The 117400-nt window shown below is 38.3% G+C and overlaps 1 protein-coding gene, 1 long non-coding RNA gene and 1 other non-coding gene across 4 annotated transcripts; 1 reads left to right on the top strand and 2 right to left on the bottom strand.

Annotated features, from left to right (window-relative positions):
* Nucleotides 1-2883: 2883 nt before the first annotated feature.
* LOC121819405 (uncharacterized) lies at nucleotides 2884-10836 on the bottom strand. Its single transcript, XR_006059637.2, has 2 exons — nucleotides 10318-10836; nucleotides 2884-9280 (listed from the first exon to the last, which is right to left on the bottom strand). It is a non-coding gene; the product is annotated as an uncharacterized LOC121819405 (long non-coding RNA).
* Nucleotides 9779-112750, top strand: ZNRF2 (zinc and ring finger 2). Of its 2 annotated transcripts, XM_060414779.1 has the most exons (6): nucleotides 9779-10701; nucleotides 20242-20337; nucleotides 66869-66964; nucleotides 89989-90094; nucleotides 96590-96669; nucleotides 99908-112750. In XM_060414779.1, exons 1-5 carry the CDS (start codon nucleotides 10248-10250, stop codon nucleotides 96645-96647), a joined length of 810 nt encoding a protein of 269 aa, XP_060270762.1. In that variant the 5' UTR covers nucleotides 9779-10247; the 3' UTR covers nucleotides 96648-96669; nucleotides 99908-112750. The 2 variants fall into 2 exon arrangements, with proteins under 2 accessions (XP_060270762.1, XP_027824444.1); XM_027968643.3 differs by lacking the exon at nucleotides 20242-20337 and having other exon boundaries at nucleotides 99908-105804.
* Nucleotides 26489-26590, bottom strand: LOC114114673 (U6 spliceosomal RNA). The gene has a single exon (XR_003589290.1). It is a non-coding gene; the product is annotated as a U6 spliceosomal RNA (small nuclear RNA).
* Nucleotides 112751-117400: the final 4650 nt, after the last annotated feature.

The following is a 117400-nucleotide window of genomic DNA, read 5'->3' as shown; positions in this document are numbered from 1 at the left end:
TTTGCCATTATGTCATATTGTCATCAAAATTAGAGTAGTGATAGATATACTTATTAGTAAATTACTACTAAACAATTATTTCCAATAAATAGTGTCAATAATGTATTCTAATTATACAAAGTGGTAAAATCAATCCCAGTCAGTACTAGTGTATATTAAACTGAATAATATCATAACCTGCAAGAAGTAATGCAAATTATTACAACCTGCTAGGGACAATCACATTGAGATTAAAACGTGTGCATCTATTAACAGATTTCAAAGTATTTTCCAAGAGAGACTGAGTCTTTTGAGACTCACAACTGCTCTATGCAATGGGTATTATGATCATTTGCATTTTACAGAGGAAACAGGTTTAGCCAGTGGCTTGTCCTAAATCCCACAGCCAGAGCTAGGCAAAGCCAGGGCCGAATGCTGGCCTGAGCTTATACACGTCATGGTGTGTGCTTAGAATCCTATCATGATGGCTCCATCTTTTGGAAGACAGGCATGATTGATTAAAGAATCAATGAAAGTAAAGGGATGGAAGAATTTAGCTTACTCATGATCCCCCAAAAAGTGTGTTAAAGACATTATCTAAATTATTGATGTCCTATGAAAAATTACTCAACAACACGAGTCCTAAATATTCCTCTCAACTGACTTCAGTTTTATTAAGATATAAGTTTCTGATTACCACTCAAGTCTTTTGTAGGATGGATTAGGATAAATTTTAATGTTAAGATGCCTCATTTATTTATGTAAAAAAGGAAACATAAGAATAGGAAAAAGGCCTATTTAAAGATAGGTAATTCTACCTATGGCTTCCCTGGTGGCTCAGCAGTAAAGAATCTGCCTGCAGTGCGGGAGATGCAAGAGATGCGGGTTCGATCTCCGGATTGGAAAGATCCCCTGGAGAAGGAAATGGCAGCCCACTCCAGTATTCTTGCCTGGAGAATCCCATGGACAGAGGAGACTGGTGGGCTACAGTCTACAGGGTTGCAAAGAGTCAGACAGGACAGAGTGTGCACACACAATTATACCTATAGTCCTGTAGTTTGGTAAGGAGACCAGATAGTCTATAATACCAAAAAAAAAAAAAAAGAAAAGGCAAAATCGTAGCCTTTTAAATACTATAGTAAGAGGAAAGTGGGATGGCGGAGACTTTAGCAAACAATGTAGGGCTGGTGCTGGCTGTAGGAAAGTCTGGTTGGGAGGCTGTGGGCCTGACTGAGCAGATGAATGAGGGTGACAGGCCTTCTGCCCAGTGCAGATCTGCTGTCCTGTATGTCAAAGGTCTGACCTGTCATAACTTTGAAAGAGTGGGCAAGAGAGGAAAGAGAAGCACGCAGAAAAGAGTAAGTGCAAAAGGAAAGAGGCGTGCTCTGACTGGAATTCAAACTAGGTAACAGCAAACTGCGCGGTCAGGTATTTTTACTAAGTTCACAACTAGTTTATCTGTTCTAGTGTGGGGTTCTGGTCACCAGTTTTGTCAGCAGGAAGTACTTTAACAGTACAAACTAACTGTGAACCCCAAAAGTCTTTGATCAAATATCATTTAAACCTGTCAGGAGAAAGGAAAACAGAGCATGAGAAAGCTTCAAACAGTTTTAAAGAGCTGGGGCTTTGGTCTCTTGAGTCACTGAGACATTAAAACAACAGCTCTGATTCGATACAGGAGAGTGTCCTTGAGACGCGTGCTTCTCCAGGGATGTTCTGAGGGCCTGTGGCATCAGCATCACTGGCCTGCTTGTTAGAAAGCACATTCTCAAGGTCCGATCCTGATCTAAGAAAGGAGAACCGTTGAAGGTGGGGCCCAGCAGTCTGTTTTAGCGAGGTCTCCAGTTGATTCTCTCATGCACTGAAGATTGTAAAGCACTGATTTAGACCATCATTTGTTAAACCACAGATTACAACCCATGAGTGGGCATAAAATCAATTCATCAGGCAGTAACCAGCATTTTATAAAAGTGAAATGGAACAGACCAGAAACTGAAGCGTATCCCATGTAGCATGGGTATGCTCGCATAAGGCTTTGTTCAGTTCTGTACAAGTGTACTGATTTGGATGAAGCAGCACTTTTAAATGTTGAAGAAAGGGTAGGATAGAATAAAGAAGCTACAAATTTTAAATGAAGTCAGAACTGTTTGGTTGACAATAAAACACACTGACAGCTTAATGTGGATCCCTGTTTGGAGAGAGACAGAGGAGAGCAGGAAGAGGGCCAAGGAAAAAAAAACAGAGCAGGCCAAAGTTTCATAATTCCAGGATCCTTGAGGGGAAAGAAATAAGTCCCACCCAGAGAGAAAATAGAAGGGGACTCGACCACAAGGGAGCTATCAAGGGAGATTCGTGCATGTGTGCTAAGTTTCTTCAGTCGTATCTGACTCTTTGTGACCATATGAATGGCAGCCCACCAGGCTCCTCTGTCCATGGGATTCTCCAGGCAAGAATACTGGAGTGGGTTGCCATGCCCTCCTCCAGGGGATTTTCCTGACCCAGGGATCGAACACAAGGCTCTTCTGTCTCTTGCATTGGCAGGCAGGTTCTTTACCACTAGCACCACCTGGGAAGCCCATCAGGGAGGATAAGTATGAAATAAGGTCATGTGTAACCTTCAGGAAACCATCATTTAAGCTGAAATACTCATTCACTCCTTCATTCATTCATTCATAGACCTCTTATTGTACCATCACAGGTCCCAGGTACTGTGTTAGATGCTGGACAGTATTGTTTAATGACAGCAAGAAGATGAATAATAACAATAGCAAGATCTGTAATGTGAAGGGAGTATTAATGTGTGTTGAGTGAGAATATTCAAGTTAGCCTGTGATGATGGGGTTAAGAGTGGAGTGACAAGAGACGTCCATATGGAGAGGGTGTTTAATCAAAATGATGACCACATTTCAACATGATAGTTTATTTTGAAGTTAATTAATAGTTATTGAGATAAGTGGTTCTTAAATATTAGCATGCCTCAGAATCCCTTCAATGGCTTGTTCAAACACTTTTTGATTTAGTAGTTCTGGGGGGTGGGGGGTAGGTGAGGTCTGAAAATTGCCTTTCTGACAAACTTCCAGGTGATGCAGATACTACTGATCTGGGCACCATACTTTGAGGGTCACTGACCCAAATGACTAAATGAACAGTTGTGCTGGATGGTATTTCTAGACACACAATGTAGAGCAGAAGGAATTTAGCTGACCCATACAGACACAACATTTTTTCTTTACATTTTGATGGCTTAGAAACAATAGCTGCCACTTGAAATTTTTAACTTAATTTTTATTGAAAAGATTCAAGTTTTACAAAGATTTCAGCTTAGATGTTTGATGGCCAGACAGTTGTTCTTGTGTGGCAAAGATATGTTTGCTATGTGCTTGCCAAAATTATTTCCTTCCCTTCCTGGGCACACACACAAGTCCACATTTTCTGACCCCTTTGCAGGTAGGTTAGACCATGTGACTGATTTCTGCCAACATGGAGAGTGGGAAGAGGGATGCAAAACCTTTTAGTCTTGGCCAAAAGTTCTTCCTATATCTGTCCTTTTTCTTTGGGTGGCACGGGATCGAGTCAGGGGACCAGGGGTCTTGCTTAGCCACAAGATAAGAACCTGGGTCCCTGAGTCACCACTTGGAGAAGAGATACTCAGGATTGCCACTTAACTGGGAAACTATTTGGAGGGAGCTGAGAGGGTTTACCAAGTGAACTTGTAATATGCTTTCATTGCATCATGAACCTGAGGTCAAGGGGCTTGTTTCCATTTTGCGGCTTAGCCTGCCCTGATTAAGATGCTGTTCCTGGCACTAAGTAACACAAAACACACACTTATGAAGCAGAATGAATAATCATCACAACTCTAATTTTTACCCTCTATGTTCAATTTGTAAATGGCCTTCTCACTATTCATTTATTCAACAAATACCTACCTAAAGGTTATTGTGTGCCAAGCATTGCAATGGTGAGCCAGAAAATGACGCTTTCCATGCCTGCATGGAATTTACAATTTTGTGAGGAATGGACATAAACAATCAAACAAACATAAAACTCCAGCTGTTGTGAGTGGTGTGAACACTGGAAACCTGGCACTATAAGGAGATGTTTTTTCTAGGTAGGAATAAATGAATAAATATTGAGTACTTTTTTGGTGTAATTAACATCTGAGTAAAAATGACTTAAAAGTATAGGTTTGGATGTGTTGAAGCAAAACATATGTAAATTTGGATATGAGCAAGAATCATAGGGTTAAATCTTTTCATTTAACAGTTTTAACTAATGAATGGGGTTTGCTCCATATTATAGCTATCTAAACTTTTAAAATGCATAATGTATAATGACACATAAAATTTTATATATGATAAAATGTATAATGATGAGTGTGAAACTGTCAGTTGTTAGCTCCTCCGAGACCAGTAAAAGTCTTTTACTTCCTTTGAAAATCATAATTTGCTACTTTTCTCTATTAACAATAAGTTCTTGCCATATTGGTATAAATTCCTGTTGAACCAGAGTTTCCCACCAAAGGCCTCATTCAATAAAACTTAAATTGGATTGAATAACTAGATTGCCTGCTTAAATTAGAGCTTATCATTTTGGTAACAACTTTGGCCTTTCAAACTTTATTTTTGCTCACCAAGTAAATGTTAAATTCTTAAAGAGATGGGAGTACCAGACTAACTTAACCTGTCTCCTGAGAAATCCATATGCAGTTCAAGAAGCAACAGTTAGAACCAGACATGGAACAACAGACTGTTTCCAAATTGGGAAAGGAGTATGTCAAGGCTGTATATTGTCACCCTGCTTAACTTATATGCTGAGTACATCATGAGAAATGCTGGGCTTGATGAAACAGAAGCTGGAATCAAGAGTGCCTGGAGAAATATTAATAACCTCAGATATGCAGATGATACCACTTTTATGGCAGAAAGCAAAGAGGAACTGAAGAGCCTCTTGATGAAAGTGAAAGAGGAGAGTGAAAAAGTTGGCTTAAAGTTCAACATTCAGAAAACGAAGATCACGGCATCTGGTCCCATCACTTCATGGCAAATAGATGGGGAAACAGTGGAAATAGTGGCTGACTGTATTTTTCTGGGCTCCAAAATCACTGCAGATGGTGACTGCCACCATGACTGCCACCATGCTTGCTCCTTGGAAGAAAAGCTATGACCAACCTAGACAGCAGAGACATTACGTTGCTGACAAAGATCTAGTCAAAGGTATGTTTTTTTCAGTAGTCATGCATGTATGCATGTGAGAGTTGGACCATAAAGAAAGCTGAATGCTGAAGAACTGATGCTTTTGAACTGTGGTATTGGAGAAGACTCTTGAGGCCCTTGGACTACAAGGAGACCAAACCAGTCCATTCTAAAGGAAATCAGTCCTGAATATTCATTGGAAGGACTGATGCTGAAGCTGAGGCTACAATCCTTTGGCTACCTGATGCAAAGAACTGACTCATTGGAAGACTCTGATGCTGAGAAGGATTGAAGGCAGAAGAAGAAGGGGATGAGATGGTTGGATGGCATCAATGACCCGATGGACATGAGTTTGAGCAAGCTCCGGGAGTTGGTGATGGAAAGGGAAGCCTGGTGTGTGGCAGTCCACGGGGTTGCAGAGTCGGACACGACTAAGTGACTGAACTGAAGTAAATGTTGATTTCATTAAGCTCATACCCAAGATGAAAGAATTTTGAGTATCTCAAGATTTGAATTGAGTGAGTAGTTATATATATATATATATATATAACTACTCAAGGCAATGGCACCCCACTCCAATACTCTGGAAAATCCCATGGATGGAGGAGCCTGGAAGGCTGCAGTCCATGGGGTTGCTGAGGGTTGGACACGACTGAGCAACTTCACTTTCACTTTTCACTTTCATGCACTGGAGAAGGAAATGGCAACCCACTCCAGTGTTCTTGCCTGGAGAATCCCAGGGATGGGGGAGTTGGTGGGCTGCCAACAGTTGGTGGGCTCCCAGCAGTTGGTGGGTTGCCATCTATGGGGTCACAAAGAGTCAGACACGACTGAAGTGACTTAGCAGGAGCAGCAGCAGCAGCATATATAAATATATATATACGCACACACACAGAGTACATCAATATCTATACATATAGTCTTCTGTTTAAAAACTTGATTCTCATACTTCAAAGTGATAATCATTACGTAAATTACTCATTACAAGTATGAGAAAAAAGACAAAGTATTCTACAGTTTGTACAAAAAAATACCAGTTACTATTATTTTCACATAGAGAACACTTTTAGGCATTTTAAAGATCGAAGGGTCACAGCAGGGTGTCCACTGGGTATCTAGACCATGCTTTGCCACCAAAATACCACATTACAGTTTGGACCGGAGTGGGAAGAATTTTATTCAGTTCAGTTTAGTTGCTCAGTTGTGTCTGACTCTTTGAAACCCCATGAATTGCAGCACACCAGGCCTCCCTGTCCATCACCAACTCCCTGAGTTCACTCAAACTCATGTCCATCGAGTCGGTGATGCCATCCAGCCATCTAATCCTCAGTCGTTCCCTTCTCCTCCTGCCCCCAATCCCTCCCAGCATCAGAGCCTTTTCCAATGAGTTAACTGTTCACATGAGGTGGCCAAAGTATTAGAGTTTCAGCTTCAGCATCAGTCCTTCCAATGAACACCAGGACTGATCTCCTTCAGAATGGACTGGTTGGATCTCCTTGCCAACCAAGGGTCTCTCAAGTCTTCTCCAACACCACAGTTCAAAGCATCAATTCTTTGGTGCTCAGCTTTCTTCACAGTCCAACTCTCACATCCATACATGACCACTGGAAAAACCATTGCCTTGATTAGACGGACATTTGTTGGCAAAGTAATGTCTCTGCTTTTCAATATGCTATCTAGGTTGGTCATAACTTTCCTTCCAAGGAGTAAGCGTCTTTAAATTTCATGGCTGCAGTCACCATCTGCAGTGATTTTGGAGCCCTCCAAAATAAAGTCTGACACTGTTTCCACTGTTTCCCCATCTATTTCCCATGAAGTGATGGGACCAGATGCCATGATCTTCGTTTTCTGAATGTTGAGCTTTAAGCCAACTTTTTCACTCTCCTCTTTCACTTTCATCAACAGGCTTTTTAGTTCTTCTTCACTTTCTGCCATAAGCGGGGTGTCATCTGCATATCTGAGGTTATTGATATTTCTCCCAGCAATCTTGATTCCAGCTTGTGCTTCTTCCAGTCCAGCATTTCTCATGATGTACTCTGCATATAAGTTAAATAAGCAGGGTGACAATATACAGCCTTGACGTACTCCTTTTCCTATTTGGAACCAGTCTGTTGTTCCATGTCCAGTTCTAACTGTTGCTTCCTGACCTGCATATAGGTTTCTCAAGAGGCAGGTAAGGTGGTCTGGTATTTCCATCTTTTTCAGAATTTTCCACAGTTTATTGTAATCCACACAGTCAAAGGCTTTGGGATAGTCAATAAAGCAGAAGTAGATGTTTTCCTGGAAGGTTGATGCAAATATAATTGTGGTTTCAGACCGTGAATTTTAAATCATCATAACTGGGCTCAAGCCCATCTTTATTAATTAAAATAGGAACCATTATAATCAATAATTTTTTCCGACAAGAAATAAGTTTGTTTATCCCTGTAGTATCAAAATCAATACTTAGGGATTCGATGAACTCTTGGAAAGCATTTCCTGCCTTCTGCTGGCTCTGGAAGCATTTTCCCTGCAAAAAGTTTTCGAGATGCTTGAGAAGTGGTAGTCGGTTGATGAGAGGTCAGGTGAATATGGTGGATGATGCAAAACTTCGTAGCCCATTTGTTCAGCTTTTGAAGTGTTGGTTGTGTGATGTGCAGTCAGGTGTTGTCAAGGAGGAGAACTGGGCCCTTTCTGTTGATCAATGTCAGCTGCAGGAGTTGCTGCGTTTGGTGCATCTCATTGATTTGCTGAACATACTTCTCAGATGTGTTGGTTTTGCTGGGATTCACAAAGTTGTAGTGGATCCGACTGGCAACAGACCACCTATCAGTGACCATAATCTTTTCTGGGTGCAAGTTTGCTTTGGGAAGTGCTTTGAAGCTTCTTCTCGGTCCAACCACTGAACTGGTCATCACTGGTTCTCATATAAAATCCACTTGTTGTCGCATATCACAATCCGATAGAGAATAAGAGAAGAACCTAATGTAGAAAAAGAGAAGACGACCCTTCAAAATGATGATTTTTTTTTCATTTTCAGTCAGCTCAAGATGCACTCACTTCTCAAGCGTTTCACCTTTCAAATTTGCTTCAGATGCTGAGCAACTATAGAATGGTTGATGTTCAATTCTTGGGCAACTTCTCATGTAGTTGTAAGCCTCTCAGTTGGTTACTGTCAACTTTCCATGGGCAGCCACTATGTTTATCTTCAGGCTTTTATCTAGTCTGTAAAACTTCTTGAACCACCACTGCACTGTACATTTGTAAGCAGCTCCTGGGCCAAATGTGTTGTTGTGAGTTGTCTCTGCGAACTTGAATAGAAAAATCGCTTGAATTTGCTTTTTCTCTAACATCATTTCCATAGTTGAAATAAATATAAACAAGTAATAAGTCAGCCAAAAACATAAAGCAAGAAATGTGCATTGAAAGATGTACAGCACAACCATATTTAAGAAAGTATTGCAATATCAAATGGAAACTTTAAACAATGCAAAAACCGCAATTGCGTTTGCACCAACCTAGTAGTAATTGACATTTTAGAGAAAGTACAGGGTTTTAAAGCAGCAGGTGCTGTGGCGATTTGATACAAACATCCCAGGTAAGGAAACTAACGTCCACAAAGGTAAAATGATTGCTTACACCTCGTTTTGGTCCCAGACCTAGATAGACCCCAGGTCTTATGAATCGGTTGCAGCTGTCTCCGTGCCACAGTTTTTGCTCTACAGCTGAAAATCATGTTGGATTATCTTTAGTTCTATCAACTCTGCTTTCTCCGCAGTCGGAGTGTTTAAATGGGATAGATCTAATTCAGATCAAGCTGCCTTCAGCCTCCTAGGTTCTTTCTTTTGTTTTCAGTCTTTTATTATCAGATTGGTGAGCTTCTGCTTTACTTAAAACACGCACTCGAAGTAACATCAAGGAGGAAGGTCGAAACCCATTCAAACGCAATGGCTAGGGACACAGGACCGAGACGAACCCAGCCCCAGCTGTAAAAGGTGAAGACTGCCCACTGTCAGGTCCAGCGTCCGAGGGACACGTGCAGGAGGAGGGGTCGTCTTCTGGTTGGCCCCCGGAGGAGCTCCGTCGCTCCAATCAGCGCAGGCCCCGCGGTGGAGAGGGGGCGCGCCCTGCAGGGGAGGGCGGGGTCAGAGACCTGTCCATCACCGAATCCGCGGGTGGCAGCACCTACCCCACCAAGGCACCTAGGCGAGACAGGGCGGGAGCGGGAAGGCCGCGGCGAGGGGGGAGGCGGGGCCAGGCTGGTGGGAGCCAATCCGCCCGGCAGCGCCAGGGGGCAGGGGCGGGGTCACCGTGCGCGACCCAAACACATGGGTTCGGGCGCACCCTGGGGCCGCGCTGCTCCTCCGCCTTCCGGTGCGAGGGCCGCAGTGCCTCCTTCCCTTCTGAGCACCCCCACCTCGTGGTCCAGACCCTACCCACCCCCCCGCCCCTCCTTCTCTGGGGGAGCGCGGTGACGGTTGCCGGGAAGCGCGCGCTGCCCCTCCCTCTCCTCCTGCGTCCTCTCCTCCCGCGCCACCCGTTTTTCCTCCTTCTCAGTTAATAACAGCTGGGTGGCTGGGGGAGGAGGGAAGGTGGCCCCAGCGGAGTCTGGGCGGGCACCTCCCACTCACCCGCGAGCCGCCGTGGGAGCAGGAGGATGGCGGCGGTAGCGGCGGCCGCCCGGGAGGAGGCGGTGCCGAGGGCCCGGGCGCAGAGCGCAGCGGCGGCGGCAGAGAGCGGCAGCGGCCCGTCGCGGCGCACCAGAACCGAAAGCAGCGGCAGCCGCGCAGCCACCTGAGCCGCCCCTCCCGCCGGAGCCAGCGATCGGCGCCCGCGGGAGCCGGGACCTCCTTCCTCTCCATCTCTCCTCGTCTCCTGCGTCCCCAGACAGGCCGTCGATCTCGCTCGTCATCCCTTAGAAAAGCGCGGCGGGCGCCGACCGCCCCCTGGGGCGCCGGGCGGCGGCCCTGGACGTGCGGGCTTGTTTCTGCGCCGGCCTCCGCGCCTCGGCCCTGCCCTCTCGCTCCTGCGCTCGCTCCCGCCCTCCCGGCGCTCCGGGCACTGTGCGCGGGCCCGGCCCGGGGCAGGGCGGACATGGGCGCCAAGCAGAGCGGGCCGGCCGCTGCTAACGGCCGCACCCGCGCGTACTCGGGCTCGGATTTACCTTCCAGCAGCAGCAGCGGAGGGGCCAACGGGACCGCGGGCGGCGGGGCGCGAGCCGCAGCCGCTGGGAGGTTTCCGGCTCAGGTGCCCAGCGCGCACCAGCCCAGCGCCTCCGGCGGCGCCGCGGCGGCCTCGGCGGCCCCGCGCAGCCGCTCCCTCGGCGGGGCCGTGGGGACCGTGGCGTCGGGGGCCCGGGCGGCGCAGTCAACCTTCAGCATCCCCAACAGCAGCAGCGGCCCGTACGGCTCGCAGGACTCGGTTCATAGCAGCCCGGAGGACGGCGGCAGCAGCGGCGGCAGGGACCGGCCGGCGAGCGGGGGTCCTGGAGGGCCGCGCCTGGTGATCGGCTCCTTACCAGCTCACCTCTCGCCGCACATGTTTGGAGGTACGGCCCTTTCCCTCTCTGCCTCCCGCGGGCGGCACGTGGGCCGCGGCTGCGCTTATTTTTACCCTTCTCCTTTTCTCCTTCAGCCCGAGCGCCGGGGGTTCGCCGCGCGGCCGGGCCGGGTCACCCCTCTTTGGGGTGGGAGGGAAAGAGAGAGGGAGAGAGCGCCTCTTAACCCCTGCAGCGCCGCTACCGCGGGACCCTAGTGTTTGGTTTTTGAACACCACGTGCACCCTCACCTCTTCGTGGCTTTCTCATACAGAAAGCCCTTGTTTGCTCCCGGAGGTGAAGGGAGCAAATATTGTTTTAAAAACAAGCGCAATAGCTGGTGCTTGTGGTTTTTAGTAGCAGGAAGTCAGGACCCGTTGCTAAATGTAGTTGTATCTGGTGACTCGAGTGGTGAGCAGTTTTTAAAGGCCAAAAGTCAGAGTCTCAAATGAACAGATGAGTGTTTGGAACAAGAGTTACCGCTTTTGGAGTAACTTATTGTAGAGCTGTAATTCTCATGTCTTGTGTCAGTAGTCCCACCTACTGTGTATGCTTTAATTAGGTGAATGTGTTAATAAAAAGTATGTTTTTAACCTCAGTAAACTGCTACTTTAGATAATGATTAATGTGAGTTCTGCTTTATTTGGACAGAGCATTAAAAAACTGAGAACTGTTTCTTAAGGAAAGAAACCAATAATCATTACAGTTCTGCCTACAAGATGCAGTAAAAGCCCAGGTGTTTTTGAAAAGCAGTGCTCGCTAGGGTTCAAGAAAGACCCTGTGAAAAATGGAAATTTTAGTAGCAAAACGGTATGTCTTTTTGGATTGATAGAAACAGGGGAGGGGTACCCCTGATGTGAGTAAAGCAAATTCGACCTCTTGAGTTGTTTTATGGTTTCTACTTTCCTTCAGAGCAGTTAATGGTAAATGAATTAAGACACTCCCTTTCCAGTTCATGAAGAGTAGATGTTAAATCTGGTTAGAGATGCAGACAATAGAAGAGAAACATTTCCATATCATTGCTTTCTTTACACATCATGATATTACCTACAGTTACAGTTGAGCACAGGTGAATAGTGAAAACACTTATCTTCTCTTTCTCTGCTTCCTTTACTCGTGTTTATAAATGTGAGAAATTTGAGCAGGCAGTTGATAAAGTGAAATGTTCAATAATGTAATTGCTCTGATGTTCTGTACTATCAATATTCACATTAGCACAAATTTAAAATGGAGGCGACATGTTTAGTTTCCCCCATCTTTTTAATACCTCTTTGCATATTCAAAATATAAAACAACTCTTTACTTTTATTTTAATTACTTGTTATAAAATGATTTTTTCTTTGTGACTAAAAATACTGACTTTTAAGATTGGCCCTTAAAACATTTCTTTTTGAGAAAAAGAACTAGTGCTGACTGTACTGTGATTTGTGATTCATAACTAACACAGCTGAAGGTCCTGTAGTACCACACCGAAGAATAACAAAAGACAGTTTCTTAAGAATGGGAGATTAGTGGCAAGGATAAAGGCTAAGCTGGTCCTAAAAAATATATATTTATTTTAAGATTAAAATTTGCATGTAGTTATGTCTAACAGCTTGCTAGAGAAAGGAAATCGGGAAAGGCTCATCAGATTAGTAACTTCTTTGGTATACTGATGGCTTAACTTTTTTTAAAGGACTTTGTTTTCTTTTAACAAAGTTTATCTGTATGGGTTTAAAGTGTTTCATCTGGGGGTGGGGGCAAATATTTGACACCTGTGCTATTCTTAGTGAAATAGCAGGTGAAGAAGATCTGGTTGCTGAAAGTTGGAAAAGTAAAGCATTTGTGTTTTAGGGGTTAGCATGATTGGGGCCTAGTGAAAGCACAGTGACACTGAGAACTGTGGCAGCGTTTTGGAACCAAGTCTCTGTAGAGAATGGAGCCCCAATGGCTTAAAAGTATCTGCTGTGTGCAATTAGTTAACTATTCTCTTGTGCATTTGGAATGTTTCTAGCTGTGTATCATTCTTAGGAAATTTGAGAAAACAGTCACTGGGACAATTTTGTGTTTGATAGTTCAGATGAGGGACTCTAGTTGAGAAAACTTGGAAGAGAATCAGAGAAATTACCTGTTCTTTCTAAATGATACGGACAGATCAAAGTGCCAGTACCTTAAATCCTACTTAAGACTGGGAGATGGAATACACTTGAGAGTGAAAAAGCATCTTTCTAGCAGTGTTTGTGTTAATGAGATTTTTTACCTATATTTCAGTAGTTGGGCTCATTAGGGAGACTTAATAGAACCCTGTTTGTTGTCATCCTGAGATTTAGGGAACCAGATGATAAATCTTTCTTTTTAATTTTTTAAACTCTATATTGAGTTTGTTACATATTGCTTTTGTTTTACATTAAAAATTTTTGGCCCCAAGGCATGTGGGATCTTAACTCCCTGACCAGGAATTGAACCTGCACCCTCCACATTGGAAGGCAAAGTCGTAACATCTGGACTGCCAGGGAAGTCCCTGAATCTTATTTTAAAAACTGGACTTCATTATTACTCCATGTTGACTTAATTTTTTAGTAATTTATTCAGTTAGAAATTGTGCAGATATTTGGGCAAATAAAAAGGAACTCCATCTGAAAGTTGATAGAAGGATTATTTCTAAATTAGTGGAAAGTTATTTCTGTAATTTTATAAAACTTTAATTGATGTTTGTATTGTTACTGTTTCCTAATAGGAAAATATGGTACTAATCAGATACAAAATTATCTTTCCCTTATGGAAAAGGAAAATCTAAACAATATCACTTTAAAAAAAATTTAGACATCTGGTAACTAGTTCCATCGTAATGAATTACCAAATTAAATGAATTTTTCTGTGTTGGTTTTATGTTTTGCTCTTTTTGGGACATGTATTGTGGCTATATTCGCTCTTATTTAATTCTCTGTAGAGAAATAGAAGAGAGGTACTTAATTTATATTTCAGTTTACAGAATTTTCTTAGAATTTCTTTGAACTGAGTTGTGTATCAGAGTATGATTATAAAACATACAGGAATGTTTCGATCAAGTAGGTTTCTTTTTTTATTCTTTTCAGAGTGCTGAGTTTAACAAAAGTTTTACAGTGAACAAGAGCCTTTTTTTGTTTAATCACCTTTGTTCTATTTATTTATTTATTTATTTTTTTTTCACCTTTGTTTTAAAACAGGTCTTTAAGGGAACAGTCTAATATTGAAGACTTGATGGTATCTTAGGATTTTCTTGGCTTTAGTGTATGTCTACATTTTTTTCACTACAAGTTGCTAATGTTTGTTAACAGCAATTATGGATGGTAAAATAGTGTTTAATTATCTAGCAAGGATATCGAAGGTAAATTGGACTATAAAATTATGCCAGTCAATGGAGATCATTTCTAGAGAAATCATGTGGGGTCCTCATGTCTCTGAGTCTGAAAGTGAGACGGAGAGATGAATTAATCTAGACAATTTATTCATGGTACTGGGTTGCTTTTGGTCACCTCCTAATTGATTGGCTTAAGTTTGGGTGTGTGATTGTGATTCAGGTGCCTCCTGTTACTTAGAAACAATTGCTTCCTTTTATTGAAGTTTGTCATTGCTTAAAACTGAATATGTTAAAATTTGTAGTTCTAGGCCAACTTCTCAATCTTCGGGATGGATGTGGGGTTTAAGGTGTTAGATTATCTGCATAAACTGTGTTGAATTATGCTCAGTCACTATTACTTACCAGTATTTAGTGCCAGAATGTTTGAGTTGGGGATATTGTGATTAATCTGCTTTCTATTCCTGAATGTTCTTTTATTCAGTTGAAAACTTAGAGTGGTAGAGAAATGTCTGCTTCAGAAAAATGACTAACCACCATCCTGTCACCCATCTCCTCCCACATTCACCCCCCAGAAATAAAGAACTCTTGTGGTTAATTTTTCTCATTTGTAATCTCACATAATCCTTAAACACTTGATACTTTGTTATGCTAAAGTATGGGCTCCCTCATGAAAGTTTCTGCTTTGGGAATATTTTGAGTTTTCTTTCCTGCAGGGTGGAGCGGGTGCCCAAAGGAGGAGTAGTTTGTGTTGCAGTGGGCACCATCTGATAAGAGAGCAGCTGCCTGACCTGAGTACTTTTGATGCTTTGCTGACTGCAAAGCCAGTACAAGCTCCGTTGTTTTACTAACAGGTAGTGTCTCCAGCAAGTCCCCCAGTCCTCTCCAGTTGGATTACTTTGCCTGGAAACCACTTATTTTCTTTACCAATACCACTAATTAGTTGTCAGTTTTTATAAGAATTGTGTTAAGGTTATACTTACTGTGTATTCTGGGTATCTGCACAATTGGGTATATTAGCAAATAGGTTAAAAAAGAAGTATAGGAACTGCTATATGTAGCAAAATACTTCCTAATTAATTTTACATATATGTATATACTTGACTGGTATTATTAAATTGTTCTCCACTTATTGAAGTGTTTAGAAATTGGAACAAACATGCCCTTTGTATGAACAGAGTTGAGGAATAGCTTAGGTTATGATTGTATTCAGTTGCAGGTAGTTTTCTATGCTGCTTATTAAATACTACAATTCATTTCCTCATGGTTATTAAGCTGTTGGCAGCTTGCTTCTTCAAAGCCAGCAAAGGAGAGACTCGCAAGATGGGCCGGTGCTACACGCTTATGTAAATATGTACATGTAATGACACTCAGCCCATGGCCCTTGCTGCGTTCCATTGGTTATAAACAAGTCACAGGTCCTGCTTATACTCAAGGGGGAGGGAATGACAGAAAGGTGTAAGTATCAGGAGACAGGAATCACGTGTGCCCACACTAATGATAGATTTAGGCTAACCAGCTAAACATGCAACTGTTCTAACCATATTTTTGAATTTACTGTTTACTTTGAAGAAGTTATGATACTGTAGATGCTAAGTATTACTTTAATAAATGTGAATCGAGCCCTTTCTAGGGGCTGGCCATTGTAGTTGTCAGGGTTACAAACACGGGGCTGGTTCTTGCTCAGTGCTCAGTTGAATTTGAGATTGTTATACACTTGAGTTCTCTAAGATAGAACTGATAGAGTTGGGAACTGGGGTGTGTGGTGATGTCATTAACCAATATTAAAAATAAAGAAGAAAATAATGTTATAGGAAATGATAATAAGTCCTTTTAGGCTTGTTAAATTTTGAGGATTTCTGTCTAGAAGCATCTTTTAAGCATTTGGAAATATGTCTCCAATTTAGGACATTACAAAAAAATTGAGAAATTGTCTATTTGCATATTATAAATGAAGCTGAACAGTGGTTAAGATTACTGAGGGATGGATACAAATTGAGGCACAAGCATAGAATCCTGGGGAGCAAGAATTTTAAGAGACAGGTAGAGCAGGAGGCCAGTGATTACAGTTAAAGCACAAGGAAAAGAAGTTGTTTAAAATGTTTTTATTATTAAAATAATATGTGTTCATTAGAGAAAGCTATAATGTGGGAAATACAGAAAGGCACATACAAGAAATTGCAGATCACTTGTAATATCATCATGGGAAATAACCAGAATAGAATGTTGATGGCTATTTTTCTCATATGTTTTAGATAGAAAATTTGGAGGTCATTCTTGTATATTCTTTTGATTTTTAAATCTTTTGGATGTTCTAATATAAGATTTTGAGGCTACAGATTTTCCCCCAAGAATTGCTTTAGCTGAATGCCACAATTTTTGAAGTGTTTTGTTAACATTCAGTTAAAAATATTATCTAATATCCCGTGTGATTTCCTTTTTGATGTGTTGGTTACATATTCTTTGATAAAATACTCTTTCTGCTTAATCAGTTTCTTCTATCATGTTAAAAAATTTTATAGCATTATTTTTAATGACTGTCCAGTATTCCAGAGCTCATTCAGTAAATATTTGATGAAGACCTACTTTGCCTTGCACTGTCCTAAGGATATAGAAGTGGAGAAATCTCTGCACTCTCATAGGCGTCATATTATACTTCGGGGAGACAGTAAACAAACAAGTAAAATATCAATATACCGTGTTTCAGAGGGTTTTGAATGTGATGCAGAAAAATGGGAGTGGAAAGGTAGAGATGGTGGGTTATAGACTTGTTTTTATTTTAAATAGGGTTTTAGGGATAACTTCTCTGATAAAGTGACATTCAAGCAGAAACTAAAGAAATAAGCCATGAAGAATCTCTAGGGGAATAGCAAATGCAAGGAGAAGGAACAGTAGCTAGAAAGGTGCTTAGGTGTGCTTGTAATGAATGTACCTGGTGTGTTCTGGGAATAGTTATGACACCAGTGTAGTTGGAGTGCAAGGGCTTGTAGATAAGGACTGGGATGGGGCATGAACTGCCTTGTAACCATTGATATGGTTTTTAGAGTTTTGTTTTAGAGAGAGATGGGAACGCATTGCAGAGTTTTTTTGAGGAAGAGATTGACATAACCTGACTTAGGCTTTTAAAAAATTGCTCTGGGAACCATGCTGGAGTAGACCCTAGTGAGCAAGAGTCAAGCAAAGGCGCAAAACCCTTGCAAGAGAGAAGTGACTTGGACAGAGTCGTGGCACTGAAGTTGGTGAAGAGTTGGTAGACTCTGGATATCTAGCTCTTTGAAAGTGGAGTCACCTAGGTGTAGAGGATTTGTATTCAGCCAACCCTTGAATGTCATCGGGGTTTGGGGTGCAGATGCTCTGGGCAGTCCCGTCTAATTTGTAGCCCTTCTCTGAAATAGCCATTCCTCTGTATCCATGATTAGGAATGGAGGACTCAACCAAACGGTAGACGGTGTGTTGTCATTGTTCAGTCGCTGAGTCATGTCTGACTCTTTTCCACCCAATAGAATGCAGCATGCTGGGTTCCTTTGTCCTTCTCTAACTCTTGGAGTTTGCTAGAATTCATGGTGTACTGGAGTATTTACTGTTGAAAAAAGTCCATGTATTTGACCTCCACAGTTCTAATTTGTATTGTTCATGGGTCAGCTGTAGTTTGTCTGAAGTTTGGTTCTTTCAAATTATTAGGAAGAGTCCTACAATAGCTCACAGACTCAAAGGACCAAGTTCAGGAACCAGCATCAGTGGAGCTGAAATTGAGAAATTCTGTATGTGCATGCATAGTTCAGTTGCGTCTGACTCTTATGACCCCATGGACTGCAGCACGCCAGGCCTCCCTGTCCATCACCAACTCCCGGAGCTTACTCAGACTCATGTCCGTTGAGTTGATGATGCCATCCAACCATCTCATCCTCTCTCCCCTTCTCCCACCTTCAATCTTTCCCAGCATCAGAGTCTTTTCAAATGAGTCAGCTCTTCGCATCAGGTGACCAAAGTATTGGAGTTTCAGCTTCAGCATCAGTCCTTCCAGTGAATATTCAGGACTGATTTCTTTTATTATGGACTGATTGGATCTCCTTGCAGTCCAAGGGACTCTCAGCAGTCTTCCTACACCAACACCTCGGAGGAGTCTTCTCCAACACCACAGTTCAAAAGCATCAGTTCTTCAGCACCCAGCTCTCTTTATAGTCCAGCTCTCGCATCCATACATGACTACTGGAAAGACCATAGCTTTGACTATATGGACCTTTGTTGGCAAAGTAATGTCTCTGCTTTTTAATATGCTGTCTAGGTTGGTCATGCTTGCTCCTTGGAGGAAAAGTTGTCTTTTAATTTCATGGCTGCAGTCACCATCTGCAGTGATTTTGGAGCCCCTCCAAAATAAAGTTTGTCACTGTTTCCATTGTTTACCCATCTATTTGCCATCAAGTGATGGGACCAGATGCCATGTTAGTTTTCTGGATGTTGAGTTTTAAGCCAACCTTTGAGTCTCCTCTCTCACTTTCATCAAGAGACTCTTTAGTTCTTCTTCACTTTCTGCCATAAGGGTGGTGTCATCTGCATATCTGAGGTTATTGGTATTTCTCCTGGCAGCCTTGATTCCAGCTTGTGCTTCATCCAGCCCAGCGTTTCTCATGATGATCTCTGCATGCACACCTACACCCTAGTTTTCTTTTTGCTTGTTACCTAGTTTAATCCTCATATGTGTATAGGCTTTATTTAAGGTGATGTCCTGTTGGCTCGTGGTTACTTCCATCTACATGTCATCTGAGTGGCCCGAAGGGAATGTTTTCCTCCAGCTGTAGCAAGAGGACTCTGATTTAAGTTGTGTGCCTATCCACACATCAGTCACCGAAGCAAAGGAGATGGAATGCACTCTCGGAATGAGACGGCTGTGTTCTGTTATCATGGGGAGGAGTTTGGGTTTTCGGAGTCAGGCTGCCTGGGTTGAGTCCATCCACACTGTGTGACCTTAAGTAAGTTATTTAACTGCTTCATACCTTAGTTTTTTCACCTCTAAAGTCAGGATAAAAATAAATCTTGTTTTGTGGTATTGTGAGGTTTAATCTGTTTCTTTTTATTTTTAACATTTGAACTGCTGTCAAAAATTAAAACATTCAAGACTCCTATCCCTCTTGTCATTCCCACCCTCTTCAGGAAGACCATGTCCTTTACTTTTCTCAACTTCTCAGATTTTGCAAAAAAAAAAACCAAAAACCCAAGTATTTAGTTTCTATGTATGTGTTTTCTATTCCCATGAATCTCCCTTGAATATCTGGATTAAGCTTTACAGTGCATGTACTGTGTTAATCAGAAGGTAAAATTTTGTAAATTCAGTGTTTTCAAGTACATTTTGTATTTGAGAACACAGCTAATGATCACTAAAATTATTGTATATTTAAATCATATATAAAAACTTACTGCTCCAGACAGATGTGATATTTTTACCTGCATAAAGTAAATGTATGTAAACTGAATTGTTGAGCCAAAGAAAATAGGTATAATGTGGACTATAGAAATGTGGCAATCATAAAATTGTCTTACAAATAAAATTACGCTGTACTTAATAGTTGTTTTTTCATAAGCGTTTCAAGTGCTGCGAACACTGTTGATCAGTTTGAGTATATTGTGGGTGGTGGGAGATGGTTGGTGAGAAGTTAAAGCAGGTCAGTTCTTATAAATATATGCTACTTCTCTAGGGAAGTATCCGAAACCTTAGCGTTTTTATGCTGTATGATTTACTGCATCTCAGGCAACCTGGGTGACATGGCATTTGATAAAGGAGCATGCGGCTTTGCTGGTGTTTTGGCACTCTGTGGTCTGAGACCTCTAAGGTCTTGATTGGGAATTTTTCAGATTTCCTGTCCTTTATAACACATCTTCAGAAGCAGTGCATCTTCGAAAGCAGTGGATCTGGTCACCTTTACATCTCAGTTAATTCCTACGTTTCACTCTTCCCACCATCTTGCCATGTAAAGAATTGTTCGGAGGAATGTCATTAGTTTCCTAAGAGAACACTTAAATGAGGAATACTTGATATTATAGACCACTTTTAGTGTCTCTTGAAATATAGAACTGATACTGTTTTATGTGGTAATTTGTGGATTAGAAAAGTGACTTCACAAGCACTGACTCATTTCCATTTCATAAACATAGAGTAATTTCTTTGGTTATTTGGAGATGAACATCAGAAGTTAGATGAATTCCAATTCTGCATTTGTTGTATTTTTACTTCTTCCCAGGTGCTGCAGTGCTAAAGAATCCACCTGCCAATGCAGGAGACACAAGAGACACGGGTTCAATTCCTGGGTCAGGAAGATCCCCTGGAGTAACAAATGGTAACCCACTCCAGAATTTATGCTTGAAAAAAATCTCCTGGACAGAAGAGTCTGGTGGGCTACAGTCCATGGGGTTTCAAAGAGTCAGACACAACAAGAGACTGGACATACATTTCATATGTTGCAATGCACAGATCCTAATTTACATTTTAAAGAGTTTTGACAAGTAGATTTGACAGTATACCGTGTAATCAACACACTGTCAAAAGTAGGAAACACTCTTTATCCCCAAAAGTTCACTTAACACTCCTTCCAAGTCATTCCCACAGTACTTCTTAGAGATGATTAATACTACCTATTTCTGTTATCATAAATTATCATATCTATTATGCCATCTATTATCATAGATTAAATAGTTGGATGGTATCACTGCTCAATGGACATGAATTTGAGTAAACTCCCGGAAATAATGAAGGACAGGCATGCTGCAGTTCATGGGATTGCAAAGAGTCAGACATGACTTCACAGCTGAACAACAACGTTATCATACATTAGTTTTGTCTTTTCTTGAATTTAATGGAGTCATAATAACAGGTAGTTCTTCATGTTGAGGGTTTGGGGTAGTTGTAAAGTAAAAATAGGAGACGTTGGAAAGGTTAATAAAATTTTTTCTTGCCACTCCCTCCCTGCAGTAACACTATCCTCTAATGTGTGGACACTAAGCCTGAGAATACCCACAATGTTTAATCAGTGATAGATTTATCGTAGGATACTTGAGTGTGTAAATACCTCAAATAAAGGAGAAATTTAATTTTAAAATTAATGCTTAAATTTATCCCTAAACTTTATCAACTCTTTAATCCTAAACTATCTGATTGGAAAAGGTTTTGAATGATACTAAGTGTTTTAGATGGTATTCACTATATCAAAGTGGGATATAGTGGTTAATTGTTTCTTCCAAATTGTCAGTTCTGCAGAAGAGGACAGCATTCAGGAAGCTTTGTTATTAGGATCAGTGCTTCTAAACATGGGAGAAATGTAACTTGTCCAAGGAATGTAGAGAAGTGATTGAACAAAGATGAAAGAGTTGGTTATTTCCTATGTTTTTGGTTTAGTCTAAATCTTTTGATAATTAAGTAGACAGTAGCTAGACATCTAATTTTCTTTCTTATGTTTTCTGTTTTTGTATATAAATCAGGAAGTATAAATGAGTCAAAGATCTTAAGTTTTCTGTACAACTTAACTGTAATCCACAGTAACAGCTAGTTAGTAGAAATTCCAGTCTTACGCAAGAAGAACCAGAAAAGGGAGTTTTTAGGCTATTTGTGACAGTGAGACAGACTGTACTGAATCTTGAATATGGATTCTGTATTCACCAAGGCTGAGAACGGGAGAAGAATCTCCTATTTTTTATATGATGCATGTATCAGGCTACATGGACTGAAAAAGGTGACTAGGAAGACAGAACCTCAGCCTGGAGATTCCTTCAGTATCTATGGAGAAGAGTATTCATAAAAAGCTAGTATAAAGGGCCTAACTAAAATTCTTAAAAGCCATCAGGGACATGGTTAGCTGCATTCACTTTTGATATATTAGATATTTTTGGAAGGGTCAGTGGTTATGGTGAGAACAAATTCTACCTTGAGGTCAGTAAAGCTTGTTTTATGACCTTCATCTTTCATTTTCTTGGGCTTCAGTTTCCAGGATAGACTGAAGAATAATGAAGCTTAAGAAAACAACTCTGTCCGTGCCTTGGAATTGAATATACTAATGCAGACAATTCCCATTTTTACAAATTCCAAAAGGGTAATTAAATTTGCTGTATAAGAACAAATGATTAGGACAGCAGCCTAGAGGCCTGTCCTCTTGCAGGTTAGTGCGCTGAAGAGAGTCATAATGATACTTGGCAGAAAGGCGCATGCTGTTGCTTGTTCAGGGTAGGAGGTGGTTTCACTTTTTTCAGAGGGGGTGGTAAACTAGCTCTGTCAGCATTATTCCTTGGTGTTCTGAAAGCAATCTTCCTCTTTCGGAGTCAAGAGCTCTAGAGGAATTTGAGAAATCTGACAAGCTTATGCCACAGAAAATTGAGGTCCTTTGGGGACCAAATTATCTGTCATTCTATTGAAATTGTTCTTGCTTTTGCTATGTATCCACATACTTAATGTCTTAAGGCTTTTTAAAGACAGTAGCTTTATAATGTGGCAAGCACTAGAAAGAGTGTTTCTTGTTGTGGCAGTGAACTTTTATAAGCCAATGCACAGGAGTTAGAGATATCCTTTGTGTTTAGCTGGCTTTAAAATTGAGTATGGAAGAAACCTAAACTCTTCTCTTATTATCATGTACAGTCTGTGTATCTGATTCTTCTTCACTCAGTCAAAAAATATTCAGTGCCAGCTGCAGTAAGCTAGGTAGGCTTTCTGGTACTGGGAATGCAAAGGTGAAAACCACTTTTGTCCTCAGGAAGTCTGTCTAGTGGACAGACTGGAAACTACAAAATTAAGTATACAGTGGTATGGGTTTTGTTTTGGTGATTTTGTTACCAAATTTGTGTATGTATGTGCCTATAAGGAAAAAAGACCAGAAGGTAATACCCATACACAAAAGTTGGTTATCTGGCTCCTAGGAATTTCTTATGTTTTGTCATTTATTTTCTTATAGTAATACATGTATACCTTTTATAAACAGAAAAGAACTGGTAGCAGTATCATTATCATTGCTGTTCTTCTTACCGTTACTACTCCTGTACTACCGTTACTCGTACTTTTGAGAGCTCAGGTTCATACTTAAGTTTATCTGACTTCCTGTGTGTGCCCTTAGCCCTCAGGCCCCACGGAACAAAATCTGCTTTGGGACAGGATCCTTGAGAGTTTAATCATATTAAAACACTGGTCCCATAAGATTCTCCTAGAAGAGAGAGTTCTGCAGCCAAGGAAGTTTTATAAAGAAATTGGGTTAACTCCTTTTCAGTATCTCCTTAATTAGTTTCGCAGTAACTTGACTTCTGTTTCATTAATCCTTTATTGATGTTCTCTGGCTCTTGAACTTCAGTGGGCATCACCCCCACTCCCAAAGTGTTTGACTCAGTGAGTTTGGAATGGGGCCTGAGAGTGTGCATTTCTGACAAGTTTTCAGGTTGCTGATGCTGCTGGTTTGAGAGTCACACCTAGCACTCTCTCTGTTAGGTGATTTGCAGTCCCATTTTTGCATTGAGATGTAAACTTGACAAGTCTTAGGTTATGATGCTAGTGTTTTCCTGCTGAAAGAAGATATCTAAAAATAGGAAATAATTGTGGTATAGAAAGAGCGGCCACAGGGGTTTCATTAACTAAATTAACCAGGGGGCATTATTTCCCTTCTGCCATCAGTATTTCTCTGTTACCTTGTGAGCTTGAGTTTAGGTATCTGTAGATGGAAATGATGAAACCTACCTCAGAAAGTTTTAATAAGGATTAAATGATGTAATATTTGCTAAAGTGCCCAGTGCTCCCCACTTAGTGATCACATTCTAAATGCTCACCACCTTGTTAAAGTGCATTCTGTGGGCCAATTGCATTACATTTACTTGTGAGGTTATTAGAAGTGCAGAATCTTGGGCCCCATCCCAGGCTTATTGAAAGAGAAAAAGTGAAAGTGAAAGTTGCTCAGTGTCAGACTCTTTGCGACCCCATGGACTATACGGTCCATGGAATTCTCCAGGCCAGAGTACTGGAGTGGGGAGCCGTTCCCTTCAAACAGAATCTGCATTTTAAAAAGGCCCAGGTGATTTGTCTGTGCATTACCACACAGGAAGCACCGCTAGTAGCATACACCTTGAAGACAGCTTCTCTGGTGTAGCACGTGACTTACTCTCCACTTTATAAACTGACCGTGCAGGGCTGTTTCTGTATGGATGTCACCAGGTGGGCTATTATTTATTCTAGACCTTAGAGATACTTTGTCCAAAATGACAGTATAAACTTTAGTGTTTACTAGCCATAAAGTCGGAGAAGGCAATGGCACTCCACTCCAGTACTCTTGCCTGGAAAATCCCATGGATGGAGGAACCTGGAAGGCTGCAGTCCATGGGGTCTCTGAGGGTCGAACACGACTGAGCGACTTCATTTTCACTTTTCACTTTCATGCGTTGGAGAAGGAAATGGCAACCCACTCCAGTGTTCTTGCCTGGAGAATCCCAGGGACGAGGGAGCCTGGTGGGCTGCCGTCTGTGGGGTCGCACAGAGTCGGACACGACTGAAGCGACTTAGCAGTAGTAGTAGCCATAAAATAATATATCCTATTTATAAATCTTGAGTGCTATTGTTAAAATCTTGAAATGGCACATAAAAATACAAGAAAATAAAAATTACCTGAAAATCCAGTAAGAAAAATTACTTGAAAAGTTGCTTGAAAACCTGCTAAGATAAATACCACTGACACTTTGGTATATCTCTTTATACATGTATGTATGTTCACACCAATTTTTTTTTTTGCTTGCTTTTTCTTTTTTATCCCCCACACCTTTAGCTGCCAGATAAACTGATTTCATGTTTATTTTCTGAACCTTTGTGCTAGGCATGGATATAACATATACACATATATATAGGAATTTTGTGGTTTTATAAAATGGATTGTATTATGAATACTTTTCTGCATCTTGTTTTTTTCACTTAAAACACTTTGAAAATTCCTCAAGTAATATACTTAAGATTCTTTTTAATGACTGCAAGATATTTCACAGTTGCCCTGTTGGATAAATTATTGAGCTTTTTTTTTTGACTACCACAAACAAATGAAAATCAATGTGCATATGTTCTTTATATATTGATGTTATTATCCCTGGGATGAATTACCAGATGGAGATTGCTGGATCAAAGGGTAATTTTTAGAAGTCATTTTATTGTGTAATATATTTTACATGCAGAAAAATATGTAAAATTGTATGCATCTTTCAAGACTAATAAAGTGAGTCCTTTTGTTCTGCCACCCATGCCAAGAAATGAACGGTTCAGTGTTTATTAGAATCTCCCTCTTGGTCTTCTGTTGTATTATACTTGCTTCTGAGAAAAATATTTTTATCTTTCTTTATGGCTTCATCGCTAAGTTACGCATCTTTAAAACATAAGCGTCCTCAAATAATAGACTTCGTCATGAATACCATGTAAATGGAGTCATTCTAAATAGATGACTTTATTTACAGTTCGTCCATGTTATTGTTTGTAGCTGTAGCTTATTTATCTTTATTTTATTTTATTTTTATTTATTTTTTATGTTTTAGTTTTTTATTTTTTAAATTTTAAAATCTTTAATTCTTACATGCATTCCCAAACATGAACCCCCTCCCACCTCCCTCCCCATAACATCTCTCTGGGTCATCCCCATGCACCAGCCCCAAGTATGCTGTATCCTGCGTCAGACATAGACTGGCGATTCAGTTCTTACATGATAGTATACATGTTAGAATGCCATTCTCCCAAATCATCCCACCCTCTCCCTCTCCCTCTGAGTCCAAAAGTCCGTTATACACATCTGTGTCTCTTTCCCTGTCTTGCATACAGGGTCGTCATTGCCATCTTCCTAAATTCCATATGTATGTGTTAGTATACTGTATTGGTGTTTTTCTTTCTGGCTTACTTCACTCTGTATAATCGGCTCCAGTTTCATCCATCTCATCAGAACTGATTCAAATGAATTCTTTTTAATGGCTGAGTAGTACTCCATTGTGTATATGTACCACAGCTTTCTTATCCATTCATCTGCTGATGGACATCTAGGTTGTTTCCATGTCCTGGCTATTATAAACAGTGCTGCGATGAACATTGGGGTACATGTGTCTCTTTCCATTCTGGTTTCCTCGGTGTGTATGCCCAGAAGTGGGATTGCTGGGTCATAAGGTAGTTCTATTTGCAATTTTTTAAGGAATCTCCACACTGTTCTCCATAGTGGCTGTACTAGTTTGCATTCCCACCAACAGTGTAGGAGGGTTCCCTTTTCTCCACACCCTCTCCAGCATTTATTGCTTGCAGATTTTTGGATCGCAGCCATTCTGACTGGTGTGAAGTGGTACCTCATTGTGGTTTTGATTTGCATTTCCCTAATAATGAGTGATGTTGAGCATCTTTTCATGTGTTTGTTAGCCATTCGTATGTCTTCTTTGGAGAAATGTCTATTTAGTTCTTTGGCCCATTTTTTGATTGGGTCGTTTATTTTTCTGGAATTGAGCTGCATAAGTTGCAAAAATATGGAACGCTTCACGAATTTGCGTGTCATCCTTGCGCAGGGGCCATGCTAATCTACTCTGTATCGTTCCAATTTTAGTATATGTGCTGCCCAGCACTTATTTATCTTTATTGACACATTGTATTCCATTGAATGAATATCCCACAATTTATTCATTTTAATTGTTGATGGAATGGGTGGTGTTTCTGATTTTGCATTATTATAAAGATGCTGCTGTGAATGTTTTTATTCATGACTCCTTTTGCACATGTTCACAAGTACTTTGGGACAGTGGTCATTAAATCTTGATGCTCTTTTATCTCCTGAATTTACAAAATTGAAGTATAGTTTGTTTCCAGTGTTGTGTTACCTTCTTATGTACAGCAAAGTGATTTAGTTATACACACGTGCACACACACATATATATACTTTTTCAGATTCTTTTCCATCATAGTTTATTACTTGATACTTGATATAGTTCCCTCTATACAATAGAACCTTGTTTATCTGTTTTATTCTATATATATATATATATAGTTTGTATTTGCTAATCGCAAACTCCTAATTTATCCCTCCTCCCTGCTTTCCCCTTGTAACCATAAATATATTTTCTGTGTCTGTGAGTCTGTTTCTGTTTTGCAAATAAGTTCATTCATGTCATACTTTGGATTCCACATGTAAGTGACATATCTGTCTGATTTCACGTAGTATAATCTCTAGGTCCATCCATGTTGCTGCAAATATCGTATTCCTTTTAACAGCCAAGTACTGTTGCCTCGTGTGTGTGTGTATGTACACCAAATCATCTTGATCCATTCATCTGTCCATGGACCTTTACGTTGCTTCCATGTTGTGGCTTTTGTAAATAGTGCTGCTGTGAATATTGTGCAGATCTCTCTTTCAGTTAGTTTTCTCTGGGTGTATATTCAGGAGTAGGAGTGTTGGATCATATGCTTACTTTCTTTTTAGTTTAGGAAACCTCTGTGCTGTTTTCCATAGTGCCTCACCAGTTTATAATCCTACCAGCGGTGCGCGAGAGTTCCTGTTTCTCTGCATCCTCTCTAGCATTTATTATTTGTAGACTGTTTAATGAGGGCCGATCTTACTGGTGTGTGGTGATACTTGATTATGGTTTTGATTTACATTTCTTTAATAATTAGCAGTGTGCATCTTTTTGTGTGCTGTTGACCGTTTGTATGTCTTCTTTGGAGAAATTCCTATTTAAGTCTTTTACTTGATTTTTGGTCCCCAAATAATTTTTTAAACTGTCTACCTCTTTTTACATTTTCAAGTTGACATCTAGCTTTTTTTTATCATAATGTTTAAATAGTTGTAAGGGATATAACTTCAGGAATAGTAAAAATATTGATGTTTTATAATACTGATATCACTGTTTTAAATATATCCAGTGGAATATAAATATAATATCCCAGTGTCTTGAGACTTGCCTGCGTCCTTTATAATGTTCATGAAGATGCTAGTCTTTAGTTGTTGGAAATTTTACATTGTTCCTTTTTTACCTTGAAGTAGTATTTGTATTTTATTTCCACCACAGAATTTTGCACCAGAGAACCATACTTTTATGTTTGAGTCTTCACTGATCACTTTATCATACTCCTCTTCATGTATTTTTACATATATATATATATATATATACACACACACACACACACGTGCACATTATGTAGTACTGGTACATAAAATAATATATTTTAAATATAATTTAAATTTCATTAAACATTTTGTTGCCATCAGACTCTAGATATTAAACATTGCAGCTGATGATAATATCAGTTCAGTTCAGTCACTCAGTCCTGTCCGACTCTCTGCGACTCCATGGATTACAGCACACCAGGCCTCCTTGTCCATCGCCAACTCCCAGAGCTTGCTCAGACTCATTGAGTCAGTGGTGCCATCCAACCATTCATCCTTTGTCATCCCCTTCTCCTCCTGCCTTTAACCTTTCAGGGTCTTTTCAGATGAGTCAGTTCTTCACATCAGGTGGCCAAAGTATTGGAATTTCAGCTTCAGCATCAGTCTTTGCAATGAATATTCGGACTGATTTCCTTTAGGAGGGACTGGTTGGATCTCCTTGCAGTCCAAGGGACTCTTGAGTCTTCTCCAACACCACAGATCAAAAGCATCAGTTCTTGGGCACTCAGCTTTCTTTATGGTCCAACTCTCACATCCATACATGACTACTGGAAAAACCATAGCTTTGACTAGACGGACCTTTGTCAGCAGTGTCTCTGCTTTTTAATATGCTGTCTAGGTTTGTCATAGCTTTTCTTCCAGGGGCAAGCATCTTTTGATTTCACAGCTGCAGTCACCATCTGCAGTGACTTTGAAGCCCCCCAAAATAAAGTCTATCACAGTCTCTATTGTTTCCACATCTATTTGCCATGAAGTAATGGGACCGGATGCCGTGATAGTCGCTTTTTGAATGTTGAGTTTTAAGGCAGCTTTTTTCACTCTCCTGTTTCACTTTCATCACGAGGCTCTTGAGTTCCTCTTCACTTTCTGCCATAAGGGTGGTGTCATCTGCATATCTGAGGTTATTGATATTTCTCCAGGCAGTCTTGATTCCAGCTTGCGCTTGATCCAGCCCAGCATTTCACATGATGTACTCTGCATAGAAGTTTAATAAGCAGGATGACAATATACAGGCTTGACATACTCCTTTCCAAATTTGGAACCAGTCTGTTGTTCCATGTCCAGTTCTAACTGTTGCTTCTTGACCTGCATACAGATTTCTCAAGAGGCAGGTCAGGTGGTCTGGTATTCCCATCTCTTTCAGAATTTTCCACAGTTTATTGTGATCCATAGTCAAAGGCTTTTGTGTAGTTAATAAAGCAGAAGTAGATGTTTTTCTGGAACTCTCTTGCTTTTTCCATGTTCCAGTGTAAGTTGGGAATTTGATCTCTGGTTCCTCTGCCTTTTCTAAAACCAGCTTGAACATGTGGGTGTTCTTGGTTCACAAACTTTTGAAGTCTTGTTTGGAGAATTTTGAGCATTACTTTGCAAGCGTGTGAGATGAGTGCAATTGTGCGGTAGTTTGAGCATTCTTTGGCATTGCCGTTCTTTGGGATTGGGATGAAAACTGAACTTTTCCAGTCCTGTGGCCACTGCTGAGTTTTCCAAATTTGCTGACATATTGAGTGCAGCTCTTTCATAGCATCATCTTTTAGGACATGAGATAGCTTAGCTGGAATTCCATCACCTCCACTAGCTTTGTTCATAGTGATGCTTCCTAAGGCCCACTTGACCTCACACTCCAGGATGTCTGGCTCTAGGTGGGTGATCACACCATCATGGTTATCTAGATCATTAAGGTCTTTTTTGTATAAATTTTCGTGTATTCTTGCCACCTCTTCTTAATATCTTGTGCTTCTGTTAGGTCCATACTGTTTCTGTCCTTTATTGTGCCCATCCTTGCATGAAATGCTCCCTTGGTATCGAATATTCTTGAAGAGATCTCTAGTCTTCCCTATTCTGTTGTTTTTCCTCTATTTCTTTGCATTGTTCACTGAAGGAGGCTTTCTTATCTCTCCTTGCTGTTATTTGGAACTTTGCATTCACATGGGTATCTTTCCTTTTTTATTTTGCCTTTAGCTTCTCTTTTCTCAGCTATGTTTAAGGCCTCCTGAGACAGCCATTTTGCCTTTTTGCATTTCCTTTTCTTGGGGATGGTGTTGATCACTGCCTCCTGTACAGTGTCACGAACCTCCATCCATAGTTCTTCAAGCACTCATGTCTATCAGATCTAGTCCCTTAAATCTATTTCTCACTTCAGTGTATAATCATAAGGGATTTGATTGAGGTCATACCTGAATGGTGAGTGGTTTTCCCTACTTCAATTTAAGTCTGAATTTGGCAATAATGAGTTCATGATCTGAGCCACAGTCAGCTCCTGGTCTTGTTTTTGCTGACTATAGAGCTTCTCCATCTTCAATTGCAAAAAGTATAATCAGTCTGATTTCGGTGTTGACCATCTTGTGATGTCCATGTGTAATTCATCTCTTGTGTTGTTGGAAGAGGGTGTTTACTATGACCAGTGCATTCTCTTGGCAAAATTTATGAGTGTTTGCCCTGTTAATTTTGTACTCCATGGCCAAACTTGCCTGTTACTCCAGGTATCTCTTGACTTCTGCCTTTGCACTCCAATCCCCTATGATGAAAAGGACATCATTTTTGGGTCTTGTAGGTCTTCATAGAACCATTCAGCTTCTTCAGTATTAGTGGTTGGGGCATAGACTTGGGTTACTGTGAAACTGAGTGGTTTGCCTTGGAAACAACTGAGATCATTCTGTCACTTTTGAGATTGCACCTAAGTACTGCATTTCAGACTCTTTTGTTAACTATGATGGCTAATCCAGTTCTTCTAAGGTATTCTTGGGCACAGTAGTAGATACAATGGTCATCTGAATTAAATTCGCCCATTCCAGTACATTTTAGTTCACTTATTCCTAAAATGTCGATGTTCACTCTGCCATCTCCTGTTTGACCGTTTCCAATTTACCTTGATTCATGGACCTAACATTCCGGGTTTCTATGCAATATCGTTCTGTACAGCGCTGGACTTGACTTCCATCACATCCACAGCTGGGCATTGTTTTCACGTTGGCTCCTCCTCTTCATTCTTTCTGCAGTTATTTCTCTACTCTTCTCCAGTAGCATATTGGTCACCGACTGACCCGGGGAGTTCATCTTTCAGCGTCATTCTTTTCGCCTTTTCATACTGTCCATGGGCTTCTCAAGGCAAAAATGCTGAAGTGGTTTGCCGTTCCCTTCTCCAGTGGACCGTGTTTGTCAGCACGCTCCACCATGACCCTTCCATCTTCAGGGGCCCTACATGGCATGGCTCATAGTTTCATCGAGTTACACAAGGCGGTGGTCCGTGTGATTAGTTTGGTTAGTTGTCTGTGACTGTGGTCATAGTAGGCTATAAAAATGAAAGTTAAAGGAGTATAATAAATAACTTAATTTTTAGTAAATTAAAACGTGATAATATTTAGGAGTTTCTCTGGAGCTGTTGTGGGCAGTGTGGGGTCAGTTCAGTGTCAGATAGTCCCTTATTCCGGCTTGTATTTGTTCTCAAGGTCTGTGGTTTCCCGTCAAATGCACAGCCTCAGCATTATCTGCAGAGTTTTAATCTGTTGCACCTGTCACTTCCAGAGTGGTTCCCCCTTCTTTGTTTATTTTGGCTTCCTCTGTTTCCAAGTCTCTTCAGTGTCTAATTTCTACCCTGACACGAGGAGGCAAAGGTGGCCCCTTATTTAGACTCACTTGTTCAGTTGTAATGTGGAGAGGGAGGGACACCCAAACAAATACCGCTAGCATGTGTGGGGAGTGCTCGCAGGGGGTGGGTCACGCTGCGTTGCCTGCAGCCCGAGGCGGCATGTACTTCCCAGGTCCGCACTGCTCTGGCTCCAGGGTGCCCTGCAAGTGCACCGTCCCATGTGGGCCCTTTGTTTCATGCACTTCCCTGGTCTAAGCTGCTCAGGTTCTCAGGTGCTCTGCAAGGGCACAGACCCAGATGGGCTGTGTGCTTTGTGTCCTTCCCGAGTCCAAGCCTCTCAGATAGCTGGGTACTTGGCAAGTGCCCTGTCCCAGGTGGACCGTGTGTCTTAGGCACCTCCTTGGTCCTGGCTGCTCCATTTCTCATTAATCAAAGTCACCTCAGTCGTGTCCGACTCTATGCAACCCCATAGACGGCAGCCCACCAGGCTGCCCCGTCTCTGGGGTTCTCCAGGCAAAAACACTAGAGTGGGTTGCCATTTCCTTCTCCAATGCTTGAGAGTGAAAAGTGAAAGTGAAGTTGCTCAGTCGTGTCCTACTCCTGGTGACCCCATGGACTGCAGCCCACCAGGGTCCTCCATCCATGGATTTTCCAGGCAAGAGTACTGGAGTGGGGTGCCATTGCCTTCTCCGCATTAATCAAAAATAACATTCAAATTAGGCAAATTATATACACACACACGTATATATATGTTTATTTATGAAGTAGCAGCATTCTGTTTAAATAGGCCATGTAGGTGATTCTGATGTATGTTAAAGTGTGAGAATTTCAGTGTAGTGTTTTTAGACCATGTAGGAATTACGAAGTCAGCAGATGCAGCAAGAGTTCTATTTGTGTTCCCAAATTCGCAGTGGTGATTTTTTTCATCTCCTCCCCACCCAGTGTCCAGGTTCAGTGGGTTTTCCTTGAAGTTGCCTGGGAGATGGTGGTCAGGAGAGGAAAGTTATTTCTAATTTACCATAATGCAGCCATTTGAGGGTATCCTACCTCAAGGCAAAGGGCTTCCCGGGTGGCACTAGTGGTAAAGAACCCCCCTGCCAATGCAGGAGACATAAGAGACATGGGTTTGATCCCTGGGTCAGGAAGATCCCAGATCCCCTACAGAAGGGAGTGGTAGCCTACTCCAGTGTTCTTGCCTGGAGAATCCCATGGATAGAGGAGACTGGTGGGTTATGGTCCCTGGGGTTGCAAAGAGTGGGACACAACTGGAGTGACTTAGTATGTATACCTCAAGACAAAATCTTGTCGCTGTTCATTGTACTGTTTTGGATTTTCAGTCTTTTTTCATTTTCTGGCCTAGGAATTTGTATCTTCCTTGCTAGCTTGTTAATGTTTTTAAGATTTTTTTTTTTTAATGCTAGATTTTTATTTATATTTTTTCTGTTAGGATTGACCTAGATACCTATTCTTCTGTATTCCTGGGACATCTTTCTCTATTACTAAATTCGGTAGATTTTGCCAGGTTGCTCTCTAGGGAAATACAAGCTAAAGTAGTAATGCAGCACTTTATTCCCGTCAGATTGGCAGAAAGTAAAGTAGTAGCAACATACCATTGCAGGTGAGAGGGGAGTCAGTGATAGTGGTGTAAATGTAAGTTGTTCTGGTCTTTTAGGCAACTTAAAATTAGCTTGGGTCAGGCAAAAACCATCTTGTCAAAGGAATAGGTTGGGGGAAGTATGTTTACAGCAAAGGAAACTGGCCACTGCTTTCATTTTTCTGTGATAAGGAATGGGAATGAATGATTGTTACTCATTTTTTATGTTTAAGCCCTGGGGAGTGGCTTTTGCTTAACTGAACAAAAAGAATAGGTGGATTTAGGGAATATTTACATAGGCTTGGAATAAATAAGTGAAAGCCCTGGTGGATTAAACTGTTGAAACTTCCTTACTAATCCACCAAAATGTATAATAGCAAAGTGAGGGAAATAAATGAAGGACTGGGGTGAATTTAAAGAGGGAGCTGTAGGCCAGTGGTGTGCTGGAACCGGCTCTTCCTGGAGTGGATTGTTAAATTCAGGATTTTGGCAGCCATCATTAAAATTACATAAACATACAATCAGGTAAATTACATTTTGAACAAAGATAATGAATACTCAAAACTCAACACTTCCTAGTTATTTTACTATATTTTACTGCTAATGTGTTCTTGAGGTTATTGGCATCTATTTGATTGTATCTGTATGGTGAAAATACTATAAAATGATGTACTAGTGCTCATCTCTTCCCAATTCTGTGTTCAGTGATCATCCTTTGGTGGCTTAAAATCAGACAAATCATGGAAAGTAGTGAATACCGAAAGTCAGGATTTTTTTTTTGCTCTGAAGAGCAGTTGTTACACATTCACCAGAACACCACTGGGTATGTAACATTTTGCTGTTTGAGATAGCAATTGCTTTTCATCTCTTTAAATATACTTAGCTTTCTGAAGTTTTAGGCCTTCCAATATTATGTGTAAAGCTTTAACTGTTCTTAGGGAAATAGTTATTTTAAACGAATCTTAAAGGAAGATATGCCTTTTACTTAGCTGTAAGGTGTGTAGAGTGTATCTGCAGATTTGTTCTAGTCTTTTGAAACATTATTTAAAGGTATCTTGATAAACTTTTGTTTTTCTTGTAAGTCATTAGTTTCATTTATTGAGTTCCTTGTAGCAAGAAGGAACATACTTTGTTGTTATTTTTAAAATGAGTGTGTGTGAGAGAGATTGAGAGATTTGAATCTCGCACCAGTGTTATTGATGAAGTTGACCACTTAACACTGAGAAACATTATTTGTCCAGTATTTTTATTTATGACTAGAGTTTGATTTTTTAAAATAAGATTAAAATAGTGTTTTAATTATTTCCTGCTTGTGTATGTGGTGTCTTTATGTTCAGATACTTAGAAAATCAATGAATTGGGAAGCTCTTCATAAAACTTTTGATTAATGTTACATTGGTCTGTCATACATATTTTCAGCACTCATAGAAATAAGAAAATGACATTGAAATAATGTGAAAATACTATTTTAAGTTGCTTACTTTTCTGCAGTATAGTGGTTTACATTTTTGGATTTATAGTTGGGCCTTTGTGACTTTGGTCAAATCATTTAAACACCAAACCTGTATTTCCTCAAATAAGTGGTTATAATAAATAGTATCTGCCTCATGTGGTGGTTTTGAAAATTAGATGAGGTAGTGTAGCATTCAGCAAATCACTTCATTTAATAGCAAAGTGCTCTGCAAGTATGAGCTAACATCCTTATTACCAAAATCATAAATCCTCCTATCTACAGATTGCTTTGAATGGTGGGTATGAAGCTGTAGTAAGTAAAAGATGGTATGATATACTTTACAAAACAATTAAAGCTAATGTAACAAAGTTGTGAGTAAAATTCCATCTTTTATGGCACATTAGGTACATGTAAGTAAGGTAATTGTCACCTTTCATTTGTTCAGGGTGATGGTTCGATATGAACCATACCAGCAAATATAAAAACCATCTATTTTATTCACTTAAATGTTAAACCACAACTTTAGTTGTATAGACACATTCTGGATAAACTTAGATGATTTTCCTAAAATACTAGGGAGTCCAGTACTGTAGAATAAAATATAAGGGTTCTTAGTCCCTTAGTAATTTAAGTTGCATATTGATTTGTTGACCTTAATGAATATTACAGACTTAACCTTTGCCCTCCCTGGTCTGCTCTTTAGCTAAGGAACTCTGTCCACCTAATAAGCAAAATGGGAATAAGAAGTGGAAGGGGCACCAACAACCCACCTCTCAATACTTGTAGAAAGTTGGCTGCTTGACCTCATACTTTCTATTCATTTGTTAATTTATTCAAGGTGCCTAGAGCTGATGTTGTGTTGCCACTTTTTATTCTTAGTATTGATTGGGTTTTCCCTCTTTTTTCTACTCTGCTACCTCTATTCCTTCTGGAACCAGTAGTTTGATGGTAAGTATTTCAATAACATTTACAAAGTTTTTGACCTTGTGAGGAATTTTTTCCCCTCACCTATGCTGGTGAAAACTTTGTAGACTCCAGATGGTCCCTGTGGTTTCCCAGGTTTCATTGTTGCCTTGTTTGTGTGTGGACTGATGGACCTCAGTTTTGAGGTACCGCTGTCCTTGCATGCTGTGTCAAATGGCATCCATCGTTTGTGTGTTTCATAGTGATATTTCTCTTGGAGCTTGCACTCTCCTTTTCCCCTTCTCTCTGCTGGTTTTTGTTGTTGTTGTTGTTGGGAGTGGGGGTGGAAGAGGGAGCTTTTGGGGTGGGAAGGAGAAAAATCTTCTCACACCTGCTCTTTATTTTTCCTATGATATTTGGAATCTTTCCAAATCTCGCCAGTTAGATACATGGAAGATGCTTGTTCTATACACATTAAAAGCGTAATTACTATTATCTTTGAGCAGACTTATAGATTGAGTGATAGTGAAGTTGATTTATTTTTTGGGGCTCCAAAATCACTGCAGCTGGTGACTGCAGCCATGAAATTAAAAGACGCTTACTCCTTGGAAGAAAAGTTATGAGCAACCTAGATAGCATGTTCGAAAGCAGAGACATTACTTTGCCGACTAAGGTCCGTCTAGTCAAGGCTATGGTTTTTCCAGTGGTCATGTATGGATGTGAGAGTTGGAGTGTAAAGAAAGCTGAGCGCCAAAAAATTGATGCTTTTGAAGTGTGGTGTTGGAGAAGACTCTTGAGAGTCCCTTGGACTGCAAGGAGATCCAACCAGTCCATTCTGAGGGAGATCAGCCCTGGTATTTCTTTGGAAGGAATGATACTGAAGCTGAAACTCCAGTACTTCGGCCACCTCATGTGAAGAGTTGACTCATTGGAAAAGACTGATGCTGGGAGGGATTGGGGGCAGGAGGAGAAGGGGACGACAGAGGATGAGATGGCTGGATGGCATCACTGACTCGATGGACGTGAGTCTGAGTGAACTTTGGGAATTGTTGATGGACAGGGAGGCCTGGCGTGCTGCGATTCATGGGGTCACAAAGAGTCGGACACGACTGAACTGAACTGGAGTTGATTAAGTGATACTGGTTTCATCCACTGATTCTTCAGTGTTAAATTCGCAATTAGGTTTTGTGTTTATGTTATTTCTCAATTCAAATTTCAAGATATTTGAGCCATTTCAGTAATTTTTAAGGGTATAAATTTGTTTATTAGAATTTATCATAGCAATATCTATTTGTTATGCTGTTCCCTCAAAGCTTTGTATTGTAGTGATAAATTACCATTGCATATACCACCAAGGCTAATATTTATTTTTTTGAACTTATAAAATATAATGTAATTGACTAAAAGGATGAGGCTAGATTTAGAACACTGAGATTCAAATAGCAAACTCTGGGAAGTCGCTTTCATAAAATCCTATCATCAAAGAAAATATCTTTAAAAATTTGTTGTAAGAAAGAAAGATGCATAAGATAGAATAATTCACATTTACAGAATGAGTACCAATGCAGCTGCCATTAACATGCAGACTAGAACATCGCCAGTACTCCAGAAACCTGCCTTCCTGATTATGGACCTTCTTCTTGCACTTAGAATGATAATTTTTTAGATCACCATTTCCTTGCTTTTATATATGCAATCTAAAGAATGCCTTTAATTTTTCTGGCTTGATATTAAGCAGAATCATATTTTTATTTTTGGATCTTTCTTCTTTGCCTCAGTTTTTTGGTAAAAGATTCATTTAATTTTGTGTGTAGCATGCAGAGGGAATAATAATTTCCTCTACAGTTCTGAGATTTTAGCTGAAACTCTGGTAATAAAAAACAGATTAACATGAGAAAAATAAGCTTATTAACATGTGTGATTTATGTATACATGGAAGAAACCCAGAGAAAAATGAGTAACTCTCCAAGATGGCTTAGAATTCAGGCTTAAATATCATCTTAACAGGGAAAGGGAGAGGGGGATATAGGTCCCTCAGGGGAGAGAAATGATCTTTAGGAAGAGTGAATGGGCTTTCATAAGAACAGATGGGAGGTGTGATAGTTGGTGACAAAGCTTGTCTGGCTGTGGTGTCAACTTCTAGTCTCCTCTTCTGTAGTAAGAGTCAGTTTTCCTGGTTGGCGACATTCCTGGGACAGGGAGGAAGGAACTCCCCAGCTGAGCTCCTTCTTGAGCGTATCTCTGGGCAGATGAGAGGAGTTCGGAGGGAGCTGCTCTGTGGGTTAGCTGTCTTTTCCAGTGCCTACAGCTCAAAATCATCTGTATACCAAAGTGACATATTTTAGGGTGGTGTACTCTGTCCTTCAGTAGCTGGTTAATCTCATCATTCCTTTCTCTGAATATACCACAATTTATTTTATCATTCCTTTGTTGGATGTTTGTTTCCATTTCAGTGTTAGAAATACCGCTGCCGTGAATATTTTGTTAACATGCATTCTGGTGCACATGTGCACAAGTTTCTTTAGGACAGTGTTAATTCAAAGTGTGGTCCTTTGACCGGCAGCATTGGTGTTACCGTCTGTGAGCTTATCACAAATGCAAGTTGATGGGTCACACACTCACCTGCTGCATGAAAAACTCGGGTGTCCCGCAGACTGAAACAGAATCACCAGGTGAATCTCAAGCACATTAAAGCTTGAGAATCACTATTCTGAGATTTATACCTTGGAGTGGGTTGAGGAATTATAGGCTGTGCATACCTTCAGCTTTATTTCAGTTTTCCAATGTAGTTGTATCAGTTTACACTTAGGCTGGCGGTGTTTCAGGACTTTGTTGTTGCTCTGTAAAAATGTTGTCAAAAGTTTTAGGGTTTTGTTTTCGTTTACATGTCAGTATTTTCTGAGTTCACTTTTAATTGCAGTCGAATTTTGTCTTTTCAGATCTGTTGGAAAAATTGGCTTCTTAGATTTACTGAAGACTTTCTAAAAGTAGTATTGAAAAGTTTGCAAACATTCTGAGAAATAGAAATAGTGCAGTGAACTAATAAACTGCATCCCCATTTACCAGTTAATTATTTTTTTCCATATTTGGTTTTATCTCTTTTCTTTGAAATATTTTAAGCCAGATCCCAGATATTCTTGTCATTTCACCCCATATTCTCAAATGTGCATATTTGAAATAATACTGTTTCTTTATATGATGAGAATATGTTTAGAACACCTTTTTGTTTTAAAAAGTTAGACATCATCATATTAAAAGCATGTACAAATTCTAAAGTAATGACACAGCACAGTTTTTATTTTACTTTACAATACTGTATTGGTTTTGCCATATATCAACATGAATCCGCCACGGGTGTACATGAGTTCCTAATCCTGAACCCCCCTCCCACCTCCCTCCCCATACCATCTCTCCGGGTCAATCCAGTGCACCAGCCCCAAGCATCCTGTATCCTGCATCGAACCTGGACTGGCGATTCATTTCTTATATGATATTATACATGTTTCAATGCCATTTTCCCAAACCATCCCACCCTCTCCCTCTCCCACAGAGTCCAAAAGTCTGTTCTATACATCTGTGTCTCTTTTGCTGTCTTGCATACAGGATTATCATTACTATCTTTCTAAATTCCATATATATGTGTTAGTATACTGTATTGGTGTTTTTCTTTCTGGCTTACTTCACTCTGTATAATCGGCTCCAGTTTCATCCACCTCATTAGAACAGATTCAAATGTATTCTTTTTAATGGCTGAGTAATACTCCATTGTGTATATGTACCACAGCTTTCTTATCCATTCCTCTGCTGATGGACATCTAGGTTGCTTCCATGTCCTGGCTATTATAAACAGTGCTGTGATGATCACTGGGGTACACGTGTCTCTTTCAGTTCTGGTTTCCTTGGTGTGTTTGCCCAGCACTGAGATTGCTGGGCTGGAGAAGGCAATGGCATCCCACTCCAGTACTCTTGCCTGGAAAATCCTATGGATGGAGGAGCCCGGTAGGCTGCAGTCCATGGGGTTGCTAAGAGTTGGATACAACTGAGTGACTTGACTTTCACTTTTCACTTTCATGCACTGGAGAAGGAAATGGCAGCCCACTCCAGTGTTCTTGCCTGGAGAATCCCAGGGACGGGGGAGCCTGGTGGGCTGCCATCTATGGGGTCGCACAGAGTCGGACACGACTGAAGTGGCTTAGCAAGGCGGTTCTATTTCCAGTTTTTTAAGGAACCTCCACACTGTTCTCCATAGTGGCTGTACTAGTTTGCATTCCCACCAACAGTGTAAGAGGGTTCCCTTTCTCCACACCCTCTCCAGCATTTATTGCTTGTAGACTTGGATCACAGCCATTCTGACTGTGAAATGGTACCTCATTGTGGTCTTGATTTGCATTTCTCTGATAATAAGTGATGTTGAGCATCTTTTCATGTGTTTGTTAGCCATTCGTATGTCTTCTTTGGAGAAATGTCTGTTTAGTTCTTTGGCCCATTTTTTGATTGGGTTGTTTATTTTTCTGGAATTGAGCTGCATTGCTTGTATATTTTTGAGATTAGTTGTTAGTCAGTTGCTTCATTTGCTATTATTTTCTCCCATTCTGAAGGCTGTCTTTTCACCTTGCTTATAGTTTCCTTTGTTGTAAAGTAATGACACAGCACAGTTTTTAAACATTTGGGACATTATGAGTGAGAGATTTTGACATTCAACATTCAAACATTCTCTGCACTCTTCTAATGTATTCAGTTAGATAATTATACTGAATATTGTCTTTTCTACCAATAGAGTCAGAAATTTAGCTTTCTTAAAATGATTAAGTTTTACTTTTGGTATAATTTTTTTTTTTGAGTGCTTAGAAATTTATCACTTCTTTATCTCTTTATGACTTACTTAATGACTTACTCCAGGGGTCAGCAAACTTTCAGTAAAGGGCCAGATAGTAAATATTTTAGGCTTGGCAGGCCATTGATCTCTGTTCCTTCTTGTGTAGTATGAAGCCAGCCATGGAAAATATGTAAGTGCATGTACATGACTCTGTGTTGCAACAGAACTATTAGTGGACACGGAAGAACTTTGAATTTTGTATAATTTTCATGTATCACAAAAAATTCTTCTGGTTTCTTTCCCCAGGCATTTTAAAATGTAAAATTATTTTTGATTCAAGGGCTGTGCAAAGGCAGACTGCATTTAGCTCAAAGGTTCAGTTTGCCAGTTACCCCAGATGCAGGTTCTTCACAAAAAAGTTTTAAGATAAACAGTAAATAGGCTGTAAGGTGTCAATTCCTTTTAGTCCTAAGGATTTATAAATCCTTCAGTATGTAATGCTGTTATTTGATCCCTCCATTTGTAGGTTGAGGGTCCCCAAGAGACAAGAATACACATGGAAACAAGGATCTCCCAGCAAACTCTGTATAGCTGAGGAAATATTTAATGTAGAGTGAATTCCCTGAAGAACTGAATCTTTAAGGAGGTAAGAAGTAGTTTCCAGAGGTCAGCCCCTATGGGAAAGAAAGTCAGTAACTTTGACTAATTGCAGATGTGTTAAGAAAGTGGAGTTGGGTTATATTCTAGTAGTGAGGAATCTGATTTGTATGTGGAAGTTGGCATTTCTTTTAGGCCTTGCTTTACTCAGTTCAGTTCAGTTGCTCAGTCATGTCTGACTCTTTGTGACCTCATGGACTGTAGCACGCCAGGCCTCCCTGTCCATCACTGACTCTCAGAGTTTACTCAGACTCATATCCATTGAGTCGGTGATACCATCCAACCATCTCATCCTCTGTAGTCCCCTTTTCCTCCCACCTTCAATCTTTCCCAGCATCAGGGTTTTTTCCAAGGAGTCAGTTCTTGGCATCAGGTGGCCAAAGTAATGGAGTTTCAGCTTCAGCATCAGTCCTTCCAATGAATATTCAGGACTGATTTCCTTTAGGATGGACTGGTTGGATTTCCTTGCAGTCCAAGGGACTCTAAAGAGTCTTCTCCAACACCTCGGTTCAAAAGCATCAATTCTTCTGTGCTCAGCTTTCTCTGTAGTCCAACTCTCACATCCATACATGACCACTGGAAAAACCGTAGCTTTGACTAGACGGACCTTTCTTGGCAAAGTAATGTCTCTGCTTTTTAATAAGCTGTCTAGGTGGGTCATAACTTTTCCTCCAAGGAGCAAGCATCTTTTCATTTCATGGCTGCAGTCACCATCTGCAGTGATTTTGGAGCCCCCGAAAATAAAGTCTGTCACTATTTCCATTGTTTCCCCATCTATTTGCCATGAAGTGATGGGACCAGATGCCATGATCTTCGTTTTCTGAATGTTGAGTTTTAAGCCAACTTTTTCACTCTCCTCTTTCACTTTCATCAAGAGGCTCTTTAGTTCTGCACTTTGTGCCATAAGGGTGGTATCATCTGCATATCTGAGGTTATTGGTATTTCTCCTGGCAATCTTGATTCCAGCTTGTGCTTCATCCAGCCCAGTGTTTCTCATGATGATCTCTGCATATAAGTGAAATAAGCAGGGTGACAGTATATAGCCTTGGTGTACTCCTTTGCCGATTTGGAACCAGGTCTACCAGCTCTACTACGAATACCATATACTAGTGATTTCACATCTCCTGCTAAACTTATATAAACTCTTATAGAACCAGCCTTTTATTTCTAAGTCAAATTTGATATGGTAAACCATGAGAATTAAATTATGTATATATGATATTAGGAAACACTGCCAACATTGAGTCAGATTATTTGAGTACAAATATAGTGGGCAGAGTTTTACCTAATACGGTGTGTGTGTGTGTCTGTGTCTGTGTGGCTTGTGGAATCTCACAGTTCCCTAACCAGGATTGAACCAAAGCCGTGGCAGTGAAAGCCTGGAATTGTCACGAGTAGGCCACCAGAGAATTCCTGATACTAAACTGTTAATGTATGTTTAGCTTTCCTAATTAACTCTTTGTTGTGGTGGATGTAAAAAAATTGACAGTAACTGAAAATACTTTTAGTCAAACATGCAAGATTTTAAAACCCCGGTTGCCATAAGAGCATTTTTAAAAATCCTATCAAATTTTGTTAGGTATATTCTGTATTTGATTGTGTATCTAAAAACAGTTATTTGGTAAAGAATTTAGTGTTTGTGATAGACATGTTAAATTTGCACACACTGGTGAATTGAATTATTTATTGTCTATAAGAAATCTCTAAACATCAAAGCCATATTGTTTTTTACAGAAAACAAAATATTTAAAATAAGATTTTAAAGTACCAGGTTTCTATTTAACTTGTAATTTTTGTTTTAATTATTTTTATCTCCTCATATTTCAAGTTAGTACATTAGTACTAATGTACTACATGGGCAAAAGTGAATTTACTCATTCAGGTGTAAGCTATAACTAGAATGGCACAAATAAAATTTAAGTCTAATTCTAGAAGCTTAATAAATGTGAATATTTTGTATACTTTGTCCCTGTATAATGTTTGGCCTAGTATTTTTTCTTTCAGTGTATTTTTTTTTGCATTTCCAATTAAAACCTTTTTTCATTTTGTATAGGGTATAGTGAGAAGAGAAATATGAGTGTAGAAGAGAGGATATACTTTTATGCTTGGCCGTGTCTTCCTGTTTTCTTACCTGTGTTCTAACAGCTCTGCTTTAGCCGTTGCGCCAGGTACTTGTACTTTCTCTTGCTCTTTCCGCCTTCCTGGGTGGATATTAACTTTTCTTCTTTCGCTTCTTCAAGTCTCTAATTCCATGAGAGTGAATGGAATCATTAAAGGTTTTAAAATTTAAACAGAATGATTGATAAAAGATTACCCCCCCTTAGAGATAAAGTGCACACTAAGCATTTTAGGATTTTATTAAAAAGTAAGTTCTCTAAGAATGTAATGTGCTTATCATTCCCCGATCTTTTTTGAAAAACATATTTTTTTAGGTCGATGAGGGAGAATTGATACTGTGATTTTCAGAAGAATAGGTACCTCATTCTGTCTGCTTCTCCTCATGTTTCTGTGGCTGAGTGGAACATTAAACCATTTAAATGTGCATTGTTTTTTCTTTTTTTTGTGAAACAACAGACAGGCACCAGCTATTGTTCACCAAATAACTATTGTATAGTTATTCCATGAACTATTGTTCATTCAGTCTTCTCCTACTTTCTAGAAAATTGTGTCACATATTTTGTGGTCTTAAATTTAGGTTTAATTCTGACAGTTGACAGCATGATAAAACATCAATGGTGTGTAGTGTGAGACAGGCAGACAGAGGTGGGGGGAGGGGAGAGAAAGAGACATAAATGAGCCATGCTTTAAAAATGTCATCTAGCTAGCTCTTCAGAGCTGCTATTGTTAACTTGAGCACTAAGGAGACAATTGTGGAGAGAGAAAAAAACTCCATACTTTATCACATTTGGGCACGAGGAAGGGTATATTAGAGGGAGTACATCACTGTTCGTTCATTCAATAAATATTTGAATGTCTACTTTACTTTGCCTTGGTGTGCTGGGAAGTAGATACCCTGATATGAAACACGAAGAAGATATATTTTAATCAGCTAAATATTTTGTATATTTTACATTTGTACTTGAAAGTTCTAAAGACATTTGACTTTAAGACTCTAATATGATTAGCTGCCTTGTAGTTCCCGAAAAAAATTTTAAGTCTAATGAAGTGTGGTTACTATACTAGTAGTAATTTTGTTCTCATTTACATTTTGAAAAGACTTCCGGAGCTTTAGTAAAATTGAACTGGACCTTTAGCAAATTGTTTTTGGAATAGCTAATAAGATAGCAAATATAAATATGATAGGGACAATACATGTGTCTTACAGAACCTGAAATGAAACAGGTGATAAACAGTTATAAGCCTTGTGGGCTATATCCAGGTTGATACTTTGTTTCTACAGCTTTGGTCATATGATTTCTGCACTTCCAAGGGAATTGAAAACATGTCTGTTTACAAACAAATATTTTGGAACATTGAGCTTATTGAGAATTTCAGTTGTGTAAGTTTTTCATAGTATTTTGCTTTAAGCCAACAAGTGTGAAAAGTTAACTGTTGTGGTTAGAGTTCATTGTAATAATTCTGAAGGCTATTGTGTAAAAACTTCCCCTTGATTTGATTTCTTTGTTAATCTAGAGCCATGACAAAACTAACACTTAGCTTATTATGTTACGTATGAACCGGTAGACTAGTGGGCATTATTATGTAGCTGTACCGTGTGTCTTGGATGAGAAACTGGCTCAAAGATACTTTTCTCCATCTGGTATGTGAATTCCCAAAGTAAATGCCATTATTCTATCCTCCCTCTCCTCCTCCCTCAACTGAGAGAACATCCCAGAGCAGAGGTTGCTGCTGCTAAGTCACTTCAGTCGTGTCCGACTCTGTCTGACCCCATAGACGGCAGCCCACCAGGCTCCCCCATCCCTGGGATTCTCCAGGCAAGAACACTGAAGTGGGTTGCCATTTCCTTCTCCAATGCATGAAAGTGAAAAGTGAAAGGGAAGTTTCTTAGTCATGTCTGACTCAGCGACGCCATGGACTGCAGCCTACCAGGCTCCTCCGTCCATGGGATTTTCCAGGCAAGAGTACTGGAGTGGGGTGCCATTGCCTTCTCTGGCAGAGGTTACTGTCTTTTATATAAAAATGAGTTAACTGTGACCGTTGTTGAAGTTCAGTTTCAGAAATGCCTTGCATACTGTTATGATTTGAATATTTGTGCCCTGTCCCCAAATTAATATGTTGAAAACCTAACGGGCAAAGTGATGATGGTATTAGGAGATAGTGCCTTTGGGGTGGGATTTGGTCATGAAGGTGGAGCCCTCATGGAAGAAATTAGTGCCCTTGTAAAAGAGGCTCCAGAGAGCTCCCTAGCCCCATCCACTGTGTGAGGATACAGTGAGAAGTCTGCAGCCAGGAAGGAGGGCCCTTATGCGACCGTGCTGGCACCCTGACCTCCAGAACTACGAGAGAGAAAACTTCTGCTGTTAGCTATCTTGTCTCTGGTGTTGTGTTACAGTAGCCTGAATGGACTAAACATGTCCCCAAAACGCAGAGACTGAGTTACCTTTGGCACCGAGGCATTCTCCTCCTGTTCTAATAGTGAACTTGTTTCCATCAGTGAAGGATAAAAACTCATTCCTCCCCTTTGGCCTTTGTCTGTGTTTGGTCATTCAGTGCCCTGTCTCACTGCCCTCCTCCCGCTGTGGGGATATGTAGCCATTTTGAGGTTCACTGATGAAAGGAGATGTTCAGTATATTGAATTTTACGGGACTCATTTGTACTTGATAAACTACTGATCCCTAGGTTCTTACACGATTATTGGCACACTCCTTCATTATGAATCAAGGACATCTTGTTTGTATTACCATATGAAATTTAATTTTCCATGAGAGCTGACCTGTTGCATACTACTGTAGTTTACTTTTCTAACTGTTCCCCTTTTCCAACCATTTAATAAGAGCAATCAGTCATAGCCTATGGTTCTTCTGTCCCCCTTTTCCAACTGATTAATCAGTGCAGTCAATTGTATCCCACGGTTCTTCTGCTCCCCTTTTCCAACTGTTTAATAAGAGCAATCTATCATATCCTATTTGACTTTCTTATGTAAGGTGGATTAATTTCTTAATTCAGTCATACAGGTTTAAGAAGGAAGATTTATCTTATTTTCCAGAGAAAAGATCCATGGTGCTGTGGCTGTGCTGGGTCTTTGTCGCTGTGCACAGGCTTTCTCCAGTTGTAGCGAGTAGGGCTTTCGCTCTGTCACACTGCGTTGGCTTCTCATTGTGGCTTTTCGAGGTAGGGCATGGGCTCTAGGGGGTGGGGCTTTGAGTAGTTGTGGCTCTCAGGTCTAGAACACAGGCTCAATAGTTGTGGCACATGGCGTGTGGGATCTTCCCGGCTCAGGGATTGAACCCATGTTTCCTGCATTGGCAGGCAGATTCTTTACCACTGAACCACCAGGAAAGCCCCAAGATTTTTATTTTTTATGAACCTGTGATTTCCCATGTTAGAATTATCTTTCTTATATAATATGGGGCTCATACAAATTGCTGTGCCAGAGAAGCCTTCTCTGTCACTTGTGGCCCACTGTTAAGATCATTCCTTTATCCCATTTGCCAGTTATATGTAATATTTTAAATAGTCGAGATAATAAAGAAGCCAAAATGTAGGATGAAAAATAAAGCTAATGTGATATTTAAGAGAGTTGGGTGGAGGAAAGAGAAAAAAGTTGACTTGGGGTTGACTGATAAACTAGAAGACAATAAAAATAATAATAAAAGGAAACAAAAGTAAAAAGATGGGCATCTTTGCAGTATTGTTTTCTAAGATTGTGAGTATGTCAAAGACATAAACATTTCTACATGTTTTTCTTGCATTTTATGACTGCAGTTACTTTTTGAACCAGTGAAGGAAAATTACTGAATCTCCAGTACTTATGTTAGGGGACAAGGCCTAAGTATACACCATGACAGGCCCCAGGAGCCGCACTAGGCCTAAGTGTCAGTTTCTGGAAAAGCTGAGTCACTGTTCCAGGAAATAAGGCCCTGAAAACTCCCCAGAATTGGCCAGTCATGCAAAGCCCCATAAGCAAACCTTAGCCAATCAGGAAAGTCCCACTTGCGCCAAACCCAAGCCAATCCGGATAGGGATGTGGGATTTAAAAATTGCACGCGTGTGCACAGCTTAGCCAATCATCACCCGCCAGCTATGCTGTTACAGAAACAAAGAACTGCCTGTATAAAAGCAGATGTGATTCAGAGTTCGTGGCTCTCGTCAAGACTCCACTGCGCTGGATGAGACACGAGCCCTAGCTCGAGCTAGCAATAAAACCCCTTTGTACTTTTGCATTGCTGTGAGCGTCTTATTCTCTCAGTCTTGGGGAACTGGACCGTGGGCATAACACCTAATCTTTCTGGGTTTCTGAATGGTTTCCCAAGCATGGGAATTACATGTGTTAAGATGTCCAGAAATGGGTCCTAGTATGGATTTTGATTTGCTTGTGGTTCCTGGTGTGTGTTCTTAATTCTGGCCATTCATTTTGTAGAATTTTGCCACTGTACACAAGGAATCTCACCTCTTCTTGAAAACAAGTTCAGAATAGATTTCCTATAATTGTTGTATGGTTGTTGCATTAGGTTGGTGCAAAAGTAATTATGGTTTCAGACCCTGAGTTTTAAATCGTTATAACTAGGCTCAAACACATCTTTATTAATCAAAATAGGAACCATTACAGTCAACACAGTTTCGCCAATGAGAAGTAAAGTTTGCTTATTCCTGTAGCATAAAAATCCATGCTTCAGGATTCAGCGAACTCTTTGAAAACATTTTCTGCCTCCTGCTGGTTGTGGAAGCATTTTCTCTACAAAAAGTTGTTGAGATGCTTGAAGTGGTAGTTGGTTGGCGAGAGATCAGGTGAACATGGTGGATGAGGCAAAACTTCATAGCCCAATTCATTCAACTTTTAAAGTGTTGGTTGTGTGACGTCTGGTTGGATGTTGTTGTGGGGAAGAACTGGGCTCTTTCTCTTAACAAGTTCTGGCTGTAGGCGTTGCAGTTTTTGGAGCATCTCATTGGTGTGCTTAGCATACTTCTCAGATGTACTGATTTTGCTGGGATTTAGAAAGCTGTGGTGGGTCAGAGTAGCAGCAAACCACCAAGCAGTGACCAGGACCCTTTTTTGGTGCTAGTATGGCTTTGGGAAGTGCTTTGGACCTTCTTCTCGGTCCAGCCACTGAGCTAGTCATTGTATAAAATCCACTTTTCAACACTCATCACAGTCTGATCAAGAAATGGTTCATTATTGTTCCAAATGCTTCATTATTGCATAGACTAAGAGATGATGACACTTCAGAACAACAATTTTCTTTTTTTTTGAAACCAGCTCATGTGGCTCCTCCTTTTCGAGCTTTTTCCCCTTTCCAGTTTGCTTCAAATGCCAGACGACTGTAGAATGGTTGACGTTGAGCTCTTGGACAACTTCTTATGTAATTGTAAGAGGATAAGCTTTGATCCACTCAGCTGGTCGTTGACAACTTCTGATGGTTGCCACTGTGCTTCTCACCTTCAAGGTCTTGAACCCTCACTGCGCTGTATGTTCATTAGTAACTCCTGGGCCAAATGCATTGTTGATGTTGCAAGTTGTCTCTTCTGCTTTATGACCCAGTTGCAACTTGAGTAAGAAAATTACTTTTTGTCTAACATCATTTCTGCAGTCTAAAATGCATAAAAAACATATAACAAGTAATAATTCATTTAGCAAAAAACATAAAGCAAGAAATGCTTATTAAAATGACATATAACATAACCACATTTAAGAACATATTCCAATATTAAATGGCAGAGTTCAGTAATGCAAAACCACATTTACTTTTGTACCAACCTACTAGCTTTTTTATGTAGATCAGTATTATAATTTATTAGTTTAATTGGTTACAAATGCTTATGAGGGAGATCTCATGGATGAATGAATTGGGTAATACAGTGAGAAGAACCCTAGTTCTGGCCCTCCTCCTGACTTGTTTTATAATTTCTGGCAAATATTTTTACTTTTCTGGATTTTCTTATCTGTTGACATAGATTAGAATAGATACTCTCTTCAGACCCATTCACATTCTTATAAAATTGTTTCTAAGTGGCATGGGAATGATTATAGTGAACATAGAAAAGTGGCTTTTTAAAAACAATACTGGAGGGCATTGCTTGAGCCTTGTTTGTTGTTATTCTATCGCTCAGTCATGTCTGACTCTTTGGGTCCCCATGAACTTACCTACCCTTCACTATCTCCCAGAGTTTGCGCAGACTTCGCCTAAGTCCATTGAGTTGGTGATGCCATTCAGCCATCTCATCCTCTGTCACCCCCTTCTCCTCTTGCCCTCAATCTTTCTCAGCATCAGGATCTTTTCCAGTGAGTCAGTTCTTTGCATCAGGTGGCCAAAGAATTGGAGCTTCAGCTTCAGTCCTTGCAGTGAATATTCAGGACTGATTTCCTTTAGGGTTGACTGATTTGATATCACTGCTGTTCAAGGGACTCTCAAGAGACTTCTGCAGCACCACAGTTCGAAAGCTTAGGGCTTCCCGGGTGGCACTAGTGGTAAAGGACCTGACTGCCAGTGCAGGAAATGTAAGAGAGCTGGGTTTGACCCTGGGTCAGGAAGATCCCCTGGAGAAGGAAATGGCAACCAACTCCTGTAGTGTTGCCTAGAAAATCCCATGGACAGAGGAGCCTGGTGGGCTATAGTCCGTAGGGTAGCAAAGAGTCAGACACAACTGTAGCAACTTAGCACATACATAGCCTTGTTTATGGTCCAACTCTCACATCCATACATGACTACTGGAAAAACCATAGCTTTGACTATATATGGCCCTTTGTTGACAAAGTGATGTCTTTGCTTTTTAATACACTGTTTAGGTTTGTCATAGCTTTATTCCAAGGAGCAAACGTATTTTAATATCATGGCTACCGTGACCATCTGCAGTGATTTTTGGAGCCCAAGAATATAAAATCTATGATGGTTCCCATCCCCTCCCCATCTCTTTGCCATGAAGTGATGGGATTGGATGCCATAATCTTAAGTGTTTTTAATGTTGAGTTTTAAGTCAGGTTTTTCACTCTCTCTCACCTTCATCAAGAGGCTCTTTAGTCCCCTTTCTCTTTCTGCCATTGGGGTGGTGTCAATGAAGCAGAAGTTGATGTTTTTCTGTAATTCTCTTGGTTTTTCTGTGATCCAGCAGATGTTGGCAGTTTGATCTCTGGTTCCTCTGCCTTTTAGATCCAGCTTGTACATCTAGAATTTCTTGGTTGATGTACCTTCAAGCCTAGCTTGAAGGATTTTGAGCATTATCTTGCTGGCATGTGATATGAAAACCTAGCATAAAGCATATAAAAATATTCAAACTATAAGTATTTTTGTCTTTTCTAAAACCAGGAGGCAGAAGAGACAAAATAAATTATACTCTTCCCCCACTTTAAACTACAAAGAAACTTTCAGGACGTATTTAAAGTGCTTTTAGAACATGTTATGAATCATTTCAGTCTGCTCATATGTAACTTGAAAAATAAAACTTCTTTGGATAGGCTTTAGTTTATTCCATTATTTGAATGTCTATGGTGTGTCATAATAGGCATACTAATGGCTTTGTGACAAGAAAAAAGATCATTTCACTTAAAATCATTTCATTTCCTTTTACCATTCTCATTGGAAATCATTCTTTTTAAAAAGATAATATATGAAAAAAGAATAATAGAATTGTTGCAAGTGGGTACGTGATAGAAAATAATGAGTTTTCCTAATGGACTTAAAATATAATCCTAACATAAACTAAGCTCTTCAGTAATGTTCATTATGCAAATTGATACACACTGATGTTATTTTGTAGGTTCTCAAGGATTGTTTTTAATTTTTAGGATTTGAGATTTAAACATTTGCTCTGGTAAAAATGCTTGTCGAGCAGAGTAAAAAATGTATTCTACTATCTTGTGTGGTGGAAACATTTGCTTTGCTGTCATTTAAATTTTGTTAGAGCTATTTTTGTCTTTTAAGTAGCTGTCATTTTTAAACAATACAGGTTTTACCTAAATGTTTCCCTTTGGCTTTTTGAGCATCTTTTTCTCTTGTAGTAGAAGTTTTGCCAGTTAGAAACCCATGATAGTTAGAGGACAGTCTACAGCTCATCTTGTCTGTTTTTTTTTTTTTTTTTAAGGTGAATTGCCTTGCATTTTCTGAGGAAATTTTTCAAATCAGATAATCCTGTATTTGCCAATCTCTGAACAAGACCTATTGGCAAATGAGATCTTGCTTTATACACTCCATACCTGTTCTTGAATGTCATGTATATTATGACACTTGCTTATGGAAGTTGCTCTGTTTACCTTTCTTTTCATTGCATGTTTTCTTTTTATTGGCATGTTGAGAATTTTATCTTTAAACTGAATTTCTAAGAAGACAAAATGCAGTTTATTCCTGCAAACAATGCTTCAGTCAGTTCAGTCGCTCAGTCGTGTCCGACTCTTTGCAACCCCATGAATCTCAGCACGCCAGGCCTCCCTGTCCATCACCAACTCCCGGAGTTCACTCAGACTCATGTCCATCGAGTCAGTGATGCCATCCAGCCATCTCATCCTCTGCTGTCCCCTTCTCCTTCTCCTCCCGCCCCCAGTCCCTCCCAGCATCAGAGCCTTTTCCAATGAGTCAACTCTTCACATGAGGTGGCCAAAGTACTGGAGTTTCAGCTTTAGCATCATTCCTTCCAAAGAAATCCCAGGGCTGATCTCCTTCAGAATGGACTGGTTGGATCTCCTTGCAGTCCAAGGGACTCTCAAGAGTCTTCTCCAACACCACAGTTCAAAAGCATGAATTCTTCGGCACTCAGCTTTCTTTACAGTCCAACTCTCACATCCATACATGACCACAGGAAAACGATAGCCTTGACTAGACAATTACCAATAATTAGAATTTTCCTTATCTGCCTTTAATTGTGCCACTCTTGCCTTTTAGAACTCAGGTCACCTATACAGTTCATTCACACATGCATTTAGGTATTTACTGAGTCTTGACTCTAGATCTGTCTAGATGTTGGGGCAGAGTGATTGAATAGAATATTTAGAAGAATATACAACTTCTGCCCCACAGGTATTATCAAATTTGGGAGATTAAGTCTACATAGAAGAAATGTAGTAGCTGCTTATATATATATATAAAGTGTTAAAAACGGAATATAGTAGGACAGAGAAGGACATGGTTTCAGATTCTTTTAAAAGGTCTTATTGAGATAGAAAGACTTAATCTAGACTTAACCAATCTAGGCTTGAAGGGATGGGCGTAGATTTTTAATAAGAGAAAAGGCATTTGGATTTAAGAGCAAAGGCATACAGGTATGAATGGGTGTATTCTATTGGAAGAAAGGATTAAATTGCCTTCACTAAGTTAGTATTAGGTTAATAGTGATTATGCAAAACATCTAGTGTAGGGGAAAATGTACATTAGTGCAGTAATGTAAAAGATGATCACAAGTCAGGGTGCTGTGGTAGAAAGCTTGATATAGCTCAGGCATCAGAAGCGCTAAATTCTGTTACTTGATTTCTTTGCACTTAGGCTAGTCTCTTTAAATAAGCAGCTTAAACCAAGACAGTCTGTAGACTCCTTTAGGTTAATATTCTTCATTTCTGTTATTGAGGATAGGAGATGGCAACTACTGTTTTGTGTTATTGTGCTTGAAGAGATTGATGTGGCAAATTGAGGTTACCTGCTGTAGAAATCTCTCGAATACGTTCCTTTCTCATTGATTCATTTCACTGTTTGTCGCATTCAGTGCACATATACCTTAGAGAGTTTTAAACCTATTGATCATTTCCTTCTGGAAATTTATATTAGTTAAATTACCTAATGGAGATTAGAAGGAATAGAGCTTTATTTAAGGCAGCGTGTAGCTAAATAGTTTTGACTTTGGGTAACTGGGGAGTGCCATCTTCAGGTAGAGAAATCCATACCCGTGGGGTATTATAGAAGGGTGAGCACACCTTGGGAGGGACAGACTATTTGGATTTTTATAAAGACTGAAGTAGAAGAGTCCTAAAGTCAGACATCTATTATATCTTCACAGCAGCCAGCACAGTTTATCTTCCTGTTCTTTTTCCCCTGAATTCTGGAAGTGGTTGAGGATAGCTTTTCCACTGTGACCCTCTCTCATGTCTTTGTTTATGACTCAACTAATAAGCAAGTGCATTAGATGACTTGTTTGTTATAGAGCTGACAATTTGATATGTAAATCTCATAATAGGACCTGATACTTTATAATCTTCTGTTTTGCCCAGCAAATTCTGATTGTGCAAACAGATTTTTCCTGCTGATTGCTGTACACTGTCTCCCCATGTCTGAAGCAAATTGTTTCTAGGACTCCCAAGGGCACCAAAATCCACCTGTGCTCACGTCTTTTATATAAAAATTGGCGTATGTATATTTGTATATAACCTACACACACTTTAAATCATCTATCTCTGCTGCTGCTAAGTCGCTTCAGTCGTGTCCAACTCTGTGCGACCCTGTAGACGGCAGCCCACCAGGCTCCCCCGTCCCTGGGATTCTCTAGGCAAGAACACTGGAGTGGGTTGCCATTTCCTTCCCCAGTGCATGAGAGTGAAAAGTGAAAGTGTTACCTGTAATACCTAATACAATATAAATGCTGTGTAAATAGTTACCAGGGTATGGCAAATTCAAGTTTTATCTTCTGGAATATTTTCCTCCTCAGTATTTTGATCCCAATGGTTGGATCTGTGGCTGTGGAGCTTGCTTATACAGAGGGCCTACTATGTTTAGCAGACTTGGGTGTAGGAGCAATCCTTTTTGCTTATAGAAGGAAACAATGTACAAATGCTAAGTAAACGTAGGGTTGGGCCAGAGGGGATGCTGAAGAGTGTAAAGAAGAACCTGTTTGCCTTAGTCATCAAAGTGGAAAAGGACAGGTATTCAGTTTACTGGTGCTGTTCGTGTTTAATATATAAAGTAACTTTGATGTCGCAAGTACATCTCTTTGAACTGTTGCAGGACATTTTCCTTTAGTCTGAAGGATCTGAATTTTTCCATTAAAGAATGTCATTTTAGAACTGTACTGTTTTAAGAACTTCAAGAAAAACAAGTGAATTGTCTTGAAGTTGAAAAAGAAACAATTTCAATAAGTAATAACCACTGTTTATTGAATGGCTACTATATTTTTGGCACTTTACATACATTTTTGTAATCTTTAATCCTTAAGCAGATTGCCAATATGTAAGTGATATTGACATTTTATGGGGAAGAAATCAGACCTAGGGAACTTATGTATTATATGCCTTCCCTTGGGACACATAGTTTGTAGTAGAAACTGCATAGCCAGGTTTGTGTACCCATGTCTTTGGGCTCCAAAGACTGTTTTCACTGGACCATTAAAGCTAGTAAGGAGGATAGACACACGAGTAAGTAACTAGAGTTCCATGTGCTATATTGCAGTATTGGAAGTATCATCAAAGTATAGAAGAAACACAAAGGGAGAGGATGAGTAAATCAGCTCTGAGGTGGAGCATTCTGTAGCCTTTAGAGAAAGACTCTTGGGAAAAGGATGATCCCTGAGTGTGGTTTTGATGACAGCCTCAAAGTTCTATAGGGCAGAAGAGAGAATAATAACATTAATGTTTCAGTACCTCTAGAGTTAGTGTTAGCTGCTCAGTTGTGTCCAACTCTTTGCCACCCTGTGGACTGTAGCTCGTCCATGGAATTCTCCAGGCAAGAATACTGGAGTAGGTTGCCATTTCCTCCTCCAGGGAATCTTCCCTATCCAGGGATCAAACCGGGTTTTTTGCACTGCAGGCAGATTCTTTACTGTTGGAGTCACCTTGGAAGCCCCAGTACCTCTATACTTAGTTTTAAAAGAACAGGGTGATCTAGATCATTTCTGCTGTTCATTTTCTTCTTGCATCCCGGTCTTTTCTGTCCCTTTTATACGCAGCAGGATCATGCCATTCTCATCTCACTTTTTGCTAGTTGTGTCATTTTTGCTTTGTTGACATTTCTAATACTGTAGCAATAATTTCTACAATTGTTTTATACCTATTCAATTAAATGATAACGTGTAGTGTACTACCGTGTGTGTGTGTGTGTGTGTGTATGAAACACCACAGCTTTTTTTGGTTAATCTCTCGGTTGAGTCTTGAGTCTTTGAACTTTTGAGGATATGAATTACTCGAGTCCTACTCCCCCCCACCACCCCTACCCTTTTCAAGAGTTCTGAAGACATCTTTCCCCACACGTAAAATGTGTATATTATTCTGTGGATGATTCTGAGACCAGTGTTATTTCTGCCATCCTCCCCCTTAATAGTAGACATCTTATGTTTTCTGTCTAGATGTTCACTAGGATACTTGGTAATTTTGTTCTGTTCTTTTGATTCAAGTCTCTTTGAGAGAACCAGTTAGCCCCTTGTTTTCCGTATAGTTCATCTCTTTTTCAAATTACTGTCCTCTGTTTTGTTTTGTATAAGCCTGCTTTCCATGTCAGTGATGTTACTGCTAGCTATTTCTGTCTAGCTCTGATTCTTCTGATAGCGCTTGTCATTACAGGTTTATTATTTCGTTCATGAGCTATGACAGCTGTTTTTTGAGTTGATTTTCTAAGGTGTCTAATTCATAGGCCTTTTAATTGTTTTTGTTTTCCTTAAATAGTAGATTTCAGTGGTTAGGTCCTGTAATAAATTCTTTCTTATAATTAATCACACAGTGGAGCCAATTCTAGTTGGCCCTGTTGTAAGTGGAGACAGCGTGGAGGTCGGGATAGGGTAGAGCAGGGGAACGGCAGAGGAAGAGACCTGAGACAGCCTATAGCTTCAGCTAAGTTCCCGTGGAAACCTTTTCACTTGGCTTATATGTTCTATGCCCTTCTTCCTTTAAAATAGTTTAAAAAATTAAACTAATGTAAGATATGTGTATATTTTGAAAGTACAGAATACATCTAGTCTTAGAATAAAAGTAATCCTTTTCTTGCCTCAGCTTCCTCCAACTCCCAGTTTTTATTTTTTGCGGGATGGCTGTTTTCAACACCTGTAGGTGTTGGTTGTAAAGTTACTTTGGTTGGTTATAAAGGCTACTATTTTTATTACTACATATTACTAAGTAGTAAATATTACTATTTGTAAGAAATGTACCTGTATTCCTATTTTTAATTTATTTTAAATGCTAGCTATCAACCGCTTGTTATGGAAGGTGAGGATTTTCACATCATCTGTCTTTTTATCCTTCCACCTTTTGAACGTCATTTTAAATGACAATTTGCTTGAATTGTTTCTGACTGTGGATTGCATTTCCTTTTATGTATTTTGTTTCATAATGAATAATGGCCTCATCTGTTTGCTTGCTTCATTTTTTTAAGGTCCTATCAGTTTTTCCCAAACTTGCCCGAAGAATCATAAAACTGTGAGTGCAGTACTGTTTCCACATGATTGAACACATCAAGGAGCCTCATCAGGTCACGCCCTGCCGCCCTCCTCCCTGCATTTCCCTCTCTTTCCCGCCCCTCCCCTCCTTCCCCTTCTCTGTCCTCTGCCTTTTCTTCCCCCCTTTCTCCCCCTTCTTTACCAGCTAGAGAACTATGCAAGGAGTTCCCTTCACCTTTCTCCTATGAGAGATCTTGTTGCCTTGATCTTGGTGTCTTTCTCGTTTTCCTCTTCTGTTAGTGGAGCATATGTGCTAAAAGTTTCTCAAGAATGCACGTATGAAGGAAAGGTTTTGATGGGGGTTTTTTAATCAGGGAAATATGTTTTTGTCAATCAAGTATGAGTATGTATAGTTTTTGTACATAGTCTTAAGTGAAATAATTTTCTTTTAGAATTTTGAAGTTATTGTCTCACATGTCTTTTTTCAGGTGTTGCTGTTGACAACACTAGAGTCATTCTGATTCTGAAAAGTGGATTAGACTCTCCAAAAATATTAGTTTCATGAAAGACAGAGTATAGAAGTCTGGGAAACTGTTTCAGATATTTTATATTGATCTTTTTCCATTTTCAAAACTTGGATTTGTTCTCTTTCCCTAGTGCTCTGTTATTTCGTGGTGATATACCTTGATATGGCTCTTTATTGTCATGTGTTGTATGGATATATTCTTTCAGTCTGTATTCTCATAAACTTCAGTTTGGGAAATTATGTCTTTGACAGTTTCTTTCTGTTTTCTCAATTGTATTTCTAGCTGATTAGATGTTAGGCCACCTGGATCAATCTTTTGATTTTCTTTACTCTCCTGTTTGACTTTTGGTTTTACTTCCTGGGAGATTAAACAATGTATATAGAGTAATGGTTAAGAATTAGGCTCTGGATCCAGAAGCCCTGTTTGAACTCTTCATTGCCAGTTTCTAACTGATCTTATGTAAGTTAATTACCTTTTCTCTTTCTTATTTGTAAAATAGGATTAATAGTAGTGCCTAACTCAAGGATGTAAAGATAAATAAGTTAATTCATCTGAGTTGCTTAATTTCTTGTTATATAGTAAATGTTACTGTTATTAACAGTTGGCATCATTATTACCTTGAAGTTAATACTTTAACCATCTGTTTGAATTCTTAGTTTCTACCAGAAGTTTCACTTTTCCAGAACTTCTGTTTGCTTCTCTGTTCCTAGTTTATAGCCTCCTGTTCTTGTTTCATGATGCAGTATCATCTTGAATTACTGGGACAGTTGAGGAAATTTGGAAAAAAATCTCCAGTATGTAAGATGGACACCAAAACAATATGTAGAAACAAAATTAAATAGAGAAAGCGAAAATAGAAATCTTTTAATTGTAAGGTTTTGGAGGGATCAGCAGTGCTGAAGTTTGTTTTCTACATTGATTGTATTATCAGAGTTCCCTTTTCTATTAGTTTTGGTGTATATCTCATTAGAGGCTTTTTCTAAATTTCCTTGTTGTTCAGCCACCAAGTCATATCCAACTCTCTTTTGACACCCACAGTATGTCATATCAGGGAGCACAGATGTCAGCTTACCCTTGTGTTGGTGATACTAAGTTTGGACTCTTAAGCTAATGTCAGCCAGTTTCTCCATTTTAAAAATACCTTTAAATCTTTGTTAATTAAGTGATTTCAGTTGATACTTCAGAATGTGTAATTATCCATCTGTACTTTTGCATTTTTTCAAATTTAAAGTATTATAATTTATTATATCATCCATTTTGATGTTTAGATTGTCTGAATTTGACCAGGAGAAGCCCTTTCAAAGTGGCTGTGCCTTTTTGTGTCTGTATGTCAGTTTCTTAACTCTTCCTTAATCTGGAACAAGATATTTGAGGTTCACTATTTCTTGCCACCCCAGACTTAAAACCAGCCATTTCTTCAAGGATCCTCTGTTCCTTTTTTTTTTTTGCGGGGGGGGGGGCGGGGAGGGGAGATATTTAAAAACCCAAGATCTGGGAGTAGGTCCTTTTTGTTATGGAGTATCATTGCTTCTAGGTCATTTTAGAGAAATGAGCTAAATAAGTTTGTGTGTATATTTTTCTTTGTATCTGTTTATATACAGATGAGTTCATTTGTTTCCATTTATATTTGCTCTTGAGCTTCCCTGATGGCTCAGACATCTTGGAATGTGAAGTCAAGTGGGCCTTAGAAAGCATCACGAGGAACAAAGCTAGTGGAGGTGATGGAATTCCAGTTGAGCTATTTGAAATCCTGGAAGATGATGCTGTGAAAGTGCTGCACTCAGTATACCAGCAAATTTGGAAAACTCAGAAGTGGCCACAGGACTGGAAAAGGGCAGTTTCCATTCTAATCCCAAAGAAAGGCAATGCCAAAGAATGCTCAAACTACCTCACAATTGCACTCATCTCACATGCTAGTAAAGTAATGCTCAAAATTCTCCAAACCAGTCTTCAGCAATATGTGAACCATGGATTCCCTGATGTTCAAGCTGGTTTTAGAAAAGGCAGAGGAACCAGAGATCAACTTGCCAACATTTGCTGGATCATGGAAAAAGCAAGAGAGTTCCAGAAAAACATCTATTTCTGCTTTATTGACTATGCCAAAGCCTTTGACTGTATGGATCACAATAAACTGTGGAAAATTCTGAGAGAGATGGGAATACAGACCACCTGACCTGCCTCTTGAGAAACCTATATGCAGGTCAGGAAGCAACAATTAGAACTGGACATGGAACAACAGACTGGTTCCAAATAGGAAAAGGAGTACATCAAGGCTGTATGTTGTCACCCTGCTTATTTAACTTATATGCAGAGTACATCATGAGAAACGCTGGACTGGAAGAAGCACAAGCTGGAATCAAGATTGCCAGGAGAAATATCAATAACCTCAGATACACAGATGACACCACCCTTATGGCAGAAAGTGAAGAGGAACTAAAAAGCCTCTTGATGAAAGTGAAAGAGGAGAGTGAAAAAGTTGGCTTAAAGCTCAACATTCAGAAAACGAAGATCATGGCATCTGGTCCCATCACTTCATGGGAAATAGATGGGGAAACCCTGGATTTTGGGCTCCAAAATCACTGCAGATGGTGATTGCAGCCGTGAAATTAAGATGCTTATTCCTTGGAAGAAAAGTTATGACCAACCTAGATAGCATATTAAAAAGCAGAGACATTACTTTGCCAAGAAAGGTCTGTCTAGTCAAGGCTATGGTTTTTCCAGTGGTCATGTATGGATGTGAGAGTTGGACTGTGAAGAAAGCTGAGTGCCGAAGAATTGATGCTTTTGAACTGTGGTGTTGGAGAAGACTCTTGAGAGTCCCTTGGACTGCAAGGAGATCTACCAGTTCATTCTAAAGGAGATCAGTCCTGGGTGTTCATTGGAGGGACTGATGCTAAAGCTGAAGCTCCAGTACTTTGGCCACCTCATGTGAAGAGTTGACTCATTGGAAAAGACTCTGATGCTGGGAGGGATTGGGGGCAGGAGGAAAAGGGGACGGCAGAGGATGAGATGGCTGGATGGCATCACTGACTCGATGGATGTGAGTCTGAGTGAACTCTGGGAGTTGGTGATGGACAGGGAGGCCTGGCGTGCTGCGATTCATGGGGTCGCAAAGTCGGGCACGATTGAGCGACTGAACTGACCTGATGGCTCAGAACGTAAAGAATCTGCCTGCAATGCAGGAGAAACACCCTGATCCCTAGGTTGGGAAGATCCCCTGGAGAAGGAAATGGCTACCACTTCAGTATTCTTGCTTGGGAAATCCCATGGACAGAGGAACCTGGCGGGCTATAATGGGATCACGAAGAGTCAGAAGCAGCTGAGTGACCAACACACAGACATACACACATTTACTTTTACTAGAGACTTTTCCCTAGTCCTTGTTTATTTTTAATCTTTAAATACTTATTAACATTGTTCAGAAGTCTAAAACTTTATTAAAAGGTGGACCCAGGAGTACCTCCTCCTTTGAGTTTTTCATTCACTACATTGTCATTTACCACCTGTAGGTAACGTATGTAAACTTTAACTTGAAATTTATCCTTCCTTGTATTTCTTTTTGCAGATATACACATACATGTGTATTCTTTTTTATTCTTTTCTTACACAGTAATGAGTGTAACATATGCCTGCTTTTCCACATTGTTTTTTCCATTTAATTTAGCTTGGGCATCTCTTCGTATCAGTTTATAGAGGCTGTTCTCATTTTTAAAAATTACTTGCATAGCAGTTCCATTGCATAGGTGTGTAAATGCATAATTGTTTATCAGCTCTTTTATGTGTTTCCAATATTAGACTGTTTCAAAGAGTGTCACAGTAAATTACTGTGTGTGTTTTAATTAAAAGATAAATGTATTATCTCTTTAGATTCTAGGATGAGTAAGCTAGGATCAGTAGATGGGCTTCCTGTTTGGAGTCTCTCAAGCAGTTGCAGTTGGAAATTGAGATTGGAGTCATCTGAAAGTCCAAGTAACTCAACATCTAAGGAAACTCACTTAGTATGCCTGGCGATTGATACTGGTTGTTAACTCTGAGCTCAGCTTGGGCTGTCAGCTGGAGTACCTACCATGACCCCTCTGTGTGCCTGGAACTTCCAGAGTATGTCAGCTGGGTTCTGAAAAGAAATGTCCCCAAAGTGAACATTCTAAAAGGCTCAAATGGAATCTGCTAGACTTCTTGAGGTTTATCTCAGAAATCCCAGAGCATCAGTTATGTATTCCATTGATCAAGTTATTAAGGCTGACTGATACTCATGGGGAGGAAAATTGGACTCAATGTGAGGAACAGGATGCATGAAATTGAAAGCAACTATTCTTGGAGACTATATAGCATAGTCCACTTAAAACTCAGCATTCAGAAAGCTAAAATCATGGCATCTGGTCCCATCACTTCATAGCAGATAGATAGGGAAACAATGGAAACAGTGACAGACTTTGTTTTCTTGGGCTCCAAAGTTACTGCAGATGGTGACTGCAGCATGAAATTAAAAGACACTTGCTCCTTAGAAGAAAAGCTATGACAAACCTAGACAGCATATTAAAAAGCGGAGACATTACTTTGCTGACAAAGGTCCGTCTAGTCAAAGCTATGGTTTTTCCAGTAGTCATGTAGGGATGTAAGAGTTGGACTAGAAAGCTGGGTGCTGAAGAATTGATGCTTTGGAACTGTGGTGTTGGAGAAGACTCTTGAGAGTCCCTTGGACTGCAAGGAGATCAAGCCAGTCCATCCTAAAGGAAATCAGTCCTGAATATTCATTGGAAGGACTGATGTTGGAGCTGAAGCTTCAATACTTTGGTTACCTGATGCGAAGAGCCAAGCCATTGGAAAAGACCCTGATGCTGGGAAAGATTGAAGGCAGGAGGAGAAGGGGACAACAGAGGATGAGATAGTTGGATGGCATCATCAACTCAGTGGACACGAGTTTGAGAAAGCTCCGGGAGTTGGTGGTGGACAGGGAAGCCTGCTGTGCTGCAGTCCATGGGGTTCCAAAGAGGTGGACACAACTGAGCAACTGAACAACAACAGTCTTGTTATCTAAGTCAGGTCCAGTTATAGTTGAAGCTTTTCAGGTGCAGTTCCTCCAGTATAGCACCTTGATAACAGTTTCCCTTGATCTAAAGATGTTTACTGAGATCTTTATTCCTACATATGGCTTTGAGTTACTGTCCAGTATCCTTTCATTTCTGCTTGTAGGACTCCATTGAGCATATCTGGTAGGGCATGTCAGTGATAACAAACTCCTTCAGCTTTTGTTTATTTGGGAATTTCATTTCTCCCTCACTTTTGAAGAAGTTTTGCTGGATATAAGATTTTTTTTGCCTGAGGTAGGTCTTAGTTGCAGCATGTGGGATCTAGGGTCAAACGCTCATGGGGAGTGTGAAGTCTCAGCCACTGGACCACCTGAGAAGTCCCTGAGTATAAGATTCTTAGTTAATGGTTTTTTCCTTTTCTCCACCTGCCAGCTGCTTTCTAGAATCCAAGTTTATCATGAGTAATCTGCTTATAATCATATTGAGGATCCCTGTTTTCAATAATTTTTCTTTGTCTTTCGAAAATTTGATTATAATATGACCTAGTTGGCCTCATCTTACAGGGAGGCTGTTGAGTGCCTCACATGTTTATATTCATGTCTTTCTTCAAATTTGGGAAGATTTCAGCCATTATTCAAATATTTTCTCTACTCCTTTCTCTCTCCTCCTCCTGGGACTCCCAAATGTATATTTTGGTCTGCTTGTTGTCTCACAGGTCTCAAACCCTGTTCACTCTTTTCAGTCTGTTTTGCTTTCTGCTCCTAAGACATGATAACTTCATTGTCCCATCCTCACACTCATGCTTTCTTTCATCTTCTTGTCCAAATCTGCCTTTGAATCCCTCTAGCGAGTTTTTCATTTCAGTTACTATACTTTTCAGTCCTAGTGGCTCAGACGGTAAAGAATCTGCCTGTGATGCGGAAGACCTGAGTCGGGAAGGTCCCCTGGAGAAGGAAATGGCAACTCACTCCAGTATTCTTGCCTGGAGAATCCTATGGACAGAGGAGCCTAGTGGGCTACACACAGTCTGTGGGGTTTCAAAGAGTTGGACATGACTGAGCTGCTAACACAGACATTATACTTTTCAGCTCCAAAATTTTTTGTTGGTTTTTATTTGTTCTCTATTGATAAATTGCTCATTTGTCATTTTCTTAACTTTCTGCACACCTTTCTTTATTGAGCATCTCTAAGACAGGCATTTTAAAGGTTTTTTTCCTAGTATATCTGCCATCAGGTCTTTCAGGGACAGTTTCTGCTGATTGTCCCCCTCCCCGCCCCCCCCCCCGCCCCCCGCTTTGAATGGCCCTGTTCATTTGTGTAACTTTTTTCTTCCTGAAAACTGAACATTTAAATCTAATGTGGTAACTCTGAAAATCAAGTTTTGCCAGGAACAAGTGCACCACTGCCTGCCATGTAGAAATGGCAGGGAATGGAGGGGAAGGGTAACTGCCTTTGTGCTAAGAGCTGAAATTAACCACAGTGTATTGTCCAAGCCTGCCTTCCCCTGAAAGTTGCAAGCCTTCAGTAGATTGCAGACTTCCAAAACAGTTCCTTCAAACAAATCCCACCTATTCAGTTTTTGTCTAGGTGGAGAGGTAGATGCCCTGAGTGCATTCTACTCTGCCGTCTTCCTGTGGTCTTTTGTCCTGCATGTGTTTTTTGGTATTTTGGCTGGTATACCCTCAGGGAGAGATCCTAGAAATGGAATTGCAGGATTAGTAGATTACATGTGTAATCTAGTTAGATATTCTGAAATTGTCCTCTGTAGAGGTTGCACACTTTAGTACTCTTACTAGCAATGTGTGAAAGTACCTGTTTCTCCACAGCCTCTCTGGGAATGAGTGCCAGTCTTTTGTGTTCTTGCCTGTCTGGGATGAGTAGTGATATCAGTGTAGAGATACAGAGCTCAAGGAGAGAAAACAGTATGTACAAAGAACCACCTGGATTTTTAATTAAGCAGTGAATTAAACACATATTTCTCTCTCCCCTCCTCAGTCCACTAAAATGAGAATAAAGAAATAAACAGAATTTCTTGAGAGGAAAGCATGTCTTACATTCTGACACTGCTCAGTTTTTTGTTTAAGGATTGGTTGCTTATCTTTCTTTTTGGTGAGCTGTCTGTTTAACATTTTTGCCCATTTTTCTAACAGGTGTTTGGTTTTCCTCGTTTTTAAAGAGTTCTTTGTATATTAAGGATATTGTCCTTTTGTGGTAACGGTTATAAATATTTCATTAGCCTTTTCAAATTGTTTCTGCTGTGTTTTAACTGCAATTTTTTTTTGTGTGTGTGTTTTGTGTTATGTTTATGAGAAGAAAACCCGAAAAGCTGTTTGGAAGCTTTATATGTAAGACTTGACCTTATCAACAGACAAGGATCTTGATGTTTCATTCTGTGGAATTTCTGATGTAAGAGAAGAAGCTACCAATTTTTTTGGTAGAGATAGAGAAAAGGAGATTTGTAGGAAGGGCCCATTTCTGTACATAGATATTTATTTATTCAGTCCCTTGTTTTCTTTCCTTCTCCTTGCTGTACCTGGTGCCCTCAAGCCAGTGTGTTTTGGGTCTTTTTTTTTCCTGTAGTGAACTCATTCTTCTACTCTCATTGGAAAGCTGTAGTTGCTTGGCTACATGACATGGGTTGGAGACTTGGGAATTTCTTTTATTCTATTAGTCCATTATTTTAACCTCATGGTTAACCTCATCACTGGCATGGAAAGTTATTGGAGGTGTAGGTTCTTGAGTTTTTTGAGAATGATGTAGTGAGAATTGGCTTACTTCTGCAGACACTTAGTATGTCTGTTTTCTCACTCCTGTCAGTTCCACCCATCTTTTCATCTACTGCTGTCTCCTTTCAACTTCCTTACCTTAATTTATATTTATTCTCAATTTAGTGGGTTTTAGGTGGAGGAGAAAGAAACACATCAATTTATTGTATTTAACTAGAAATATGGTGGTTCTCTGTACAGAGGTTTTTTCCTTAGGCTCTACTTTGTGGGCAGTTGGATGGCTCTCAGAGGTTCATGGTTGTGCACTTTTGTTTGATAATTTAGAGTTCGTGTGCCAGTATGCATATGATTTTGATCAGTAGTTAGAGAATTAAGTAGTTTAAAAAAATTTTTTTAATGTCCTGTTTAATTTCAAGGGAAGGATGTTTTTGCAGTTCTAAGAAAAAGATTGCTAATGGTCCTGGAAATAGGAATGCCGCTTGAGAGTCTCTTTGTCTTCTCCCCGTTTGATGCATGTTTTGCCACACTGATGCAGTAGCTAGTATTTGTGTCAGAATTGTTTGAGGGTCGTAGCTGTTTTTGTAGTTTAATTTTAGATTGATCCTCTTTTGCTTTTTTTGGTGGTTTTTAAGAAGTGGGAATTAAATATACCTTTATTCCTTTCTTTTAAAATGTATTTAATACAATGTGAAAAACTGCTCAGAAACACATATTTCATTTAGGAAGTTGAGTACGTGGATTCAGTATGCATGCCAAAACCGTTTCCTATTCAACAGAGCTCTGCATGAGGTATGACTCGACTCTGTCTTGAGTTGCAGAGGGTTTCATGTCAAGACGAAAGGAGAAGAGTGTCTCTAACAGCACACATAAACTAGAAGTAGAAGGCTACCACAATCTGGGTCAGCTTTTAGGGACTTTTTTCTTTCCCACCACCCTTACTTGTTGTTTCTCACAGCACTTTGCTCCTCTCTGCAGATCTGCTCTAAGATCTCCATGTGAGCTGTTTTCCTGTGCTTGCTGATAGTTTTTCTCCTGTACGTTCAGCCTACACATGACCCAGAATAGATACCCCACCGCAGTCTCTTAACTTCACATGCCCTTTTTGCTTCAGCTATCTACAACTGACCCATGACCCTCTTGCTGTTTCTTAGTCTGATTTTCAAGAAAAACGAATTGGCTCAGGCCATCTTTTTGTGCCACTTTGGATTAGTTGTTCCTCACCAGACTATAAATGGACTTTATCAGTTCACTGCTTATGCAGGTTGGGGATGTTAGAGGAGAGAGCAGTAAGTCAGTCTACAGGGAAACAGCAAGGACCCATGGATGAACAGTTACTCTTGGTAAATGAGGGAGCAGAATAGAGCTGAATTTATAACATATTCCCTCCTTCAGTCTACCAGTTTAGTTTTAATTGAGTACTGCTGGCAAGTACTTAGTGCAAATGAATCTTGTAGGAAAGTAATATTTGTGTCAGAATTGACTAAGAAATCTGCCATTTGGTGCTATTTTCTGTTTGCCTTGTGACTTGTGGTATGGTAATAAGTCCAATATAGTAGGAGTCAGGAGTCTTAGATTCTAGACCTGATTTTGCTGTTCCATGAAAGGCTTCACTTCATCAAATAAATCTTTAAAGGGTCAGTGGAATAGAATATAGTTTGTAAGGTACTATCTAGCTATAAAACTTTGCAACTCAAATTGTACTGTATCAACCTGGGAAAGGTACTGTCAGGAAAGATGGTCAGAATACAAAGCTATTGTAACAAAATCATAAGTTCAGATTAATGAAAAAATAAAAAATGAAAATTATTGGACCCATACATTTGAAGAGGATATGAGAGTTTTGTAGTGAGTCAGATTTTCTTCATTGAAATTGGATGGTGTTCATAAACTGATTTAAGTCAGACACTATAGTCACAAACTCTTTTCCCAACTTAAGTTGTGCATAGGTAGTGTATTAATGTATGTGTAATACTGAAGCTTTTTCTTCCTTGCCTTTTTAAAGAGCAAGGCTGGATATTTAAAATTGTTAAGTAACATGGATTTCTTTTATTTTTTAGGATTTAAGTGCCCTGTATGCTCAAAATTTGTACCCTCAGATGAAATGGATTTACATCTTGTGATGTGTTTAACAAAGCCAAGAATAACCTATAATGGTAAGTCCAGTGCTTTAAAATGATACTTTAAATTATCATTGTAGTTATATTTCATAAAATGTATTATGAATTTCATGTTTCAGGTAGAAGTTAAAAGGCCAGAAGGGACTGTCTCAGAGCCTTGAGCTAATTGATACCCTGATTAGGTCTGGTACTTTGGCCGTGCCTTTCTTACCTGACCACAATCTCCAGATATTTTCAGTGTAGTCTTAGTACATTTTGAAGTAGACTTGGGAAAAAAAAGAGTAGTTCATTTGTGACTTAGATGAAAGAGTGAAATAAAGGAAAAATGAGAGCTTTTTTCAAAATTTTATTGATAAAAAGACTTCAAAATCCGTGGAGAAATTTTTAATTTTTCAAATGTAAAATTTGGTTTGAAATAGAATGAGTAAGAAGAGTACCAGCAAACAGTGAAATTGAAAGACTGACTCGTTGACTAGCAAATGTTTTTTGAGTGCCTGTCACCTATGAGGCGTTTAGTGTTAGAAACTTGGGATATACCAGTAAATAAAACAGATGGGTCCTATAGCATAGGACCAACCAAAAGTTTAAGCAGTGTAGTAACACTTTGTCAGTAATCTGAGACTTCTCCTCAGATTATAGAAACTTGTAGGAGTACAACTTAATATTGAAATGAACATGTTATTTTGAGTAGCTTTTTTGCAAAGTGATTTAGGATTGTCTCTCTTGATAAGGTAGTGCTTCAGCCCCACTCTTATAGTAGTAATTGAGCACTTTCCTCCATTTTCCAGTGACTAAATAAAAATAGCTTTCAGCATTTTCTTTGAATAGTATATGTACCTGTTGATTATATATAAACCTTTTTGCATTAGGAAATTGAGTTGGCTACTTTGCATAATCTAATTGAAATTTAGTTGCTTAAGAAACAAAAGACAGGTTCAAAATTTGAGATAAAACTGATTGGGCTTGTTTCTCATACGTTATTATCTTATTCTCCTCCATAATTATTATGTTCATTATAAGTGTTTTTGAAATGAATAGCCTTAAATGTTAAGACTCTTGCCTTGAATTTTAAAAGACAAGTGTATTTTCTTTTACCATATATTTGCACATAATCTTAGTATTCTGTTTATTTTTTGTGCAGTATATTTGGATTTAGTCTTCTTACGTGTTGATATTTGGTAGTTTTTAATTTCCTGGTTGAGCTGTGCCTGGTCATTAAAGTGTTCTAATAGATCACTTATTTGGTGGCTTAAAGAGCAGTATATAACCTTCTGTTTGGGGATACCTTGATCCAAGAATTCAGGTTTTAAATATTTGACAGTATTCCAGTTCAGATATTAGTAGAAAAAGTGAAGTTTCAGCCACTTTTAAGAAGAGCTACCTACTGTAAGGTAGGTAGGCCTGAAAAGTTTTAAATTGTTAATTACATGTGGGTATCTATAGAAATTCACAACAAGAAGCAAAAACAGCTTCTTTATAAACATGTATGATTCTTGAATTTTTAAAATGTGGACAGTGGTCAACTATGAGTGAAAAGGAAGAACTGTGATTGACTGGTTTAGGTTAGATAGAGGTAGCAGATTGGTAGTGTACTCTCCCCTCACAGGCTGTGGGAATTCTAAGGCAAAGGCCTGTAGGGGAAGGAAAAAATGATCCCCTTACCCTTGAGTTCTTGGCTGCGACCTCTGTAATAGAAGACAGATTAATAAGAGAAAAACAAAAGTTTATTAACATGTATACCTCCTGGGTTCATAGAAGGTATTCCTGAGAAAATGAGATCTCCAGGATGGCTTATAATGTGGGCTTAATAACATCTTCAGCTGCAGACAAAGAAGAAAGTGAGGATGGGGAGGCCAGTTGTGGAGGATTACCACGAAAATCATGATAAACGAGGTTTGTTACGCAGGTATAAGTTAGTGCCGTCTCCTTCTCTTGTAATCTTTTGTGATTTAGAGCCCTCATTCTTTTCCTGGAACTGAGGAGACATCCTGGCAAATGAAGAGTTCCTCTGCTCAATCTTATGTAACAGCCTAAATGGGAAAAGAATTTGAAAGTGCTTCTTGTTTTGTGTAGTAATTTTAAAATTTAGCATGTATTTACTTTATAAATAAGATGATGGATCAGAAGTGGTCATACAAGAAACAGTCTTACCCAGTTACCAGAATTGTATACCTATTTTATGTGGCACTAAATTCAGTTTTATTGCCCTCCTTTTAGCATTTAGCTGCTCAAAAGCAGTACCAGTTTGCAATTAAAATGTTATAAAGAACAACGATACTTGGTACAAACTGTAATCTTTAAGTTCAGCTTGCTGAGTTCAGATCTCTGTTTTATTACTTAATTCCAGTATGAAATCTTGGTTTTGATTTTCTCTCCTGTAAACTTAGGACTGGAAGTAGCACCTGTCTTCACAGAGTAACTGTGAAAATCATACATCTTTGTAGGTTTTATAGTGAGTGTTAAGTAAACAAGACCTGTTGTTATAAATATTACCTTTGACTTTAAGAGGTAAAGAGATAGTGGATACCATATTTAATGTGCTGACAAGTCTAAATTTCTTTTGCTGTTTTAAAAGCTCATAGTAACTTAATTCCAAATTAGATGTCTAAAAGTCTTGCATAGCAATAATAGTTCCTATAATATATGGAGAAGCAAGGGGATAATTAGAGCACTACCTGTTCTCACCTGATGTGATAAATTTACAATTGCAATTCAAGGAAAGAAATACTTTTTCTGCTTTCTGTAAGGAATATGGTGGCCGGCACAGCTGAAATCTGAGGTCTAAAATTGATGATAGGCAGTTTGCTTACTCTTTGAAGAAGCATAAATCCTTTCATATTCAGTACAGAAATAAAATATTGTAAAAAACTAACTGTAAATGGATATGTGTTTCTGTTACCTTTTTTTCTTATGGCCTATTATAAAGGAAGAAAGGTAGAAGTTGAAATTAAAATACATATTTCAGTGAGAAAGAAGTTCTGTAGATCTCTAAAGCATAAAGTAGGTTTCAGATTTCTGTTTCTGATTTCTTCAATAAAATTTGAGAAGGAAAATTACATATTTTTTAATTTATAGATTCTTATTTTGTTTCATGATTTTATAAATCATTGTCTTGCCTTTTTTTGTGTTCTTATCATATCACTTTTATAACATTGATTTTTTAAAAATTAATCCAACATTCAAGGTAAGCTTTCCTGAATCATAAGAAATCTGAAGAAACAGAACAGAGACAATGAAAAGACCTTTCTTGGAGTGCAAGAAAACCGAGTAAACCTACAGAGCTGTCCTCAGAGGGAAAGTTTTTCCTCTGGTCACAGTTCTTACTTTGGTTAGAATGTAGTATAGGCAGACTCATTTTAAACAAATTTTAATGCAAATTTATACAATACCTTTCTAAATTTGTCTCATTTTTATGTTTCTTCTTTATTGGAGCAAAGATATGAATCATCTCATGTCTATCAACAGTTTTGCTCTTTCAAAATTATTGTATATGTATATAAATTAGTCTGTTATTAATAAGATTTGGAGAGAAATGGAAGATATACTTGTAAATAACAACTAGGTAGGTATAGTTTGGGGCAACAGAATGATAAGAGAATTGTAGGTGAAAAGATAAATTAGGGCTGAACAAAGAAGTTTTAAAATAAATTACGTGTAATTATTTGTATTCATGTGCAAAAATATTTGTAAGGAAAATAATTTCTTTAAAGACCGGTTGGAAGAATGGTATGGTATTTCATGTAGGAAATGGTCAGATGATTGTTAGGTAGAGAAAGAGATGAAGAAAGAATGAATTGAGTTCAGTGATTGCTAGAAATGGGGAAGGAGGAGCCACAGGTGACTTGAGCATTGGCACTGGAGGACTCAAATTGGGGTAACAAGGCTGTAAAAGTACCTAGCTGCTCTCAACGTTGTTGATCTTTGCAAAATGTGAAGATTGTGAATTTTTTTTTTAGGATTTTTCCAAAATGATTAAGGGATTAAGGTCATTGTATATTTTAAGGTAATAAAAATAATAAAAATATTCTAGATAGTCTCACTCCTTTGGTATCTAAATATTTATGATATTTGTGATTTGCTTGATTTCTTCCATTTTTTGCTAGGCAGACTTTGGGATCTCCAGGCTTCTTGACCTCTCAGTTCCTCATAGGTTATTGTTACTTAGGATTCTTTTTATCTTAATCCCTTTAAACTGTACTTCTTGGTATTCAGTTCTTAGACCTTTCCTTGTAATGCTTTTTGGTGTGAGAGATCTTTTTACAGCTGAAAAATCTTTGACACCCAGTACCCAAATTTTGGTTTCTAAATACCATTCTCATGTAAAAAGAAAACAGGATTCCTTGGAGAAATGGCTGATTCCAGGACTGGAGCAGCGAAAGAAAAACCTGGAGATACTGTATGATTTGAATGCAAGGAAGCGCTCAAAAATCAGAAAAGATGAAGGACACAGGAGGAGCAAACCTGAATGAGCTCCCAGTAAACAATTGGAGCAACAGAATTAATACAGCATGGAGATGGTAGTTTAGTCATTAAGTTGTGTCTGCCTCTTGTGACCGCTTGGACTGTAGCCCTCCAGGCTCCTGTATCCGTGGATTTTTCCAGGCAGTAATCCTGGAGTGGGTTGCCATTTCCTTCTCCAGGGGATCTTCCCGACCCAGGGATCGAACTTGGGTTTCCTGCATTGCAGGTGGATTCTTCATCAACTGATCCACCAGGGAAGCCCTGTAGCATGGTATTGGATTATAACTCAATGTATAAAATAAATATATCTGGTTCCACCAATCAATCAGTAAATTAATACAGAAAAGTAGAAGTTTAACCTGGATATTAATTCTAAGAGACAGACCATACATTTCTTTAAAAAAAATTTTTTTAAGATTTTTAACATTCTCATTTGTGGTTATTTAAAATAATATTTTTCCAAAAATTTTTAATGGTCCATATGTGTTCTCTGATTTTAAGTGTCCCCAAGACACACTAAAATGTATAATGTCACATATATAATTTGAAATACCTAATCTTAGTTTATTATCATTACAGTGGTGGATGAAAGGGGTTTTTAGGTGGATGAGAGCTACTGTTGTAAGCCCCAGCAACAAAAAACTTGATAGTTTTCTCTTCCTTAGGGAAAACAGATAATTTTGTTAGGTTTCATATTGTGACATTCTCATAGTGAAGGACTCCTATTGTGAAGTCTTGCTTTCTAGTTTCAGACGTTTTATGTTTATTATATACAGAATACAGATGAGTGACTATAGAATAGCCTATTATTCGTTACTTATTAACACAAGACTGAACTGGACTGTACATGTTCTATACTGTATTAAATCTTACTGAGGAAAAGTTCACTGTCTTCCTCAGTGCTGGTTTTTTTAAGACTGTCAGTTTACCTATTAAGGAACATGCTTTGTCTCTACATTTGATTCACTGAGAACCTATACTTCATTGTTAAACTTGTAAAATTTGTGCCTACTATTTTGTAGTTCTGCTTCTGTTACGGGTGAGATTTGCTTACTATTTGAATATCAGATTGGTTTTGCTGGTTATAAAGAGAAGCTGGGTTTTAGGCAAGTCTTTGGGTTTTCTAGATTTATGACATACCTGCAAATGAAGATAACATTTTCAAGCATTTATGCACATTTGTTGTTTTCTTTGTATTCCTGCATTAGTTTGAAGCTTAAAAATGATGTTGATGATAACGGTGCCAGTGGACATGCCTGTCTTATGTGTCTTCAGTGTTTCATTGTTTCATAGATGCTGGCTAAGAGTTATGGTTAATCATCTTCATTGTATATATGTCATTCTCATTTCATTCCTTTCACTTTAAGGCAAAAAAGAGCCTAATTTTATTAATTGCTTTGTTCCTTTATTTGTTGATAAATTACATTGGTAGATTTTATAATGTTTCAATTGAATTGTGTTGATTTCTAATATTAACTGAATTTAACTGTTTGATCATAGATAATTCTTGTAAAGCAGTGTTACCAAGTTTGTGCTAACTAAAGATTATGCCAATAAAATGAGTGGGAAAGCTTTCCTTCTTTGCTCTGGAATAATTTGAAAAACCCTGGAAGGACTATTTTCATATTGTATATAATTTATACAATTTCATATTGTATATAATTTCATATTGTATATATGCAAAACCATATAGCCCCCCCCATTTTAAAATCTTTGACAGTCCTTATAATTTCCCTGATTATTAGTATACTTGTGTTCTTTGACATCCTTAGTCAATTATGGGAATTTGTATTTTGTTAGAAAATATTTTTCTTCTGAATTTCCTAGTTAATTGCCACAGCATTGCATTGCATATGCTATTTTCTTACAAATATTATAATTTTTATTTTTTGTTATATTGGCCTTTTCATTCTAATGTTGTATATTTTTGTACTTTTGAACCTTAGGCTATTTGAAAGCGCTTATATTTAGTTTGTATTTTCAAAAAAGCTTCTTTAGAGTCGTAAATAAAGCTAATAATAAGTAGTGTGGACTGGATAAAGCTATTTCTTTTCAGTTTTTTAATTTTAATAGAAGTATTTTAGAAATAGAAATATTTTTCCTACAAGAGGCTTTAGTTGTATCTGAGGTTTTAATATGTATCTGAGAAGAAAATGTTCTTCAGTTTGAAGATAAATTTTTTTATGACAGGAGGAGTATGTGTGATGAGAAGTCATTCTGATCTTATTAGAGAATGCTGCCCATAATTGTTTTTAATAACTATGTGACCACATACATCATTGATTTCTGTAAATCATGAATATAAGAGAAGCAAATATGTTCTCTGTAGAGTAAAAAAATTATTTATATTGTTGTTTTTAAAACATATGTATGCATATACTTCCAGTAAACTTGAGTTTGGTTGTGTTATTGAATTACTCTGTATTCTTGCCTATGTTTGGTTTACATAGTCTGACAAATTTAGAAAGAGTTTATTAGTGTCCCCTCTGTGGCCATAGTTTCATTAATTTTTTTCTTACACTGTTATAAGTTCCTTTTGGTAATAGTTGCCTTGCAACAGTCTTTTTCTGGCTTTATGTATTTCATAATATGTTGTTTACACAAATATTATGGCTTATTTTCCTTTTCCGTTGAATCCTTTTATGTTATAGAGCATACTTTCCTCTATTCTGCTTTCTCTAATGTTATTTGACTTAGGCTTACCAGAAACCATGCAGGATCTTAGATTTTTACATTGTTTTTGTTGTTCAGTCAGTCATATCCAACTCTTTATGACCCCATGAACTATAGCACACCAGGCTTCTCTGTCCTTCAGTGTTTCCTGGAGTTTGCTTAAATTCATGTCCATTGAGTTGGTGATGCCATCCAACCCTCTCATCCTCTGTAGCCCCTTTCTCCTCCTGCCCTCAATCTTTCCCAGAATCAGGATCTTTTCCAGTGAGGTGGCTCTTTGCATCAGGTGGCCATAGTATTACAGGTTCAATATCCATCCTTCCAATGAATATTCAGGGTTGATTTCTTTTAGGATTGACTGGTTTGAACTTGTTGCTGTCCAAGGGTCTCTCAAGAGTCTTCTCCAACACCACAGTTTGAAAGCGTCAATTCTTTGGTGCTCAGTCTTCCTTATGGTCCAACTCTCATATCTGTACATGACCACTGGAAAAACTATAGCTTTGACTATATGTACCTTTTGTCAGCAAAGTAATGTCTCTGCTTTGTAATATGCTGTCTAGGTTTGTCATAGTTTTTCTTCCAAGGAGTAGGCCTCTTTTAATTTCATGGTTGAAGTATACCCTCGACAGTGATTTTGGAGCCCTAGAAAATAAAATCTGTCACTGTTTCTGCTTTTCCCCACCTACATGCCATGAAGTGATGAGACTGGATGCCATGATCTTTTTTTGAATGTTGTGTTTTAAGCTAGCTTTTCCCCTGTCCTCTTTCACCTTCATCAAGAGGCTCTTTAGTTCCTCCTCACTTTCTGCCATTAGAGTGATATCATCTGTATATCTGAGGTTATTGATGTTTCTTCTGGTAGTCTTGATTCCAGTTTGTACTTCATCCAGCCTAGGATTTCTCATGATGTACTCTGCATGTAAGTTAAATATGCAGGGTGATAGTATACAGCCTTGACGTACTCCTTTCCTAATTTTGAACCAATCCATTGTTCCATGTCTGATTCTTACTGATGCTTCTTGACCTGCATACAGGTTTCTCAGGAGGCAGGTAAAAATGTGGTCTAGTATTCCCATCTCTTGAAGAATTTTCCACAGTGTGTTGTGATCCACAGAGTCAGAGGCTTTAACATAGTCAGTGAAGCAGAGGTAGATGTTTTTGTGGCATTCCCTTGCTTTTTCTGTGATACAACAGATGTTGACAATTTGATCTCTGGTTTTTCTGCCTTTTGTAAATCCAACTTGTACATCTGGAAGTTCTTGGTTCACATAATGCTAAAACCTAGTTTGAAGGATTTTGAACATAACCTTGCTAGCATGTGAAATGAGCTTTATTGTATGATAGTTGGAACATTCTTTGGCATTGCCTTTCTTTGGGATTGGAATGAGAACTGACCTTTTCCAGTCCTGTGGCCACTGTTGGGTTTTCCAAATTTGCTGGCATATTGAGTGCAGCATTTTAACAGCATAATCTTTTAGGATTTGAATTAGCTCAGCTGGAATTCCATCACTTCTACTAGCTTTGTTTGTAGTAATGCTCCCTAAGGCCCACTTGACTTCACACTCCAGGATATCTGACTCAAGGTGAGTCACCCCACTGTGATTATCTGGATGTGGGTAAACTGATTCCAAATAGGAAAAGGAGTATGTCAAGGCTGTATATTGTCACCCTGCTTATTTAACTTATATGCAGAGTACATCATGAGAAATGCTGGGCTGGAAGAAGCACAAGCTGGAATCAAGATTGGTGGGAGAAATAGCAATAACCTCAGATATGCAGATGACATCACCCTTATGGCATAAAGTGAAGAGGAACTAAAAAACCTCTTGGGATGAAAGTGAAAGAGGAGAGTGAAAAAGTTGGCTTAAAGCTCAACATTCAGAAGACAAAAATCATGGCATCTGGTCCCATCACTTCATGGCAGATAGATGGGGAAACAGAAATAGTGTCAGACTTTATCTTTTGGGGCTCCAAAATCACTGCAGATGGTGACAGCAGCCATGAAATTAAAAGACGCTTACTCCTTAGAAGAAAAGTTATGACCAACCTAGATAGCATATTGAAAAGCAGAGACATTTCTTTGCCAAGAAAGGTCCGTCTAGTCAAGGCTATGGTTTTCCAGTGGTCATATATGGATGTGAGAGTTGGACTGTGAAGAAAGCTGAGCATCGAAGAATTGATGCTTTTGAAGTGTGGTGTTGGAGAAGACTCTTGCCAGTCCCTTGGACTGCAAGGAGATCCAACCAGTCCATTCTGAAGGAGATCAGCCCTGGGATTTCTTCTGAAGGAATGATGCTAAAGCTGAAGCTCCGGTACTTTGGCCACCTCATGCAAAGAGTTGACTCATTAGAAAAGACTCTGATGCTGGGAGGGATTGGGGGCAGGAGGAAAAGGGGAAGACCAAGGATGAGATGGCTGGATGGCATCACCAACTCGATGGACGTGAGTCTGAGTGAACTCCGGGAGTTGGTGATGGACAGGGAGGCCTGGTGTGCTGCGATTCATGGGGTCGCAAAGAGTCGGACACAACTGAGTGACTGAACTGAACTGGACTGAAACTATAAAAATCCTAACTTTTTTGTATAGTTTTTCTGTGTATTCTTTCTACCTCTTCTTAATATCTTCTGCTTCTGTTAGGTCCTTGCCATTTCTGTCCTTTATTGTGCCCATCTTTGCATGAAATGTTCCCTTGGTATCTCCAGTTTTCTTTAGTCTTTCCAATTCTATTATTTTTCTCTATTTCTTTGCGTTCACTTAAGAAAGCTTTCTTATCTCTCTTTACTGTTGTCTGAAACTGCATTCAGTTTGGTATATCTTCCCATTTCTCCACTCCCTTTCTCTCATATTCTTTTCTCAACTATTTGTAAAGCTTCCTCAGACAACCACTTTGCCTTCCTGTATTTCTTTTTCTTAAGGATAGTTTTGGTCACTGCCTCCTGTACAGTATTATGAACTTCCATCCACAGCTCTTCAGGCACTCAGACCTGATCCCTTGAATCTGCTTGTCACCTTCACTGTATAATCATAAGGGATTAGGTTTAGGTCATACCTGCAGGGCCTAGTGGTTTTCCTTACTTTCTTCAATTTGTATATTGAGGGTTTTCTTCTTATTTTAATTTTCTTTTTCATTAAAAGCATTTTTGTGAATAATTTCTTTAGTCTTTCATGGATGATATACTTAATGAGCTGTTGGGTTCCCAGGTGTTTCTTGTTGCTTTCACATATGATTACTATCTTAGCTAAATATAGGATATTTTAGTTTTTTTCCCCTTCAAGTCTGTAAAATTGTAGTGTTCTCTTATTCCCAGTGTTACAGATGCGAGGTCTTGCTGGGTCTCATTTTTCTTTCATCTTAATTTGCCTGTACTTTCAATTTGGAAGCTTACAGATTAATTTCTTTTTTTTTGAAGGTTGAAACTTCTCTTTTTGTTCCCAGGATGCATCTGTCTGTTTGTTCACTCTGCTCCCATCTCTAATTGAGACTTTATAAGACTTTTCAGTCTAGAAATGCAGATCTTTAGTTAGCTCGGGGATTATTTTCTTCTCGTATTTCTTTGATTATTATTTCTTTCTCTGTTCCTTTTTCTGTTCCTGTGACTCCTGTAATTTCAATACAAAAGCTCCTGGATTTATCCTCTGTTTCTTATGTCTTCGTTAATGATTTTTGTTTTTTATTTACATGATGTTTATTGTAGATTACTGACTTAGTTTTCTGCATTGACCTTCCTTTCCCCTTCCTCTGAAGTATTAATCCTTCTAGGAGTTTCTGCTTGTAAAGTCATCATCTCCCTACTTCCATTCATTCGTTTGTTCTGATTTTATGGTGTCTATTTCAGGTTTTTAGCTTGGTTCACCTTCATTCACATTGTTGTGTGTACTTAGTTTATGAATTTTCTGTTACATAATGTTAGCGTACACACAGATCACACTTGTTTCTCAAATAGAAGAGAATAGAATGCAGGGTACTTTCCTCTTGTGAACCTTGTGGTCATAAGCTTGGTGCACACTAGCCTTTTTTGTTTAAAACTGTTTCCCTGTTCTTGGGTGCAGAGAGTTCTGTCCTCAGCCCAACTCAGTAGCTTCTTTTCTTTGAGTAGTACTTTCACCATCAGAGCAGCCTCCTCCCTTATTCTAATAGGATTCACTCAGGTACTGAAGTTGCCTTGGGCAACTGAAGGATTGGTGAAATTTGAGCAGACAGAAATAAACGTCGTTCAGAATCAGTGTGTTTCCCATCTCCTTAAAAAATTTTTTTTGAAGAAAGCATTTTACATTTGCCCTTTCTTGATTTTCATGAGATTTCATTACATGAACTTTCAGATGAATCTAGATTTAGTTTCTCCAGGGTTTTTCTCACAGGTGTTTTTTTTTTTTTTTTTAAGTAATTTAGTCGAAATATTTAGTTGCAGTATTCAGTCATTTAGTAGGAGAGTATAAGGGGATCAAGAAAGAACTCTGAGTTGTTAGTATTGCATGACTGTTATTGTGAGAAATACTGGTTCTCACCTTCCTTTTTCCTCCAGATACATGTGAGTTTCACACTTTGCTTTTTTATCTTGGTGGAGTGGACATTTAAAATATCTCTCCTGTGTATACATAGTACTTATAACTCTTCACCCATAATTTTAATCAACTTATTTATTGTCAAGCTCTGCATATATTAGTGCTTTCTGGTTGATTGGCTGATAGGAACCACCTGGATAAAGAAGTCAGTACACTTAAAAAAAAAAAAAAATTCTGAGCTCAGCTGAGTCACCAGACTGCAAACTAAGTGCCCAAGTCACCGAAACTCCAGCCCTCCGACTTTGCGGTGTTTTCTCTCTCCATTGGTTCATTTGTTGCTTGGTGCTTTTAGTCTTCTGAGATCTTCTGTTTTCTTAGCTGTTCAAAAAATATTTTTCAAGCAGTAACTGTGCAAAACACCATGCTGCGTGCTGGAGTAAGCAGAATCTACAAGGTTCCCTTCCTCATGGAATTTATTGTTTCTTGAATACAGAGATTGCAAAGTATTGGCCACCTTCTTCTCACAGACTCTATTTTTGTTTGTATCAAAAAATGTTTGGCCAATGAAAAATAAAACAAATGAAAACAAACAAACAAAAAAAACCAAGGAACTTCCCTGGCAGTCTAGTGGTTAAGACTCCACCTTCTAATTCCTTCCTCCTCATAGACTCAGGAGGAAGCAGAAGGGAAGGAGCCTCACACTCCAGCCTCAGTTAATAAAAGCAGTGCATACACATACACATTGTAACACTCATTCTCAAATCCATTCTAACAGAATGATAGAAACACTCCTACTTCATAAATCTGATAATACTTCTGACATAATATGTTTTTTATAAGCCATTTGAGTTGACATTTTTCAGTTTCAATATGATAGTAAATGGAATTTTAATTTAACCAACATTTAGAGTTAAGCATTTTTACATTAACTCTTCAATTTTTAATTATCAGTATTAAAGAGTGTATGAGATATAACTGTTGAGACTTACAATTTATCTGAAGAAAATGAATCTCAAAGAATTTTGTGTGCTGTCCAAAGTTCAGGTCTTCCATTTGCATTCTCATTGGATCTCCATAATACTCTTAAGAGACCCGTCTAGCAGGTTTCATCATTTCTTTCAGTTGGAGATAACAGGCTCAGAGGAAGAGTCCCTTCTTCTCAGTAGTCCTATAACTAGTATTCAGAACATACCTGCTTCTTGCTAGGTACAATTCTAGACATTTAACAGGTGTATTTTAAATTCTTACCATTGCCCTATGGAGTAGGTATTGTTATCCCCATTATGTACCTAGATCTGTTGCAGTGTTGGAATTTTATCTTATTTAATTCCTACCACTGCCCTGTGAAGTAGGTATTGTTATCCCCATCATTCCTAGATCCATTGCATAGTTGGGATTTGAACCTAGAGCTGTCTATAACATCTGTTTTTAAAATTTGCTACATTATATTACCCAGATTGTTTGACTTCTGTTATTGCCGTTAAAGCCTACTTTATAATTGAATACATTAATATAATTTGAAAGTATACAATCATAAATTAAGTTTGAAAATAAGCTTTTTTTTTTTTAGGACTGATGGTTTTCTCTTTGCATTGATTCAAAGCAAAAATGAAACTTTAGTTCAAAGTGTATTATATTCTATTTTTACATATTCAGCAGTTTTTTTCTTTTCTGTTTTTTTTCCCCCTTTTTAATGTGGCCAACTCATTTATATGATCTGAAGAGAAACCAGGGTATTAATGTGGACAACTCATTTAAGTAAACATTTATTTAGAGTTAGCCAATCAGTGATTTGTGATAGGGAGAGAGTAAAGGAAAGTCATCTTAATTTGATATGAAGATTGGGAAGTAATTTGGTAATTTAGTAATTTCTTAGATGACTTGTAAAACTACTTATAGCTTATTAGGTATCTGGTTTTATAGAATACTTAATCCTAAGCTTTTTCTTAGGCAAGTTAGAAACAAAAATGCCCAAGAAAACTGAATTTATAAGTATTTAGTTAGTGTTGTTTTTGTCTGTTTCACTTTTTAGAGTATATAGTTTGGGTTCTGTTTTATTTTGCTTATGTTTTCTTGGACAAGGATCCAAATGTCAATTTCCAGAAAATCCCAAGAGTATACATTTTTCTAAGTCATCAGAAGAGTTGCAGATTCTGTCTCTTGAAGAGTAGTCTTAATTTTAAAGTAAGTTTCTAACAATGCAAATGAAAAGCGCCTAGGTGTTTAGTCATTTCTCAATTATATCTAAAGAAACCATTGACATTTCAATGGTATCTAGGCAGAGGAAGCCAGCAATTGCTCCTTGAACCAGAAAAGTAAATTTCTAAAAAGGATAAAAGTTGACCCTGACCGTGAATTTTGAGTTTTAGACAGTTTAGTGAAGGTTACTCCCATGGTTTTATTGATATATTAATTTTACACTGAAAATTACTGTTTCCCTTTGTTAAATATAATTTCTAATTCCCTTTATGGTATTTGAGTACAGTAACAGCTCATGGATCTATAGTCTAGAATGTTAATGTTAAAGTCTTCAAAGTCCATTAGATATAACCTTATATCTGAAAGTACTGATTAATAAACCCTGTGAGCCCCAGTTTTTCATTCTTTGAGTAATTGCTTCTTACTAATGTTGTGAATTTTTTTAATTCTTGATTTTTCTAGGGATTATTTCACATTTCAGCTGCTTTTGTTTTCTACTGCTATCATTGAGGGTTCAAGAACAAAAAATAAGTCTTCAGGTAAAATGCCTGATCCATAATAGTGCTTGGCATTGTAATTTGCTGAAAAGATCATATACCTTTGGATGCTTGATCTGAAAATAAAGTTGTGATGATTATAACTTTTTCGCATGGAGTTTTGTTGGCTGGCTCTAACAAATTTGGTCTTATTTGTTGTTTTTTCTCCCCCTCCCCTAAAGGATTTTGGCTGTGTGCTTTTTTTCATGTTGTCTTGATCTGCAATAACTATATGGATATGTGCTTGTACTTGCTACATATTTTAATTTTGCATATTTGGCTGCTTGAATTTTAAGTAATTTCTTTGGGCAATGCAAATTAAGAGCTTGAGGCTATAAGTAAAATAACAATTAACAGAAAATTTTAGTTTATAAATGTGTGTTCCTTATCCACTATATTGAAATACATAGGTTTCATATTTTGCACTGGCCACATTTCAAGTGCTATTTTCAGGCCATATGTGGCTAGTAGCTACTGTTTTGGACAACATAGATAAAAGACTATTTTTGTCATCATAGAAAGTTATATTGGACAGAGCTGTTTTTCTATTCTGTAAAGAAAGTAAATAGTAAAGTGTTAGCTCATTTCTGTAACAGTTTTTATGGCAGTTTATTAATTCCAGAAGATAAAGCAGATGATCAGTCTTGAGCGTGCTTCCTCTAATCTAAATAGGTAGCCACACTAATCTTTAGTACTTCTAACCTAAAGTTGTCTAACATAGTTTGCTTCTGTATTTATACTCTTAAAGTGAAATTATTTCTTGTACCAAAACTGATGAAGTTGTAAAAAAAAAAAAAAAGTGAAAGTGAAGTCGCTCAGTCGTGTCCGACTCTTTGTGATCCCATGGACTGTAGCCTATCAGGCTCCTCCGTCCATGGGATTTTCCAGGCAAGAGTGCTGGAGTGGATTGCTATTTCCATCGAACCCGGGTCTCCCGCATTGCAGGCAGACGCTTTACCGTCTGAGCCACCAGGGAAGCCCAACATAGTTTGCTTCTGTATCTATACTCTTAAAGTGAAATTGTTTCCTGTACCAAAACTGAAGCTGTAAAAAGGCCAACTAGCCTAAATTTGAATCCTGACCCCAGGACTTACTAGTTTAGTAAATTCTGGTAAATTAATTTATTTGAGCCTCATCTGTAAAATGGAGGTAATTTTAGTTACCTAATAGGATTAATAAAAGACTTATGTCTAAAAGCATGTAATAAAGTAGACATTTATAGTACTTTCAAATATAGAATGAAGCCAAGACAGTTAAAAAATTAATTAGGCAATATTGTTTGTATGGAGTTGTCCCCAGCCTTGAGTTATAAAAGGTCTTTAGAAATGACTAGGTCTAGAGTATCTGGTAGAAGTTTCTTTTGGCCATGGGATTATTTACAACATTTTATAAAATTGAAACAACTGGGATACCAGAATGGGGAGAAAAAGAAAAATAACCAACTTTGTTTTTGGAGAAGTCCATCAAGTTTTTTCTGATAATATTTTATATAGTGTTTTTATAACTTAAAATTTTTATGTAAGATTCTTTAAAGCTTCATCTCTATAATATTTTGGATACCCAAAAGGAAACTCAGGGTTGACCAACATTTTGGAGGTTATGTACCTAATAGTGAGAATGGAAATTCATATTATTTGCAACTTTAAGTCTTAACGTTCTTTCTACTTCAACATGGTGTTTCCTTGATAGCAGTTGTTTTTCTGAAGCAGCTGTACATTTCAGAATCTCTAGGGATGGGGCCCAGATATATATAATCCTTTTTTTTTTTTCTTTCTGTGTTGAGATGGAATACAAACCCAAGTAATTTTGGTGCCCACTTCTTGATAAAATCATTGCTGTCTTCCCGGTTTAATTCTTCTTTTCCAGTATCAGTATCTTTGTTTCTGTATCAGTATCAGTATCTCTAAATTAGTGCACAGACCATGTGAATAAATCAAAGAATTTGACTGATAAGCAGTACACTGACTCGAGATGTTAGGTTGGACATTGACAACCCTTTTGGAAAAGCAACATAAATTTAGTTTCATGTTCACAATCTTGAGTATCTCTCCCCTGATCAGTGCTGTGCAGAGGGGGATTACACAAGCAAACCATGGTAGTTAAGTCTGTGTTCCCTTCTCTGCTTTTCTCATTTTAATTTTGGTTGGTTAGTCTGCCCTTAAGATATTCTAGTCCTAAAACATTGATTCCTTATTTTTTGAGATGGTTTTTTCATGAATGTTTTCAGTTGACTGGTTAAAGACTTTTAATAATCGTTTCCCAGCTTTCTTAAATGCACTTCAGTCTCCTGGATTGAATAGTATTTCTAGGCTCTAATTAACTCTGCATGTGTCTCATTGCTAAGCTGAAAAATTCTCTTTTAATGAAAATAGAATGTCATAATGGGGTAGGAGAGGGGAATACTGTAGAAAAACTCCAGATGTTGCATAATGAATTTTCAAAAATAAAAAATGCCTTCAAATATATAAAGACAGATTCTATTGGAAATAAGTCTTTCAAATTTGAAAATTAAGTATTTGTTACTTGAGGCAATAACTACGAGGTTTTGCAGTGAGAATGAACTCGGAGTGACTTATCAAAATGCAGTTGAGCAGTGGCTGTAGTATGTTAACAGCTTTTAATTTTCTGAGCAGGTATCATTTCATTAGAAGCCATTTACATTGGATATTGGGCTGCTTCTGCATTGAAATTAATGTATTTGGAATGTTCTTGTTGTACAGGTATACCTTTCTTAACATAGAGAATATAGTTGTGCATATTTTTTATTACTTGGGCTTAGAGACCTTTGATTAAAATGACTGATGTTAATGTCATTCTAAATTGAAGTAAAAAGATTTTTTTAACTTAGTAACTGCAAAGCATATCATCATATTCTTAAAATATATAATTCTGTTGATTATATGAATATTGGATTTGTCTTTGTTGTACTGTAAATAAATTTTCTTGTAAGCAGGATAGCCAAGGCCTTTTAAGATACTAAAATTTTCCCAACTCAAAGATTTTTAACACCTGTTGCAATTAATGAGAGTTGGTAGTCATAGGTCTGCATAAAAGTATTGTAAGACATTTATATTTGTGTGAACAATGAATTTGGAAGCTGGCAGCTAGTGGATTTCTACTTACTTTTATTTGGTGCTGAGAATATGTTACAGAGATTTAGATGGAAAAAATGTGGCAATACATTTTATTTTTTAAAAGCTGGCCTAATTTATGTTAATTGAGTTTTTGGTTCATTTATACTTAAATCTAGATGTGTTGTTAATGTATTCTAGAAGGTAGAAAGTTTTACACCCTAGTCCATCAAATCTAAGACATACTTTTAAAAAATGTAAAGTTCTGAAAAAGGTGTATCTTAAAATTGATTTATATCACAGTTTAGTGGGAGCATTTTTTACTCAGTGAAATATAAAACCCATGGTGCATTTTTATATAATGTCTTATGCTTGATGAAAAGAAATGGTTAATTTTTTGAAGTTAGTTGTGAGATGTAGATTCATTTTACAACATGGTTATCCCTGTGGTGGAAAAAAAAATCTAAGTGGTGAGAATATACATTCATTTGGAATTATACAATTGTACAATGTTTCCTTCAGATCTTTTTCTCTTTGTTTTCATTGCTATCATCCTCATCTCAAATGGCAAAACTAAAAAACTTAGTAACAAGTTTGATGTCCTTTTACTCAAGGGAAAACAGTCCGTAGACTGAGGCCTACAATGCCTAGCAAGCACCTCCTTAGGGAATTTAGGGTAAGAGTGACTATTATGGGGTCTTGAAAGAGGCACTGCAGAAACAGGACATGATTGGCTAGAAAGATGGGACTTTCCTTATAAAACTAGAAGGTCCTATTTTCTAGGACAAGATAGGCTAGCTAAAGCTGAATTGGACAATTGTGGTTGATGTTGGGTTTCTTGAGAGTGAGGTAATTTCTATAGTGCAGGCTGACTTAACATACAGCTTTGTGATGTCGTCTGAGCCACTGGGATGGCTTTTATGAGTTCCAATATAGCAGTTAACATTAGCTGGGTGCTTTCCATTAAACTGGTTCCCTGTTTGTGGAAAGCTATTCCGAACAGTAAAGGAAAAACAGAGATCAAGAGGAGGAGCAAAGAATTGGGGTTGCACTTGAGGACAGGGCAGTGGTTAGGACTTCAGGGCTCAAGAGAGAAACTTGAGAAGACTCTTGTTCAGTCGCCATGTGTGGCCGACTCTTAGAAACCCCATGAACTGTAGCATACCAGGCTGCTCTGTCCTCTATCTCCCCGAGTTTGCTCACATTCATGTCCATTGAGTCAGTGACGCCATCCAGCCATCTCATCCTCTGCCACTGCTTTCTCCTTTTGCCTTCAGTCTTTGCCAGCATCAGGGGCTTTTCCAGTGAGTCAGCTCTTCATGTCAGGTGGCTGAAGTATTGGAGCTTCAATGTCAGTCCTTTCAGTGAATATTTAGGACTGATCTCCTTTAGGATGGACTGGTTTGATCTCCTTGCAGTCCAAGGGACTCTCAAGAGTCTTCTCCAGCACCACAGTTCAGAAGCATCAATTCTTCAGTGCTTAGCCTTCTTTATGGTCCAACTGTCACATCTGTGCATGACTACTGGAAAAGCCATAGCTTTGATTATATGAACCTTAGTCGGCAAAGTGATGTCTCTACTCTTTTATACGCTGTCTAGTTTTGTCATACCTTTGGGCTTCCCTGATGGCTCAGATGGTAAAGAATCTGCCTGCAATGTAGGAGGCCCAGCTTCGATCCCTGAGTTGGGAAGATCTCCTGGAGAAGGAAATGGCAACCCACTCCAGTATTCTTGCCTGGAGAATCCCATGGACAGAGAAGCCTGGTGGGCTGTACAGTCCATGGGATTGCAAAAGAGTCAGACAGGACTGAGCAACTAACACTTTGTTTCACTTTTCTTCCAAAGCGCAAACATCTTTTATTTTCATGGCTGCAGTCACCATCCACAGTGATTTTAGAGCCCAAGAAAATAAAATCTGTCACTGCTTCCTTTTTTTCCCCTTTTATTTGCCGTGAAGTGATGGGAACAGATGCCATGGTTTTAGTTCTCTTAATGTTGAGTTTTAAGCCCGCTTTTTCACTCCTCTCTTTCACCCTCAAAAGGCTCTTTATTTCCTCTTCACTTTCTGCCATTAGAGTGATATCATCTGCATATCTGAGGTTGTTGATATTTCTCCCACAGTCTTGATCCCAGCTTGTACTTTATCCAGCCTGGCATCTTGCATGATCTACTCTGCATATGTTAAAATAGGCAGAGTGACAGAGTACAGCCTTGACATAGTCCTTTTCCAATTTTGAACCACTGAGTTGTTCCGTAACAGCTCTGACTATTGTTTCTTGACCTACACACAGATTTCTCCAGAGACAGGTAAGGTGGACTGGTATTCCTGTCTTTTTAAGAATTTTATGCAGTTTTTGTGATCCACACAGTCAAAAGCGTTAGCATAGTCAATGAAGCAGAAGTAAATGTTTTTCTGGAACTCCTGAATATCTGAAGTTCTCGGTTCACATACTGCTGAAGCCTAGCTTGAAGGACTTTGAGCATTACCTTGCTTGTGTATGAAATGGGCTAAATTGCATGGTAGTTTGAACCTTCTTTGGCCTTGGAATGTAAACTGACACTTTTCCAGCCCTGTAGCCACTGCTGAGTGTTCCAAATTTGCTGACATATTGAATGCAGCACTTTTACAGCATCATCTTTTAGGATTTTAAATAGCTCAACTGGAATTCTGTCACCTCCACTAAATTTGTTTGTAGTAATGCTTCCTAAAGGCTCCCTTGATGTCACACTCCAGTATGTCCAGCTCTAGGTGAGTGGCCACACCATCGTAGTTACTCAGGTTATTAAGACCTTTTTTGTATAGTTCTTCTCTGTATTCTTGCCACCTCTTCTTAATCTCTTAGGTCCCTCCATCTGTTAGGTCCTTGCCATTTCTGTCCATTGCATGAAATGTTCCCTTGTTACCGCCAGTTTTCTTGAAGAGGTCCCTAGTCTTTCCCATCCTATTATTTTCTTCTGTTTCTTTGCATAGTTCATGTAAGAAGGCCTTCTTATCTCTCCTTGCTGTTGTCTGAAACTCTGCGTTCAGTTGGGTTTATCTTTCCCTTTCTCCCTTACTTTTCACTTTTCTTCTTTCCTCGGTTGTTTAAGTCTCCTCAGACAACCATTTTGCCTTCTTGCAATTTCTTTTTCTTTGGGTTGGTTTTGGTCACCCCCTTCGTTACAGTGTTAAAAACCTCTGTCCATAGTTCTTCAGTCACTGTCTACCAGATCTAATCCCTTGAATCTGTTTGTCACTTCCACTGTATAATCATAAGGGATTTGATGTTTGTCATATTTGAATGACAGTGGTTTTCCTACTTTCTTCAATTTAAGTCTGAATTTTGCAATAAGAAGCTCATGATCTGAGCCACGGTCAGCTCCATCTTGTCTTAATTGACTGTAAAGTGCTTTTCCGTCTTCGACTGCAAAGAACGTAGCCTGATTTCAGAATTGACAATTCAGTGATGTCCATGTGTAGAATTATCTCCTCTGTTGTTGGAAAAGGGTGTTTGTTATGACCAGCATGTTCTCCTGACAAAACTGTTAGCCTTTGCCTTGTTTTGTCCTCCAAGGCAAAACATGCCTGTTGTTCTGGATATCTCTTGGCTTAATATATTGCGTCCCAATCCCTGATGGTGAAAAGGACATCTTTTTTTGGTGTTAGTTCCAGAAGGTGTTGTAGGTCTTTATAGGGGGGTGTTAATTAGCATTTTTCCATTTACCCAGTTCCACTTGCCGAAAACTTTTTCTGGTTAAATCTTTGATGTGATGTATTAGCTCGTGAGCTACCCAATAGTTAGCTAAAATTGCCTCAGTCATATTCCCTAAATTCTGAGAGCATAGACCTTCTTACCAAGGCCTTTCCTTTTGCTGTGGAAGTTGCCCCGTTGCCCTCTCTGGCCTAATGGGTAAATCATCTGCTGGTACCTTCCTTTCTACAGACTGAACAGAGCTGTATTTCCTCTTAATGTGCTGTCTCAAAATGAATCACTAAAGGGGAAACTATTTATAGAATGGATTTTTGTAAAAGGAGCTATTAGGAAACTTACCTACATTGGTCTGTGTTAAGCATTTAGGGAGAGATTAATGCAGCTTTTCCCTTTTAGCTTGTTTGAGTTTGATTTCCAAAGCAGTAATTTATCTATTTGTGATATAAATTTATATTGCATGTTCCTGCTTTTGCTTTCTGTTCTCTAAACTTAAGTTTCTCCATATTCTAAAGTAATGGCATGTTTTAGTTATTTCTTGTTTAAAAAGAGTCACAAAGCATATACTAATATACTTTTAGGCAGGATCGATCCTTCTAAAAATTAAAATTTAATGTTAAAATATGTTAAATTTTCAGTATAAAACATAAATTGAGAAAACCTTGATGGGTTTTTTTGTTTTGTTTTGCTTTTCTTTTTCTTTTTTTCAAAAGGAAATTTTGCTTTATAAAGGGTTTCACCATAGTAGTATTTGTGTTTAAAATACCCTGCAAGGTCTTTTGCAAGTGAATCTAATTGGTGTCTGGGATAAACTTTGCATAGTTGCAGAAAAGGATTAAGAATTGTTGAGCTCAGTGTCTGAAATCCTCGTTTCTAAAAGTCCCTTTCAGAATCTACACAGAAGCTTTGATCTCCCTCGTTTTGTATGTTCTTGAATTAAGCATCTTTTTTTTAAAGTCCTGTATTCAAGATGATTTCTTTAACTTATGCAATTTTGTTACTTTAGAATTTTGAAAATTATAATAGTATTTTAATGTCTTTTCTGCCATGTTACACTCTCTATACTTTTTTGACCTAGCTTGGTGGTGGTTTAGTCTCTCGGTTGTGTCCAACCCTTTGTGATGCCATAGACTGTAGCCCATCAGGCTCCTCTCCTTTGTCCGTGGGATTTCCCAGGCAAGAATACTGGAGTGGGTTGCCATTTCCTTCTCCAGGGGATCTTCCTGACTCAGGGATCATACCCAGATCTCCTGAATTGCAGACAGTCTCCTACATTGCAGTCAGATTCCTTATTGACTGAACCACCAGGGAAGGACCTTTGCTGCTAAGTCACTTCAGTCGTGTCCGACTCTGTGCGACCCCATAGACGGCAGCCCACCAGGCTCCCCCGTCGCTGGGATTCTCCAGGCAAGAACACTAGAGTGGGTTGCCATTTCCTTCTCCAATGCATGAAATTGAAAAGTGAAAGTGAAGTCGCTCGGTCGTGTCTGACTCTCAGTGACCCCATGGACTGCAGCCTACAAGGCTCCTCCATCCATGGGATTTTCCAGGCAAGAGTACTGGAGTGGGTTGCCATTGCCTTCTCTGGAAGGATCTTTGGGCACGAGATTAATATTGGTTAGTAGGATGAATTCTAAATTACAAATAACTGACTTACTGATAAAACTTTATAGCAAAGTTGTTTGCGAGTTGAAAGATTGTATACTGTGTTTTTATTAACTGTAATGCCTCCGTGAAATCTAAATGAAATTGAGAGACACTGTAAGTAAAGGTAAACATTGTTTAGTGAGTTACAAATAGTATTTCAAATATAGGTGCTGAATTTTATGTGCTTCTGACAAAAATATGCCAGACACCACTCTGTATAAGTCAGCATTCACATAATTCTTTTAGTTCTGTTGTCCTAAATGCATTTTCTTTTTTCTCAGAGGACGTACTGAGTAAAGATGCTGGGGAATGTGCAATATGCCTTGAAGAACTGCAGCAGGGAGATACTATAGCACGGCTGCCTTGTCTGTGCATATATCATAAAGGGTGAGTTTGCTTTTATGTCAGCCAAATTGATATTAGACTAAAAGACTTTGCTCAAAGTTTCAAATTTTGTAGTTACGGATGAAAGGTTTCTTCTTGATTGAAACTCCCTTCCCCCATTTCTTTAAAAAAAATTAAAAAGGCTTTTTTTCCCTTGTTGGTAATAAAAATCTGTTTACATCTCATAGTCTACCATTTGTTAAGCATTTACTATGACCCAGGTATTGTCTGTAGCTTCTTGAATAGGTTATCTTATGTAAGCATTACAACAGTCTCATTGTACCGTTGAGGAAATAAGCTGGGGGGCATGGTCACATGGCTAGGAATAAATGAAAGAACTGAGATTCCAGCCATGTCTGTTTGACTCCAAAGCCCATCTGGTTTCTGATAAAGTGTTTTGGTTTTAGGGCAACAAGGAAAAATTTGATTTAAGATGATTTAAAGTAAACTACAAAAAGAACAGAAAACTATAACTTTAAAAGCAATAGTGGAAATAACTTGGAATTTTATTTAAAAGCAGGGTGTGGACGTTGGAGAAAATAGTAAATAGTACCAAAACAAAGAGGCAAAAATAGATCCAATATCAGGAATTATAATAAATCCAAATGGTCAAACTAACCAGGTGAAAACAAATCAAAAGGTTGGAATATGCTGTTGATGAGCAGCACACTTAAACATAAGGGTACAGAACAATATGGACTTAAAGGGATAGAAGACTATATCCAGGCAAATGTTAAATAAATAAAACTGACAAAGCTAAATTAATATTGGAGAAAATTAACTTTATTGAAAAAAGTATTACTAGTGTTATATGATGATCCATGAATGAAGTTGCTTAGTCATGTCCTGACTCTTTGCGACCCCATGGACTGTAGCCCACCAGGCTCCTCCATCCACGGGATTTTCTACGCAAGAATACTAGAGTGGGTTGCCATTTCCTTCTCCAGGGGATCTTTCCGACCTGGGGATCTAACCCGGGTCTCGCGCATTGTGGGCAGACGCTTTACTGTCTGAGCCACCAGGGAATCCCTCCATTATCATTATCAATCCCTCCAAATCATTATATGATGATAATAGTATATAAAAACTACATTCTTTCCTGCACCAGAGAACACAGTCTCAAAGTAAAATATTTGTAGAATGGTTAGAAAAAATTGAGAAATCATCATGGTAATTGAAAATTTGAATATACTTCTCATTGAGTCAAACAGGCGTACACATAACTAGTTAAGACCTAGAAAAATTGAACAGTACGGTGAACAGATTTGATCTCATGAGTATTAATGGATGTATCTACACTCAGCAATTTAGAGAATACATTTTCTTGCCAGGAACATACAAAATATTGTAGAAATTGGTCATGTACTAGGCCACAAGGCAGATCTTAGTAAACCACAAAAAGCTGGTACCATACAGAAAGCTGTTTTGTTCTCTGAGCGCAGTTAGATGTCAATGACAAAAGATAAATGATCTTCACAAATACTCTTAAGTAACTTATAGATCAAAGAAGAAATCATAATGGAACTTAGAAAATATTCTGAATAATAATGAAAACCTTCTCAGCATTTTTCTAGGGTGATCCTTGCAAGATTTGTGTTACTGTGGAAAGAAAGACTGGAAATCAATAGTCCAAGATTTTACCTGAATTAGAAAATTGATAGCAGGATAAACACAAAGGAAACAAAGATCAGAGAAGAAAAAATTGAATGAAAAAATTATACACTAGAATAGAGACTAACAAAGTCAAAAGTTGATTCTTTGAAAAGAATAATAAAATAGGTTAGCCACTGGCAAGATTGTGTCTAGAAGGAAAAAATAAACAGTGTTAGAATGAAAAGGAACACATAACTTTAGATATAACAGGAATTAAAATAGTTGGAAAATTCTGTGAAAAATTTTATACTTTTCACCTAAAAATTTTAAAACAGGTAATTTGCTTAGAAATATAATATTGTCCAAAATGACTCAAAAAGAAATAGGAAATCCAAATAAAGTAGTAACTATCCTAAGTAGTTATTAAGACTAGCCCCCGAAAGTAACAACTGGTTTTTAAAAAGCCGAAACAAAACACTAAAGACAGGCCTACCATGACAGTTTGATGGCAAGTTGACCACGTAGCCGAACATGGGGTGGGCTTCCGTGATGGCTCAGTGGCAGAGAGTCTGACTATGATGCAGGAGACGCCAGGTCTGTCCCTAGGCTGGGAAGGTCCCCTGCAGAGGGAAATGGCAGCCCGCTCTAGTATTTCTTGCCTGGGAAACCCCATGGACAGAGGAGTCTGGCGAGCTACAATCCATAGGGTCACGAAGAGTCGAACATGACTTAGCAACTAAACAGCTACAACAAAACACTGTGTTAATAATCATAAATTCCTCCAAAAAGTAGATAATGATGGACGGTTCTCCCACTTATTTTATGAGTATAGTATATACTTGATACCCGTGTCAGACAAGAACAGTATAAGAAAGAAAACTAAAAGACACTCTCATTTATGAACATAAATGCAAAATCTGAAAACATAGTAGCAAACCAAGTTCATCAGTATATATGTAAAATAAAGCCTCTTGACCAAATTGGATTTATGTTATTAATAGTGATGTAAAAACACTATATGATTAGAAAATTTGTGTATATAATTTACCTCATTAGCAAAGGAAGAAGACTATATTAATAAACTCTATTTGCTATTAATTTAAAATCAAAAGCAAATAATAACAGATAATATGTTAAAATTAATAAGAATTTAGCTAGGTTGTCTGATAGGAGCTCAACATATGAAATAAGTTGCATTCATATCCCAGTAAAAAAATACATATATATATAACTTTTAGGATAATAACATTAATAGCAACAGAAACTGCAACAGGAATAAGATTTATTAAGAATAAATCTTACAAAAAGATATTCAAGATTTTAAAACATTCCTCGAAGATATTATAGAAAGTCTAAAATAAATACGTGGCATACGATTTTGTGGATGGGAAAACTCAATATCATAAAGATGTCACTGCACCCAAATCTATGTAGTTAATACTATTTCAATCAAATCTCAACTAGTTTTTTCAGATAGCTTGACAAGTTGTTTCTTACATATATATGGACAAAAGAGCAAAGGGTCAGGAATAGTCAAGACAATCATAAAGAAGTAAGTGATGTTGGGTGGTGGTGATGGGGTACTTATCCTATACAGATTCACTGTAAGACTCTTAACTGAGGTGGTATGGAGAGAATATAGGCAAGTAAGTGGAAAAGAATAGAGTCCATAAACACTCATGCATATAAAATGGAGATTCAACATCGCATGGAGGTGAAGAACATGGCCAGTACTCCAATACTTGGCCACCTGATGTGAAGAACTGACTCACTGGAAAAGACCCTGATGCTGGGAAAGATGGAAGGCAGGAGGAGAAGGGGGCGGCAGGATGAGACGGTTGGATGGCATCACTGACTTGATGGACATGAATTTGAGCAAGCTTTAGGAATTGGTGGTGGACAGGGAAGCCTGGCGTGCTGCAGTCCATGGGGTCGCAAAGAGTCAGACAGGACTGAGCGACTGAACTGAACTGCAAGAACATGGACTGTTAAGAGTCAAGATTCCTAAAATTTGAGTCCCACCCCCTCTGCTAATTCATTGTGTCATCCTGGTCAAGTTACTTCCTGTGCCTTAATCTGTAAAACGAAGCACTAGTATTAACTTCGTAGAGTAGTTCTGAGGTTTTAAATGAGTTATTTTTAGAAAGTGCTGGCAAATAATAGATGCTATATAAGTGTTTAACATGAATAAATGGAAAAATTGGTTTACCAACGTGGTATTACAGTATAGTAAAGATAATAAGGAATAAACTATTCATTGAATGGCACTGGAATCAGTTATTGACATGAAAGACTAATTGAATCTCTATTTTACTTTTGAAATAAGAATTAATTCTAGGTTAACTGCCTATGGAAACTAAAGTATTGGAAAGAATATAGAGAGATGTTCTTAACCTCATGGCAAGGAATTATTTGGGGGGCTAAGATAACCTCTCCACAAAAAGTTGAAAAGTTGAAGTATTTGACTACATTAAAATTCAGAACTGTTTTTTGAATCATGAAAAGGAGTACATCAAGGCTGTATATTGTCACCCTGCTTATTTAACTTATATGCAGAGTACATCATGAGAAATGCTGGACTGGAAGAAGCACAAGCTGGAATCAAGATTGCTGGGAGAAATATCAATAACCTCAGATATGCAGATGACACCACCCTTATGGCAGAAACTGAAGAGGAACTAAAAAACCTCTTGATGAAGTGAAAGTGGAGAATGAAAAAGTTGGCTTAAAGCTCAACATTCAGAAAACAAAGATCATGACATCTGGTCCCATCACTTCATGGGAAATAGATGGGGAAACAGTGGAAACAGTGTCAGACTTTATTTTTTGGGGCTCCAAAATCACTGCAGATGGTGACTGCCACCGTGAAATTAAAAGATGCTTACTCCTTGGAAGAAAAGTTATGACCAACCTAGATAGCATATGCAAAAGCAGAGACGTTACTTTGCCAACAAAGGTCCGTCTAATCAAGGCTATGGTTTTTCCAGTGGTCATGTATGGATGTGAGAGTTGGTCTGTGAAGAAAGCTGAGTGCCAAAGAATTGATGCTTTTGAACTGTGGTGTTGGAGAAGACTCTTGAGAGTCCCTTGGACTGCAAGGAGATCGAACCAGTCCATTCTGAAGATCAGCCCTGGGATTTCTTTGGAGGGAATGATGCTGAAGCTGAAACTCCAGTACTTTGGCCACCTCATGCGAAGAGTTGACTCACTGGAAAAGACTCTGATGCTGGGAGGGATTGGGGTCAGGAGGAGAAGAGGATGGCAGAGAATGAGATGGCTGGATGGCATCACTGACTCGATGGACTAGAGTCTGAGTGAACTCCGGGAGTTGGTGATGGACAGGGAGGCCTCGCGTGCTGTGATTCATAGGGTCGCAGAGAGTTGGACACGACTGAGCGACTGAACTGACCTATAAAAAAATTTTAAAACTAGATGTCAGAGTGCTTTCAGTACATATAACAAAGGTTCAATATGTAAAACATGGAAGCAGTCCTATATGTTATTTTGGAATACATACACACAGTTTTAGAGTACAGAAGAGTGATTTCCTGCTGGATCTTGGGAGGGGAATATAATATTTTAAATAACATGGGTTCATAGCAGCTTATCTAAGAAGGGGGGATTTTAAATGCCTTCTTTGTCAAGATGAACTAAAATCACATGGTTATAAAATAGGAAGTACCCATTTTAGATCACAGAACTGGACATTCAGATGTACTGAGAATTGTTAACACATTTGGCGTATTTTGTTCAGTTCTCAGTATTTTGTTGTTAAGAGGCATTCTGGTAGACCAGAAGTGAGTCAAACAGCAAGTTGAAAACAGTGTCGTAAGTCAAATGGGCATGTTAATTTAGACAGCAAAAGTCTTAATGGCAACAGAAATTGTTTTAAAATATTTGTAAGAATATCGTGTGGATGGGATCTTTTACCTTCTTTCCTTTTAAATTTATCTATTGGTTTTACCTATCAAACCAACCTGTGAGGATGGATAACTATTAATTTTGCCCTTCAGCGTATTAGTCAAGCCATCTGGCTTTGTGGAATATATTAATTTGCACTGTTAACTGTGAGAATGTTTGACACTTGAAAAGCAATCTGCTTGGGTAATTTCCTAGCTGTTGGGCAAGTTACTTAAGTTCTTAAGGCCTTGAGTTTGTCGTTAGAACTTTCTGCATAGAACTTTCTGTTCTATGTCTGTTTTATCTAGTAGAGTAGCCACTAGCCATGTGGTTGTTGAGCGCTTGACATGTGGCTAGTGTGACGAAGCAAGTGGATTTTTCTTTAATTTTAATGAATTTAAATAGCCATATGTGGCTCGTGGCTTACTGCATTGAACAGTGCAGATCTATAATGATAATTATATATGCACCCTGATATTTAACTTCCTATCAACTTGTAAGATAGTTTATAAATGGATGATGGTATATTTATTTGTATCTGTACATGTATTGTCAGAAGAAAGGGATAGAATTAGGTTTTCAATACTCCCATATAAATATAGTCTTTTAAAATGTGATATATAGTATTGTCAAGAATTAAAGTTTAAAAGCTTGATTTGTGGTTGACATTTGCATAAATTTGAACAACTATTTTGGAGACAGATATCTGTCCAGATTTGGCGTTTAACTTTGAATATCGGTCAAGTGGTAGTTCTTCAGGTTCTCTTTTGGGAATGGTGGTTCTGTTTAAACCTTAAAGTACTTCATAGCATAATTTTGCAAAGATTTATTTCCTTCTTGGAATAATCAGAATGTAATAAAAATATTCTTTTATTTATATATGCCAAATATCATTAAAAATATCATTCTTTTTCTATAGAGATATTAATATCAATAAGTAAGCATTTTTAACTATTATATAGATAAATAAACATGTTTCAATTTTTCTGTTTTTTACTTTTCTAGCTGCATAGATGAATGGTTTGAAGTAAATAGATCTTGCCCTGAGCACCCTTCAGACTAAGCATCAACTTCCTGTCTTATAGGTAATTTTCCCTTTTTTTAAAAAATTGCTTTTTAAACTGTTACCTGAGTCATCCATTCTCAACCACCGTTTTTATTCATTGATTTAGTCACTGAGGTGTGTATGTGTTCCAGACATTGTATTAGGCTGCTGTATAGAAAACTCACATGAAAAGTTACAAAGAAACAATTTTCTTGATTTCCTGAAGAGAATCATGTATTAAATAAACTCTGCAATTTTGGTACTTTAAGGCACTTTAACTTATTTTAGTTTAATGCTCTCAAAAACACCATGAACTACTATCCTGACCCCATTTTACCGATGAGAAACCCAAGGGTCAGAGTAATTAAGTTCCATGACATTAAGAAGCGTGTTGTCCCAACAATCCAAGGTTATATAGTTAGCAACAGAATCAAATTCCACACTCTTCTTCTAACTTCCCAGGTATGTTTTTTAGGTAATGCAATATATTATAGTTCTTCAGTCATAATAATTAGTTAACATTTATATTGTGTTATTATATTAAAAATCAGAGACATTACTTTGCCAACAAAGGTCCGTCTAGTCAAGGCTATGGTTTTTCCGGTAGTCATGTATGGATGTGAGAGTTGGACTGTGAAGAAGGCTGAGCGCCGAAGAATTGATGCTTTTGAACTGTGGTGTTGGAGAAGACTTTTGAGAGTCCCTTGGGCTGCAAGGAGATTCAACCAGTCCATTCTGAAGGAGATCAGTCCTGGGTGTTCATTGGAGGGACTGATGTTGAAGCTGAAACTCCAATACTTTGGCCACCTGATGCAGAGAGCTGACTCATTGGAAAAGAACCTGATGCTGGGAAAGATTGAGGGTAGGAGGAGAAGGGGACGACCGAGGATGATATGGTTGGATGGCATCACCGACACAATGGACGTGGGTATGGGTGGACTCTGGGAGTTGGTGATGGACAGGGAGGCCTGGTGTGCTGCAGTTCATGGGGTCGCAAAGAGTCGGACATAACTGAACATCTGAACTGATTATGTACCAGGCATTGATCTAAGCATTTTACATCTGTTAATAACTCATCTAATTGTTATAACAATTCTTTGAGCTCAGTACTCTTTACCTACTCCCATAATGCAGATGAGGAAACTAAGTTTTAGAGAGGGTAAGAAACTTGACTTGTCAAGGTCACAGGGCTAGTTCCTTAGTAGAGCTGGGAATTGAACCCAAAGATTGTGTTGTCTGCTGTTTTGCTGTTATTAGTGAGAACATTTTCCTCAGAAAGCTGTTTTTATAGTCATTCATTCAATTTTATCTTTCACTTGTGTATCCTATCTACACAGTAGACAGAAGAAAAGAATTTTTAAACCAGATACAGAATTTGTTTTGCACTGTTGACATAGCTTATTCATGATTCTGCATTTTCTGAAAATGTATAGTGAATTGAATGAAAATCTCAAAACCTCACTTGTGTATTCTTTTTGAGTTCCATGAAGTGAATTGAATGACATCATTTAGCTTTGAAATAAGTTAATTGCTAACTTCATTTGTATGAAAAGCTTTTCATTTGTATCACTTCAGAATGGTATAAAGTATTGTGTTTTACATGAAGGCAGAATATTTTAGCCCATCTTGAAATTGTTTTGGAAGGAGTTACTGCCTCTGTGTTCAGAGGCTCAAGGTAGTCACAGAGCCATCTTTTCTGAATGTCTGTGATCGCAGGCAGGAAACTAGAGCAGATAGTATCCTAATTTCCAGTCCTGTGCTGTCCCCCCAACTTCCTTTTATTTCAGTAACTCCTGGTCTTAAATATGAAGTGTTGTGATAATAAACACATTTGAGGAATTCTGTTGTTCTTAATGAGGATCATTTAATAGCGACAGATTAGAATATTAACAAAGGAGATTTGAGGTAACTTAATAACAGCTATGGCAGCTGGAATAAGAGCTGCACCTTTGAGACCTTTGTATTAATTAATAACAGTAGGGTTACACATGTGAAATATGAAGTCCTGGCTGAACTATCAGCTTTTGAACGTTTTCACTATGAGATGATTCAGATCATACGTTGACACATTGGAGTATGAGTCGGAATGAGGTTACTGTGTAAGATGAGGTGATGGGAGTGATATTTTGAGGATGCATCCATGTATACTTTTATCTCACTTTGTTAAAGGGATTTTGAAGAGGAAGATGCTTTGGAATGTCTTCCGTGTCACCTTACATCTGAGTCACTAAAGTAAAGCTATGGCTAAAATTATAGAAGCTTTTTAAGAGAAGTACTAACACCAGCGCTAATAGAATGAAATATAGTATTTTATGAACCAAAAACAATATGTCTAAGTCTTTCACCCATAAGTAAAATTTGTCTTTTTAGTCAATAAACTTTTTTGTTTGTAAGTGGAGATTTATGATATAAAATCTGTTATTACCTGGTCTAATCAGCTAAATCTTTGTTTTAGTGTCACAGTGAGCTTATGGGGTGTATGGGAACACGGCATCTCATCTTCTGGGCAACATTGTGTGTGTTGGTTTTAAACAGCATTTCAGTTTCCTTACCCTGTGTATCAGTGTTATCTTCTATCATCTTCTTTAGTTTGTTTTTTTTTTTTTTTTCCCCAGTGTGGAACCTGGGTTTGGATGTGAATCGATGGAATCTGTCTCTATGGGTCTTTTCAAATGATGAGTCATTTCTAAGAATGTATATACATGGGATTTCTCAACTCATATTTTGTCTTTGTTCTGACTGCCTTTGTCAAATGATGAATCCTCCTGTCTCTTTAGCTGTCCTGGATTAAAAGTGTATGAGTTTGAAGAGGATTCGGTGTTAAAACTTTTTTTTTTTAAGGCAACATGCACTGATACTCTTCAGCATATGAATTTAGTAGTCAGCCTAAAATAGAGATACATTAATATCTAAGGTCTTGATTAGTTAGGAAATAATTTACTACTCTTAATTTGAGATTTTGGGCAACTTGGAAAGGGATTAATGAATTGTGTATATGTGTGTGTTCGTACTTTCTCTACTCTATTGTAGTCTTTATTGTGGAGGGGTAAGGACTGTTTGGTGTGGTTTTTTTTGGTAACAATTTTAAGCGTTAATTTGTCCTTTGGTGTCCTTGATTTTTTTCTTGGCAGAACACAGATTTTATCAGCTTTTTATAATGCTAAGTGTATGAAAATTTACAGTCTAAAGCAATGTTCATGGGGAAATAGGTGTTTAATTTTGATTTGTGTTACTATCATGGACCGTTGCTTAAGCTTAATGTATCTGCTTTTACACAGGTTTCCTTGACTTCAAGATGCTTGAAAAACCAAGAGGATACGAAGATCTGTCTCTGGAAAAACAAAAACAAAATGCAGGCACGCTCAGCCAGATATCTAAGTTCTGTGAGACTCAGTAATGCAGAGGTGGACAATCATATAGGAAATAAATCCTGCTGGAGAGAGGACAATTGCCACAGAACTCAGTGTACCAGACATGCATTTAAAGGACACACAGGGATTTTGAAAATGCTGCACATCCCTTAGTAGTCATCTACATAGGTAATACTGGTGAACATTTTGTATGCAGACGCCAAAGTTAACTGATTTACAAGTTGATTTTCTTTTTATTAAGTTCTCTGGGGCTGCACAACTACTTGTGTTTGATTTGTTTTGGTTTTTAGTTTGGGGACCCTTTATTTTCCCAACATGATGTTCCTGCATTCATCAGTTCTTAAATTGAAGACCACGTAATTTACTTCTTAAAAATTGAAGTCTTAAATGTGAAACCAAGAAATGTAATCAAGCAGTAAAACATTCTCTGAATGTAGACCATGATCTCAAGTTCTTTGATTTTTTTTCTCCCCCAAGAGTAGAAAATAGGTTTCTACATAGGAAAGCTACAGTATGTTACTATTTTAAATTAAATTATTAACATTATCAGGATGCAGTCCAAAGAATAAAAAATCAAGTTACATATTATATTCTAATTAATTAAATCTAGGATTATCTACTGAATTGCAATTTATTAAATATGTTATTTCCTTTTTAAATAAAACTGCTCAACAGGTAATCAGCAATGAATCATCTTGCAGCTATGCAACTTAAAAAAAAATAATTACCAATTTTAAGTGCTGCCAGCTATAATAACTTTGTTTTAACGGGTATTTTTATTTGTTCTTTTCATGTAATGTGCTTTGCATCTCCAGGCAGTTTTCCTACATTTAGGTAAAATGTTTAGCAGGTTGTAATACTTTAATAACTTATGAAAAGGGTAAAATAAAATTTTCTTGAGTGGAACTTGGAATAATTTGAGGGACATTTTTATATACTTTTAAAAATCAATTTAATTGGGATGCCAGATTTATAGCAATTTGCATCTTTAATTTTCCAGATAATCTGGAGTTTAGCATTTGATAAATGATTTTTTAAAGCAGACATGAAGATTTTGTTAATTTATAATTTATTAATGTGTTATTACTATAATTAAAATGTTAGTTTTAAATTCAGTCTTGTATAGAAAGAAATGTATTAAGCAAAATTATGTGAATAAATATTCCCACAAAATACATCTGAATGGTTAAAAAGTACTGGAAGAGAGCTATCAGGGCTGCAACAATGAATGTCTTTATTTTTTTAGTATCAAAAATACCAATTTATAAATTTCATGTTTTCAACATAGGGAAAATGTTATCAGAGGACGATTTAAGCAGTGCACTTTACTCGGAATAATTAAGAGGTACACAGTACTGTTTCCTTCTTTTAAGCTTTCTTTACTGTATTTAAGTATTTGCTTTTCTCTTTTACTGCTGCTCTTATCCTTCTCGATTTTCTTCCCTCGTTCTGTTGCTTCTGTTTCATATATTTTTTTAAGGGCACGTACAGGAGCGACTGCTGCTACCCAGAAAATTTTGTGTGTTATAAACAATTTTTAAAAAGAGTTTTTAATTGTTATTTGTGTGATTCTAGAGCAGATAACATTTTCCCTAAAGTTATGCTGTGAAATGCCTTCTGTTACGGTGCAGTTGATTAAGGAATCCTAAACCTCCATTGTGACAAGCTGACAGCACAGTTTCATAGGTGCTTTTTTAACCAGTTGTGTAAAGTATTCTTTCCTCAAGGAAAATATTCTCTTCTTAAATTTTTTGTTATCATGAAACCTTAATATGAATGCATTTTAGTTCACGTTTTCAGTTTTGTAAGTTCTCCCTCTTGCTCTCATGTGCGTGCTCTCTTTATCTGTCACTCACTCACTCACACACACCCACACACACACAGAGCAAGAAAAACCTCTTAGAATGTGAATAATTTTTTTTTCTACTGGTATGTTGTTATGGTAAGAATTACTTTGTATTCCATTCTTAAAGGAAAAGATTTACTATAGCTGTGGGTAGTTAGCTGTTGATGTTTTCCTGGAAGTTGATTTTCTGATATAATTTACTCACTGACTTTTAAAGTTTATTGGTCTAAATTCCCTTTTCCTTCTTTATCCAGTACCATACTCTCACAGTCTTATTCACTTAGCCTTTGTTTGTCATAAGGTTCTGTGCTGCAGCTCCTGCAATAGAAGCTCCTGTGGTTGAAAAGAAAGTTCATTGTTTGCCAGTGTCGAGTGCTACTTGATAATTTGTTTAGAACGGTATTTACTTATTAATAAATTTGTTCATAGTGATCCCTTTTTGTTAAAATTTACAAAAGGTAGCATTTTTTTTTTAACTTTAAATTCAGTCTCCATCAGTGACTTCTTAAAAAGAAGAATTTAGAAATTGAAAAAATTTTAAAGCCCAAATGCTCCAGTTTTTATTTAAAGTCAAAATTGTTAATCTGGAAAATATCATAAGTAACATTGTGCATAATGTCACTTATAATATTTATAAATTTATATAAAGATATATAAAGATACCAAATAAAATCACATTAGATGTTTAAATGTGTAGCTGAAACTGCTGACGGCTGAATATTATGGAGACAAAATAAAGATTGAAACCCTAGTTATCAAGTTGGTTCTAGTTTTCTAGAAACTTTGTAAATACTTGTTTTTAAGTAAGATCAGTTAGGTATATAGAAAGCAGTATATTCTGAAATTTTACTTTAGTGCCACTCTTTTCTTTTAATGGGTTTATTGCCAATTTTGACTCATGCTGATCGGATTTTTTTTCCCCCAGAATGTATAAAAGAGTGTAAGGATGTATATGAGTACAGTTATTCTGTCTTGTTTTGGCTCTTTCCCAGAGAAATAAACTAAGAATAATCTTAATCTGTATTTCAGATCTGGTCCTAAATCAGATATAGAGTGCATTTTAAGAGTAATGTTTGTGATTGAAATATAGATAATGGTTTCTCTAACTCATTTTTTTTGTAGTAGCCAAAGCAACTAAAAAGTCATGTTGTTAACTTGGATACTGTGTAGGTTTTGATTGATTCTTAGTGCAAGTTTTCTATTTCTTTTGAATATTATACAGTTATTTCAGTTTTTACCTACTAAACAGTTTACTGGAATGTAGCCCCAAAATGCCTGAGGGAGCATATTTTCAGTATGTATCTTGAGTTAATGAAAATACCAGATTTTTTTCAAAGTTTAGTTTGCTTTCTAAATTTGGATTTAGTGGAGTTTAAAAGCAGTCGTTTAACATTATAGCAAGACACAAGGATATTCCTTTAGTTGAAAAAGGACTGTAATTTAATGTAAATATTACCTAATTTACTAACAGAATTGAAAAAGGGAAATTACATTTGAACAAAACATGAAACATTTTTAAAATTCAAGAATAATTGACTTAACCATCTGATTGATATCCATGTTATTATACATTGATTATTAATAGTCATCTTACATTTCCACAGAGAAAGTTTCCAGATAAGTCAGATTATTAAGAATTTTATAAAACTGCATAGAGATACATATTGCTCTAAATACAGTACAACCTGTTAGTTGCAGGAAGCTTTTTAGTTCATTTGGGCTATTTTCTTGCATTCTGATTTATCTTGAGGTTAACTCAGAACATACTGACAATGGGTGGTTAAATGTGAAGTATCCCTTGTTCATGTACAGATATTGTCTAAGTTAAAAAAAAAATCTAGCATGCCAGTATTTTGTCTTTGGCCCATTCTCTATTTCTGAAGTATGTAACTTCTGATCTTTTTCTTTGCTGTATTATGAGAAATATTATGGTAGTTACATCATCTGTGGTGTTGTCCCCTTTTCTTCTCTACCCAGATTTTTTCATTCTGAAACTCAATTGTTACTTGATTTATATGTATATGTATATAGGAAACTGCTACTTAGTATAGTAGTGATCCTTATTCAGGAACAGCTGGTAAAAATTTTTATGTAATAATAGGCTTCCCTGTTGGCTTAGCTGGTAAAGAGTCTGCCTGCAATGTGGGAGACCTGGGTTCGATTCCTGGGTTGGGAAGATCCCCTGGAGAAGGGAATGGCTACCCACTCCAGTATTCTGACCTGGAGAATTGCATGGACTGTATAGTCCATGGGGTTGCAAAGAGTCAGACATGACTGAGCAACTTTCACTAGACAATACTACAAATAAACCATATTCTATGAATGCTGTGCTTAAGCTAGGGATATTCTTTTCAAATCACAGAATTCCTGTATTGAATCAGAAATACCTTGTCTTTTAAGTTGTCTGATTCTCTATGGAAAGTAAGAGACATCAAAGAAAATCAGATTTGATAATGTTTAGTTTTAGTCAAAAATGCAACATTACTATACTTAGGGGAGACCAATAGCTAATAAGATAAATTGTTGGTTGCTTGTTGGTTGCATGGCATAAACTCACATCCCAGAAAGAAATGAAATTTTAAAAAGTGATATTATAGTATCTGTTAACCAGCTTTGTGGTTCTTAACTCTGCTTTGGACTGTGTGACATCTTCCAGGATTGCAAGTCTTATAATCAGAAGTGACTAATTTCTTCTGTCACTAGATTCTCATGACTTCCTTTTTCATTTAGTATGCTGAGATTGGTAAGTACTAATGATTTCTGTTTATAAACCTGAAGAGTTCTCTGGGCAACCTGTTACCAGTGAATCTGGTGCCAGCATCTTGAAAAGGTTTCGTTGTTAGTCAAAAGCATTTTGAGCATCTGTGTGCATTTAATACAATTAGCAGATCCTATAGAGAGATACAAGAGGTTTGGGGATTTGATGATGATACTGGTCTCCATTACATTTTATTGCTTTGTAATGACTGTGTGAGTGTCCTCATTTGAAAATCATGATAATAATGAATATTTACCTCTACTGCTCTAGAGGTTCATGGTTTCCTCACCTCTTCCGAAATACTTTTTAATTTCCTCTACTAGAAAGGGTTTTCCTGGTATCAAAAACATCAGTCACAAGAAATAGAGAAGATGTTTTGGGAACAACTTGTATGCTGTAAAGTGGAACAATTCATTATTAATATTTTAATAAATAAGACTTCCAAATGATCTTGCCAAATTATCCCACTATTGAGAAGTAGAAAATAAGAGAAGAATTCTTTCAGGGAACTTTGTCATATCCACCTTATGTCTAGAAGTTGACAGTACTTTACAATAAAACAGAATTATCTGAATTCTGAAAGGTTACCATGAATTAACTTATGTCACAATTTTCTTTATTTTTGTATACTCATTGCCACAAAAACTGAATAAAATATTAAAATTCTGCAATAGCTTAAGAAGCAACTGTTCGTAGTGGTAGTGGACAAAGAGGCCTTTCTTCACTACTGTAACCATAAGGAAAGAGACGTACTGTGAAATTTGTAATGTAAAGCCTATTCTGTAAATTTGTAATTGAAATGTGATTGGAGAGCTTTTATATTTTAGGGAGGGATGATGGTCTGCCAGTGCACAATCATAGCTTAAAATTTAGATTGTATTTTAGTAACATTCCATTATGTTTTTAAAAGGAGAGTAATCTTTTGAAGCACAGTTTTCATGATGGAAGAGGTATTGAATTTTTTAGCATAGTGGTTAACAACATGGATTTTGGAGCCACAGTGCCTAGTTTTGCCATCTTCTTAATGGTGGCAATACACTTTTCTGTGCCTCGCTTTTGCCTATAAAAACAGGTAATACTACTGCCTACCTCAAGGTTGTTGGAGGATTAAATGGAAAGTACATGTATGCACCAGAGTCAGCACTTAATAATGTTAGTAGTTTTTATAAATAAAAATATTTTTGCCCATCTGTGAATAAATTTTGTTATTCTCTTCATTCATGAAGTGTAGGAGTAATTCACTCGACTTAAGTCATTTCTTGACTTAAGAAACATAAGTGTAATAGAGGACAGGGTGGATTCTGATCTTCCCTCTTGCTGAAATCTGAAGATTATTTCAGCAGTTACATATTAAGCACTGCTTGGTTCTGTGGACTGTTAGGGAACTAAGAATATAGAAATGAAGAATAACTGATCTGCAGGAATTTAATCTTTAGTATGTGATGCAAATAAGTAAACAAACATATAATGAGTAAAGGCTCTTGTGGAGATAGGGAGAAGGGCCATTAAGCTCAGACTAGGCAAGAGAATGACCTTAAGTCTTTAAGAAGAAATAGATCATAGCTCTAGGGCATATGGATTAAAAGGAAGTGGGAAGCAGGAGGTTGGGAAGAGTATTCTCAGGCAGAAAACATAGCACATAGAATCATAACCCTCTTGGACAGTTGCTGTGTCTAGAGAGGTAAGCAGGTAACAAATATCAAAGGGATGTATGTGCCAAACTAAGGTTGAAGGATTTTTAGGAGGAAAAACACAATCAGATTCACCCTTCAGATTAGAGAGGAATGAGGCTAGTGGCAGACATGTTAGAATTTATATTAATTCAGGCAAGATGATGAGCAAAACTAAAGCAATGACAATAGAGCAAAAATGGAAGAGCTTAAAAGATGTAAAGAGTAGAATTAACTCATCTTGGTAGTCTCTTAGATGTAAAGGATGACAGACAAGACCAAGTCAACTCCCAGCTAGGACTTCTCCCACATCTTGAAGGGTGGAATCTTAAGGACAGAATATCTTTCCCTTGGGAAAGCCAATTATGCTGAGGAATCTGCTGGAGAACCAGAGATAAAAGAGCACCAGTTCTGACCTGCAGGATCTTAAATGAGAGAGTCTTGAGAGAACCAGACAGGAACAGCTGGTGTGTGTGTGTCTGTCTGTTTTTAGTGTTTTGGGGGCATCTAGACAAAAATGTGGCCAACGCTATTACAAGTATATGGTAAGTGGGCTTCACCGAACTAGGTTATCGACATCTAGGTTGGGTGACTTGGACTCCTCCACCACTAATCTTCCCCTTAACCTCAGATACCTGTTGGAGTAGGGCCATGCTTTCCTAGGTGTGCTTAGTGAAATGCTGAGACACACACTGAAGCCTTCTTGAAGTTTTCTCTTTGAGTCATTTGTCCCGTACCCTTTCTGTGTACTAGTCTTCTACTCTTGGAAGAAGAGTATTTTGATAAATAGACAGGAAGGATGAATCCTACTGTCCTAATGGATGCTGCTGTTGGGATGAGTAGGTTAGGCTGTGCAAGAGGACCAGAAGAGGACCAGTTCCCGGAAGACTCTGGAGTGCTGCTGGCTGCATTTTGATCCTTATTAGCAATTGTTAAATTCAGTCACACAGTGCTTTATTTCTATGGTTCTTTCCATATAAACTTACGAATTCAGTGTTCATTATTTTATGAGATTTTAAAAAGTACATGACACAAAAAATATCTTCCTAACGAAGTCAGTTTGAGATTTAAATACTTCTGGATCACCTTGATCATTTTGTAGCTGAATAACTGAAAGCAGTTGTAATTGTACGGTATTAGCAATGTGAATTTGTATTTCAGAAAGATATCAAGTTATTGTATGTCATGAACTTTTCAGAGTAAATCATTAATAATTCAAATGTTGTTAAATCTGTAAATGTTAAAAGGATTCATGTTCAAGTTTTCAGAGGATAGCCATCAATGAAGTTAAACGGTATATGGTTCAACTGTTGTTAGAATTCAAACACTGCAAAAGCTAAAGGCCTTGCTAGGGTATTTCAGTATCTAAACTATTATCACTTTAGTATATAATCAGTGTAAAAACTATCAGTGAAGTATTTTGCATTCTTTTTCAGTCTTTTAAATTGGGTATATATTTTATATTAATAGCACATCTGTATTCAGAACTAGCCTTATTTTAAGTGCTCAAGAGCCACATGTGACCATTGGCTACTGTGTTAGTTAGACACACAGGTTCAGATGACCAGGAGGTTGTTTTTCTACTCTCCTTAACGTGAATATTTTTGAAAGCCTTGTAATTCTAACTTTGGAGACCTGAGTTTCTCAAAGTTGATTAGCTACCATGCATGAGCAGAGCTGGTCTTATTTTGTTACTAAATGGAAATAGAATTTCCAGCTTTTTTTTTTTTTTTTTTGAAAAAGGCTAGAAATGTCTTGAAAAGGTTGATGGCCTAACGAGCCCTCTTTGTGTGCTCTCATAAATGTCACTTTTTTTTTTTTGCCAATTTATTTAATTGAAGGATAATTCAGTTCAGTTCAGTCGCTCAGTCGTGTCCGACTCTTTGTGACCCCGTGAATCGCAGCACGCCAGGCCTCCCTGTCCATCACCATCTCCCAGAGTTCACTCAGACTCACGTCCATCGAGTCCATGATGCCATCCAGCCATCTCATCCTCGGTCATCCCCTTCTCCTCCTGCCCCCAATCCCTCCCAGCATCAGTGTCTTTTCCAGTGAGTCAACTCTTCTCATGAGGTGGCCAAAGTACTGGAGTTTCAGCTTTAGCATCATTCCTTCCAAAGAAATCCCAGGACTGATCTCCTTCAGAACGGACTGGTTGGATCTCCTTGCAGTCCAAGGGACTCTCAAGAGTCTTCTCCAACACCACAGTTCAAACGCATCAATTCTTCAGTGCTCAGCCTTCTTCACAGCCCAACTCTCACATCCATACATGACCACTGGAAAAACCATAGCCTTGACTAGACGGACCTTAGTCGGCAAAGTACTGTCTCTACTTTTGAATATACTATCTAGGTTGGTCATAACTTTTCTTCCAAGGAGTAAGCGTCTTTCCATTTCATGGCTGCAGTCACCATCTGCGGTGATTTTGGAGCCTCCAAAAATAAAGTCTGACACTGTTTCCACTGTTTCCCATCTATTTCCCATGAAGTGATGGGACCAGATGCCATGATCTTCGTTTTCTGAATGTTGAGCTTTAAGCCAACTTTTTCACTCTCCTCTTTCACTTTCATCAAGAGGCTTTTTAGCTTCTCTTCACTTTCTGCCATAAGGGTGGTGTCATCTGCATATCTGAGGTTATTGATATTTCTCCCAGCAATCTTGATTCACAGAATTTTGTGGGTTTCTATCATCATCAACAAGAATCATCCACAGGTACACCCATGTCCTCTCCCTCCCCATCCCACCCTTCTGGATTGTCACAGAGCCCCTGTTTGAGTTCCCCTGAGTCATACAGCAAATTCCCCTTGGCTATCTATTTTCCATATGGTATTGTAAATTTCCATGTTACTCTTCATACTCTCAACCTCCCCCTCCTCCCCCACACCCACCCTCTGTCCATAAGTCTGTTTCTCCATTGGTGTCCTGAAAATAAGTTCATTAGTGCCATCTTTCTAGATTCCATATATGTGCATCACTATATGATATTTATATTTCTCTTTCTGACTTACTTCACTCTGTACATATAATAGGCTCTAGGTACATCCACCTCATTAGAACTGACTCAAATGTGTTCCTTTTTATGCTTGTGTAGTATTCCATTGTATTTATATACTAACAGCTTCTTTATCCATTTATCTGTCAATGGATATCTACGTTATTACCATGTTCTAGCTGTTGTAAATAGTCCTGCAGTGAATATTGGGGTACATGTGTCTTTTTCAGTTTTGGTTTTCTTGGGGTATATGCCTAATAGTGGGATGGCTGGGTCATATGGTGGTTTTATTCATAGTTTTCTTTTAAATAAATTTATTTATTTTAGTTGGAGGTTAATTACTTTACAATATTGTGTTGGTTTTGCCATACATCAGCATGAATCTGCCACAGGTATACACGTGTTCCCCATCCTGAACCCCCCTCCCTCCTCCCTCCCTGTACCATCCCTCTGGGTCATCCGAGTGCACCAGCCCCAAGCATCCTGTATCGAACCTGGACTGGCGATTCGTTTCGTATATGATATTATACATGTTTCAATGCCATTCTCCCAAATCATCCCACCCTCTCCCTCTTCCACAGAGTCCAAAAGACTGTTCCATATATCTGTGTCTCTTTTGCTGTCTCGCATGCAGGGTTATCATTATCATCTTTCTAAATTCCTTATATATGTGTTAGTATACTATATTTTCTTTCTGGCTTACTTCACTCTGTATAATAGGCTCCAGTTTCATCCACCTCATTAGAACTGATTCAAATGTATTCTTTTTAATGGGTGAGTAATACTCTATTGTGTATATGTACCACAGCTTTCTTATCCATTCCTCTGCTGATGGACATCTGGGTTGCTTCCATTTCCTGGCTATTATAAACAGTGCTGTGGTGAACATCGGGGTACACATGTCTCAGTTCTGGTTTCCTCAGTGTGTATGCCCAGCAGTGGGATTGCTGGTCATAAGGCAGCTCTATTTCCAGTTTTTTAAGGAATCTCCACACTGTTCTCCATAGTGGCTGTACTAGTTTCATTCCCACCAACAGTGTAAGAGGGTTTCCTTTTCTCCACACACCCTCCAGCATTTATTGCTTGTAGACTTTTGGATCGCAGCCATTCTGACTGGTGTGAAATGGTACCTCATTATGGTTTTGATTTGCATTTCTCTGGTAACAAGTGACGTTGAGCATCTTTTCATGTGTTTGTTAGCCATCTGTATGTCTTCTTTGGAGAAATGTCTGTTTAGTTCTTTGGCCCATTTTTTGATTGGGTCGTTTATTTTTCTGGAGTTGAGCTGCAGGAGTTGCTTGTATATTTTTGAGATTAGTTGTTTGTCAGTTGCTTCAGTTGCTCTTATTTTCTCCCGTTCTGAAGGCTGTCTTTTCACCTTGCTTATAGGTTCCTTTGTTGTGCAGAAGCTTTTAATTAGGTCCCATTTTATTCATAGTTTTCTAAGGGATCTCCATACTGTCTTCCATAGTGTCACTGACTTTTGCTGTGATTAGTGTTTTGGTGAGCACACATAGGCTCTGAATAACTGGTCAATTGATAGTTAGGAATGAGTGTCTTGTGTTTTAGCCAAGTGACCAATAGGAATTGTGAGCAGTGCTGATGAATAGCACTTGTCTGAGTTGTCCCCTGTGTCGAGCTCTGCGGGGACAGTTTTATGCGTTTCAGGCCTTCTTAGCCAGTGGTTAACTTTTTACCACATCCATGGTTAAACTTCTAAGCTTGTTCACCTGATTCTCATTCACATAACTGAGTCTTCAAAATCCAGCTTGAGAGTCACCAGTAGTTAAGTCTAAGCTCTCTTCAGGGAGATATTCTCCAGTTGGTGTGGAGATTCTATGCTCTTAGTGAGCTGTTGTACTTCTTGGTGGCTCAGCAGTAAAGAATCTGCCTGCCGTGTAGGAGACATGGGTTCAGTCCCTGGGTCAGGAAGATCCCCTGGAGGAGGGCATGGCAACCCACTCCAGTATTCTTGCCTGGAGAATCCATGAACAGAGGAGCCTGGCTGGCTACAGTCCATAGGGTCGCAAAGAGTGGTTCAGGACTGAAGCGACTTAGTGAGCTGTTGAAAGGAGTCAGAGGGTGGGATCGTGAGGGAGCTTTTCTACAAGGATGGACCACATCCAGCGAAGACATACTACGCTCTTCCGCTTCAAGATCCCCATAAGCCAGTGATTCTCAACACTTGACTAAACGAGATCAACTCGGAAGGTAGGAAGGGAAGGCGGAGGCAGCTCTTTAAAGATCCCACTGCAAAGATTCTTGAGTTGATTGTTCTGGTGTGATACTGTTGCGTAGCCAGTGTACACCCCTTATCTAGGGTTTTCTCACCCCCAAAATAAGGGGTCAGCCCTTGAGGAGGAGAATGCCTAGCATGTTGCAGACCTCTGCAACTAAGCTGTAGCTTCATCCTCTCCAATTCTTTTTCCTGCTTGACTGAAGTCTTGACTCTTTAAACTAGAAAGCTGCTCCTTTATCATGCATTCTTCCCAACTCTGTGGTTCATAGAATAAGCTACCTTTTTCAGCGAGGCTCACATCCTTGATCTGCACAGCAGAGTTTCTGGATTCTTGAAAGCCCTTTCTGCCTCCAGGACATGGCTGTGACAGATCAAAACAGGCTCTTGTCTTTTCTTTTTGCTCTTAAGAAGTCCACTTTGACATTCGAAATTGAGCAACAATGTCTTTGTTTTAATCCTTATTGTCTCTCCCTACTGAAGCAGCAGCTGCCAGTGAGTCACTAAGTTGCCATAAGCAACTGGGAATGCAAGGAATGAAAAATGTAGCAGTTGATAATTCAAAAATAGCATTTTCTTACACTCGCGTCAATCACTGGAAAGCCACTGTGGTAACTATGTGGGCATATGAGTAGCTATAGTCTTGTATAGTCTTGGTTCTTAATGTTGGTAATCTTCAGTCTTTTCACCATGAAGAAGAATGTGTGGGAATAAATTGAATGCAGGGTAAATTGAAGTGGTTCATTCATTTAGCACATATTTAGTGAATATTTGATAGATGCAAGATACTATGCATATATTGAAATAGTTCCTGCCCTTAGGCAGCTATATGGTTCTGTATTCCTATTAAAAGTTGGTAATCAGCTTTGGTGTAGCAGATATATGACTATAACATAGATGCTTAAAACCTAGTTCTTTTTCTTTGCAGTTTTATGAAGCACGTGTAAGTTTAAGGTGTACAGCATGATAATTTGACTTATATGCATCACAAAATGACTACTATAGTAAGCTCATTAAGTATTTATCATCTCATATAGATACAAAATAAAAAGGAAAAAAATTGTGATGAGAACTCTTAGGATTTACTCTTTCTTATATAATGCATCAATATTAATTATGTTTTTCATGTTGTATATAACACCCCTAATGCCTATTAATCTTATGACTGGAAGTTTCTAACCTGGTTCTTGAATACGCATTTTTGTCAGATCTTTCAAAGCATAAGATTATTAAAGTTATTAGAAAACACTTGTGCCTCTGGTAACAGTTTTGTACCTGTGCCTGACCCGAGTGTGTGTCAGTGCTGCTAAAACAAAAGTGAAGACAGATGAAAGTGCTGTAAACTGTATGTTTGCAGTAAAGACAACCACATAGATTTGTTAACTCATTTCCATTTTTAGAGATCTGTTTCCTCAATGAGGACAGTGTTATATTTCTAATCCATTTTTTTCTTCTCACCTTATTAAAGCAACTAATGTAATGTTACGTAATAACATGTTTTGTGCAATCTGAGTTTGGACACACACCTGTGAAACCATCACTACAACCAACATGAATATATTTCCATCCCCCCCAAGAGTCTCCCTCCTCAAGCCCCTTTACAGTCAGTTTCCCCCATCCACGCTCGGGCCTGGACAGCCGTTAATCTACTTGATGCTTCTATAGATTAGACAGAAATGTCCAGCATGGGCTTTATTTGTGTCAGGCTTGCTTGGCTTAGCATATTTGTGAGAGGCATCAGTGTTGTTACTTGAATCAGTTTTTTCTTATTGCTGAGTAGTAGTCTATTATATGAATATGACTATCTTAGTAATGTGTTATCTATTCTCCTATTGGTGAGAGCTGTTTCTAGTTTGGGGCTATTATGAATAAAGTGGCTATGAACATTTATATATAAATATTTATGTGGACATGTGATTTAATTTCTCTTTAATAAATACCTCGGAGTGGATTTACTGAGTTGTATGCTAAATATTTAACTTCATAAGATACCACCAAACCATTTCCAGAGTTGGCTGTACCATTTTACGTTTCCTCCAGTAACACATGAGGGTTTCTCATGTCATTGTCAGCACAGGTATTTGTCAGTCTTTTAAATTTAGACCATTCTAGTGGATATGTTGAAAGTGAGCGACTTCACTTTCCCTTTTCACTTTCATGCGTTGGAGAAGGAAATGGCAACCCAGTCCAGTATTCTTGCCTGGAGAATCCCAGGGACGGGGGAGCCTGGTAGGAGGCCGTCTATGGGGTCGCAGAGTCGGACACGACTGATGCGATTAAGCAGCAGCAGCAGCAGTGGATATGTTGTGGTATCTTGTAGTTTAGTTTGAACTGACCCAACCACTAACCAAGTTAAGCATCTCTTTATGTGCTCATTTGCCCCTCGTATATTTTTTTGGTGAAGGTCTGCTCAAATATTTATCCTGTCTCAATAGTTTTGTTGAAGTATAATTTACAGAACCATAAAAATCTAACCGTTTGAAGTGTACGAGTCCATGGCTTTTTAGTATATTTACAAAGTTATACAATCCTCATCATACCTAATTCTGTAATATTTTCATCACCATAAAGAAAACTTCATACCGATTAACAATCACTCCTTGTTTCTCCCTCCTCCAGCAGTTAAGCAACCACTAATATATTCTGTCTCCTTCATTTCCCTTTTCTGGCTATTTCATATAAGAGGGGAATCATACAAAATACAATCCTTTGCACCTAGCTTCTTTCACCTAACATGTTTCTGGGGTTCACCCACGTTTAGCAGGTGTGACTAACTCTGCCTAATTTTGCTGAATAGTACTCTATTGTATGTATATACACACATTTGTTCATTTACTAATTGATAAAATTTGGATTGCTCCCACTCCTTTGGCTGTTATGAATAATGCTGTTAGAAACATTTGCCTTCAGGTCTTTGCATGAACATACATTTTTTATTTGTCTTAGGTAAGTGCTTAGAAGTAAAATTGCTGGATTAGATGCATGCAGCCTTCCATCCCATCCAGCCTGAGATATGTTGGAGGCTTACTATTATCTCATCCCCATATCACTATGTTAAGTTTCTGCTGTTCTGTTCACCTGTTGCTTGCCACAGCCAGAATCTCATCATCAGGTTAGCTGGAATGTTGGCCTTCTCTGGTTGCCCCCAAGATGATACTGTTTCAGCAGCACTCCTGAGCAGGAGTTTTCTCAGCATGATTTTGCCCCAGATCAGTTCAGTGCCCTCCAGCAGATGCAGCCTGCTCTACTCTGGTAGCACGACAGTGCCACCAGCTTGGGAGATTTCTGGGGGCAGGTGGAGCTCCCGCAGGCTGAAGTGCTGGGCTCCCACTGATTTTGCCAAGATTCAGTAGGTTTCCTTAACTAAACGTCTGTTTGTTGCATACCTTGGGTCAGTTTCCAATTTTGAAATGACTCTTTTGATAGTTCTGTCAAATTTTATTATTTTGTGGAGACAAAGTATGCTATACTCCTGACACACTGATTCCTGAGGTCTTACAGGGCTGCTTATTTTTAAATTGTGAAAGTGTTAAGTTGCTCTGTTGTGTCTGACTCTGCAATCCCCTGGACTGTAACCCCCTGGCTCCTCTGTCCATGGGATTTTCCAGGCAAGAATTCTGTAGTGGGTTGCCATTCCCTTCTCCAGGAGATCTTCCCGACCCAGGGGTTGAACCTGGGTCTCCTGCATTGCAGGCAGATTCTTTACCATCTGAGCCATGAAGAGATTATTTTTAAATTGGGTCATGCATAATCTTATTGAGTGGTCAAGGTTCTTTATATGTTCTGCATACAAGACTTTAATCAGATATGTGATTTGCAAATACGTTCAGTCTGTGACTTGTCTTATTGTCTTAACAGTATCTTTGAAAGAGCAACAGTTTTCAGTTTTGATTGAAGTTGTTTATTTAAGAAATCCTTGCTTAATACAAAGCCACAGAAGTTTTCCATTTAGATCTATGATACAGTTTGAAATGATTTTTGTATATGTTGGGAAGGTAAGTATTGAGGTTTATATTTATCCAGATGACTCTCCAGCTTGTTTTTGTTGATTCTCTTTTCCCTGTGGAATTAACTTTCCATTTTGTTGAAAATCAAATGGTATGTGTATATATATTTCTGGAGTCTCTTCTGTTGCATTGAACTATATGTCTTTACTTATGCCATTATTACAGTGTCTTGATTATTATAGATTTATAGTAAGTCTTATATCACTGGCTTCAGCTTTGGAAAAAATTTTGCTGGTCATAGAATTATACATTGTCCTCTTTTGTTTTCCTTCAGTACTTAAAGATACTGCTTCATTACCTTCTGTCTTACGTAGCTCAGGCAAGAAGTTCGCATCATTATTTAAAAAAAAATTTTTTAATTGGACATAATTTGTATACCATAAACTTCACCATTTTGAAGTATTCTGTTACATGTTTTTGATACATTCATAAGGTTGTGCGACCACGATGACTGTCTAATTTCAGAACGTTTGCATGACTCCAAAAGGAAACCCCATGCCCATCAGTAATCATGCCTCATTGTTCCCTTACCCCTGCTCTCTGTGGAGCTGCCTGTTCTGGACATTTCATTAAACAGAGCCATAGAATATGTATTCTTTGGTATTTGGTTTCTTTCACTTAGCATGGTGTTCTCAGAGTTCATTCTGCTGTGACACGTGGCAGTACTTTTCTTTTTATGGTTGAATACTATTCTGTTGTATGAATATGTGACATTTTTTTTGGTGGACAATGGATTGTTTCCGTTTTTCACTATCTTGAATAGTGTCACTGCAGGCATTCATGTACAGGTCCTTTGGTAAAAGTCTGTTTTTAATTATCTTTGGTGTGTACCTTGTAGAGTTGCCGGGTTGTGTGTCAACATACGGCAACCCTGTGATTCACTTACTGTCAGCTACCAAACTTTTTCCAAAATGGCTGTGTCATTTTACATTCCCACCAAAAATGTATAAAGTTTCCGATTTCTTCACATCCTCACCAACACCTGTTATTGTTCATCTGTATTAATATAGCCATCCCTAATGACTTTGTGAAGTGGTATTTCACTGTGGCTTTGATTTGCATTTCCATATCTGTGTTCATTATCTTTTCATGTGCTTATTGGCCATTTCTATTAATATATCTTCTTTGGAGAAATGTCTTTAGATCCTTTCCCCATCTTTAAATTATTTGTCTTTTTATTGTTGAGTTTCAAGAATTCTTTTTAATGTGTTCTGGATTCCTAGACCCTTATCAGATATATGACTTGTAAAACTTTGAATATTTTCTCCTGTTTTTTGGGTTGTCTTTTCACTTTTTTGATAGTGACTTTTGTAGCACAAAAAAATTTTAATTTTGATGAAGTTCAGTTTTGTCTTTTTCTCTGGCTTCTAGTGCATAGGTGTCATCTGTGAAACTATTACCTGATCTAAAGTTAGAAGGATTTACACCTGTTTTCTTCTAAGAATTTTGCAATGTTAGCCCTTGTATTTAGGCCTTTGATCCATTTGGAGTTAACTTTTATGTGTACTAGGAGGTGTCAGGGTCCACGTTCATTCTTCTGTGTGTATGTATCCAGTTGTTCCAGCACTATTTGTTGAAAAGACTAAACTTTCCTCCATCTTTCTTTTTTTGAAAATCAATTGACTGTCAATATATGGATTAATTTCTCTGTTTTATTCCATTGATCTATGTCTATCCTTGGGCCAGTATCACGCAGTCTTGATAACTATATGTTTGTAATATGTTTTGAAACTGGGAATTGTTCTTGGTTAAGAAATGTTGGAAGTTTTCCCTGGCACTTGACCTAAAGATAAGGTGATACCAGTTTGTAAGTATTCGCATAGCTTTACATTTTTGTACACAGTAAATGATGCTGTAATCCAAATGATAGGAAGATCCTTAATTAGGCATT

Source organism: Ovis aries, chromosome 4 (assembly GCF_016772045.2).
Source record: "Ovis aries strain OAR_USU_Benz2616 breed Rambouillet chromosome 4, ARS-UI_Ramb_v3.0, whole genome shotgun sequence".
Lineage (NCBI taxonomy): Eukaryota > Metazoa > Chordata > Mammalia > Artiodactyla > Bovidae > Ovis > Ovis aries.
This window is presented reverse-complemented; position numbering and strand designations above follow the sequence as displayed.

Excerpts from the sequence above, each read along its gene's own strand:
- ZNRF2 (XM_060414779.1), top strand. The coding sequence starts at position 10,248 with ATGGGCGCCAAGCAGAGCGGGCCGGCCGCTGCTAACGGCCGCACCCGC. Across the intron at positions 20,338-66,868 it reads ATCCCCTGGAGTAACAAATG|GATTTAAGTGCCCTGTATGC; the intron begins GTAACCCACTCC and ends TTTATTTTTTAG. Across the intron at positions 66,965-89,988 it reads GCCAAGAATAACCTATAATG|AGGACGTACTGAGTAAAGAT; the intron begins GTAAGTCCAGTG and ends CTTTTTTCTCAG.